A 127,111-nucleotide genomic window follows, 5' to 3' on the forward strand; every position below is an offset into this window, starting at 1 on the left:
ACATAAAGTCAGCAAAAAGAAACCAGCGCTGTCCTCTACTGATTATAGAAGTGATGAAGTGAGTCAAACTGTACATTCGAACCAAGTATGTAACATGTTTGCATGATTAAAGAAATGTAATACAATTTATATAATATGTCTTGTTGAAAGCTATTTCTCATTCATTGCTGTATCAAGCAAAGACAGCGCAGCTCTTTCTTCAAAGAGGCATATGCCATGAGCCAATAGCCTTTGAGTGTGAGCCCTGTCAGAGCGTTTCATTGGTTGAATGAACTGAATGAATACGCCCTACTTAACGAGTCAATTGAGTCAAATGGGATTGAATGAACTGGAACATGTCATTCATGGTCTAATATTCTGTGTTCCAACAATGCAAATATAGTTACTGAATCTTTCTGAAAAATAAAGGTAATGACCTGGTTTAATTTCATTTTAAGGTGAAGTAAATTATGTCAAAACAGTTGAATCTTTGTATGGAAGATTTAATTACTTTAAGTAAATGATTTAAACCATTTAGATTTTAGTAGACTAAATATAATGTATATTTATTCGACTAAAATGTTTTTCATATTTCGTCGACTAAAACTAGACTAAAACTAAAATGATGGGGTTGACTAAAATGTGACCAAAACTAAATTGCATTTTCATCAAAAGACTATGACTAAAACTAAATCAAAATTTGCTGTCAAAATTAACACTGCAACGAACCCACTAAAAGTGCTTCCTGAGTGAATTACCAACTCACTAGATTCCTTTAACTGCTTCCTATCCTTCGCTTTAAAGTGAGTCAATTAACCGCTAAATTGTGCCCGGTTAGCTCAGTCGGTAGAGCATGAGACTCTTAATCTCAGGGTCGTGGGTTCGAGCCCCACGTTGGGCGTGTAAGACCCTTCTGTTCTTGGTGCTTTTCACCAGGCCAGGTGACGGGATGTTTGTGCAGTTTCTTGGTAAAATACAGAAGAGGCAATGACTCTTAACCAATATGCGGCAAAAAGGGCTCTCTGAAAGCATCCGCTATATTCCCGTGCTGCGAAGTATGTTGTTATGACTCTGCAAAGCGCTGCTGTTTGTTTCCAAATCAAACCAAGTCCGAGAAAGGAATTCCACGTCTGGTTCTGCCGCCGTACCTCGCCCGCCTGCCACCTCTGTCGATCTCTGTGGCGCAATCGGTTAGCGCGTTCGGCTGTTACCCGAAAGGTTGGTGGTTCGAGCCCACCCAGGGACGCGTTAAGGTTTTCGTTGCCACATACAGCACAGCTGACGCGTATCTGTTCGTCCATCGGGACGGAGGTAGCGTCACGAGGCTTTACGACAGAGCATGACTAGGAGCACAGTGATTGTGTAGGGCAACGAGAGGCCTCGTGGCGCAACGGTAGCGTGTCTGACTCCAGATCAGAAGGTTGCGTGTTCATATCACGTCGGGGTAACAGGTTTTTTGTGCTTGGAAGCCTTGTTAGCGATGCTTTTTGGCTGCTGTCGCGCTTTGGCTTGACTGACTGCTGCTAGCGCCCCCCTGCCGCCTCTGTCGGTCTCTGTGGCGCAATCGGTTAGCGCGTTCGGCTGTTAACCGAAAGCTTGGTGGTTCGAGCCCACCCAGGGGCGCGTTAACCTTTTCGTTGCCACATACAGCACAGCTGATGCATGTTGGTTCGGCCATCGGGATGGAGGGACTGTCACGAGGCTTTACACCAGAGCATGACTAGGTGCACCGTGATTGTGGAGGCCAACGAGAGGCCTCGTGGCGCAACGGTAGAGTGTCTGACTCCAGATCAGAAGGTTGTGTGTTCAAATCACGTCGGGGTCACAGGTTCTTTGTGCTTGGAAGCCTTGTTAGCGATGCTTTTTGGCTGCTGTCGCGCTTTGGCTTGACTGACTGCTGCTAGCTAACCGGTCGCCGTGACTTTGTTGCCGAATCAGAAAAAGCTTTTTGCACCTACGGGATTGTCCACTTTAACACTGTTGGACGTTTAGGATGTTTTCTATGTAGAGGTGAGGTTCAAAATGTGAAGACAGTGATAAGACGTGTCGTAAAAAAGGTCCCCGCTGTACCTGCTGTACTTTTGCTTTTGGTGGTCATCTTTGGTGCGGGCTCCTCCGTAAACATTCCATCTGGGAGGGGCTAACGAGGTGAAGTTCTCGTCCATCAACAAACTGATGCAATCGACAACTCTGAAGAGATGTCCCTGAAGCTAACAGTCTGCCGACCACTGGTGCTAGGATCTGGATCTGCCTGGGAAATGAAGAACAAATCTCCAGTCTCTAACAATTCTAGCTGAAGCAGTACAAGGACATGGTAAGGCCTCCTTCTTCCTCTATTGAATTTCTTTTCAACAACAGGTTAAAGTGTGATTTTCTGAAGAGAATGCCATTGTGGACCAGAGGAGATTAGGAAAGTCTCCACAACATTCTAAATGAGTCTTCGTTAGTATAGCGGACAGTGTCTCCGCGGTGACGCGCACGACCGGTTTCGATTCGCCGACGGGGAGTTTGTGTCTGCTTTTGGGTCGTCTCTAGCATGCCTAAGGCCATCAAACTAAGTGTAACTTAGTTGACACGCGCCGGACGGCTAGTTATGGACACTGCACGCTGACGCCCCAAAAATTTTCCCAGGTCGCCCGGCGTTGCCGAAACGAGGGGGAGAGCCCCGCGATTGAACGGAAACGTCATGGGGCTGCGGCAACGCCCCGGGGGACCCATGAAAAATGCCCAAAGTGCCTAATTTTTGAGTCACGGAAGGAAGGGTTAGGCCTCTTTTGGCAGAACCACGAGGGGGCGACTCGATGTACGTTCCCAACCTAAGCCACGCCGTCAATCAGGTTGCGACGGGCCTCCCGAAGAGCGCCTAAACATCCCCCTTGCACCTACGGGCCGGCTCCGGACCCCGATGTACACGAGAAGCCTACGCGTTCCCATTGTAACCTATTTTGGGCGGAGCTTCCCGCTGGCCACGCCTCCATCCACAGAACGCCTACGCATCCCCCTTGCAGCCTAAACTTGAGGGAGGCCTGCCCGATGCACCGAAGCCTGCCCGAAGACCTGGACGCCACCCGGCGCCCGGGGGACCCCGTCTCGGAGCTGACTGCCTCATTTGAGCCCAGCGCTGTGTGACACACGCTTAAACAGCCTAAAGCCTTTTCTTTGACTTTCGAGTCAAACGTGCACATAAAAGGCGGTGTGCATTGACACAATGTTTTCTCACATCTGCGATTTACTCGAAGGGCCAAAATTAGGTAGACAGAGTAAGACCCCTGTCAGTGGTCTCGTTTGCTTTGGCAATGATTATCCAGCTTAAACCAACAGTATAGTGTATAAGAGGAACAGCCCTTCACAATGACGTGCATTAAGGCTCACAGTTTGGCTCCAGAAGCTTAAAAATGGTGTGTCCATTAGCTACCTATGGGAGCCGTGCCAAAAGTGTCCGTGACTCAGTTTGGCAATTACTGTTTATTACAGCTTTGTAAATGGTTATATGCTCAAAAATGGTATATACATGTGTAACTTATTTGATGTGGCTCATATAGGTGTATAACGGACAATATATGTGTAACTTATTTAATGGGACCCTCATAGGTAAATAATGGACAAAGCATATTTTTGCAAAGCATTTTGACCATCGGTGTCCAGTGCTTGGTGCCGTGGCACCCACGTTGGCGCAGTTAGGCAGCGCGTCAGTCTCATAATCTAAGGGTGGGATTCTTTTGAACTGGTTTCAGATCCCGCTGTGGCCCATTTGCCTTCCATGCCTTCATGTACCTTCCGACAGGCTGCCTTGATTAAGGTACACATCGAGCCAGGCACCCCCGGCTCCTGCGGAGGACCAGTAATAAGCATGTACTCCCTGGTGGACTAGTGGCTAGGATTCGGCGCTCTCACCGCGCGGCCGGGTTCGATTCCCGGTCAGGGAATGTGGTTTTGGACGCCCTATGGCGCATTTTCACCACTCCTTATAAACAATGGTCATTTAAAGGGGGTTAAAAAGATGCTTCCTTCGAGCCGGATTCGAACCAGCGACCTAAGGATGACCAGTGGGACACCTACAGTCCTCCGCTCTACCAACTGAGCTATCGAAGGCACAGAAACCGTTGCCGACTGAGCTATTTTTGGCGCAGGTCAGGTACGTCCATGGCACGAAAAGGAGCGCAGGTGCAACGAGCAAGCCAGGAGTCGAACCTGGAATCTTCGGCGTAGCTGGCGTAATCTCTAGTTGTGGATGGGCATATGACGTTCATCTGGGCCTGGCGGAATCTCTCCCTACCTCGGGATGGGCATCCCGAGGCGAGGGCAGAAAGAGAATAATTAGCGTAGCTGCTGTTCATTAGCTATGTATTAGTGAATGCTTGGCTGAAAAGATGTGTCTTTAATCTAGATTTAAATTGGGAGAGTGTGTCTGACCCTCGAATAGTATCGGGGAGGCTATTCCAGAGTTTAGGTGCTACGTATGAGAAAGCTCTACCCCCTTTGGTGGATTTAGTTATTCTAGGTGTTATCAAAAGTCTGGAGTTTTGAGATCTTAGAGAGCGTGATGGGTTGTAGTGTGGTAGAAGCTCTGTTATGTAGGTAGGGGCTAAACCGTTTAAGGCTTTATAAGTAATTAAAAGAACTTTAAAGTCAATACGATACTTAATGGGTAACCAGTGAAGGGTTGATAACATTGGGGTTATGTGATCGTATTTTCTGGACCTGGTTAGAACTCTGGCAGCTGCATTCTGAACTAACTGTAGTTTGTTTATTGATGTGCAGGACAACCACTAAGCAGTGCATTACAGTAGTCAAGTCTTGAGGTCACAAATGCATGAATAAGCTTCTCTGCATCAGCCACACATAAAATATTTCGCATTTGGCAACATTTCTAAGGTGGAAGAAGGCTGTTTTTGTGACATTTGAGATGTGATTTTTAAATGACAGGTTGCTGTCTAATATAACGCCAAGGTCTTTAACTGTATTTGTTGGAGTAACAGTGCAGCCTTCAATTTGCAGGTCATAATCCGAAATATTCTGCTCACGTGTCTTTGGTCCGATAAGTAATATTTCTGTTTTATTAGAATTTAAAAGAAGGAAATTACAAGTCATCCAATGCTTTATATCGTCGATGCACTCTGCCAATTTGGATAGTTGGAAGGAATCATCTGGTCTTGATGAGATATATAGCTGAGTATCATCTGCATAACAGTGGAAGCTAATTCCATGTTTTCTAATAATGTTTCCAAGGGGCAGCATGTATATGGAGAATAGCAAGGGTCCTAAAACCGATCCCTGAGGTAATCCATAATTTACTTGCGTTAGATTTGATGATTCCCCATTTAAATGGACAAATTGATGTCTGTCTGATAAGTAAGATCTGAACCATTGTAGTGCCTGTCCCTGAATACCGGTATAATTGTGTAAGCGATCTAGAAGTATTTTATGGTCTACAGTATCGAACGCAGCACTAAGGTCGAGCAGGACTAGGAGTGAGATGTTACCTTTATCTGATGCTATAAGCAGGTCGTTTGTAATTTTAACGAGCGCAGTTTCAGTACTATGATGCGGTCTAAAGCCTGACTGGAATTTTTCGTGTATGTCATTATTTTGTAAGAAAGAGCACAACTGAGTGGACACTACTTTTTCTAGTATTTTAGACAGGTAAGGGAGATTTGAAATCGGTCTATAGTTTCCTAGTTCATTGGGGTCTAAGTTTGGTTTCTTGATAAGAGGCTTAATGACGGCCAGTTTAAAGGTCCTGGGACATGGCCTAGATTAATTGACGAGTTGATAATGTTATAAATGGGCTCAATTGCAACGGGTAATAACTCTTTTAATAATTTAGTTGGTATGGGGTCTAATAAGCAAGTTGTAGGTTTAGATGTTGCAATAAGTTTAATTAAATCTTCCTGTTTTATAGGTGAAAAACACTGTAGCCTTTCTTTTGGGGCGATGGTTGGTACTAATTTATAGGACAGACTTGGAGGTTGAGTTTTTACTATTTTGTCTCGTATGTTTTCGATTTTCTCTGTAAAAAAATTCATGAAATCATTGCTACCAAGGTGCGGCGGAATACCCAGGTCAGGTGAAGTCTGTTTATTTGTTAGTTTAGCAACTGTACTAAATAAAAACCTTGGATTGTTTTTGTTAGTTTCTATGAGGTTACGGAGGTGCTCAGCCTTTGCTGCTTTTAGTGCCTTTTTATAACAGTTTGCACTCTCTTTCCACGCAATTTTAAAGACCTCTAATTGGGTTTGTTTCCATTTGCGCTCCAGTTTACGTGTTTCTCTTTTAAGGGCGCGAGTGGTGCTATTGTACCATGGTGCTGCGTTTTTCTCATTAATCTTTTTTGACTTCATAGGTGCGACAGCTTCTAATGTATTAGAGAAAATAGTGCCCAATTTGCTGGTCATGTCATCGAGCGATTCTGTATTTATTGGTATGGTTATTAAAGGAGTCAGATCTGGCAAGCTCTTTGCGAAACTATCTTTAGTAGTCGAGGTAATTGTTCTACCCTGTCGATAACGAGTTAAACGGCTGATTTCTGCAGTGCGCAGTGTACATGTTATAAGATAGTGATCAGTGACATCGTCGCTTTGAGGTATAATATCTATATTGGTTAGATCGGCTCCGTGAGATATAATCAAGTCTAGTGTATGATTAAATCGATGAGTGGGTCCATTGATGTGTTGTGTTACTCCAAAAGAGTGTAATAGCTCTGTAAACGCCACTGCTAATGCATCGTTAGCACTATCTACGTGGATATTAAAGTCTCCGACAATTAGTACGAACAGAAGTGTGCCTCTGCTTTGCTTGGTGCTGTGCTCTCGGGTTAGGCTTGTAAACTGCGTGTGCTCGTGGCTGATGTTGGCTTCAGTCGTAGCTGTATTAGCACCTTGTGGAGGCTCTCGGAGGTTCAGGAAGGGGCTGAGTGAAATCAAATAGCCTGAAGGCAGCACGACAGTTTTCTGCTTTTTCTGTCTGTTATTGTGCCACTGAATCAGGGTGTTTTGGTTTACCTCCACCAGCTGCATGGATGTTCCCTCCATTACCATGCTGTTTCCAAGCACAAGCTGCCTTATCCTTCGATATTCTTGGAGGATCAGAGACCATCTCGACAGGCTTCCCTTTTCTTTTTTTCTTGGGGCTAGGGTGAATTGTGCAAAGCCTGATGAAGATGGTCTCCACCAGACGGCAGCAGTCAGGCCACTGAGCGGGTACGCTGCCTGCACCCAGCACACATCTGGTGGTGCTCTCTACTCCAAGGGTGTGAGTGGGCCTCTTTGGTGTTCTGAAGCGCCCACTCAGCAGTCGCTCCTGGTGCCGAGCTGCATACACCACCCTCTGCTTGTCTCGGTCATCCAGCTTCTGACAAAGTCCAATGATGGTGTTGGCTTCCTGGTTGGTCAGGCTGAGGACTGTGTGACCCCGGAGCTCCACCAGATATTACGCCAGCCTGTCCACATGTTGAAAACCAGGCACATTTTGGTAGTCAACAGCCTATTGAAAAACACAAACAATAATTGTTACATAAAATATTAAGTTTGATGCATTTTGCTTACTAATGACTTACCAATTGAGTAATTTTTAAGTAAAATAAGTGTAAACTCTGGGTTCACAGCACAGAAGCAGATGTTGACCATTAATTCATTGTTTTTTAATAAATAGTTTTTTTATTTTTGTTTAATAAAAATACAGGAGTGGAACATACCGTCTCTTCATCGCCTTCCTGCCCTGCATCTTCCAACTCCAAGTGGACAGGTAAATCAGAAGGCTCAGAGGGGACAGGGGACGCAGACTGTGGGAGGCTATGTGCCAGAACACTGGTGTCAGGGACCAATGAAGGCGTTGAGGAGCCCAGGACAGAGGTGGCACTTCTTGTGACAGGGGTGAAAGAACCCAGTGTCAGTGTGGACAGTGGTGACAGAACAACATCCAGATCTCTTAAGGTGTGATCCTCGTTGATGTCACAGAAGCCCTCATCTTCCTCCCGCTCTTCCACATTGAGGTCATCAAGGAGCTCTGCTGTCTGCTCAGAGTCTGGGTTCATTTCCTGCAGTGCCTGACCAGTCTGAAGGAACAAATACTGGACTCCAATGAGCTCACCTGGAATAAACACAATAAATAAACAGGAATTACATTCAAGTGAGAATTAAATATGATATATAAAGGCTGATATTTTACATAAATGCAGGTTTACACCAATAACAAGTTCTCTTACCGGTGTAACGTGCAAGGGGACAAAACGTGGGGACCACTTTCCTGCCAAACAGCTTTTCGTAATTGCAGTTTGCACAGTGAAGGAGTTCTCCTGTGTAGCTGCGCAAAGCTGATGGTTCAGATGACAAGGAAGCAGCCTCCTGGTCCTGGTTCCACCTGTGAAGCCCCTCCAGCAGATAAATATGAAAGTTCAGACTGTTGGCACTGGTCCCTGTAAACAGACACAACAGTGTTAAGGGAGTCTGAAATAAACACGCTTAATGCTTTTTTCTACATATGCATTCTAAGTGTGGCAGATACGTACCTGGGATGAAACGGTTGTGATGCAAGTGAAAGGACTCGAGAGAAGTGGAGCCTCTGGCACATCTGTATGTCCCCAGAAGCACACCACCCTTGGTGTAAGGTGTGCCCCTTCTCTGTGATAGAGAGCACACCAGGGAATCCTGATGCATTTCACATGCCTCTCTGAACACTCCAGATGTGCTCCATCCTTCACTGTGTCCAGAGAGGAACACCCAGGGAGTCATTGCCTTGGCTGCTTAGGAGCTCTGTAAGCAGCCTTTCAAGGAGAAGGATGGTAGTCTCCTCCCCGCGGGTCCTCCTCCGACAATGGAGAGCCAACTCTTTCCTCTTAAGGTGTTTGTCGACATCTTCATCTGTCAGCGCAGGCCAACCCGGGACATCAGCAGCTCTCTCTTGGCTTTGCGGAGCAGAGAAATATCAGCACCATCCCATTCAAAGATGCACGCTGACAGTCGTGACATGAAGATGGGGTAAAGCTGATGGGCGTCGGTTGTACATCCCAAGGCGATCCTGCGCATAAAATGCCAGATGTCCAGCCTTATCAGGAGATCTGGCCATCCACTGAACCTAGCTTTCAGCTTGGTCTCTCCCACCTCAGTGCAGCACCCACAGTCGACGTTCAACACGGCAGGTGGATCCACACCGGCCTGCTGGTAGCGTTTCACAAGACCGTCTACCATCTTGTCCAGTCCTGCTCCTTCCTGGGCTGTTAAGACACTGATGAGCACCTGGCCAAACTCGTTGCCAACAGAGGTGAGCCACAGTCCCCTTCCTCTGGCTGTCCCTGCCAGCTTTTTGGTGGTCTGAAATAGACATAATTGGGAGCATGTTTAAAATGTAGTAAACATCAAACAGTGTAGAATGCTGAGCATACAATTTTTAAAATACCTTTTTAGTTGAATCCATCTTTAACACTGTGCTGTAAGTGGATGTTATCCTGGCATGGATTTCATCCAGCCTTGTCAGGATGTCTCGGCTGTAAACAGTGAGAAGCCACTTCCAGCTTGGCACCACTGCAGGCTTTGGGGGTTCCTGGAATTTTATTGGCAACACTCCAGGGCGGTTGACAAAGTCAACACATTGGGTGGTGTACCGGGCCAGACACTTGAGCCACTCCTCACTGTGGTTCTCATGCAGCTGTTTGATGACCCGTGTAGGACTGTTGCCTAGGCCACGCTCACGCAGGAATCTAATGACTCTCAGATCACAGGCATACCTAAGGAAAAGCAAAATAATATTTTACCATATCATTTTACCTCATGTTAGATGGAATTATACACCACTGTTCAGAGGCGTGTGACCAGAAAGATGCTTTAGATTATTACGTTCTCCAAAGTCTTAATTACTTGATCAAAAATAAATTAAAACAGTAATATTTTGATATTTAAAAATCACAGTTAAAATGGTTGACTACTTAATAAAGCGTGACAAAATGTTGGACCGTTTTTGATCAATTTAAGGTGTCACTGCTGAACAGCAGTGTATATCGAATGTATTTAATTAAAGCATTATGCAATACTGTAAAGTTCTGATCTTATTTCATTACAGTATGGTTTCCTGGAATAAAAATATGTGCTGTACAAAGTGGAGGCGAGCGTAATGTGTTAACTTTACTTAACAGCATGAAATGTGGATTATGCCAATACTTACAGAGACAGTGGTGCTTGGTTTCGGGGCACTGGACACTGCTGCGCTGGGTTGGTCATCCACACGAGATGGTCTTCTAGCCGCACTCAAATTTGGCTTCGCTGCAGCAATGTGAGACCCGCTAAACCTTGGTTTGGTAAACTGAAAGTACAAAACAATTACAATGACATTTTCTGTACTTTATAAATTGTCAACAGATGAATATAGATGGTGGTTTTTCTAGACATATTATTGACTTTTCTTATATTCTAAATATATTACTGAGTTTTCTTATATAAAATAGCTTTCTTACTTAAAGAATACATTTAAAGGAAGTTATAGAGTTCATATACTTCTCTGATCTTAACAAGGGCTATGGGCCTCATGTATGAGTTTGAACACTTGAACACCTGCGTACACACCAAATATCTTCTCACACTAAGACAGGAACTGCACGTACACCACACACACTTTTGTAGAGAGGTTTGGTTAAGAACGCTGGGTTGTTTATCATTATCACACTAAACCATGAGTTCATTTTTAATAAAACCAAGGTTAAATCATGTATCGTCCGAAAGCCCCCGGAAAGGTGTCAAGATAATAAGCACTTTATATACGTATGTGTTATTGCGACGTCCGAAAGCCCCCGGAAAGGTGTCAAGATAAAGAGCACATGATATACGTATGTGTTATTGAGAGCGCTCCCTACAATTAAATCTTAATATGGTAGGCCGGAGATCTTAATATGGTAGGCGTAGTGTTGTCACGATACTGGAATTTCTAACTTCGATTCAATACCTAAAAAAATATCGATATTCGATACCATTTTCGATACCACGGGGAATAAACTGCCATAGCAATAAGGCCCTAATAAGCAATAGCAATATAGGCCTTTTTAAATTTTATTTGAAGTTAAATTGAACAAGACTAGACAATGAGGTATATATTTTTACATTATTTATTAATTGTTAATCTAATGTTAATTTTACGAATACATTTACTATTTAAAATCAAAGTTGTATTTGTCAGTATTAATGGACCAGACCCTGTTGAAAAAACCAGCCTATGCTGGTTTGGTATGTTTTGATGCTGGTTTGCTGGTTTGTGCTGGTTTAAACTGTTCATGTGCTGGTTTAAGATGGTCATATGCTGATTTAAGATGGTTCTTAGCTGGTTTAAGATCAAACCAGCATCGATCAAAACATACCTTACCCAGCATATACTGGATTTTTCAACAGGGGAGCTTACATAAATAGTTGTATTTTTTAACTAACATTTAAAAGAGATTAATAAATACTTGAACAAATGTATTGCTCATTCATTGTTCGTTAATGTTAGTTAATAGCCTACATTTTTATTTGGCTAAATTGGCTTTTATTCACATAGGCCCATACTGTAATCATTGATCAGCGCACATATAGACAGAAACGCAAACTTAAACGCAAGAACTGTTGCAGAGACTCCGCATATTTCTAACATTAACAACTTTTAACTGGAGCGAATGAGACGAGTGCATGAAATCATTGAACAGCGCACACACATAGAGCGCTATGGTAAACACGGAAGTGCAAACGTGTATCACACGCGAGAACTGTTGCGGAGACTTTACCCGCACCAGCATTACTTCAAACATCAAATTAACCGGAGCGAACGAGACGAGTGGATGAAATCATTGATGAGCGCACATAAAGACAGAAACGCGTGCATTAAACATGAGAACTGTTGCGGACTGTGTACTAACATAAACAACATATAACCAGGGCGAATGAAACGAGTGGATAAAATTATTGATCAGCGCACATACATGGATCGCTATGGTAAACACGGGAAGCGTAACGAGCGTGCACCACGCCAGATGTGTTACTGAGACTGGCCGTCTTTTCTAACATTAACACTATTTAACTGCCGCAAACGAGTCAAGTCTGTGAGAGGAGGCGGGGCTCTGTTGTTATGCGTTCACGTGCAGTGTGTTAACTCACTGTCGGACAAGAGAAAGAGAGCGGGAACGCGCAGCTGATATCGATACGTGGGACATGGGTATTGGAACCGTTTCAGATTCTTCAGTATCGATACTTATCGAAATATCGATATTTTTGACAACACTAGTAGGCCGGAAATATAACTGTAGCAAGTGCAGGATGAAATATAACTGTAACGAGGCATAAGGGGATGGGCTAATAAAAATAAGTGATGTCATGTAAAAACTGGTTGGTAGAAGATGAGGTCAGGTAAAACCTGATTGGTTTGAACTGTGATAACAACTTGAGAACAATGTATAAAAGATGGAGTCAGACATGTATTCGTTGGGCATCTACAGATGAACTCTGTGTGTCTCACTTTGCTTGCTCGAGCAAATAAAGATTGAAACCTCTGGAAACCTGGCTCTCTGGTCTTCGTGAATTCTTTCAACATTGGCTGACCGACTTTTCGCCACGACAATAGTTTATTACACTAAAATATGGCTAATAGAAAAATTGTTATTACCATTGACAAACTCGGAGTTATCCTTGATGGTGAAGGCTGCGGCCGGGCCTGAGGCTGGGGTTCGCTCTGCTCCTGTGCCGCTGCAGCAGCAGGCTGTTGTTCTCTGACCCTCTGTGTTTGTTCAGAAGAGGCAGTGGGCTGCTTATAACAACAAAAACACATACACACATTTTTGAAAGAGGAACATTGGTTTGCTTAAAAAAATACTTGCAACGCATTCACATTAATGTTACCTTCTGAGTGTGAAAACCACATGTGCACTTCTGGACCGCTCCAAGCAAGGTCAACTGGCCACGGGATTGCATCGGACATTTTTCAATCTGTAACACAAATGCATTTGTAACTAAACAATAATGGTTACCTAAGCAACTCCATTAAAAGAGAAAGTTGAAGACATTTTACACTTTAATTCAAACCACCTATTCAATGNCTCCACTCCTACTATCTGTCCCGGCCTCTACCTCAGCCCCAACCATTCACGGCTGCACTTAACTTATCAATGGTACATGTCATTTTAATATTTAAGTAGATTACCTACTCCACAAACAATTACCTATGGAATGTCCCCAAAGCCTTTTATTGGTTGGCTGGAAGATTGTTTGTGTATTCTTCAATACGGAATTCATATCTTCAAATTTCCTTTGTTTGTATGATTTTACATGAATGACAATCTGTTCTGTCATCTCCCTCCTTTAGTTTACAAAGAAACGATTTGGAGGATCCATTAGTTCAGCAGCCAAACCCAACCTAAATATACCAAGGCGGATCCAGGTAATTTCAAAAAGACCTTAATATGTTTTATCATTATCACCGTCATTATTATGTTGATGTTAATAATGTGCAATATTTATATTCACAGCCTGGTAGTCATAGTCCGACTCCTTCAGCCAGTCAGTCACCTGCAGCCAGACCACCTCCTTCAGCCATTCCTTCTCCTTCAGCCAGACCACCTCCTTCAGCCAGACCACATCCTTCGGCCAGACCACCTCCTTCAGCCAGACCACCTCCTTCAGCCAGTCCGTCACCTGCATCCACAAATACTACTTCAGCCGGTCCTTCTCCTACAGCCAGACCTGCTCCTACATCCTCAGTGAGTACCCGTCTATTTGTTCCGGCATCTGTAATTACATGTACAGTACATATGGGTAAATCCATAATTGGGGGTACATTTCACATCAACCAAAAATTACAGAACAAATATGCTTTCTTAATAAAATTACTGTTGGTTCAGTTTATATATTTGATCAGTGTTACTTACCTGCTAGTTGACAAGCTTAATCATTAAACACCAATTTGATATTACAAGAGAAAGGATGTTTTCCTGGTGAATTCGTCAACTGCGTTTCAGACAAACTGTGTGCCACTTCACTCTGTGATTAAGCTCTACACTTCTAACACATGCTAATCATCTAAGCGTTCTTTTGTCTGTTCTGCCATATGTACAGAAATTGTTTTAAGATAATTTTAAGAACCAGTTATGCAGGCGTCCAGGAACCATTTTTAAATGATAAATCGGCCTTTAAGTTAATTTTGTTAAAAATATATAATTATCATGAATGGACACAAAATGTACCCTAAATTATAGAATTACTTATATGCAAACTTGAGAGAAACAATGTTGTAATGTTTATATTACATCTCTACTTTTTCATTGCTTTTGAATGAGGAGCGTGTTGCCTCTTCTATGCCTGGCCCTGCTTCTGCACCCACCACTGCTCCCGCAGCCGAGCCAGATCAATTTTGGCTGCCTCCTGAAATGAGGAAGACGATCCCATCACAGGATCAGAGGTGGATTGCGTCTGCGCTTTTTCACGCTGGCAGACTTCGGACAGACTTGAAGCTCTGGTATGAGCCACCAGTCCCTTCTCTCATCTACCACCAGGCTCCATCTCCAGACCGCTTTTTTAACCACAGGCTTCTGGTATGGATGCCCTACCACTTGTGGAGGTTACACTGCCCTGTCCTACATGTGGGAAGTAGTTGACTGGCAATGGCATCCACAAGAGAGCAGGGAAGGTCCTGGACATCGACAGGTACTACCTTATGGTAACAGAGACTCTCAGGTGTACTGTTTGTCGCCTGAATTACCTGTCTACCAGTCAGACTGTCCTGGACCAGCTCGACTTGCCCCATAGAAGACTGTTTCGTCTGATCTTGACACAGAAGTGAGCTACAATCTACACACATTGTAGAGAATCTTGTAATGAGTTTATAATATTGATGTTAATCAATTAATGGTTAACAATAAAGTATATATGCAGAAATGTGTCATGTAAATTAAATGCATAGCAAAATGAAAGTGTTTTTAATTTAGCTTGAAATAATGAATGAAGCAAATCTTCTCTTTTGCACAAAGGTATGCGTGTGACGTTCGTGTCATACGCATGCTGAGGGAGCGGACGCTGGGCAACAGCCCCACCAGACTGGTGAAACAGCTGAGGGAGAACCATGGGGAGGAGTGGCTTGACCGCTTGGCGCACTATATGGAGGAGTGTGCTGGTTTTGTCAACCGCCCCAGCCTCTTACCTGTCGTGTGCCAGAAGCCTCCGGAGCCCATCGACGTCCCTACTAGCAAGTGGCTGCTTTCAGTTTACGGGAGGGACATTGTCAGCTGTATGGATCATGTCAAGGCTTGCATTACTTCCACGTTTGGGACCATTTTAAAAATGGACTCTACAAAACAGGTAATCGGTTGACAATTTTACTGGTGTTTTAACTTTGTGAAATTTGTATTATCCTTAATTTTGTTGATTTTAGATCACAAGAAAGTTGGCAGGCACAGCCAGGGGAACAGCACAGTGGCTGACTTCTGTTGGTAATGAGACAGGCCAAATTCTTATCAGTGTCCTGACCGCTCAGGAAGGTGCGGCACTAGACACCATGGTCTCCGGCTTGATTAACAGGTACAGCCAGGCTGCCGTGGCTCCACCAGTGCTGCTGTACGTGGACTCTGGCTGCTGTGTAGAGAAGGGGCAGAGCAAGCTACAGGCCAGATTTGGAGGATGGCCTGACCTCAATATCAGGCTGGACATCTGGCACTTCATGCGTCGGCTGGCAGTGGGCTGCACCACTGATGCTCATCCTCTCTACCCAATCTTCATGTCACGTCTCTCAGCATGTATTTTGGAGTGGGACCCACATGATGTTGCTTTGTTGCGGCGGGCAAAGAGAGAGCACCTGCAGCAGGAAGGTTTGTCTGTCATCACCAATGACCTCGTGAACCGGCGGATTACCAAGAAAGAGCTGGCGCTCTATTGCCGTCGTAGGACACGTGGGGTGGAGTCCACAACCCGCCACATTGACAGGCTTCTGCAGGAACTCAAGGGGGAGAAGGGGAGAGATCTGATGGGGGTTCCTCTGCTGGACACAGTGAGGATGGAGCACATCTGGCGTGTTCAGATGAGGCATTTTAAGTGCATACAGGATTCGCCTGGTGTGTCTCTCTTCACAGAGACGGGCACCACCACCACCAAGGGAGGGATAGTTCTCACCAAGTACAGGTGTGCTAGGGGCTCGACCTCCCTTGAGTCTTTCCACTGCCATCTGAACAGGATCATTCCAGGTGTGTGGCTCATTGTTATTGCAGTATAGTACATATTCATTACAATAAGATAAATAATGTCACTTATCACACTTTCATGCTTTTCATTGTTCACTTCTATACAGGAACCAGTGCTAACACACTGAATTTTCAGTTGTATCTCCTGGAAGGCCTGAACAGATGGAACCAAGACCGGAGAGCAGCGTCAATCACAGAGAAACCCTCCCCTTTTCTCACCTACTCAGGGCAGGTGGTGCAAAGCATTAACACTAACAGCCTAAACGTTTTTGGAGAGAAGCTTGTGCCCACCTTCCAACCTCCTACAGAGTACACTGGTAAGACTCTCACAGTGCATTGTACAGCACAGGGTTTTATGTTAATGAAGAACCAAGCGCAGGCAGGCAGTGAAGGGGTTAACAGATACAAGATTTTATTTCTTAACAAAAAAACAGAAACCAAAACACCCACGATGGGGGACAAACACAATAATCAACGACGCTAACAAAGACAAAGAAAAACTTCCCACGAGGGGGCAAGACCAAAACCAAAGAACACTAAAAACAACAAACTTAACTAAACAGGACTCACGGACAGGACAAGGCAAGGCAAGGCAAGGCAGAGATACGGGGTCAAAACAAAACAGCAACATAGCAAATCCAAAGAACAGGAGAACACAATACACGCACAACAAACGTAATACACCAGCACAGGACAATGAAACATGAGGGTATATATAGGCAAGACAAACGAGGGATAACGACACAGGGCAGGTGTGGGTAATAAAACACTCAGGGAAGGATAACAAGGAAACGAGATGGCGGGAACAGAGACGAGACACTGGAGAGAATGTATATTATTGTCAAAAGGACAATAATACGTTTCTCTCCACACATAACCAAAGGCTTTGTCATGACTCTGCTACAGGACCAAGAAAAACATGACTAAATGAAGCAAGCCATGACAGAAGCCCCCCCTTTAATGAGCACCTCCAGGTGCTCACCAAGGGGTAGACGGACGAGACAAGACCGACTGAGACAGTGACATGAACAGACAAAACATGGAGAACAAAATCAGTGGCAGACAAGACAAAATAACAATGGGGTTGGGGTGCGACAATAAAAATAACAAACATGGGAGGGGGGGTTGGGCAAAACACGAGTTCATGGGGGGTAAATCAAACGGATTGGGAAAACAAGTCTTAGTCCCCGGCTGCGCTCGAGGGCGCGGAGTCCTGGGGGACTTAGGGGAAGTCCTGGGTGGGACAGTCTTTGACCCTGGGAGTTTCCCAGGGGCCGGCTTGGCTGCCGGACTGGGTACCGGCTGGAAGGCCGGCTGGAAGGCCGGCTGGACAGGGCTTGACGCTAGCTGGAAGGCCGGCTGGACAGGGCTTGACGCCGGCTGGAATGCCGGCTGGACAGGGCTTGACGCCAGCTGGAAGGCCAGCTGAAAAGGGCTTGACGCCGGCTGGAAGGCCGGCTGGACAGGGCTTGACGCAGTCTGGGACGCCGGCTGGATCACCGGCTTGGACGCTGGCTGGGACGCTGGCTGGAAAACCGGCTGGGACGCCGGCTGGATCATCGGATGGGACGCCGGCTGCACCGGACTGGACTAGTCCCCAAACAGACTATTGTTCCACAGCTTAATACCTGGCTGAGGTACGTCCGGCTAGCTTAGTCGGTAGAGCATGAGACTCTTAATCTCAGGGTCGTGGGTTCGATCCCCACATTGGGCGTGTAAGAGCCTTCTGTTCTTGGTGCTTTTCACCAGGCCAGGTGACGGAATGTTTGTGCAGCTTCTTGGTAAAATACAGAAGGCGCAATGACTCTTAACCAATATGCGGCAAAAAGGGCTCTCTGAAAGCATCCGCTATATTGGCGTGCTGCGACATACGTGGTTATGACTCTCTTTTTTAGTTTTAGTAACATTTATACTTTATGCAGATAAGAGACCAAAATCATCAGAAAAGCCTGTTCATCACATTACACAAACAGACACACCTGCATACACCTGGATAAATACACATCGCCTCCATAAAACTCTGCTGTTTCTTTCCAAACCAAGTCCGAGAAACGAGTTCCACGTCTCGTTTTGCCGCCGTCCCTCTCCCCTGCGGCCTCAGTCTGTCTCTGTGGCACAATCAGTTTAATCTAAAGGTTGGTGGTTCGAGCCCACCCAGGGACGCGCTAAGGTTTTCGTTGCCACATACAGCACAGCTGATGCATGTCTGTTCGGCCATCGGGATGGAGGTAGCGTCACGAGGCTTTACGCCAGAGCATGACTAGGAGCACCGTGATTGTGTAGGCCAACGAGAGGCCTCGTGGCGCAACGGTAGCGCGTCTGACTCCAGATCAGAAGGTTGCGTGTTCAAATCACGACGGGGTCACTGGTTCTTTGTGCTTGGAAGCCTTGTTAGCGATGCCTTTTGGCTGCTGTCATGCTTTGGCTTGACTGACTGCTGCTAGCTAACCGGTCGCCGTGACTGATGTCGCCGAATCAGAAGGAGCTTTTTGCACCTACGGGATTGTCCACTTTAACACTGTTGGAAGTTTAGGATGTTTTCTATGTAGAGGTGAGGTTCAAAATGTGAAGACAGTGATAAGACGTGTCGTAAAAAAGGTCCCCGCTGTACCTGCTGTACTTTTGAATGGTCGGCACTCGGGACACAACACTGTGTATCCTGCACGTTACCTGAGGCCTCAGGAAGCACGTTACAATAGAAGGTAAATACTGTGTGCTCACTTGAATTTGGATGGTGCAAAGGGGCTTAAAAGTAGGAGGAGCCCAGAAAGGCTCATAAACGAGATCAGTGGCAATTTGTTTGACCTCCTACACAGCTGCCTCACTGTGAAACAACGGGGTATTTCCAAGTGAAAGAGCAGCTAAGAAACCCACCGTTTTCCCATACCGGGAGTTGAACCCGAGCCGCCTGGGTGAAAACCAGGAATCCTAACGGCTAGGCCATATGGGAGACCGCAGCACCTGACTTGGAGGGGATATGCACGTCAACTGTTTTCCAGCACAGAGGAAGCGTAGTAAAACCACACATTTGAAGAGCATCGCACAAAACTCTCTATCTATCTGAGCACATGTTGACAATAAACTCGCAACAAGCAGAGGAAAACCAAGAGCCCCAAAACAGCCAGGAGACAGCGATGTGCAGAGGCAGTCCGACAGAGGCGGATTCTTAAACTCTCTGATTCCTAACACGTTCACCGAGGCCCGCTGTGAGCGGAGCCGTCCAAAAGCACATTGAACTCACAGTGGTTTCACCCCACGGAAATCTTTCGTAAAAGGCGGAAGTTTTAATGCGTAGATCAAGAGAAACTCGAGCTACACCCACCAGCTCTCGAACCAGCGTGCTTCCTGTGTCGCACCGCAATGTTTAAGGGGGTCATCTTTGGTGCGGGCTCCTCCATAAACATTCCATCTGGGAGGGGCTAACGAGGTGAAGTTCTCGTCCATCAACAAACTGATGCAATCGACAACTCTGAAGAGATATCCATGAAGCTAACAGTCTGCCAACCACTGGTGCTAGGATCTGGATCTGCCTGGGAAATGAAAAACAAATCTCCAGTCTCTGACAATTCTAGCTGAAGCAGTACAAGGACATGGTAAGGCCTCCTTCTTCCGCTATTGAATTTCTTTTCAACAACAGGTTAAAGTGTGATTATCTGATGAGAATGCCATTGTGGACCAGAGGAGGATTAGGAAAGCCTCCACAACATTCTAAATGAGTCTTCGTTAATATAGCGGACAGTGTCTCCGCAGGTGACGCGCACGACCGGTTTCGATTCGCCGACGGGGAGTTTGAGTCTGCTTTTGGGTCGTCTCTAGCATGCCTAAGGCCATCAAACTGAATGTGTAACTTAGTTGACATGCGCCGGACGGCTAGTTATGGACACTGCACGCTGACGCCCCAAAAATATTTCCCAGGTCACCTGGCATTGCCGAAACGAAGGGGAGAGCTCCCGCGATTGAATGGAAACGTCATGGGGCTGCGGCAACGCCCCGGGGGACCCATGAAAAATGCCCAAAGTGCCTAATTTTTGAGTCACGGAAGGAAGGGTTAGGCACTCTCTTGCGCAGAACCACGAGGGGGCGACTCGACGTACGTTCCCAACCTAAGCCACGCGCGTCGATCAGGTTGCGACCGGGCCTCCCGAAGAGCGCCTAAACATCCCCCTTGCAGCCTACGGGCCGGCTCCGGACCCCGATGTACACGAGAAGCCTACGCGTTCCCATTGTAACCTATTTTGGGCGGAGCTTCCCGCTGGCCACGCCTCCATCCACAGAACGCCTACGCATCCCCCTTGCAGCCTAAACTTGAGGGAGGCCTGCCCGATGCCCCCGAAGCCTGCCCGAAGACCTGGACGCCACCCGGCGCCCCGGGGGACCCCGTCTCGAAGCTGACTGCCTCATTTGAGCCCAGCGGCTGTGTGACAACACGCTTAAACAGCCTAAAGCCCTTTTCTTTGACTTTCGAGTCAAACGTGCACATAAAAGAGCAGTGTGCATTGACACAATGTTTTCTCACATCTGCGATTTACTCGAAGGGCCCAAAATTAGGTAGACAGAGTAAGACCCCTGTCAGTGGTCTCGTTTGCTTTGGCAATGATTTATCCAGCTTAAACCAACAGTAGAGTGTATAAGAGGAACAGCCCTTCACAATGACGTGCATTAAGGCTCACAGTTGTGCTCCAGAAGCTTAAAAATGGTGTGTCCATTAGCTACCTATGGGAGCCATACCAAAAGTGTCCGTGAATCAGTTTGGCAATTACCTGTTTATTACAGCTTTGTAACATGGTTATTATGCTCAAATATGGTATATACATGTGTAACTTATTTGATGTGGCTCACATAGGTGTATAACGGACAATATATGTGTAACTTATTTAATGGGACCCTCATTGGTAAATAATGGACAAAGCATATTTTTGCAAAGCACTTTTGACCATCGGTGTCCAGTGCTTGGTGCCGTGGCACGCCACGTTGGCGCAGTTAGGCAGCGCGTCAGTCTCATAATCTGAAGGTGGGATTCTTTTGAACTGGTTTCAGATCCCGCTGTGGCCCATTTGCCTTCCATGCCTTCATGTACCTTCTGACAGGCTGCCTTGATTAAGGCTACACATGGAGCCAGGCACCCCCTGGCTCCTGCGGAGGACCAGTCATACTCATACTCGCTGCGGCCCGGGTTCGATTCCCGGTAAGGGAATGTGGTTTTGAACGCCCTATGGCGCATTTTCACCACTCCTTATAAACAATGGTCTTTTAAAAGAGGTTAAAAAGATGCTTCCTTCGAGCCGGATTCGAACCAGCGACCTAAGGATGACCAGTGGGACACCTACAGTCCTCCGCTCTACCAACTGAGCTATCGAAGGCACAGGAACAGGTTGCCGACTGAGCTATTTTTGGCGCAGGTCAGTGGACGTCCCATGGCACGAAAAGGAGCGCAGGTGCAACGAGCAAGCCAGGAGTCGATCCTGGAATCTTCTGGCGTAGCTGGCGTAATCTCTAGTTGGGGATGGGCATATGACGTTCATCTGGGCCTGGCGGAATCTCTCCCTACCTCGGGATGGGCATCCCGAGGCGAGGGCAGAAAAAGAATAATTAGCGTAGCTGCTGTTCATTACCTATGTATTAGTGAATGCTTGGCTGAAAAGATGTGTCTTTAATCTAGATTTAAATTGGGAGAGTGTGTCTGACCCTCGAATAGTATCGGGGAGGCTATTCCAGAGTTTAGGTGCTACGTATGAGAAAGCTCTACCCCCTTTGGTGGATTTAGTTATTCTAGGTGTTATCAAAAGTCTGGAGTTTTGAGATCTTAGAGAGCGTGATGGGTTGTAGTGTGGTAGAAGCTCTGTTATGTAGGTAGGGGCTAAACCGTTTAAGGCTTTATAAGTAATTAAAAGAACTTTAAAGTCAATACGATACTTAATGGGTAACCAGTGAAGGGTTGATAACATTGGGGTTATGTGATCGTATTTTCTGGACCTGGTTAGAACTCTGGCAGCTGCATTCTGAACTAACTGTAGTTTGTTTATTGATGCTGCAGGACAACCACTAAGCAGTGCATTACAGTAGTCAAGTCTTGAGGTCACAAATGCATGAATAAGCTTCTCTGCATCAGCCACACATAAAATATTTCGCAATTTGGCAACATTTCTAAGGTGGAAGAAGGCTGTTTTTGTGACATTTGAGATGTGATTTTTAAATGACAGGTTGCTGTCTAATATAACGCCAAGGTCTTTAACTGTATTTGTTGGAGTAACAGTGCAGCCTTCAATTTGCAGGTCATAATCCGAAATATTCTGCTCACGTGTCTTTGGTCCGATAAGTAATATTTCTGTTTTATTAGAATTTAAAAGAAGGAAATTACAAGTCATCCAATGCTTTATATCGTCGATGCACTCTGCCAATTTGGATAGTTGGAAGGAATCATCTGGTCTTGATGAGATATATAGCTGAGTATCATCTGCATAACAGTGGAAGCTAATTCCATGTTTTCTAATAATGTTTCCAAGGGGCAGCATGTATATGGAGAATAGCAAGGGTCCTAAAACCGATCCCTGAGGTAATCCATAATTTACTTGCGTTAGATTTGATGATTCCCCATTTAAATGGACAAATTGATGTCTGTCTGATAAGTAAGATCTGAACCATTGTAGTGCCTGTCCCTGAATACCGGTATAATTGTGTAAGCGATCTAGAAGTATTTTATGGTCTACAGTATCGAACGCAGCACTAAGGTCGAGCAGGACTAGGAGTGAGATGTTACCTTTATCTGATGCTATAAGCAGGTCGTTTGTAATTTTAACGAGCGCAGTTTCAGTACTATGATGCGGTCTAAAGCCTGACTGGAATTTTTCGTGTATGTCATTATTTTGTAAGAAAGAGCACAACTGAGTGGACACTACTTTTTCTAGTATTTTAGACAGGTAAGGGAGATTTGAAATCGGTCTATAGTTTCCTAGTTCATTGGGGTCTAAGTTTGGTTTCTTGATAAGAGGCTTAATGACGGCCAGTTTAAAGGCTCCTGGGACATGGCCTAGATTAATTGACGAGTTGATAATGTTATAAATGGGCTCAATTGCAACGGGTAATAACTCTTTTAATAATTTAGTTGGTATGGGGTCTAATAAGCAAGTTGTAGGTTTAGATGTTGCAATAAGTTTAATTAAATCTTCCTGTTTTATAGGTGAAAAACACTGTAGCCTTTCTTTTGGGGCGATGGTTGGTACTAATTTATAGGACAGACTTGGAGGTTGAGATTTTACTATTTTGTCTCGTATGTTTTCGATTTTCTCTGTAAAAAAGTTCATGAAATCATTGCTACCAAGGTGCGGCGGAATACCCAGGTCAGGTGAAGTCTGTTTATTTGTTAGTTTAGCAACTGTACTAAATAAAAACCTTGGATTGTTTTTGTTAGTTTCTATGAGGTTACGGAGGTGCTCAGCCTTTGCTGCTTTTAGTGCCTTTTTATAACAGTTTGCACTCTCTTTCCACGCAATTTTAAAGACCTCTAATTGGGTTTGTTTCCATTTGCGCTCCAGTTTACGTGTTTCTCTTTTAAGGGCGCGAGTGGTGCTATTGTACCATGGTGCTGCGTTTTTCTCATTAATCTTTTTTGACTTCATAGGTGCGACAGCTTCTAATGTATTAGAGAAAATAGTACCCAATTTGCTGGTCATGTCATCGAGCGATTCTGTATTTATTGGTATGGTTATTAAAGGAGTCAGATCTGGCAAGCTCTTTGCGAAACTATCTTTAGTAGTCGAGGTAATTGTTCTACCCTGTCGATAACGAGTTAAACGGCTGATTTCTGCAGTGCGCAGTGTACATGTTATAAGATAGTGATCAGTGACATCGTCGCTTTGAGGTATAATATCTATATTGGTTAGATCGGCTCCGTGAGATATAATCAAGTCTAGTGTATGATTAAATCGATGAGTGGGTCCATTGATGTGTTGTGTTACTCCAAAAGAGTGTAATAGCTCTGTAAACGCCACTGCTAATGCATCGTTAGCACTATCTACGTGGATATTAAAGTCTCCGACAATTAGTACTTTATCAACGTTAACCAATAGGTCCGATAGGAAGTCCGCAAACTCTTTCAGAAAATCAATGTAGGGACCAGGGGGTCTATACACTTTAGCCAACGTACAAGAAAGTGATGTGGTAAAAGTCGATCTTGAAGTTCAAAAAATCTCTCAGACAAAGAAAGTTCAGGTGTCAAGGAGTTAACTTTATTTGATCAGGCCAAACAAAGTGAGATGTCCCAAGTCATCTGAAAACCAAGTGTTTTCCAGCCTACAGTTATAGTGAAACTTAGGAAAGGAGGTGCTTTCCTAAACCAATCAGGAAATTCCCTTTATCTTTTATTTTTTATTATCCAATCATTCTCGTCTGCCACTATTATTTTCTAGGCAACAATGTTTGTATTGCTGAAATCTGTTCTATACTTGGTTAACATGATTAAAAATATACTTATAGTTCAAACAACACTCAATCGTTGCTTAAGTATTCTGATTATATCATTAAATCATCAAGTCATCTTCATATATTCACTTGTAACATTCAATCATTGGTCTGATTATTAACACATCTATGGTAATATCATTCCTATGAATACTTCTTATAAGTGGGATGTACCAAAAGAGCCCAAAGTGCAATGTGCAAATACCACAATCAACAAAATGATCAGAATTATGCACAATATATTCCCCCCTTTGGGGCTCCATAAGAGTCCCACACATGATTAAGTCTACTAATTTAAGAGGAATATCTACTACAAAGAACATATATCTGCATGAGCAAAATGAATCAATATCAATGATTATACTTAATGTAGGTATGTATGCAAGCTATAAAAGATAAAAATCCAAATGACCCATCTTGGTCATCTCGTAACACAGATAACACCTGCTTTTAACCAATTACTTTAGTAAATTTTCTTACTCTACTGCAAAGAGTTGATCAATTGCAAAGAGTTGATCATCACTGACTGAATAGACCAACATCTGATGATGAGGACTAGATGGAATGACTCCCTTACATGCCTGCATTATGCAAGGCCAAAAACACAGCAATATCAGAATTGGCGATAGAATACATGCAGCAAACATCAATATGTTATGCAGATTAGGGAATATGCTGTTAAACCAGTCCCAAATGGAAGAGTCTGTGTTCACTTCATTCTTTGTGATCATTGTAGACAACAATGTAATATTCTCTATTCCTTGTTCGATAAGATGTCCATCTGCGTCATTGTCTGGTATGTAGGTACAACAAGTCTCTCCTACCATAACACAAACGCCTCCCTGCGCTGCAATGAGTTGATCCAAAACCATCCGATTCTGGAGAGCAGTAAGTCGTAGTCCTCGCAGTTCCTCTCTGATTCCCTCCATCATGATTTTCGTTGTGTTGATAAATGAGGCTAGCTCATATCTGGTGATTTCCACTTCTTCCATCAGTGATTCCATTCCCAGTGCTGGAAGAAAAGCAGCCACAAGCTTCTCAGCAATAGTCCATATGTGATGATTCTTTGGCACTGGGCTTTCTCTCATGAAGTTGATTAGGTCTCTTCTTGTTCATCATTGATTCTCCATTGATTGATGTGGTAAGGTAATGGCCCCACCATGCAGTTGGACTAAAGCACAAAGTCCTGTCCATTTTTTTGGCAAGGGAAGTTAGGTAAATCGTGGACAATTGTCCATTCATATAGATTGCCATTGGTCGACTAGGCAGACGAAGGGCTCGTATACCTGAATTGTACGCCAAATTCTCGCTCACTCTTATTATGAGTTGGACTTTTTTCCCTTATCGGAGTTTAGGGGCCGTTTTTCCGGAGAGGCATCGTACGGACGCCACAAGGGGTGGCAAAGTGCTGCGGGCATGGACCCTCGCGCCACAAAGTGCCTACTCATCCCCTCACCACCTAATCTTCATCACCGCGTGCACGAGGAGCCTTTCGCTTCCCCCTGACCACCTAACTCTGCCATAGTCTTCCTCACGTCCGCAGTGCGCCTAGACTTGCTAGTTTGCTGCCCCTTGCTGCCTATTCGTGGCGCCACACCCAAAAGATGCCAAAACGTCTCGCTCGCCACCCTTGCCTCCGCAGAGCGCCTAGAGTTGGTAGATTGCTGCCCCTTGCTGCCTATGCGTGGCGCGACAAGGCGGTCCCGGGCCGGTGTTCCCGTGTTTGTTTTAAAACGTTGCCCGTTTCAATTGATCTTTGGATATGTCATCGAGCCCACCGTGCTAAGAGGTGTGTCGTGATCGTTAAAAATAAAATGCACATTTTGACCTGAAAATAAGCATCCGCAATAACCACTACACGTGGCTTGCGAATCAATTGGTAGCGGGGACTTTTCAGTGTATCATATCCATTATTCGGCGGAGGCCTCGTAAGTGTTTCGGAGGCATTGTTTAAAATGACAAAGTGTGACTCACTGTGACCCTCAGTGACCTTTGTTTCATCTCATCTTCCAGTATGTGATTAAGCACACTGTGTTTCATGACATAGCATGATCTTTAAACGTAAAATGCATGTTTTATTACAAAAATAAGCCTCCTTGATAACACATTCACGTGGCCTGTCAGTTACAATGGAAGGAGGGAACTTCCTGGTTGCTGTGTAGTCTATTCAGTGGAGGCCAAATAGCTGTTTCAATTGCAATGCAAAAAATGACTAAAAATGAATCCAAATGTTGTTTATTTGCATTGATCTTCCAGTATGTGATTATGTACACTGTGTTGCACGACATACTGCGTGCATTAGTCACAGTATGCATATTTAGGCCTAAGGTTGACATCCAAAATAACCACTACACATGGCATGCAAATAAATATGTAGCGGGGACATTTCAGTGCATCATATCCATTATTTGGCGGAGGCCTCATAAGTGTTTTGGCGGCATTGTTTAAAATGACAAATTATGACTAACTGTGACCCTCAGTGACCTTTGTTTTATCTCGTCTACCAGTATGTGATTAATCACACTGTGTTGAACAACATAGCATGATCTTAAAACGTAAAATGCATGTTTTGATACAAAAATAAGCCTCCTTGATAACACATACACGTGGCCTGTCAGTTACAATGGTAAGAGGGAACTTCCTGGTTGCTATGTAGTCTGTTCAGTGGTTGCAGAGTCACTCATTTACACTACACGAGGACCTCAAGCCGCGAGACCCTTGGGGGCCCTAGTGACCCCAAATTGCACAAGNTGGATCATACATTGGACACGCCCCCAGGCCCCGCCCACTACCACCAAACAACTTTTCGTCTACTAAACCACTATTTTTTTCAGAAACTCGATCCCGGGCCAAGGCGACCCCGCGGATCGCATAGGCACGCCCCCCGGATCCCCCGCCGGCGGTCCCGGGCCGGTGGTCCCGTGTTTTTTTTTAAACGACGCCCGTTTCAATTGATCTTCGGATATGTCATCGAGCCCACCGTGCTGAGAGGTGTGTCGTGTTTGTTAAAAACAAAATGCACATTTTGACCGCAATAACCACTACACGTGGCTTGCGAATCAATGGGTAGTGGGGACTTTTCAGTGCATCATATCCATTATTCGGCGGAGGCCTCTTAAGTGTTTCGACAGCATTGTTTAAAATGACAAATTGTGACTAACTGTGACCCTCAGTGACCTTTGTTTCATCTCATCTTCCAGTATGTGATTAAGCACATTGTGTTGAACAACATAGCATGATCTTTAAACGTAAAATGCATGTTTTGATACAAAAATAAGCCTCCGAGATAACACATACACGTTGCCTGTCAGTTACAATTTAAGGAGGGAACTTCCTGGTTACTGTGTAGTCTGTTCAGCGGAGGCCAAATAGCTGTTTCAACGGCAATTCATAAAATGACTAAAAATGAATCCAAATGTTGTTTATTTGCATTGATCTTCCAGTATGTGATTAGGTACACTGTGTTGCACGACATACTATGTGCATTAGTCACAGTATGCATATTTGGGCCTAAGGTTGACATCCGAAATATCCCCTACACGTGGCATGCAAATAAATCTGTAGCGGGGACATTTCAGTGCTTCATATCCATTATTCGGCAGATGCCTCATAAGTGTTTCGGCGGCATTGTTTAAAATTACAAATTGTGACTAACTGTTACCTTCAGTGACCTTTGTTTCATCTCGTCTTCCAGTATGTGATTAGGTACACTGTGTTGCATGACATACTGTGTGCATTTGTCACAGTATGCATATTTGGGCCTAAGGTTGACATCCAAAATAACCATTACACATGGCTTGCCAATCAATGAGGCTTATTTACAAAAATAAGCCTTCTTGATAACACAAACACGTGGCCTGTCAGTTACAATGGTAAGAGGGAACTTCCTGGTTGCTGTGTAGTCTGTTCAGTGGTTGCATAGTCACTCATTTACACTACACGAGGACCTCAAGCCGCGAGACAACTGGGGGCCCGAGTGACCCCAAATTGCACAAGTGTTTGCGTCACGCCCCCAAGGGCGACATACCTCCTCAATCACTCATCACTGTTCCTGCCCATTCGTTTCAATGGGAGACACTGAGACAAAAGGCCGGATTTTTGCGGAATACTCATCCAAATCAAATACCCTTAGAAAGAAGCTAGGACCCCCAAACTTCACGTCCCGACTCGGTGGCCCGTGACGGTCGTGTGACCGAAGCCTCGAGATCCCCTGACCTCTCAAACCTCGTTTTCTGGACATCCGCTGTACAGTTTAATGAATGGGGCAGAACAAATGTTTCCAGGTATGGTGCACCGTATCGGGGGCCCCGAGGGAGGTGCAAACTCAGGGCGTCGAATGCTGACACATGGGATCCCCTGCTGTGACATATTAAAGGGCCGAAACCGTAGGCGTACAGGAAGTGGTTGATAAAAAATAAACAAAAATATTCCTTGAAAAATACAGTCACGCTTTTGTTGCTTTTTTGACCTTTGACTCACCGAACGAGGTCGTGGGGCTTAGCTCTTCAGAGACATGTTCGAGGGTGCACTAGCGAGTCGGAATCTAAAATCTCGAGACCATGCGACCCTTCGGGGGCGAACAGAAGGCCGACGAGATTTCCATTAAACGCACACGGTTGCAAACCCACTCATTTAATCTACACGAGGACCTAAAGCCGCGAGACCCCTGGGGGCCCGAGGGACCCCACATTGCACGGGAGTTTGCGACACGCCCCCACGGGCGACATACCGAAAGGGCTAAGGCCTGGAGCCCAAAAAAGTTTTTTATATTCCCAATCATATGTCACTCTCTTTGCCTATTTGTTTCAATGGGAGACACTTAGAAAAAAGCAAGACTTTTGCGGTACACTCATCCGAGTTAAAGACCCTTAGAAAGAAGCCAGGCCCCCCAAACTTCAGATCCCGACTCGGTGGCCCGTGATGGTGGATTGACCGAAGTTTCGAAATCTTCCGATGGTTTCGTGGTAGTGCGCGGGACCTGGGGTTCCACCCCCTTTGATCTGAGGCCCAGTGAGTGAAGTAGATGATCAGTGGACAGATAGTGGTTTCGTGGTAGTGGGCGTGTCTGGAGGCATGGTCCTGGCACACCCCACGCGTTCAATGGCCAGCGGGGACGAATAGCGGAAAGCAAGGACTCGACTCCCCAGCAGTAAGCTACCCCACCCTGAATGACCAGCCATTTAGCTGTGAAAGCGGCTATTTAGAAGGTTGGATTACCTCTGCGGAGGCTTACCTGAATGGGAAAAGGCTGGCGTGGACCACAAACGGTTTCGTGGACCGTGGTGGGGGGGGTGGGATTTCTCACCAGGGTCTCCATGGCTCTTGGGCGCCCCAAGAGGTGTCCACTCACCCACTATATGGGGTTAGCTATAAGTGTGGTGGTATTACCCCTGGGTAAGTGTAAATGGGTGTTGCGTGATCTATTCAGCGACTACCGGGGATCATTTTTCGGTGAGACGATCCATCGCCCCCACTATGCGCCATATGGCAGTTTATTGGGGAAATGGGGAATGGGGAAATTTCCACGAACCAATGTTAATTTCGTTGACGAAAACTATGACGAAAAGTATTCATTAACAACATGTTTTCACTGACGAAAACGAGACGATAACTAAATAAAAATGAATGCATGATAACGAAAACTGTAATAAAACTATACTGACATTTTCGTCAACTAATAAAAACGAGACAAAAATATTCTTGTCCCACCTGGCGGACATCCGTTTGCGCGCATGTGCTTATCTCATATAAACGGTAGAGAGAAGTCTCTGGGAGAAGGGGAAGCACACACGTGTATTCTGTGTCTCCACGCGGTTTACAAAGCGTCTTATTTTCCTTCACGATCGCTGGTAAAACGCCGCAAACTTGAAGCGCGACTGCAGGTGAGTCACCCCGAAACACATTACGAGGGCAGCACAAAGGTTTTTATATGCCTATGTTAACTTAACACGAGCTGCTGCATAACGTGAAATGCAACATAAAGTCAGCAAAAAGAAACCAGCGCTGTCCTCTACTGATTATAGAAGTGATGAAGTGAGTCAAACTGTACATTCGAACCAAGTATGTAACATGTTTGCATGATTAAAGAAATGTAATACAATTTATATAATATGTCTTTTTGAAAGCTATTTCTCATTCATTGCTGTATCAAGCAAAGACAGTGCAGCTCTTTCTTCAAAGAGGCATGCCATGAGCCAATAGCCTTTGAGTGTGAGCCCTGTCAGAGCGTTTCATTGGTTGAATGAACTGAATGAATACGCCCTACTTAAAGAGTCAATTGAGTCAAATGGGATTGAATGAACTGGAACATGTCGTTCATGGTCTAATATTCTGTTTTCCAACAATGCAAATCTAGTTTCTGAACTTTTCTGAAAAATAAAGGTAATGACCAGGTTTAATTTCATTTTAAGGTGAAGTAAATTATGTCAAAACAGTTGAATCTTTGTATGGAATATTTATTTACTTTAAGTAAATGATTTAAACCATTTAGATTTTAGTAGACTAAATATAATGTATATTTATTCGACTAAAGTGTTATTCATATTTCGTCGACTAAAACTAGACTAAAACTAAAATGATGGGGTTGACTAAAATGTGACTAAAACTAAATTGCATTTTCGTCAAAAGACTATGACTAAAACTAAATCAAAATTTGCTGTCAAAATGAACCCACTGAAAGTGCTTCCTGAGTGAATTACCAACTCACTAGATTCCTTTAACTGCTTCCTATCTGTCGCTTTAAAGTGAGTCAATTAACTGCCAAATTTAGCCAGTGTTCCGTAGTGTCATCCTAAATCCCTGTCTGAGGTACGCCCGGCTAGCTCAGTCGGTAGAGCATGAGACTCTTAATCTCAGGGTCGTGGGTTCGAGCCCCACGTTGGGCGTGTAAGAGCCTTCAGTTCTTGGTGCTTTTCACCAGGTCAGGTGACAGGATGTTTGTGCAGCTTCTTGGTAAAATACAGAACGCGCAATGACTCTTAACCAATATGCGGCAAAAAGGGCTCTCTGAAAGCATCCGCTATATTGGCGTGTTGCGACGTATGTGGTTATGACTCTGCAAAGCTCTGCTGTTTGTTTCCAAATCAAACCAAGTCTGAGAAACAAATTCCACACCGTCCCTTGCCCGCATGTCACCTCTGTCTGTCTCTGTGGCGCAATCGGGTAGCGCGTTCGGCTGTTACCTGAAAGGTTGGTGGTTCGAGCACACCCAGGGACGCGTTAAGGTTTTTGTTGCCACATACAGCACAGCTGACGCATGTTGGATCGGCCATCGAGACGGAGGTCGCGTCACGAGGCTTTACACCAGAGCATGACTAGGAGCACCGTGATTGTGTAGGCCAACGAGAGGCTTCGTGGCGCAACGGAAGCGTCTGACTCCAGATCAGAAGATTTCTTGTTTAAATCACATCGTGGTCACTGGTTCTTTGTGCCTGGAAGCCTTGTTAGCGATGCTTTGTGGCTGCTGTCGCACTTTGACTTGACTGACTGCTGCTAGTTAACCGGTCGCCGTGACTTTGTTGCCGAATCAGAAGGAGCTTTTTGCACCTACGGGATTGTCCACTTTAACACTGTTGGACGATTAGGATGTTTTCTATGTAGAGGTGAGGTTCAAAATGTGAAGACAGTGATAAGACGTGTCGTAAAAAAAAGCTCCTCGCTGTACTTTTGAATTGTCGGCACCCGGGACACAACACTGTGTATCCAGCACATGTTACCTGAGGCCTCAGGAAGCTCTTTACAATAGAAGGTAAATACTGTGTGCTCACTTGAATTTGGATGGTGCAAAGGGGCTTAAAAGTAGGAGGAGCCCAGAAAGGCTCATAAACGAGATCAGTGGCAATTTGTTTGACCTCCTACACAGCTGCCTCACTGTGAAACAACGGGGTATTTACAAGTGAAAGAGCAGCTAAGAAACCCACCGTTTTCCAATACCGGGAGTTGAACCAGAGCCGCCTGGGTGAAAACCATGAATCCTAACGGCTAGGCCATATGGGAGACTGCAGCACCCGACTTGGAGGGGATATGCACGTCAACTGTTTTCCAGCACAGAGGAAGCATAGTAAAACCACACGTTTGAAGAGCATCGCACAAAACTCTCTATCTATCTGAGCACATGTTGACAATAAACTCGCAACAAGCAGAGGAAAACCAAGAGCCCCAAAACAGCCAGGAGACAGCGATGTGCAAAGGCAATCCGACAGAGGCGGATTCTTAAACTCTCTGATTCCTAACACGTTCACCGAGGCCCTCTGTGAGCGGAGCCGTCCAAAAGCACATTGAACTTACAGTGGTGTCACCCCACGGAAATCTTTTGTAAAAGGCGGAAGTTTTAATGCGTAGATCAAGAGAAACTCGAGCTACAACCACCAGCTCTCGAACCAGCGCGCTTCCTATGTCGCACCGCAATGTTTAAGGGGGTCATCTTTGGTGCGGGCTCCTCCGTAAACATTCCATCTGGGAGTGGCTAACGAGGTGAAGTTCTCATCCATCAACAAACTGATGCAATCAACAACTCTGAAGAGATGTTGCCACATGTTGCCACAAACAGCACAGCTGACGCATGTCTGTTCGCCCATCGGGACGGCGGTCGCGTTACGAGGCTTTACGCCAGAGCGTGACTAGGAGCACCGTGATTGTGTTGGCCAGTGGTCACCAACCCTGCTCCTGGAGATCGACCGTCCTGCAGATTGCAGCTCCAACCCTGCTTCAGCACACCTGTCTGTAATTATCAAGCTGCAAGGGAAGCTAGGTAAATCGTGGACAATTGTCCATTCATACAGATTGCCATCGGTCGACTAGGCAGACGAAGGGCTCGTTTACCTGAATTGGTAAATTTACCTGATGCCTAACTCTGCCATAGTCTTCCTCACGTCTGCAGCGCGCCTAGAGTAGGTAGTTTGCTGCACCTTGCTGCCTATTCGTGGCGCGACATCCAAAAGATGCCAAAACGTCTCGCTCGCCGCCCTTGCGTCCGCAGCGTGCCTGTAGTTGGTAGTTTGCTGCCGCTTGCTGCCGGGTGGTACGGGAGCCTCTGACATCTGCAACCTATCCTATTATTTTCATTGGTGCCTATCGTACAGAGACCCCCGAACGGCCCCGGGGAATCCGAATTACCCCGATTCAAATTATGTAGCTCCTCGCCACCCCCTCATGACATAGATTTGTCATACAAAAGCTGTTTACAGTCTTAAAAAAATACATTTTACAGTCACATGGCCCATAGAGATCAATGTGAGGGACAGAGATGTATGAAAAATAATAAAAAATACTTAATTTCATAGTCCGACCTAGCCCTATCGGTATGTCGTCGGGAGCCACGTGACGCAACTTTCTGTTAGGTTTCGGGCTCCTGTGGCCTCTGCGGGCCGTACGGGAGCCTCTGACACATGCTCCTATCCCATTATTTTCATAGGTGGCTATCGTACGATGAGCCCAGAACGGCCCCGGGGACTTCGAATGACCCCGATTCAAAATCTGAAGCTCCTAGCGGCCCCGTCATTCGGTTCCCAGAGTTTGAAGTCGGTACAACCTCGTTATGTACTTTATCGACCCTGTTTGGAGAGGTTGTGGGCCGTTTATTTTATCTGAATATGTTTTGTGATTTTTTTCGAGCACTTGCCGTACAGCGAGGGGTACGGGCTTCGGATATGTGGTGCATGAGGGTGAGTCGAACTAGCATTCGAAGCCCCGAGGTTTTTGTACAAGAATAAAGCAGTTTTTTGCTGAAAATGCTGGTGAGAGACTAATTTCTGTGAAAAGTGCGTTTGTATGCTAAATAAGCATTTTAATAGCCTGAGGTGTGCAATATACCAATGCGAGGTGCTTCTAGGACACACATCTGTAGGTTTGTCAGAAGAAAGTTGTTTGCAGTCTAAAAATTTGACCGTTTACAGTATTGTCCACTGTAAGCCTACGAGGCTACTGTCAAATAAGTTATGACTGGTACTTCCTGTGGTTTTGCCGAGTCACAGGAAGTGCCAGTCGTAACTTATTTGACGGGTCCTCATAGGTAGCTAATGTACACACCATTTTTATGCTCCTGGAGCACATCTGTGAGCTTTAATTCAGGTCATGGTGAAGGGCTGTGCCTCTCATACACCATACTGTTGGTTTAAGCCATATAACTCATTGCCAAGGATATATAATGACCCTTAATAGGCTTTGTCCATTATTTACCTATGAGGGCGACATTAAAAACGCTACGAATGTACATGCCACACATAACTTATTTGACAGGGCTCACATAGGTAGACAATGTACATCCCACTCATAACACTTTTGGCATGGCTCCCATAGGTAGCTAATGGATACACCATTTTTAAGCTTCTGTAGCACAACTCTGAGCCTTAATGCACATCATTGTGAAGGGCTGTGACTCTCAAACACTCTACTGTTGGATTAAGCTATATAACTCCTTACTTAGGCTCATAATGACCCTTAATAGGCTTTCTCCATTATTTACCTATGAGGGTTCCATTAAATAAGTTACGAATGTACATGCCACACGTAACACTTTTGGCATGGCTCCCATAGGTAGCTAATGGACACACCATGTTTAAGCCTCTGGAGCACATCTATGAGCCTTAATGCACGTCATTGTGAAGGGCTGTGACTCTCATACACTCTACTGTTGGATTAAGCTATATAACTCCTTACTTAGGTTTATAATGACCCTTAATAGGCTTTGTCCATTATTTACCTATGAGGGTCCCATTAAATAAGTTACGAATGTACATGCCACACATAAAACTTTTGGCACGGCTCCCATAGGTAGCTAATGGACACACCATTTTTAAGCTTCTGGAGCACAACTACGAGCTTTATTGTACATCATTGTGAAGGAATGTATCTTCTGTGTACAATATTATTGGTTTTACCTGAATAACTCATTGCCAAAGCAAATAATGGTAATTTAGAGGCTTTGTACATTCGCCACGTATGAGGGCCCCTTCAAATAAGATACAGATGTAAGAAATAGCCATGTGTGACAAAGCGCTAAGGATTCTCAAACTGTAGCACAAAATCACAATTCACAAAAATGCATCCCACTAATTACCTGTCACATAGGAGGCGAATTTACACAGATTTAAGCCTGTAGAGCACAATATTGAGCTTTAATGTACATTATCATGAAGGAATGTGTCTCCATAGGCTTTGTTCATTATTTACCTATGAGGCTCCCATTAAATAGTTTACGAATGTACATGCCACACATATTTTGTTGCGGTTAAAATGCGGTTTGAAAAAGTCTCTCATGCAGGCTTCTTCATTTCGTAGCCAGAAAGACCCTCTTGAATGAGCAAACTGAACAAAATTGGGCCTCAATTCTTTTTTCAAGAATAAGATACTTCGAGGTGACCGAGAACCACGGTACTCGATATCCCGGCTTGGGAGACCCCCACGGTATACCGTGCCGAGTATTAAGACCTTGTGACCTTTGACCCCTGTATTCCAGAGCATACATTCGCAACCTATATGTAGGCTGCTGGTGTCTTTTTGGGCAAAGTGAGAGGTCAACGAGGGGCGCGGAACTCCAGAACACAACCCAGGGCCCCGTGACGAGGCATATACGTGAATTGCAGGTCGATCAGACTTTTCTGTCCCATTTGTCCACCGTGAGCTCATGAAAATGAATGGGATAGGTTAAGAGTGTCGGCAGCAGCCGTTGGGCCGCAGTGGGATCAAGGGGCCCCAAACTTTATATTCTGGTAGTCTGTTGGCCCATGTTTCACATACCGAGAGAGTGGCTTACTAGAACCTAGGGAACATTTTCTAGTGCTTTTTCTTGTTTGAAAAGTGTTTTGTACATTAGTAGCCTACTGACCGACTGTCAAATAAGTTACGACTGGGACTTCCTGTGACTCAGCAAAACCACCGGAAGTCCCAGTCGTAACTTATTTGACAGTAGCCGTTTAGTCTAACGGTGGACAATGCTGTAAACGGTCAATTTTTCATACTGTAAACCCATTTTCTTGTGACAAACCTACAGATATGTATCCTAGAAGCACCCCGTATAGGTATATTGCACACTTCAGGCTGTCAAAATGCTCACGTGTTGCACAAATGCACTTTTCACAGAAATAAATCTCTGACCAGCATTTTCAGCAATATTCTGCTTTATTTTTGAACAAAAACCTTGGGGCTTCGAACCTTGCCCTCGCTGTATGGCAAGTGCTCGAAAAAAAATCACAAAAAATATTCCAGAAAAATAAACGGCCCGCAACGTCCCCAAAACGTGCAATATATTACATAACGAGGCCATACCGACTTCAAACTCTGGGAACCGAATGAGGGGGCCGCAAGGAGCTATAGAATTTGAATCTGGGTCACTTGAAGACTCCCTGGCCGTTCCGGGGTCATCGTACGATAGCCACCTATGAGAGAAATAGGATATGTTGCAGGTGTCAGAGGCTCCCGTATGGGCCGCGGAGGCCCCAGGAGCCCGAAACATTACAGAAAGTTGCGTCACGTGACTCTCGACGTCATACCCATAGGGCTTGGTCGCGAAGTGAAATTAAATATTTTTTCTAATTTTACATACATCTCCCTGCCTCTAGTGGTTCTCTATGGGCCCGCAAACCCCCTCGCACGTTGGCTCGGGTATCCGACGTCTATCCGACAGAAACCTCCCCTAAGCACGAATGAGCAAGGTCACTAAGGACGCCCGGCTCCTCTAGGGGGCGCCACGGCCGGGAGGGAGAGAAAAAAGAAAGATGGGTGGCGAGCGAGACATTTAGGCTTCTTTTGGATGTCGCGCCACGCATAGGCAGCAAGGGGCAGCAAACTACCAACTCTAGGCGCTCTGCGGACGCAAGGGTGGCAAGCGAGATGTTTTGGCATCTTTTGGATGTCGCGCCACGCATAGGCAGCAAGGGGCAGCAAACTACCAACTCTAAACAACAAATTGCCCATGTCTGAGACGTTCATGTGATTGCAAACAAACACACTAAAAAAAAAAACATTTGGGCAGAGAGATTTTTCATGCCCAGGGCTAAGGACTTATTTTGAAAATTGCTCAACACTAAGGGTGGATAATGCTTTTCAAGAAACTAGAGGAAAGCACAAAGAGACGCACCACAGCACACGTGCACACTGGCTTATTGAAAATGCAAGTAACACTGCAAGTAAACGTGTGGAATCTTAAGTGACAACTCGATTGTCTTTGGACGTGAAGCTCCTGCATCACGTTGCTCTGTGTAAGAGCAACGCATGTACCATGTGGGAGACTCTTGTCATTTGTGTCGAGGTGCCACAGCGAGGAGTGACACGGGACCCTGATAGCATTTTGTGAATGAACATATGAGCAGGAATCAACACGAAGACCTTTTTCTGCAGCGGTGAGCCTCGACAGGTAGCATAGGGAGGGCTAAGGCGCACAAAGGCGTGAAGGAGGCTCCAAAAGCCACTGACGTGGAGAATGCGGGCGTCGGTCCCACTACTTCTCGCATGCTAAGCGAGCGCTCTACCATTTGAGCTAATTACCCGGCGTTGTCTCCGAAAGACGCTCGTTGCCTCGGCTCAATGAAACGGGGCTCACAGGCGGTGGAAATACCTTTCCCACGGGGCTGGACATCACAATTACTCCACACCGCTTGGCTCGTTGGTCTAGGGGTATGATTCCCGCTTTGGGTGCGAGAGATCCCGGGTTCAAATCCCGGACGAGCCCTGCTTTAGGCCTTCCACCTCACGGTACGACGCTCAAAGAGCGCTATGGCAATCCAGAAGGTGAAAACATGAGCCTCGTGGCCAGTTAGCTCAGTTGGTTAGAGCGTGGTCTTAAAAACGCCAAGGTTCTTTCCCCATACGGGCCATTGACTTTTCTCTTGCATCCTGTCCATCGCTCATGGCTACTGCGCCTGAGGTCGTTCGCGGACAGGCCTGCGCAAGTCGACATGGCCGAAATAGCTCAGTTGGGAGAGCGTTAGACTGAAGATCTAAAGGTCCCTGGTTCGATCCCGGGTTTCGGCAAGCGTTACTCTGTCCGTCGCGTTAGAGCAGAGCTCTTTGCCGTCACCAGACCGAGCGGCCTTTACTCTGCGATCTGGCGGGTCGGCAACCGTTAGACACTGGGTTCCATGGTGTAATGGTTAGCACTCTGGACTCTGAATCCAGCGATCCGAGTTCAAATCTCGGTGGGACCTCTCACCGGAACTTCTCCCTTTTTTGGGGGTCCATGCGGAACACCGTCAGAGGGATTGTTAACGCCCCACCGTTTGAGCCTTTCTCCTAGAACGTTTGCGCTGTTAACGAAGCACGAGTGAAGTTCATCCATGTTTATGTGCAGGAGTAGGGTTGTACTTGTGGAACGATGAACCACATAGAAGATGGAGGGTACAGCAGAACAAATTGCCCATGTCTGAGACGTTAATGTGATTGCAAACAAACACACACACACACAAAAAAAAACATTTGGGCAGAGAGATTTTCCATGCCCAGGGCTAAGGACTTATTTTGACAATTGCTCAACACTAAGGGTGGATAACGCTTTTCAATAAACTACAGGAAAGCGCAAAGAGATGCTCCACAGCACACGTGCGCACTGGCTTATTGAAAATGCAAGTAACACTGCAAGAAAACGTGTGGAATCTTAAGTGACAACTCGATTGTCTTTGGACGTGAAGCTCCTGCATCACGTTGCTCTGGGTAAAAGCAATGCACGTACCATATGGGAGACTCTTGTCATGTGTGTCGAGGTGCCACAGCGAGGAGCGACACCGGACCCTGATGGCGTTTTGTGACTGAACATATGAGCAGGAATCAACACGAAGACCTTTTTCTGCAGCGGTGAGCCTCGACAGGTAGCATAGGGAGGGCTAAGACGCACGAAGGCGTGAAGGAGGCTCCAAAAGCCACTAACGTGGAGAATGCGGGCGTCGGTCCCGCTACCTCTCGCTTGCGCTTACTGTTTCCCACTGGCTGAGCCAAGTAAGCCCAAAGTAAGCCCACATGAGCAATCACGTTTCTCTCTGGGGCTTACTTTTGACCAATTGTGTTTCTCTACGGGGCTTACTTTTGACCAATCGCGTTTCTCTATGGGGCTTACTTCTGACCAATCGCGTTTCTCTTCTCTGGCTTACTGTGGACCAATCGCTTTTCTCTCCTGTTGCTTACTTTTGACTGATCACCGACCGCTGCGCTGTTATTGTCATCTTTGCAAAAAGTAAGGCTATGGTTTACTTAATTATTGAATAACTTTTCCCATTATTAATATAGAACAAAACATTCGCTACTGATCAGATAAATTAAAATCAGTACAGTACAGTATAAAAACATTACACCTATGGACTGTCCCCAAGAGAGATAGTAAACCAGACATTATGTGTGTGTGTGTGTGTGTGTGTGTGTTTATTATATATTGTGTGTGTTTTATATTATATTATATATATATATATAATGCGTGTGTGTGTGCGTGCGTGCGTGCGTGTGTGTGTGGGGGGGCAATGAAATGGTGTGGTTTAAGTGTTCGGAGCTCACTGTGGCGAACAATAATTGTCTGTCCTTCGTTTTGGGTCGGGATCACAGAAACCACAACCTCTGAGTCTTTTTTTTTCCATAACGAGGTGAGCTGAATGTCATAAATTTCAACCAAACATTACACATAGTTGCACAAAAATGTACTGTAATGTATTTCCATTTATTGTCTCTGTTACAATAACAAATATAACATTACTTTTTACTGTTCAAACAAATAATAACTATTGGAAAGTTACTTTAATAAGTAAAATTATTTGATTATAAGCCTTCTCACGTGATGTTGTAGGGTTGTTGGAGTGCATTTCCGTCCAAATATTCTTCATGGTCACCCTTTTGGAATGACTCATGCTATGGTGAAGACCTTTGTTTTTCAATGGAACCCTCAGGCAGTGAGGACTCAACCTATCAACAGTGTGTTTTTAAAAGCAAAACGCATTAAGCAGAACACATTTCAAACAATTGATTGTTTGTAGATGTTTCAGTTGAAATTTATAACAATTATTCTTCCTGTAAGGAGCACCACAATTAAAGTAAAATACGTCTATGGCATAAATAAATTACTGTAAATAATGATAAATTGGTTAGCAGTTAAACAGTATATCTATTAGTAGTTAAATATTTTGATGGCTACAATTCCATTGACTGCAGATGAAGTCATAGTGCCATGTTAAGATATAAGAATACTGCTGGTCATTTCTTACAAGCATGACAGCATTACATTTACATTACTTTACATTACATTTCCTTCTTTAGGTCCTTGAAATGGAATGGCGTGCCGGATTGGGGACATATCTCCCGCTTTTTCTGCTGACATTCCTTCCATTTCTCTGGTCAACTCTGTATGTCTGCATAAAGTATAAGGTATTGATGGAAGCATTTACTGAGAATTAAATACAGACAGCAGTTTAGATATCGATACAACAATAAGGAATAAAATAAAAATGTATTTTTTTTATATATACTTAAAACTGTTACCCATCACACTTCAATGACATATTATTAAAAATAGTTACACCTTTCTTTTGAAACTTCTTTGGAGTCTTCATACTCCTTCAAGAAGCTGTTGGCAGTCTGATACGAGCAACAAGTCACAAGCCCTAGTGAGCCTGCCAGAAGTAAAACGAATGTGTTTAATCCCATTGGCCTCTTTCCATTATGCCTTGGTTTGTTGTTTCAGTTATTTCTGCGAAGAAAAAAGTTTCTAAAAAAGGATAATATGTATATGTGTGGTGTGTTCATCTGTGTTGCGTGTGTTGTACTGTATGTTCAATAGCTTTCATTATAATATGTTTAAGCTTTTTCAGGACTCATATTTTTTGAACATGCTGATATTGTTGGTCTGTTCATGTGTTGGACTTTAAAGGCAGTCCTGCATGTTCAGAAATTTGAAGAGACAATTTGCTCAAAAGTAATATGAGGTTTTATTATCAGATGTGAAAAGCTGTAACAAAGCTTTGGGTTGTCAGACGACCTCCAAAAAACCAACAACCAAAATATTCAAATACACCCATATTTATAAAGTATGTGACGTCGTTCTATCTTCTGACCCCGCCTTTGCCTTTTAAGGAGTGTTGTTCTCTTTCCACCAATCACCATACGCCACGTTTATCTGCTTAGTTCCTGAAAAATAAAACCTTCTCAAAACATACATCCTGTGGTCAGTCGCTAGTATTGAGGAATGTTCTCCAGGGACACCCTCCCCCAAGGAGTGGTCTCCTAAAAACAGTCTATTGTGGCCGGACAACACACCAACATTCTTAACATTCTTTTAGTAAAAAGAAAACACTTAATCATCTAATGTTTTTAATTATATAGCGTTGTTTCTTAATCCTATGATTCATTAAAACACATCACAACTCATGATTATACTTAGAACATATACAGTGGATTGATTCATAACATTTATTTTTCTTTGTGACTCTTTATATGTGTGTGTGTTTATCTAGATAATTTACGACTCCAACCCCCAACTTTCTCTGTTTTCTTTGTTTGCCCCAGTACTTTCCACTGAGTGAAATAGAAAGCACATGACCAAAACACACAGCTTAATGAAACAAATGAAAGAAAACACTTATTGATTATATTGATATTTAAATCATACTTTTATCTAAAAAATATTCCCACAATTCCCTCTCTTGACCTCGAAAGAGGTCACACAAAATCCTAAATCAAATGTATATGATGTGCTACTCCCTTTTGTGTATTCTATCTCTATTCCTCCATATTTCAGTAAGCACTTGTCTGTTGATGTTATTGACCTTCTATGTATAGTTCGCGGTGTGGTGCTATTACCTTCCTTACTTTTTTGTATTCCAAAAATTATCCCTACGATGGTCCCTGCAATTATCCCTAACACACAACAACTTCCAATTTTCCCACAGTTTCATTTTGTTGCTGTTATATTCACCCTCTCTAGTAATATCTTGTTATCTTTACAACATCAACACTTCTTAAAAACTTAATACCTTAAAACCTGTAAGAAAACACTTCTTAAAAATACACTGTTAAACCTGAAAATTGAAAAACATTGAAAAACACTCAAAATCACACAATAATGAAAACTTGATTATAAGGAATAAATGGTTATTTGTATGTCCACGTCCGTGAACACTTCACTCAGAATCTTTTGTACTTTCTTGAAGTCTAGTTTATCTAGACTACACCCCAGCCGGGGTACTGAGACTGTTTTTACTCTGTTATCCACACACCAATCTCTCATGTGTTTTAGGCTTTCTGTGAAACAGTCATATGTTGGTAAATCAGTGTATTGTTCTTTGGTTATTAGGTGAAAAATAATTCTGCCGTCTTCTTCTGTAGTCACTGCACATTCACCTGGTTGTTTATTTTGATCAATTACTTTCTGTGTACCGTATCGTTGTTTGAACTGTTTAGCTATACCTGCTCCGTATGCACAGTCAGCACTTACACAGTGAGCCAATGGTTCTGTGTGTGGACTTGTGAAAATGTCACCTGTTTTGTGTATAATTTGGAGCTGTTGGTGTTGTTCAATAGCAATTTCAGTGTCTGTGTTACCGTTCGCACTCTGTGTATCCTCCCTCTCTTGGACCTGAGTCCTCAGGTCCAAACCAGTGTCAGCAAGAGACCTAGAAGGGGGGTCACAAGCTACACAGGATGTTAAATGGAACCAAGTGTCTCCTTTGCCTTGGAGTTGCACACAATGTGAGGTGCGAGCTGTCACACGTATAGGTTGAGACCACCGTGGTTCATTCCACTTTCTGCGGAATTTTCTGATCCTGACCCAGTCTGTTGTGACTGGTGATGGCAGTTCCTCGGGTTGCGCTGGTACAGGAGTTACCTGATGGGAAAAGGTTCGAATCAGAGCTGTTAGTTTATCAAAATACACAGTATGTGACAATGGCTGCACTGTGTCCTCTCTCAACGCCGTGGTTGGTCCTGGAAATTGACGACCTGTAAGCAATTCAAAAGGTGTAAAGCCTGAGATCCTGTTGACAGAAGAACGAATAGACATGAGAGCAATGGGTAAAGCTGACAGCCAGTTCAATTTAGTCTGTGCACAGATTTTAGCCAATTTTAGTTTAATTGTCAGGTTTAAACGTTCAACCTTACCTTGGCTGGCCGCATGGTAAACTGCACCATACGCATGTGTTAGGCCTAGAGCCTGTTCAACAATTTTCAAATGTTCATTTTTAAAATGGGTGGCATTGTCAGATCTGATACGTCGTGGGAACCCATAGTGTGGAATGTAATGGTTGATTAGACACTTTATTACGGCCGTACTGTCCTCTCGGCCGACAGGATATGCTTCTGGCCAACCAGTGAAATAATCAACAATCANTAAAAAAAATAGTTACCCTTTCTCTTTTATTGGCATATTTTCCTCAGTAAGTGGCAAGCTACGACAGATATTAGGTGTTCATCAAACAGCACTACGGTTGCGTACTAGTGGGCGTTGCTGACCTGCAGATGACTTCTTAGCTTTTGCAGGTGCCTAGTAACTTGATGAAACATTTTTGCGCGAATGGACACTCCATTGCTTTGTAACCTGCATACATTTTTCATTATACTGATTTCCCAAATAAACTTCATGGTCGAGACCTAATTTTCCAAAACGCAATAACTCAATAACTTCTAACTGTAAAAAGACATGCTGCTTTTTTTTTTTTGACGGGCTGGTGTGCGCGCAGCAGCCATCCAGACAACCAATCAGCATTCAGCAAAGAACGCTCAAAGGAGCGTTTCCACCAACCCACCCCACCCCACCCCCACACTTAAAGAGTCAGGTCGAACTGTTGCATTTTTATTTAATAGGTCTTAAAGTTGTCTGCGTGTCTTTTAATGTACGCGAAAGTTTCCAGTGTGTTTTATGGCAAATACGCATTTTTTCGCAATAAATTTGGTTTATTAAATTCAATAAATATTTAATAAAAATATATATAAATAATATATATGGACAAACTTCACTTCAACACTCGACCAATCTGGTCTCACGGCAGAGTGCCCAGACTCAAGCATCTTCTGAGGAAAAAACACAGGAACATCCACTTGGAATTTGCCCCCAAAAAAACACACATAACACAACACATTAAAAGGTAACAGAACCAACCAGGTAACTTTTTTAGCAATTAAGGTGAGTGTTTTTAAACCAAATAGTATATTAATCGTGACATAAGAAATGTCCTCCATTCTGTCTTACATTTTTTTGCACATTATTTTTTTTCTATATCATTCCAAAAAAAGAGTAATCTTAATGAATGTGCTGTGCACTTTTACAAATGTTAAGCTTCTAGTCCAAAAAATAGGTTCTAAGCTTATAGTCCTTCTGGAAGACAACAGCTAAGAACTGTCGAACTTTGCATGTATGTGTACAGCGTTTGGACAGCGTTAGGGATTTGTACACAGTACAGATTTCAGGAGTTCATAGTTATGAGGCACCAAGGCTACAAAAAAGTTTTTATTACATGCAATGGTTTTGTACTAAAATAAAGCGAAAAACATAAGTGCCAAAAAAACATCTTATGCACATGAAGAAATGTGCACATGTAAGATACAGTAAAGATCAGTATTACACCAGCCATTCACAGACACATAGTCAATAAGAACATAAGACAATAATAGAACATTATTTTATGTCAAATTGAACAAATGGAAATCAAGTTACATTCCAGTGTCTCAATTATATTGAACAAGCTACCTTCTAAATTTGAGAACATGAAGACGATGTAGTACAACCTCTGCCAGCTTCACTGCTCTGGGCATGTTATGACTGAAATAGAGAAACATTTTAAATATGACAGAAAACAAAGCACACATCCTTAATTACTTTTATTTTGTAAATCTATATCAGACTATATCGACGTTGAGTATGTGACAGTTCTAATATATGGGTGAGAGAAGGTTTATGATCAATCTATTGGTATGTTCTCTGGTAACAGTGACTTTCTTAAAGACCGAGTCTGAACAACTAAAATAATACAATATATAAGTAACTTTGGACCTGTTCTTTAAAAAATCCACATTGAACAGTCCTGATATTGTTTGTGTGACACACTGAGGTGGTGTACTCTCATTTTAAAGTGGAATGAGTCTGTGCAATCGGACAGTTTTCTTTAAATTATGATCTGAAGTTATAGAAATAATAGTACATATAGGCAATTTTGAAGTACTGTACATTAAAAAATCCACATTGAACATTCCTGATATTGTTTGTGTGACACACTGAGGTGGTGTACTCTCATTTTAAAGTGGAATGAGTCTGTGCAATCGGACAGTTTTCTTTAAATTATGATCTGAAGTTATAGATATAATAGTACATATAGGCAATTTTGAAGTACTGTACATTAAAAAATCCACATTGAACATTCCTGATATTGTTTGTGTGACACACTGAGGTGGTGTACTCTCATTTTAAAGTGGAATGAGTCTGTGCAATCGGACAGTTTTCTTTAAATTATGATCTGAAGTTATAGATATAATAGTACATATAGGCAATTTTGAAGTACTGTACATTAAAAAATCCACATTGAACATTCCTGATATTGTTTGTGTGACACACTGAGGTGGTGTACTCTCATTTTAAAGTGGAATGAGTCTGTGCAATCGGACAGTTTTCTTTAAATTATGATCTGAAGTTATAGATATAATAGTACATATAGGCAATTTTGAAGTACTGTACATTAAAAAATCCACATTGAACATTCCTGATATTGTTTGTGTGACACACTGAGGTGGTGTACTCTCATTTTAAAGTGGAATGAGTCTGTGCAATCGGACAGTTTTCTTTAAATTATGATCTGAAGTTATAGATATAATAGTACATATAGGCAATTTTGAAGTACTGTACATTAAAAAATCCACATTGAACATTCCTGATATTGTTTGTGTGACACACTGAGGTGGTGTACTCTCATTTTAAAGTGGAATGAGTCTGTGCAATCGGACAGTTTTCTTTAAATTATGATCTGAAGTTATAGATATAATAGTACATATAGGCAATTTTGAAGTACTGTACATTAAAAAATCCACATTGAACAGTCCTGATATTGTTTAGGTGACACACTGAGGTGGTATAAGAGTGTTGTAAAAAATATAAAAACTGCCTAGCAGTTTAAAAACAACTTAAAAAAGCCTAGCAACCACCTAGCAACATAACTGTCAATCTTTCCCATTTGGCCTGGGTTAAAGACTTCAATTGTAGTGCAATTGAGGTTCTTTCTTCAATACCATACATCGTTTTATGGGTAAAATTATATATACATATATTTAATTTTCTAAATGCATTTGTATTTTAATTAATTCACAATCGACAGACTGAAACCACGTTCGAAATAGATCGCTTTATTTTGAAATCCAAAAAGCCGCTTTTACCGTAATGCGCAGTATTTGCGCACATAACAAAACCGAGTGAGGGCTAGTTTGACTGTCGTTTCCGAAGTGGCGGCTGGCTTGACCGCAGTCCAGAACTACTCGTGCAACTCAAAACTGCACATCAAACAGATTCATTTTTAAGGATCCTTGATATTTACTCAATATTTGCTCAATCACTTCGCCTTTACAATGAGACGTGTGCATTAGCACGAGCTGTACATTGTGCAATGTGCATGAGGTTCAAAACAATGTATGAAGCAGTGGGCGGGGGGAATAAGGGGTGAGATCGGGGGTAAATAAATGGGACGAGAGGGGCGGCCCCCCACCTCCCGGTGTAATGTCATGAAGGAGCGGCAGGTGGAGCACTTGAGGAGGTATCATCAGATATGTATACAGTTTGCATACATCAGTAGCAGGTTTTACAAAATATTGTGGCATATTTTAGAGGACGAGTTTTGAAGAGAAGAATGTTATAGAAACAAAAATATTTAAATATTGTCTGTCTCCCTGTACGAGTATTGATTAATAAAAATAACACAATATTCTGAGTGAGACATTAGATCTGTAAAAATGCCAGCAATGCCAAGATCATGATTATGATTCCTAGGAAACACATACAAACACTGATAAAGTAAAATGTAAAAAAATAAACAAATAAATAAATAAATACATGTAAAACGATGACAATATAACACAGTATTGCGAGAAAACTAACCACAAGATAATGCACCAGTATATTTTTGAGTAGCAGGCAAAGTGTTTGACTCCACAAGTTTGAAAAAAATGGTACTGTTCTAACTTACCTCTGAAATCAAAATTTTCATTCTGCATTTATTATAATGGTAGTTCACGTTTGTGTATGTCTAGGCTCCTGAGTGTGTATTTCTTCTATATTCATTCAGTAATGAACATGTCAACCCTGAGGTTGCATTTTTCATAATTTGAATGCCCCCTACATGACTAGCCCCTGCTGTGTCCAGCCATATTCAGCACATATCACCGACCTGAATACAGCTGTCTGCTGTAGTGTAGTGAATATGCTCACTGGCACAGTGCTTTGTCCCACAGATTATCAGCAGGGGGCAAGGGTTTAGGTCTGTGTGTCTCAGTATGTGCTGATAAACAATAGCTACTACCTCACAGACCTGTAGCCTATATGTGATTGGTTGGTTTCTTGTTGCTTTGGGACCTACATCACATTTGTAAACCTGTGTTTCCCTTTTTGATGTGATGTATCTTTTTTTGTCTGTTATGAATAGGAAGTAACTTGATCAATGGAAATATGCAATTTTCCTCCTATAACAAGATTATGTTGGTATATCATGCTACCCATGTTACCATTATTTTAATTTTTTTATTTATGGACACAATCGTGTACTATTTTTAAAGAAATAACAGCATATAAACACGTACCATGACAGTACTAATACCTGAAATACCTTCAATACCATCTACATGAATACGGCAAACATTTAGTACTATTATATTTATCAAAGTACCAAAACCATATAACGATACTGTATCATTGATACATCCACAGCACTTTGTGCAAAGGAAATACGTGGCAACTGTTAATGATCAAGTATTGACATTATTTCCCAGTAACTCGTTCTGATAACCGTGATACCCGGAGTCGCCGCGACGTGGCGCAAAACGCGAGATCCAGATGCCAATGGAATGGGCACCGCGCTGTCATATAGTACTTTCGCCGATGCTCGAGACAGGAGTGAGGTTTGAGGAGGCTCTGAGACCCAGCGGAGGCAGCTGTGACGTGGTCCCGATATCACCACCGAACCTCGACTTGGAATAACCCAGCTGCGTGTTTGCACCTTTCCCCGTGCGCGACGCGTAACGCACGGGAACAATGGGATTGGTCAGAGGTTGCAATGAGGACGCCAAATGCCATGCCGCACACATGTCCTCCCTAACATACGAATCTAGGCTCAACGCAGGTTATTGATTATGCTTGCGGTGTTTCGGCGTCTGACCGGGTGCCAGACATTTCAGCAGCAGCAGAGTCCAGCGAGGTGGATGCTGCGCGGAGACGCGCCCCCTGAATCCCTAAACTGAGTGAGTATGAGCATTGAGCAGCATCCCCATACGTGTCTCATTGGCATGCACTTTTGCCTACGTGCTGCTGACCACAAAGCGGAATCCCCCAAAATGCTGTAATAAACGCATATCAGAATGCGTAACATAATCGTTTGTTGTGGATGTAGCAAGAATACGCGTCCGGTTTATAAGAGATTAATGACGCGCTTCACACAAGTCAGACGACACGTGTGCAACAGCTTCAATGTAGCCGCATTACCCTTTGTGATTCTACGCTTAATTAAACGATTTATAAGCAGACAGTGGCACTCTCTCACTCGGCAGAAATGCATCAGTGCCGTGTATCAGATATACCGAATTAAGTGAATTATGGAATTGATTAACAAAGAAGCGACATAGCCGGTTATTTATACGTTTCCTTTACAATTAAAACGGATTTCGATGGAAACCTCTCGCCGTCTGCTGTGGGAGCAGGACTCGCATTTCCACTTTGATCTTGCGAAATTATTTCCTGAGTGCATCGGTGATTGGCGGGACAATACCCACGGGAGCGACGAATTACTCGTGCTGAATAAGAGGTCGACCGCTGCGGGCCTTAACATATCATGCATTCGCACTACGTGTTATATGCGTTGCGAGAAAACAATGGTGGTGAATGCTGGCATACGTGATACGTTTTTGCCAGCGGTGCGCAGTCACTATGTCTGTGCCATCGTGTTTTAATGTATATGGCGTACGTAAAGACTGAATCATTTAACCTGTAGTATGTCTGAATAACCTTCGCAATATGATGTGACTGAGGTTCTGACAGGACGCAGAAGAAGATGATGTGTCTTTATTGGGGCACGAGACGAGTCAAAAGCGCACGGGACAGGTTGAGGACGTCACGCGCATTGGCTAATATCGCCCGTGCCAGTCTGTATTGAGCAGCATATATGAAGTCCATTAACAACAGAGAGCATTAATAACTATGAACGAAGTGTTGGTTGTATCTGTAACAAGTGTGGAGAGAATGTTTGTCAGACTCCCAGTATGTGATGATTCCCCACCCATTACCTGTCAGGAGACACATACACACAAGTGTGTGGGGGTGTTTGTGTCTGTGTGTACTTGTGAAAGTGTCTGCAGTGATTCAGACCATTGGGTCCAAGCTGCTCAATCAAGTAAGCTTCCTGTTGATAGGTGGAGACTGGAAAGGATAAGTGCAATGTGCCCAACCATGAGCAACAGAGAATGCAGAAGAATAGCCTCTGCTGGCTGCATTGGCTCATGTTGTTATGTGTAATGGCTAAAGTCACTGAAATAACGGTTTATTTCTGATGCTTTTAAAAACAGCGTTCTGTTCACTTTGCTGGGAAACATAAGACTACACTATTTGGTAAAACATAACGTTCATACAGTATAATATTACCTGTATAGCAAATTACATGTTTACACTCTTAAAAAATAAGGTGCTTAAAGGGGGGGTTGGGGTGTGGGAGTGCCACAGTGTTTCATGCATTCTGACTACTTACAATGATAAATGTGCTTGCTTCTCATGCTTGACATGGTCAACTTGTCAAAAAACGAGTTGGACGTATGACGTAGTATTTCTGTGCTCGATAGACTCCCCCGGCATTCGTACACAAAAGAAGATATTTTGAAGAATGTTGTTAACAGCCCCCCATTCACTTGCATTGGTTACAGTAGAAGTGAAAGGGGGGCTGTGCTGTTCTGTTAGCAACGTTTTTCGAAATCTTCTTTTGCGTTCTGCAGAAGAAAGGGCGTGTAAATGATGACAGAATTTTCATTTTGAAGGTAACCTACTACTTTCAAGGTTCTTTATGGAACCATTTAGACAAAAAATTGAATTGAATTCAATTTAAAGTATAATTTAGCCTCACAACATTCATATTGAAGTGTTGTCCGAATATTTTTTAACCCTCAACAATTTACGAAATCTGTGTGCATTGATAGTTTCTGTGTTGTTTTGTGTCAGGTCTTAATTGTTGTGTGTGTTCTTTCTTGAACCTTGTCACGACTTTGTTTGTTCTGTTTCTTTTTGGTTATAGTCACATTTTTCTTTAATTTGCTTTAGCCCATTTTCCATTGCATTACCCTTCCACCATTTTCCATTGCATTGCTTTTAAAAGAAACCAGAGCAGTGTGCTCAACAGGATGCAACATTAAAGCGTCTTCATTAGGAAATGGAGTACAGTCAAACAAAGCATTAAGAATATCCACACAAGAGTGAAAAACAATTGGAAACACACTCAAAAACACATAATACAAGTTGGAAACCTTACTTGCATGTGTTTCCACTGTTTTAAAGTTTTTTAACCTCTTGTTTGTCCAGCAGAGTGAACAGAACCTGCTGATTTTGAGGGAACGGTCAGGTTTGTGGTAGGTCCATGACGGTGTGATAAGGCACCTCAGTCATCCATTAAACTTGAGACTCTGGTGATGATGCTGTGAATAGCAGAGGAGTTTCTTCTTTCAGTCTTATTGTGGAGTAAATGAGCGGTCATATCTCCCGACATTGGTAAAACACAGAAGGCAATCTAACATCTGTCCTTGAACACAATAAGTTTGTGCATTTCAGGACTGCAATACTTGCCAAAAGAGCAACCTAGAATAGATGAAGTAAGGCTGACTGTGGGTGCTCGACCTGATTTTGCCAAGTGGTTGATGTCCTCAGGTCAACATATATTGTTGACCTAAGGACAACATTTTTATAAATAAAACCTAAACCCACACCAAACCCCAACCCTAACCATAACTTACCCCTAAAATCAGAGGGAAATGATAAGTGAAAAACAATGGTCTAGAAGGACCTAATCCTGGTTGGAAGATTAAACTTAAAATCAACTGAAAACTTATTTCTGAAATCTGATTGGTTGATTTAAAAGTTGTCCCAGGGTCAACATGATGTTGCCCTAAGGATATCAACCACTTCGCAAAAACAGGAGAGCCGACTGTGGGTGTTGTCATTTAGAAGGATTTTCTCTAATCAAGCCAGTATGATGATGATTCTGTAGAAAGTACATGACCCGGATGCTGCCATCTTTGCTTCATGGGCACTTGGTTTGATAGTTCAGCTATAAATGTCATGTGGCTGATATTACACTTGCAAAAACGCATCCCAGCAGGCTCTTACAGAGAGGTCAGAAGATTCTTGTCTACTGTAAACACAGGAGGTCATGAGTACAGGACCCTCTGATGACCCTGCAGTCTGTTATTTTCGGTCAGTGTGGGTCTGCTGTGCTCTCAAGTTAAATCATTCTCAGCCAAACAACCCTGATACCAAAGTTAATGATCAAAGACATTTTTTTATGTGCAGGAATATATCAATAACTAAGAACTGGCATTAATCTCAAACACAATTTAATTCTCTTAAAAGATGATAACCTTGAAATTTCATTATTGCAACCTTGTTTAAACTTCATACATTTATTGTGATATTTATTTGACCTTTTTATGAAGAAAAAAAACAGTTGTTTGTGTGTGTAAGAACAAGACTTTTGATAGGGTTGCCAAAACAGAAACTTTGAAATCTGAAATAAATGTAAAATTAAATAGTTTGTCAAATATTCATAAAATATCCAACATTGTCTGTAATTAAGTTTTTGCACAGATCATTTGCTGATTTTTCAAAAGAATTTCAGATCCTGTTTTGTGCCCTGTTCCTGGAAAGTGCCTCGAATAAGTCAGGAAGGTCATTTCCTGTAACCCATTTAGCCAAACTCAAAAAATCTGGTTTTAGTGAGTGTAGAGTTACAGTATGTGGTTGTAAGCAACAGTAAATGGATGTTCCTTTTTGCATCGGTGTGACGAGACGTTTCTCTGCTGTGTCTCAGTTTTTGTCTTTGGATAATCATAAACACAACAGGCTGATTTTTTAACTATTCAAAATGTTTTTAATATTAAACATCACTGACACAGTAGCAATAAATATACTCTGAAAAATGTTGAGTTGTTTTTAACCATTATTGGGTAGAATATGGACAAGATTTTTCAGTTTTGATTCCACGTCGTCTTTAACAATTTAAGATAACCATAGTTGATTTCGAAGTGTTTAAAAGTGAATTTTACTAGCATTTGCTGTAACCAACAGTTCCAGCTGTCAATTATTCTGTGTACTGGAAGAGTGAATTATCTTTAAACAAAGCAGTTATGTAAAGGTGGTACTGAGGGGTTTAGCTTGAGAGATCTGTTTGTTTCCTATCTCAGACAGAATGACAGAAGACACGCTGACTTACCACTTGCTCACAAATAAATCATTAATCATCTTTATGCAAATTGCACAGCCCTGCTCTTCAAATATGTTTGTTTTTAACGTCTTATTTCTTTGTTTCTTTTGCTGATGTTAAATGGGCAAAAAAAGATAAAAAAGAAGGGAAAAAGAGAAGGGGGAGGAGGCGAGAGAGTCATGTCTCGGGGGTTTGGGGGGACGTGCCAGATTTTCTGTGACTGAAATCTAGGGTTTTACAGTAATTAAAACATGCCATTTCACCAGTCTCTCTCTTTCTTTTTCTTTTTTTGCTCTATTCCTCACCTCCTTTGACACAGAAAGGCTTTATGTCTTTCTCTTTCTGCAATTTACTGGAAAATAGGTGCTGATTTCAGACACAGATGGAAATCTGCTATTGTTATGTGATCTGATTTTCAGTTAGTCAAAGATACACTTGAATCGAATAAAAAAAGATTGACATGAGTGTTATTTATGTGTCTCTGACTGGAGTTTAGACATGCCAATGATCCTGGCTGAACTCTGGACCTGTAACCATTTGTTATTTGATGCAGTATCAGGTCGTGACCATAAGGCTGCATAGTTCAAACCTTTGACTGAATACATGGTGCTGAAATTAATGGTTGGATGGTTCAAAGAATTTATAATAGCCGGAAAAATGAAATATCATAAATGAAACATTACAGACAAACAAACAAAATATATGATGCATGCAAGAAATGTTATGTCGCCACAGCATCCAGCTAATTTTAAATGGTTGTCAATGAATAAAGATGACTTTTAGAACCAGATGATGAGCAGGAGCTAACAGAACTAACCAGCTTAATAACCCCTACTACAACACTACACAAAAAAACATGTTTGACATTGATGTCTATTCAGAATAGATAGAAAGATGCATACTGTATGTAGATGTGTGTTTTTGCAAGCAACATATACAGTAATTTGCAAATATGTTGTTTCACACGTTAGATTTCACACGTAACCAGTTATTGTAGAAGTCTCTTAACAACATAAAAGAGCCTTTGGTATATGAGATGTGTCTACTTAATAAATGTAGCAGAATTCTCCAATTAGGACCGAACAGGATGTTTAGTTTTGCTCGGTCATATTAATAAAATAAGATGTGGCAGTCATTTTTAAGGGATTGTCGTGGTATCCTGAATAGTTTCTCAGCATTGGCTGATTTTAACAATTAAATAGGATTCTGTCTTGCTCTAATGAGTTGGTTTTTCAGAAAGGAGAAATGAATCAGTCCGAGAGTGACGACAGGGACCGTGTATAAGAGACAGGGCTCTATTTCTTTCCCAAACCGTATCTGTGTAATTACAGGGGAAATAAGCTCTTTACTGTTTAATTAACACAGTGTAGACAAGATGTAGATTTAGCCCCAAATTCCTCACACCGATTTTGTCTCAGTCTAGAAAGTGTGATGGGAGTGGAACTGTTAATTTCAGTAGATCACTGCTTCTTTTGGACACTTTGAGAGAATTTTTATGTCACTTTTGGGTTATTTTCAAGTAGAGTAGAGTGTACTTCGGCAGAAAAAGATATTCTTGAAAAAATGTAGTGACCCAGCACAGTTTGTTTGGCTTTTATTTGGTGTTTGTGATTGCCGAAACAGATAAAACCAAAACCATGGAGTAAATATTTATGATTCATATTTATGAATATTCATATTCAATATCATAATAATCATGAACCTCAACCTTCATCTTACAGCAATGTAAGGACTTGCCCGTCTTTGGCTTTCCTGCTTTAAAGGAGCAATGTGGAGATTTTAGTGGCATCTAGTGGCGAGGTTGTGAATTGCAACCAACAGCTCACTCCACCCGTTCCTGTCGAAGCATTATGGCAGCTGACACAGAACTAAGATGTCATCACGTTTCGCTTCTTTGCCGAAGGAGATATAGTTAGGAAACACGTTCCGTGGGTCAGTTTGTCCATTTGGGGCTACTGTAGAAACAACACGGCGAATTCCATGCAAGAGTACCCGCGGTGTATGTAGATTGAAATAGCTCATTCTCAGGTAATAAAAACATAACACTTCATTATGTAAGGTCTTTATCAGGGCCATGCACAGGGGGGTGGCCTGGTGGCTAGAGCGACTGCCCCGCTGCCCTCATCGTCTGAGGTGCCCCTTTCAACCCCGCCCCCGGGCAGTCATCCATTCAAGATCCCTGATAAAAGATGATAACACTCCGCTAAAGAGCCACTCATTCCGCTAATCCGCTCCATGTTTTCACGCTCGCTCCCCCAGTATCACTCACAGATAGTCTGTCCGCGTGCTAGAGTGAAGAAGTTCATCCCACGAAAATTATATTCCACATTACAGACAGAATTACAGAATTAATAATTTGATAGTTTGTTTTTTGTATTTTTTGTCGGTAATGTTTTGCTCCTGGTCTTTTATTGGTGACAACTGCTAACAACGTGTACAAAATATCCATGATCTCAATATCACTTTTGGCCCGCAAATAATGTTGAAAAAAATGTTGAAATTTCAACAAATCACCATTATTGTGAAAATACAATAATGCCTTTGGCTACAATAAATGATTTCGAAGAGTTGCACTCTAGCATAGTACAAAACAAAATATAGATTAACATATTTACTGAGTGCTACAGTGTGATAATAAGAAAGGCATTTCTAAGAGTGTATGCTGTCTTCTCCTGCCCCAAACCTAAGTGCCCTTTTTTGTTTGTTTCGGCCACTGCCCCTAAAAATGTGCACGGTCCTGGTCTTTATACACATTTGAAGACATAGTTATGTATATTATATTGCATTTCTGTCAATAGATACTCCAAGAAAATTACACACAGCACCTTTACAACTCAGTTCTGGAGCCGCTGCACACAGTATTGGGTGTGATACGTTTGATTGAACAAAGCACAGTATAAGTCAGGGATGGGCAACTTTCACACTTTTTATTGAGGGAACTCAATATACAATGAATGCAATGAGTTTAAATATAAAACTTGTGCAATTATGCTCATTCAAATAGCCAACATTTTTAAAATGAAAAACAAATGTATGCATTTCAACAAAGGTACAAAGACCCTGTTTTTGATTAGTAGCCAAGAGAACATTGTTAAACACGATTGAAACCGCATAAGATGCCTTTAGTGATGATTCTTGAACCGGACGCGTCACCGATTTAATTTGAAATCCTTCATAACCGATTTCGTTTCCAAGCACACCAAACACATGGGTGCCCCCTTAAGGTCTTTGCACATACAGTCCGAAATTTTTGTATGCGTTTTTTCGTATTTGCCTCTCGTTTGTACGGTGTCTCTGAATTGTTATAAAAGGCCACTCAAAATGCTTGCTACGGATGCGAAAACGCATTTTTATGAAGGATGAAAATATCGGAGGCAGTGTGTAAATGTGATTGACACAACGGGAGGTCGTATTTATTTTTTAACATGCGGAAATTTCGGACGCAAATTTCGGACTCAATGTGCAATGGGCTTTAAACTTGGTAAAAAGATAATCTGTTTCCCATCTTGCCTGGAAAACAGGGTTTTCACTGTCAATTTTTAATTTTTTCTCATTTTTGTGAATGTTTTCAATAGTGCGCATCTCCTACTATGGTTAATTACTACAGAAACTAGCGCCCTCTCCTGGTTGGAGAATTAACATCCTAATATGAAAGCAGTCTTTTCATTTTTCAGCGATCATACTGATATGGTCCTGCGGGCCGTATTTAAAGATAATGCGGGCCGTATCCGGCCGACAGTTGCCCGCCCCTGGTATAAGTCATACAAGGACTATTTTATTCACCCAGCTCACGCTTTCCTATGTCTCTGCATGAGACACATCATTACAGGGAATGACTACACAAATCAATAGGACCAACATGTGATTTGGCCATTCATTGGAGTGAAACACTCACATCGAGCTCCATCTGGCCTTAGACTAATGATGTGCTCATGATGGAACAATCCCTGATAGAACGCTCTGTTTCATCACACTGCTTTCCATGAACACAGGGGACAATACACACTCATTCCACAGAGAATGTCATTCTCATTGTTGGGATCCCTGGTACTGGCTTGCAACAAGGAGTACTGTTCTACGAAGGATTGTTCGCTTACCTATCTTTATTTGTAAAGGGAGGAATTAAAGAAGTAACTGCAACAGTCAGTGTTGCGCTATAGGGTTTATTAGCATATAGCTGAAGGCCATTATATCATATTGAAGGCCATTATGGAGATCTCAGTTACTGGATCTTGCCAATTCTTTCATTCATCAGTTATGTCACATACAGTACAGTCAAACCAAGCATTATTTAGACACGAGATATTATTTTTTATATTTTTTTACTAGTGGGTGCAGGATGCTGTAGTTTAAATATTTAGTTAAGCACATTTAATTATTTACATAAATATATATACATTTATATTTAAATGTAATTGACACTATGTTTAAATATATATTGCTCATATTTCTGAAATATGTACAAGTATGTTGGTGTATTTATATACACAAACCTTAACTGAACACATCTCTTAATCTAGTTAAAGACAACACTTTTGGTTTGACTTTTATCTCAACTCTGTGTTCTCCCTTTTATTTAACATAAAATAAACACAAAATGGCTCATAATGTATTTAAATACACGTTATAATTCAATAGAAGTAACATCCTAGATATCCACTGTAAGAAAACAGACTGCACACACACTTAATAATGAGTGCAAACTCAGTGCAAACTCAATAAGCTTTATTACTCTACTCGTACTGCCCACCCATTGAGCAGTTCCTCTCATTAAAAACACAACGGTATGGAGAGCTTTAAAAAGTGAAGGTGAGAGAGAGAGAGAGAGAGAGAGAGAGAGAGAGAGAGAGAGAGAGAGAGAAAGAGCTATTTGTGAAACTAGTACAACAGCAGCTCATCAAGTGACATTGAAACTTGAGAATGTGATTTGGGTTTTATTTCATATATTACAAATGTGTCTTTTTGGATATGTGCATTTACTAAAAAGCAGAAACTTGATATCTGTCTAAATGGGTCATGCTCAGGTACTCTCAGCCATTATTTGCTAGCAATGTGATTTGTTGTTGCTTTACAGTATATATCGGTTTATACTAGCTCTGGGCTTTTGCTCCAGAGTGACTGAAGGCTTTAACTGGATACATTTGTCCAAACCTTATTAAACTCAAATCACAATTGGGCTGCACGTAAATGATTTGTTTGGTGGTACTGGATGAACAGAAGTCCTCTGGTCTGGTGATGCTATTTGAGGCTATGTTTGGAATTAATTACTTCTAATGTAATACTTAGTATTTAGCTGTTTATTTTCTACAGCTATCGAATGCTTACATTTATTTTTGCACATTTTCTGAAAAACAGGTAGTCATCCAGGTTTTCTATGCTTACAAAAAACCTGTGCTATTCCCAAACGTAGCGCAATATTCATCAATATCTTGAATCTGAGAGCTTGGATGAATGCCGTAGTTTAGCACAGCGGTTTTCCCTACTTCTGGCAGCCAGCCTTTGACAAACACAATCTCTTTTCTCTGTCTGGAGTCAAGACTCTTGTGTGGAGTTTAAAAAAGGACATCAGGTTCAGTTCAGGGCGAGTGTGCGTGCTTACATTTTACTACACTTGACTACTAAATTATTGCAGCAATTATGCACTTCTGTCCATCTGAAAAAGCAGTATTTTCCTTCTTTTGATGTCTCAACGCTGTTGTTTGCTTGTGCATATTTTTAGCTCATTTCATGACTCACGTTCCTTTGATAGTACTAAACTAGTCGAGAGCCAAAATAATTAAAACTGGAATAACTTTAGATCTCTAATCCACTCTCCCAGTTCTGGCACGATGCCTGCAAGGTTACAAGTCAAAAATAACCACAGAATTCCTTGTAGCGCCATCGGCAGCGCAAGGCTTCATAACGAAAATAAATGGCAGGATTGTGCTTGTAGACAAAAGGTGGTTGAAACATTCAGAGCCGATTCAGAAGTGCTGCTGGTCCATTCAGAAGATGTAATGGAGAACATTGGACAATTGGAGAAATGGTGTACTGTGCACTACGCTGGGGTTCAGTTCAACGCACATCAGTCTTCTGCGATGTCTCTCATTGAAATGAATGGAGTGCATATATGGATGAAGCGATGAGAAAGATGAGGTGGGGGAGCTGGTGATATGTATAATATATAAATATTTGATCATGTTTTCACACTTCCTGTCACAGAAAATGTAATATTAAATCCAGCAGAAATTCAACTTAGCATTAAAAAATAAAGGATCAAATTAAATCACAAAAGTGCTTTACAGTTCTTGGCCACCATTGGGTAGGAATCATTTCTTTGTTCTGTTGAACACAAAAGAAGATATTTTGAAGAATGTAGGAAAGCAAACAGTTCTGGGGGACTTCTGACTACTATTGTCATTTTTCCAACTAAGGTAGTCAATGGTGGCCAAGAACTGTTTGGTTACAAGCATTCTTCCAAATATCTTTCTTTGTGTGCATCAGAACAAAGAAATTTATACAGATTTGGGACAACTCGAGGGCGAGTAAATGATGACAGAATTTTCATTTTTGGGTGAACTGTCACTTTAAGGTCCTGTCAAGAGAGTGCAGACCATGGCATTTATTACATCAGCAGAAGTCAAACATAGACCTTGTCATTCTGTATCTGCTCATTTGTAAGTCACTTTGGATAAAAATGTCTGCTAAATGAATAAATGTCAATGTAAAATCTTTACAGTGAGGTGTAAACACCTCTGCTGTTGTTTATTTGTAGCGAAAGACAGGTAAAGTACCTGATGCTCTCGAATCTGCATGTCAAAAGATGAAAAATGCCCCCGGTTGGAAGCAAACGATTTCACAGAAACACTGAGTGACAGTCAGTGGGCAGAAAATGATACAATGAGGGAGAAGAAAGAAGAGACCCACAGGCAGAAAGAGAAAGACTTGTTCAGGAGAAAGAAACAGAGAAACCAGAAAGTGTGGGGAAGACACACTCTGTCATTCATTCACACGAGAACGTCTGTAGGGGGAGAGAAAAACGAAGAGTATGATTCACGTTTTGTTATTATGATTCACGTTCTTGTTACGAAGCAAAGGAACTGAAATCTTGCACCTCTGCCGTTCTTTTTCAGATCTCGCAGACGGTGTGATCGTTCGAGCGCGTGTGCATATGTGTGTGCGCGAGTGGGGGCGAGAGTGAAAGTGTGTGTGCTAGCACTTCCACATGGCCTCCATGCAGGACGGGGTGAACTTCTCAACTCATCCCTACAGCAAAGTACTGCTGCTGGGGGCCATCGCAGCAGCCTCGGCCTTCGTCGTCACCATCCTCATCGTCGTGTTGTGCGTCGGTTGCCAGAGGTGAGTGGCACGTTTTAAATGTCCACCTTACAGAAAACACAAAAGTCAATAACACACATTCATATACAAACATGCAAAAATCATACAAATGCCGTAGTGTGTGGTTTTGGGTGATGCAATTTTGAGACAAAATGTTTTGGGGACATGCTCAACTAAAAATCACAATAAATTTCATAAATATAAAAAAGCCCATTTTGCTATTCAAATGATCTTTGAATTGTATGTTGATTGTTTATTTGGTTTTTGCAGCTTGCAAGGCCTGTTATTCATCCACCCACCCATCCAGCCAAGCCTTCTGTTGTTTTAAATGTCAATCTGTTTATTTGTGACAAAGAAATCTGCCCCCATTTTCCTGAGGAGAATAAATCTAGAATAATCTGTGCTTACTACTTGACTGAAAAGAATTGTCTTGAATCCCTCGAATTGCCTAATTTAATTGAAATATATATTTTCTCCCTGTACAAGATAAACAGTTGGAGCTTCACAAGTCAATTGAATCAGAAAGCTGAAATGAGTCAGAGCATCACTTCCTCATAACTCAGTTGTTAAATGAAACGATGGTGAAATGCACTTGCTGCTGATCAGCTGGGAAACTGAATCTCTTCATGTGTTCTGCAGGAAAGGAAAGACGCACAATGGCACTGGAGAGGAGAGGAAACACAGACTCATGGACATGGTGAACAGCTTTCTTTCCTCAATCTTTCACTTCTCTTTGTACAGGGGCTCAGTTCTGAGCTCGGTTCAAGCAGATCGGTCAACCAGTTCGTGTTTTTGTTTCAGGATTAAAATTCTTCCCTCACACATTTCGAGTAACGACACATACTGAATTAGGAAAATCTTTGGCTCAATGGATATAGATTTAGTATAAAGGGATCTCTTTCTTTTAGGTTTCATTCTAAAACAAAGGGACTAATGTTGAAACATTAATTGTCAAAGATCTTTAATATAACTTTTCAAGATTGGTATTCTGTCATCGGAAAAGACCAATTTAGATTACAGGATTACAGTAAAATCCAGGCAGGTTTATGCTGTTTTAGCTGACTGGTAGACCACCGAACCAACAGAATATTACTAGTGGTGACTTTGGTCTTTCTAAAGATAATGGTCATAATAGAGAAGCTAAGTTAAGCAAACTTAAGTTGATCTTAGAACCATTGTCACCAATGGAGCTACGATCAACGTAGGCTTACGATGCTTTTGGGAAACACAGCCCTAGTCTTTTTCATAGTATTGTTTTTTTAAATCAGACTTATTATAGTTTTGTTTTCAGTTGTATTCCATTTTTGTTATATTTTGAATAAAACAACATTATATTTTAATATATTTCATGTTACTTTTAGCTTAATTTTTTGCAATTTTGTTATGTGCTTTATTCATTTTGATTTTAATGTTTTTTTTCATTTAATAATTTTGGTGCCTTAATTAAACATGTCAATTTTTTATCTGTTTCAGTTTTCAAATAGTTTAAAGCGTATGAAACACACGCAGTTTCTGCCAATCTCATATTAATCTTGAGTACCTATAGAGTAGTATTGCATACTTTGTATCTTCGAAGAGTATCTAGTTTGATCACATTTATAAAAGACAGATACAGCTGTACGATTATTTCCGAAAACAGACGGCAACCTGAAGGCGTGTGGGGGGAACTAAAGCACGAGCACACAATAAACACATCATCGCATTATTCCTGCATAACTGTTGATTCACTGTAAGTTTGTGCTGTTTACCTCATGCATGTACGCGCCGATTGCCAACATAACACAGACATTTGACTCAGTTTCACTTACCGTGTGCGGCATCTTTCAGCGCTGGGACCGCTCCATCTATTAGTTTCAAATGATCTCCAAATCCAACGTTATATCCACCGTTTATATAACATTCCTCACCGAAATGCAGTGAACATACAAACATAGCTGAACTTCACGAACGCAGTGCTCTCTCTCTCTTGCTCCAGCTGGTTGATGTGTGCGCATGCTTTTTCTCCCACTCTCACTGGTTGACGCTAGGGGTGCGGGAAAAATTTGATTCTTAGATGCATCGCGAATCCAAAAATCGATTTTTAAATGCATTAATAACGTGATGTTAGCGGAACAAAAAAGGCAGAAGTCATTCGCGGGTGCGGACAGTTTAGAGAGCGCACACCTCACGCACAGCAGTAAAGATACACGAGCAGTAAAGATAGAGAAAACGATCCAGCCCCCTTGGACTAAACTGCAAGATAAACAAAATACATTTTAGAATGGTCTTTCTCTGTCTATTCTCTGTAGTGAGCGGAAGGTAAATTAAGGTAAAATAATTCACTGTGCCGCAGCATACTTCACACTAAATGAGTGCAAATAGCATTTTCCCAAAACCTGTCACTAACTGTTAAGACATAAGAACATGAACATACTTCTGTAAATATGCACAATTTGTTACCAGAGGTGCTGGGTGCGCTGAATTAGATGAATCCACTGCTCCATAGGTGTATGATGATTTTGTAAAACGATCAGGCAATTCCTGAACTTACTGCCAGTGTCATGAAAAATTCTGACACCGGTTAACATGTAGTATTATTAGTCACGTTAATTACTATATTATACTTATTTTAACGTCTGACAAGGGAAACAGAGGATATGTAAATGAGAACGGCTTCACTGGGCAGTTTTGCATTTTAATACAGAATGTGACAGTTCAGAGACTAGAAGCCAAAGTGCCAACACTAGTCTGACTCTGAGCGTAAATGCGACGTAATGAAGTCACACATATGCAAAATAATACGTCGAGAATTGATTCTAAAATCGAATCTTGACCCTCAGAATCGATTCTGAATCGAATCGTGAGGGACCAAAGGATTCCCACCCCTAGTTGACGCGTGGGCATGCTCTTTCATCTCGCTGGTTGACGCGTGGGTGTGCTTTTCCAGAATTGTCCAATAAGGGACTAAGAAAAGTTGTTACGTAAGAGAGTTTCATGTTCGGAAAAAACTTTCCGAAACCTATACGAGCCGTGGGGTATTGTAATTGAGCACAGAAATACTACGTCATATATCCAACTCGTTTTTTGACAAGTTGACCATGTCAAGCATGAGAAGCCAGCATGTTTAACATTGTAAAGAAGTCAGAATGCATGAAACACCGTTGCACCAGCCCTTTAAGTTTTATCAAATAATATTTAGGCCGATATTTTATTTTATTTTGATTTACGTAAAGGTTTTAGTAAACTATAGATAGACGGTTTTATGTGACACGCACCTGGCCCAAGATTAACTTCCTGTGTTTGGTTATCGGTCTGGCTAGTGGCTAGTAATATAACAATTCATTTTATATTGTAATAATATCATATTGGATGGCTGAAACGAACATGTTTGTGTGTATTTGGTGTAATACAATGTGTTTACGCGGTTACGGTTAAAAAAACACATTAGTTTTCACATACCGTGCATTACTGTTGCTCCTCTGTGTCCCGACTTTCCGAAACACCTCGATTTTAACAAAGCTCAAGGCACTGTGTGCTCTGATTGGCTAGCTACCCAGTGCGTTGTGATTGGCCGAATACCTCAAGCATGTGGCGGAAATGTAATGCCCCTTACCATATTCGGAACGCAGCCTTCAAAGCATATTGCAAGCTGATAATGTCACCAGTATCGTGTGAGTTCAAGCACAAAATTAATATGATCCATAAAATGCATTTGACCAAGCGGATTAATCAACTTTGCCAGCTTTGCCAGCAGAGCGTAACAGATCGGTAAGGTTTTATTTTTTAAAAACTATTAGGTTTAACAATTAGCTAACTATCGCTAACTTATTTACGCAACGCGACAAAGTCAATAAAACACGAGGCATGTTGCATCCAGCGGGGACATAGTTACTGAATATAATGACTATATTGACTTTTTTCGTGTAGCATCACGCTGCAGTGGAGAACAGTCAGAGGATATGAAGCTGAATCCAGCTCCCGATGGGTTCAGCCTCGTAAATATAAAACAATTTCTGCATTTGTGATCGTAGGACCGACAAAAAGCTTACGTTTGAAGTCAGTTGCAAATTCTTTAATAATGAAAACATACTTACAGACTGTGAGTGAGAAGAGGCACACTGTCCTTACAAAGTTGGATTTGCCCCACTTTTTAGAAACAGCCTTTGTGCACAACCAGGCGTTAATGTGCTGCCCACTCGGATTTTGGAGTTGTGCTGTTTTGGAACAGTGTTGTAAATAAAACTTATCCACCGATTTCTAATTGTGTCCTCATTTGGAAGACCCAAGTAAGTAGTTTTTCATTTGTAATGAAACACACAGCGTCTCACGACATGGCGGCAACAACAACACTACAGTGGGAATAGACATGTCTTCTTTCTTTGCGTATACATTTTGGGCATTGTTCTTCAACGCTTCTCACGAACTGACGTAGAAATGTGGGGGCGTGTTTAAACAAGGCGTTTTAGTCAGGTTTGGATGAGCCTCCGCTTTTAAATAAAACATCTCTTTTGGTTTGAGACTTTAATTTTTGTAATTTTACGTGTCTAATATATGCATGAACAACTTATAACATACCAAAGAAACAGGAAAACACGAAATTGCATCATATGACTCCTTTAATTTATATTAATTTGCTTTCCTGTTGCTCAGTGGTTAGAGCATGGTGCTAGAAATGTCAAGGTCATGGGTTCGAACCCAGGGATTGCACATACTCAGAAACAAATGTATAGTAGTGCAATTTAAGGTGCTTTGGATAAAAGCGTCTGCCAAATGCGTAAATGTATATTATTTTATTGTATATTAATTTAAATATTAAATTAAAACTACTCAACAGTAGTAATATTGTATAGTGTGTACAAGACATTCTACAGTAATTATCTTTGCATCTGTTTTCAGAGTATACTGAAGCAGTCCAAGCTGCGATCCATCAGTAAGTCAGACACCAAGCTTCATGAGATGAACAGACTCAACTGTAATGGCAAGAGTATGTACTGTACAATCACATCTCTTGATACCTTGATAGCTGATACAACTTCACACATGCAGTACCTGAAGTTCAGGGGGTGGGAGGAGTTTGTATAAGAGCTATTTTAGTATCTGTAACGACTTTTATTCTATAGTGATTGTTATGTCTCTGCTGCCCTTTGCCTCTGCAGTTTTGAGCAAATCTTTGTATCGTCTTGTTAAAAATACCAAAATACTTCTAGTTCTCGTTTGACATCACTTAACTGATCCGCTACTCTCTGTAGAATCTTCGAAGAAGAATCGCCCCGCCAGCATGGATCTGCTTCTACTCCCCAGCCGTCGCTCAAACTCAGACCTGCGTGCTCAGGGCCGCCAGCTGCCTCAAATCCCCGCCGGTGAAGATGGGGAACACACATACGCTGAGGTGGGCCGTCGTTCCTCTCCAACACGCGGTTCTGAGGACGCCCGCTACGGCGTCGGCGGTCGAGCTGGAGAGACGGACACACCCGCCCCACCTGCTGTCCCTGCCAACACCCCGGCTCCTCCTGATCCTGATGGAGACTGCTTAGAGGGTGGGATTCCAGAGGCAGAGACCCTCCCCCAGGTGGTAAACACGCCCCCTCAACCCCAGGACACGGTGGAGTACGCCTGCATCAGGAAGGTCCGGAGAGTGGACAAAGCAGCGCAGAAGAGGGACAACGGGACGGACACAGAGGAGGGACTTGGACAACAACGACACAGCAGTGGGGACATTCGACACGCCCCTCCCACTCACCAAGCCCCGCCTCCTATGCACCCACACAGTCAGAAAATGCCTAGGAAAAATTTGGAGACCTTCAACCTTCCCACATTCCCTAAGGTACAGAAGAATTAAAGAAACTACCTTTAACTATGTATGACATATTATCTTCATGTGGCCAAAAGTGATGTCCGGAGGGCATTTTTCTGTACAATATTTGCTTTTAAAGTCTCTCAGGTTAGATTGAACCATCAAATTATGAAGCGAAACGATACAAAATGGAGAAATGACAACTTAATTAAAAATATGAACTATTAAATTAAACTCCAAATTAACTCCTGATACATATGTACATATACAGCTCTCAATTTAACCTTTTTTTATTTGTTCTTATATAAAGCATGTTTACTGACAAAAACCTAAATAACCGTAATTTCATATTTAAGTTTTATATCAAGTCTCATAACATAATTATGAGATAAGAGCATCAAAGTTAGATTTCAATCATTCATTTTACTATGATTTCAATCTTTGACATGACCTTACTCAATGAATATTAAAGAAATTAATGTTATATTTTCACAGAATGTTCTTTGCATTACGTAGGATGATTTTATGTTTTATGATTAACAGTAAATCACCAGGGGTTTTCACTGGCAGGATCACATTATATTTTGCTGTGGTATCAATATCATGATGAAATTCTGATTATTACTGATATTATAGTATTGCAACAACTGTACCAATTCACTTCATGTATTAATGCAACCACAGAGGTGTAGCTAAAGCTACAGACAGCATTACAGACAGACAGCGCCGATGCTGATTGAAAGCATTTCTCATTACACAACCACTAATGGCCTTCGACTAAATTTTCTTATTGCGCTTTAAAGTCTTATAATGGAACGTCCTAAAAATAGAAGCATGCAGCCAATTGCTTCCTCTGTTTGTGCAAAAGTGCAAAATAAGTGAGTTTACAATTAAGTACACTGCAAGTGTACTTCATTATTTCCTCTAGAAGAAAGCTGTCCAAATCAATGATACTTGCTGCGATTAGATGTCCGTCCGCATCATTTGGGGTGCTGCTTACCCAAAGGCCCTTTACTATGAGGATGACGCAACTGACGGAAACTCGCAGGAAAACTTCTCAATCCGTCAAACCCAGGCAAACAGCCAGAGCCAGAAAATGGGCCAGTCCAAATGAGAGACAAAGCGAATTGCTATGGTGAATGCAGGAAGCTGCAACATGCTAATCCCTTCCTTAAAAATGGCACTGTGACACGCCCCATTGCCCACCTTCCGCTTCCCCTGCATAACAATGAGAAGAAAGTGCACAGCAAGCATCGGTTCACTCCCTTAAAGCGCGAGTATAGGAAACACATTAAGACCAATATGATTAGATCCACTGAGTGGTTAGACATGAGGGAAGCATTAAACCAGGGGATTGGAGACTGATTATGCTACATGGGCTTATTGTTTAGGGATAAAAATTGGAAAGTGACTCCTCAGATGACGTTTTTTAAGTCTTTAGATTTTTATATCCAGTTGGTATGACTATGGCACATAGTGTAGGGTTTTATCATCTTGCATTGTGCTTTTGGTTGACACTAGGTAGAATAAACCTACAGTACATTCATGATGAATGAAGATCAGACGTCGCTAGCATTGTCGTGGGTTTGATTACATTACATGATGATGTACTCAACAGTACTTTCCAGTGTTTATTATTTGAGATGGTTTCTTGTTAAAATGTAACATAATTTTTACAATTCAAGACGATTATTTTAATACGTTTAGGAGGCAGTGTTTATGGGAAACGGAGAGCAGTACATATGGAAACCTCCGGAAGACGATGACTTCATCTTCCAGCACAAGCAGATGGGTATGCTGAGCTTGCACGCTGGAGAGAGTATGGCAGCATCTGCAGCAGGGGTCAGTATGCTTTTAGTTTTCTGTGCAATTGAGAAACATCCTTCTAAGAAGACTTCTGAAGAATCTAGAAACATCTCGGAGCTCTTTCTTTCAAGGTCTTAGAGCACTTTCTTCTTCTCTTTAGAAACAAAAAAAAAGAGTTTAATAAGTTTAGTGTTGATAAGTAATAATACGTTTAACGTTGAATCAATGTTAAATTACATATTCTCAACGTTAGTTCAACATCTAATCAGTTATTCTTGCTTTTTGGGTTTGTCATCATTTACTCACACTCAAGTCACTCTATTTAGTTTTTCATGTGTTTTTCCTCTAAGGAATACAAAATAAGAAATTAAAAAAGCATTGAAAATGAACTAGAGCTTCAAGATTTAAATTGGACACAAAAGCACCATAAAGCTTTTATTTCTAGTCTTCTGAAGCCATGTGACAGCAATGTGTTATTTACTGAAAATGTTTGAAACAACATGGTGGTGAGTAAATGACATGAATTTATCCAGAAACAAAAAAAAAGCAGGGACAGTAAAGACAAACATTCAAAATGATGTACAGACATTTTCACAAGTTACTTATAAAAAAATATTTATGCATGCAGGCTGATAAGCACTGACAAAATGAAATTTGCCACTTGTTGAGTTTAATCCAACACATGAGTCATGTAACGTAGAGTGAGAGTTCACCCAAAAATGATGCAAAAAAATTCTGTCATCATTTACTCTTATCATTTCAAACCTGTACGACATTCTTCTGCAGAACACAAAAGAAGATATTTTGAAGAAAGTTGGTAATTGAACAGCACTGGCCCCATTCACTTCTATTGTATGGACACAAAACCAATGCAAGTGAATGGGGGACAATTAACATTCAAAATATTTTCTTTTGTGTTCTTCGGAAGAAAGTGATACAGGTTTGAAATGAAAAGAGAGTAAGTAAATGATGACAGAATTTTCATTTTTGGGTAAACTATTACTTTAATCCATCGAAATTGGGACTACATGAATATTTGTGTTGTGTTAAAATAGAATGGAGAGGATCAGAGATGACATATTTTTGTAGGCTAACCCGGAAGTGCGTGCCATGCTGGTTGCCTTGACCGAAAACCTATGCATTTTTCCCATAGACTTTTGGAAGATCGCAAAAATCAAGATCCGTGATTAACTAAGGTTTATGGTGTTTACACGTTTTGTCTATCAAGGTAATCTTTACAAATGAACACAACATTTGTTACTTCTGAGTTTTGAAGCCGAAATACAATCAACAGAAGTAAAAAGCTAACACGATGCTATAAACAGACTACACTTAAGGTCGCTCAATATCAACGTCACTACCACCAAGCCTCCGACAACTCTTTCAAATTTTATTAAAAATGTGTTCCCTGGTAAGTAACTACTCTGTGAATGAATCCGCATCTACGTTTTAAGAGATTTGTGCCCATGTTGCATGATTTGTGAGCTTTATATGCGCGATGACGTCTAATGTCCCCGCCAAAGGAAGTAGCGGGTTATAATTAAGAATAAAACACATATTTAGAGGTTTTGTTTACCACAGACCTTATTTCGGGCAATTTACCAAAAACCCATTAAAAAAACCTATAGACTTTAAAGCGATGGAACCGGATGTCCTAAAATGCTAACTCACGTCCGGGTTTTGCATACAAGAATACGTCATCTCTGAGCCTCCCTATTGTTAAAACTGGGCCGAGGATTTCCAGTTCCCAGCAACTTTTGTGTAAGACTGCATTTGGATAGTAATTTTCATTATTAAGTGTGGTTTGTGTTTTTCTGTAAAGAGAAACACTTGTTTGTATTCAATGTTCATTTATTTCAATTGAAACAAAAATGTTAAACTTTTACATATAGAAATCATGTTCGTTTAACAAACATGAATTGGGTAACTTAAACATAGATAAATTGTGCTGAGTAAACATAACTTTAAAGGGGTCATATGACACGGCTAAAACGAATATTATTGTTTGTTTTAGATGTAACGCAATGTGTATACGCCATTTAAAGTTTAAAAACGTTGTATTTTCCACATACCGTGCATGTTTGTATCTCCTCTTTGCCCCGCCTCTCTGAAACGTGCAGATTTTTTACAAAGCTCATCGCTCTGAAAACCGAGGTGTGCTGTGATTGGCCAGTTCACCAGTGCGTAGTGATTGGTCAAATACTGCAAGTATTTCACGGAAATGTAACGCCTCTTACCATATTCGGAACATCAGGTTCCAAAGCAATTGTACTGACAGGAGATACAATGAGATTTACAATTACGCCACCTTAACTACGTGTAGATTTGGGCGATCTTAGTCAAATCATGTTACGAAGTTACGTAGATTCGCCGGGGTGTGGTTACACGAGGCGTTTCAGGCAAGTCTGGTTGAGCATTCGCTTTTAGATAGAATGCATCTTTTGTTCCCACACTTTCATTTGTGCAATTTTACGTGTCTAGTACATGCATGGGCAACTTATAACACACCAAAAACACAGAAAAACACGTACTTCCACCATATGACCCCTTTAATGTATAACCAATGTACATTTTTTTAATGCTAATCCAATTTCAGTGTACTGCAGATTTAGATGTGTTGTCTCTATGTTGCCATATAGATCACAGAAATGTATTCCAAGGTCTGCAAAACAGGCAAGAAGAAGCGAGCCATGCCCGGCTCACCCACAGCCGCAAGGGACATCAGCGGCTTTAGGACCTTGGCACGAGGTGACCGCGGCGACCGTGACGGGGGTTTTAGTGTTGTAGTCAAACCCCAAACGTGGGCCCCGCAGGAGGGCAAAGGCTCGCGAGTTCCCCCTGGCTGCATGGAGGACCATTGCTATGAAGCCATCAGCACAGAGGAAACAGACCTGGCTTACGATACCATGGAGGGTGGAGGCGGCTGGAGGGGAGGCCACAGGCCTCCACCCAACGCCAGCGCTACCTTGCGGCCCAAAAGGAAGAGGCCCCAGCAGCCCCTGCAGCAACCGCCTCCTCCCCCTCCACCTCCCCTGCAGAACCCCAAAATTCAGCATCTCTCAGCCAAAGGCCTGGTGCTTCCTGGGGAGAGTCTGTATGAGAGCATCCCCGACCTGAAGCAGAGCTCAGCCACCTCCAGCACAACCACCATCTTTACTTTTAATGATGGCATGGAGATGTACGTCACTGGCCTGTAGGGGGAGCTATGGAAACTTTTTCTTAGAGAACAACTTGAATCTTGAAAGGAGACGGCAATGTGCCGTAACCCAATGGGATACACACGTTGCCCCGCTGCTGTGTATTTTACATGGGTTCCAAGTGTTCACTGAGCATTTATTGAGATTTGTAAGCCTAGTTCAAGATCAGTATTCTTGCGGCACAAAATGCTTTGACGTTGAAAAATATTACCGAGTTCATCGCACACCTCCATTGCAAAGAAGAAAATAGTCACCAGTGCCCTTCACCAGCCACGACATATCACCGCGAACATAACATATCACAACAGACAGTAGCATCACTTGGATTCCTTCTCTATATGGAATCCTTGTTTTTTTTTCTTATTTACACGCTGTGGTTTTTGACCATCGGAATTGCGGGTCAAAGCTATATTAGATGCCTAGAAAATCCCAAAGGAGAAAGTGAGCACAAGTCTATTACAAAAAAAAGCACAGAGTTTAATAGCATCCTTGCAGCCCCTGGCAAGAAAAAAATATATTTTGATTAGATACAGTCAAATGCAAAAGCATCGTCCCCTATTTAACAGTTTAACTTACTGAACTAAACCTTATTATACAGCCAAACGAACAATTATTGCAAAGCTAATGGTGACGTATTGACAAGAAATCTATATTTAATCTGTTCATAGAAGAGTTGATCCTATTTTATAATGGCTAAAAGCTATCTATTATCTAAAAGATTTAGAAAATACATGGTCCTATTTTTGTAACGTAAACGTCTTTATTTCTGTAAAATTTATAATTTAAACAAATATTCTAATTCGTTGGGTCATACAGTTGGAATTATTTTTCTTATTAAGCACAAATATCCCTCAGCATGTCGTCTGTCAAAGTCAGTCCCCTTATAAAAATTGGACAGATTTGAAAAATACTTTAAAAATCTATTAAACGGATAGCTCCCCAAAATAAATAATTGTCATAATTTATTCACCCACATGTCATTCAAAAGCTCTATGTAACTCTTTTCTTCTGTGGAACACAAAAGAAGATATTTTGAGTGGTCCATATAATGGAAGTCAATGGGGCCAATGTATTTTGGAGACCAACGTTCTTCAGAATATCGTCTTTTGTGTTCTCCAGAACAAGAAAGTCATGTTTGAAATGACATAAGGGTGAATGACAGAATTGTCATTTTCGTGCGAAAATAAAGAGATGGTTAACTGTGATTGCCAATAAAGCAAGATTTAGAATTAGCAACAGCTCAGGGACAGTGACAAAAACATGAAATAATTGCACACAAAAAGACATTACATATCTGACAGGAGACCCCGATGTCTTTTCATGTTATTTAATTTATTTGTCGTTTTGACATAACATCACTGTCACAAGTCACCACAGCACTTCGACCACAGTAAAGTGAGTGTTTTTCTTTATCAGAAATGTTTATGCACTTTGCCTGATTAAAAAGATGCATGCTTTCAAGAAAAAAACACCCTTGTAAAGGGAAAAAAGAAAAGAAACGTGACAAACTAGCACTGTCGTGTGGTATCGGAGAATGGTACGGTTTATTTCTTGCTGTTGTCGGTGGTTTGTTTGCTTTATACGCCTTTTTCATCTGAGAAAAAGCACAGAGAGATTTGCTTCAGTACTGGGGAGACCAATGAGGACTCGAGGAGGACTCTCTAAATAATAGACTGATGGTAAGAAATATAACACGTAGTGTGTCATGGATGATTCCTTTCCCCTCTGTCATTTCAGAAGCAGTCAGGAGGTCCGTGTGTGTAACACTCATTCTTTAAAAAAAAGAGGGTGCGTGTGGATTCCAATAAGATTAAGTGGAATCACAATCCATTTGATTCTTGAGATAAACTCCTGTGTTATATAGATATAATGGGAGATTTGTAAAATGGTATGAAGACTCAGCAATTTGAATTAGTGTAACTGGAGTGTATTGGGGTTTCAACAGTGGACTATGTCAAATTCTGTGATCTCTGACACTTCTGTATGGACTATAGCTGCTTTATCAGTGTCTTGAATCTGATACTAATGTGATCTGGAATAAATTATCTAAATGCCTGGAGCGCACAGAAAGGGGCTCAGGTCGACCAAATACAGTATAGTCAAACATTTATAGTTGTAAATATGTTACAAACATGTGAACAAAAGAAAATGCAGAAAGGGGTGGGGGGATTTGCTCTTGGTGTTCCTGAAAGTATTTGTTTTTTCAAGTTGTCCTTTTTGGAATGATTTTTCTCCGGTGACAAATTATCTCAGCAGTATCTCTGTGAGTTTTGATTATGTGCTTTGGGATTTTTTTAAACTTTCACATCATTTTAGCTATACTGTGTATCTCAAAGACCAGTTGAGTTTAGTGTGGCAGCTAATGTTGTGCGTTTGCTTATCAAACAACAGGGTGGTGTGTATTAAAGCTGTGTAATTAAGTACTAATGTGCAAAAGATTGTAATGTTTTTATATCAAAATGACAATTCATAAAATGTTGGGTCAAGTTTATACTTTTTTAATAAAGTAGCACTTCAAAAACCCCAAACTATATAGCATTTACATACTGTTTTCTCAGTAAATTATCTGTTGTTTAAAAAAAGAAATCAGTCTTTGGTTAAAAGCTGTTAATCTATTTTATTTTAAGTCATTTACAAGTAGTCAAATACTATATAGACGGTTTCAGCGGCAACAGCATAAACAAACGTTATGTGGCCCAAACTTAACTTCCAGTAGACCTCCACAAAGGATCAATAACTGTTAAGTAGTTTTAATTTGATTTAATACAATTAATATATAATAAAATAATATTAATTAATATTAAAGTTAATAAAATAAATTGTTATTTTATTACCAAACAAAGACCGGAAGTAAACTTCGGGCCAGCCACATGGTCCAATGAAACCGTCTATAGTCAAACCAATGCAGTAGGCTGATCTATTTAATGTAAACAAATATACTGTCTCTGGGCAAAGTGAATTAAAGGGATAGTTCACCCAAAAATAAACATTTTGTAATTATTTATACACCCTCATAAATTTCACGACTTGTATATGACTCTTGTGTGGAACACAAAAGAAGGAATTTTGAGAAATGTCTCAGTGGTATTGCCTCCATACAATAGAAGTCAATAAGGCCCAATGTTGTTTTGTCAAGTTCTTCCAAATATCTTATTTTGTGTTCTGCAGACAAAAAAGAAAATCATACAGGTTTAGAATGACAAGAAGGTGAGTAAATGTTAAGAATTTTCATTTTGTGCGAACTATCCCTTTAAGAAATAAATTAACAAGTACTTTATAAAAATAGGGGTTTTAACCCAACAATACACTCAAAGGTCAAAACTCAAATATACCTTTAAAAAATGATCCCATCATCCCACCAACGCACAAAAGTGTCAGTTCTCCGACTTACAAAAGAACCAGATGCGCATCTGTGTTAGATTTACATCGTCTCAATGCAAAAGGGGACATTTCTCCTTCTAAATCTGGATGCGATTAAGCTCTGACTAAACCAGCTTTGATTGGTTGTACGCTCAGGTAGATGAAGGATTGCATTAGAGTTCTTTGTTTACTCTAATTAGACATTGAAGTTGCAGTCACATAAGCCTTTTCACTGTGGTACATGCTGTTCCTATGACAACTGCCTCACTGTCATGGTATGGTATTGACGAACTCCCCTCCATTGAGACAACATCTCATCACATTTCACAGACTACCATACAAACATACGAAGTAGGTAAGATGGGTTTCATTTCATTCAAATCCTCCACTTGAACTTGTTTACAAAAGTGTAGCCTGTTTTTTAACCTCTCGCTGTGTGTCACAAGCTTGTATCTGACTTGCTCTGAAAAAAATAGGTCATCCTTAAAACAAAAAGGGTGCAGTCAACATAGCAACCGTCTGCTTTTTTTTTATTGGCTGACGTGTTTCCATGGCAACAGGTTAACCTTGAGGCTGCAGTCGCAGACCAGTTTGTTGTCTAGGCGAATCCAGCTTGTACGAGGAGCTCTGCTAAGTCGAGATGTCACCCACGCTTTAGAGCCACACTGACACTGGAGGAGGGTTTGACTCCTAAAATATTTTGGAAGTGATAACCCAGTGAAGGTTATGAAAGCCTTTAGAAAGTACTCACCCTATATAAATTGGTTTGTATGTTGTTACATATTGTTGGAAAAATTATGTTAAAACCACAATAAAATAAGTCTTTTGATAAAGCAAAACATCAGCTGAATTCAGTTTAGGGTGCAAATATTAACCTTAAAGTGGTAGTTCACCTAAAAATGAAAATTCTGTCATCATTTACTCACCCTCTTGTCATTTCAAACCTGTATGACTTTATATTTTGAAGAATGTTGGTAACCGAATAGTGCCACCACCCATTGTCTTCTATTGTATGGACACAAAACATATTAACAACCTTCTTCAAAATAGCTTTTGTGTTTTGCGGAATCAAGAAAGTCATACAGGTTTGAAATGAGAAGAGGGTGAGTAAATGATGACATAATGTTCATTTTTGGGTGAACTATTCCTTTGAATGAGTTTTTGCCAGATATCCAAAATGCAGAACTTCAGATTTGTGCATTTTAATTTGTGCCAAATAAGTAAATATGTAAAGTACTTAAGAAATTGCTTATGTCTGGACATATTTTTTATTTCAATTCAATGCTGGGACTTACACCCCTTTTATTCCAGTTGCTCAATTTGGCCTGATCTTAAAAATAACCTTTTTACACCCTAGTTTAACACAAGTTTCCCCCCATTGTGTATACTGGCTGCCACATCCGTCTTTTATAAACTTCCACTGCTCTTTCCTCCAAACAACTGTTATAACTAAATTTCCTCATCTCTCAGCACCTCTGCTGTTCATTATTTCATCTAAATAGAGCTCTTAACCAAATGCAACTTGTTCCATCATCTACATCCTCTCAATGAGGACTTCACCTTCACTCAGAGCTATGAACAAGTCCTTGAGCCGTGTACCTGTGAAGGCTAATTAACTCTCATCTATTCTAGTTCCACAATGAAACATTTTGAGATGAATCGTGTTTCCATACGCCAGGTCATGGCTAGGTCGAATTCGTCTTTGCTTAGATTGTAGAAACAGCTTGATTTTCCCTTTCCTGTAAAGAACCGTATATGTGATTATGTTCAAATACATTTCCATTCTTAAGTTGAGTTCGATATGCCCTTATCCAACCTGCAAAAGGTGCAATTGAACAGTAGGGGTGATATACTGCCCCCTGGTGCTTGGGATGCACCAACACACCTTTTATGCACAAAACAGCTTGTTTAAAGTGTTTAAATATTAAGCCATTTTAAGGGGTTTAAAACGTTTATTTCTCACCTTATTTCAATCCGATTGAAAAAGAGCAAAAATGCATTAATAAACACATTTTATAGTTGACTATTTATCACATCATAGATCTTTGTCTGAATTACTGTCATAAAACTGAAGTGCTACAGAACAGTGTGCCTCATGGGTATGCTAGCACAACAATTGTTGTGCCTGACTGGGTCTATGTAAGGAAGTGTTGATACCTCGCCTACCACTATGTAGTACACACTTTGGTGTATGACCTTGAATAATGTGTCAAACCTCAGCTCTTGCTGCAGTTCTTTGTCTTTGTCATCACTCCATGATGAAGGCCCATCCGTTCCAAAGTAACGATCACCAAAGTCTCCTTCAAGGACATTAAACACACCCACATAAACGCATAATAGCTTTTGCTACCTTGTCTGAGAAGTCACAGATATTGCATGTATGCAGAGTTTGAGTTTACTTATAATATGTATACAACCCCATGTGTTACAGAATGTCTCAAAATCTTTTTTATTATAGTTTGTTTAAGTACGTTTTAGATTTTGCAAAAAAAAAGATGTTTCTATGTTGCCAAGTAAGAAAATGGTAACATTTCTGACTGATAACGTTGATCCTATCTCAACGAGAGGTTCAGATTTTCTTGCCTTCATTGAACCATTCAAGATGTTCTTTGTAACAAATCCACATTACCTTTAACTCCTCAGTACCTCAAGCACAATATCTCTATGTCAGGATAACTCACCTATCCCTGGAATGACATGAAGGAGATCATCTAAGCTCTTGTCTACAGCAGTTGTGACGATTTTGACACGAGGGAAGACGTAAGCCACACAGTGAACTCCCAATTCTGCCATCAAGAGAGACACCAACACAATATTGTCCTCCCGGACATCATGATCCTGTTTATACAGAAACAAAACATACATGCATGCAACAAATTCAGACAATATGTCATAATAACTTTATTTCCTGAGAAGAGTATTCAATACACTTTGCGTAAAAGTGAAGGACAGACTTCACTGACTGTACAGAGGTTAGAAGCCACATACCAGCAACACCATCATGGCTGCCGCTCCCGTGGAAACGGTGCTGTCCATCAAAATCACATGATCTCACTGATGTCTCTGGGCAGTTGCAGGTAATGCAGCTAAACGGAACAGGGAAGCAAAAGCCTCAGTTACCACGGAAACACAGTGAGGAACCACAGCCAAAAGAATTACATTGAGGAGATTGCTGTTACCACGGAGACAGAGACCAACAGGCAAAATGGACAAACAGAGGTGTGAGGCCGAGAGAGAAAACTGACATCGGTATTATTCAACAACACATTTAACCGTAGTTTATTACTATGAGTAAATCCATGAACACATGTTCTCTAATACATTTTAGGTGGGTCATTTATCACCCAAAAACTTGTTTCATGGTTATTGATGCTGACAAATTAGTGACGCTCCTGTGGGCAACCCTAGTTCAAATCTCGTTTGTGACATATCCTGTTTCCACTCACTGTCTTCCATTACTGTCCTCATTTTTTTGTGTGCACTGAATTACCACTGGTTCCCCTGAATCCATATTCGTCTGGATCAGAATCTTGCCAATGCGAACGTCCTTGCACACGGCTCTTAAAGCAGGTTCCATAGTCTCACCTGCCCGGAGAATGGACACACCTGTGATCTAAAAGAAAATATATGCAGTGTTAAATAAAATAATAAGACATTGCATGAATGTTTAAAGGAACAGTTCAGCCACAATTACAATTCTGTCATCACTTACGCACCTTCGAGTTGTTCCAAATCTGTATACATTTCTTTGTTCTGATGAACAGAGGGAAAGATATTTAGAAGAATGCTTGTAACCAAACGGCCACCATTATTTTATACATGTCTTTTTTCTATTGAACACAAAAGAAGATATTTTGTAGAATGTAGGAAAGCAAACAGTTCTGGGGAACTTTTGACTACCATTGTCATGTTTCCCACTATGGTAGTCAATGGTGGTCAAGAACTGTTTGGTTACAAGCTTCTTCCAAATATCTTTCGCTGTGTTCATCAGAACAAAGAAATTAACAGATCTAGAACAACTAGAAGGTGAAACTCCTTTCGAATCTACCCCTTTCCCACGAAATCTGCGCCCTTCATACGCTTGGCCCTGTGGTGTCTGTACAGTGCTGGTCTGTAAAATAGACAGACCGCAAAATCAGCTTTGATCTCACAAATAATATAACTTTGGCAATCACTCATCACGGCTGGTGTCTTTGTTTCTAAAAACGAGCACACAAGAGAAAACGAAAAGGGTGCATTACACACAAAGATCGCTTGTAGGTTCTAACCAAACACAACACAGACGATATCAATGTTTTAAAGTATCTTATGTGGTTGATAAACGGTTCACATGAGAGTTGACCAATGTTTTCCCTGATAATGGTGAGGAGACCTCTGACCTGTGGTGTACTCTCCAACACACTGAGAGTCTGAGGGAGAGGCTGCGACTGATGGGCGCTGGCCAGGAGCGCTCTGTTTGTGTATGCATATGGATGAAAAATTATTAATATACAAATACAGATCCCACATACACCCTAAGATGGTATTTCTAACTGAGAAAGGTACTAAAGGTGCTATGTGGACAGCTTGTCTTCATTTAAAATAGTGTCTCTACAGTTTTTTGTAAAAGGGGAAGTGTGCAGTTTTCTGCTCTACGGTTCTCTGAAGGTTTTAATGGAATACAGAGAATTAGATAGAGAGATGAAAACATTGCCTGACTATCACCATATCATCAACTGGAATGAACAGTCAATGAAAAAGATATAAAGAAAAAGATAGAGCAAGAGAGATAGACAGCATGCAAATAAAAAAGCATATCTACCTGACACTAAGTTCACGGTGCCAAGAGAATGCATGGCCAAAGACAGAGATGAAAGATAAATAAAAACTGTGTTAAAGAAAGTGTAAGCATGGAGAAAGAGTGAGAGAATAAGAGATGTTTATCTGTTGTTGACTAAATTCTGATCAACTACAGGCCTATATGTAAAAAGCTGCACAGCACTTTTTCACAGGCAGAGGGCGCTGTGTTTATGTGTAATGTCTGGAAACGTGGAGGTAGCTGGAAGAATGGATAAGGTTAAAACACAGTTCATCAAGAAAAAAGCAAATTCTGTCATCATTTATGACACCAAACATGACTGTCTCTTTTTCATCAAGCACAAACAAAAAGGTTGAGTAGAATGTTAAAGAAAAGACAGCTTCAGTCACATTTACATTTATTCATTTGGCTTTTATCCCAAGCGACTTACAAGTAGGACAGCATATATATAAACATTTTGTCATTGATAGCGAATGACAGTCACCATTCACTTAATCCATATAATGATAGCGAATGGTGACTGAGGCTGTCTGGATACATTGTGTCAATCTCAAATTCTCTCCTTCTGTGTTTCACAGAAGAAAGCATGTTATTCAGGTTCATTGTGTGAACTCTACCTTCAATTCACTGAATACATTTTCCCACAATGCCCCTTTTGCTCACCTCTTCTAGTTGGCTGTGAACATGCTGTACAATCAGGTCAATGGCTGCCATGTTACCGCCACCTGTGTGTGTATGTAAAATAGAGAAAAAGAACAACAGCAGTAATCATATAACAAACGCATATCATCCATTACGTTCTCAAGTACCACCTTGGATCAAATTAGACATCCCAAGTACCACTTACTTGATACCATATAAAACCACATGCATACCATTCTTATTTTGTTGCTGTTATTGTTATGTTTATTATTTTTATTACTGATGTATTGATAACTTGGAATGCATTTGTGCTGTTTGTTAGTTAAACAGCCACCACCAGGTGGTGCTACGTGTACCACCGTTTGAGAACATAAATAACATCCATGTAAAACTCACCTCGTGGCACTACAATGTCCGCCAGTCTCATGGTGCGTTCAATGTACTGCTCAAAGGCTGGCTTTACAAACTTATTGTACTGTTTAATGACACCCTCAATGTCCCAGCCCCTCTCTGTGATGTCCCTCCTCAGCCTCCGTACCAGTCGAATATCCGAATCAGTATCTACAAAAATCTTCATGTCCATGAGCTGCAGGTAAAACAAAATACTGCTTATCAACAGAAAGTTAAGTTAAAAACTAAATTCAAGGAAATGTTTCTCGCTTCTGTGAGCATATAATAAACATTCAGAACTTCAGAAGAGGAAACAGTTCACCATCATACCTGCAACAGCTCTATGTCTGCAAACGACAGGATGCCCTCAAAGATAATGACACTGGCACCATAGACGTTTTTCTGGAGGAGTTTGGAAGTGTGCAGTGAATAGTGTTTTTCATCTTTATTGCAAAACATGAGTGGTGTATCTGCTTTCTACACATTTGTGGTAAATTTCTGACAAGTGTGTGATACATCCTTCACTCTCACCCAGTCTCTCTGTCGTCCATGTGAGGTGAAGTCATACACAGGGATTTTCACACTTTTCCCGTTTAAGTTTCTGCAGCGTGGTCACAAGCAGCTCAAAGTCAAAAGCTCCTGGACGATCAAAGTTATAGTCATTACTGGCTGCCCAAGCTTGTTCCTCCGGAGACAGAACCTGCAGATGGGTACAATAAAAGTTGCATGTTTGATCGCTGATGTGGGCGACCAAAGCCCTGGAAAAATCGTCATCCTGCCCTATTATTACCATATGTGCTTTCACGGTGATGAAAAGGACCGTATATGTGCTCAGCGGATGCTCACGCAAGATGCATTTTTGTGTTTGACTGTGTTATTGTTACATTGTTTTGCACATTAACATCAGTTATTTGTCTTTACAGGGTAAAAAATGCATAATGATTTTACTTTTTTTTAAGTGAACCATTTCTTTAAATAATACAAACAAATAAGACTGAGCAGTGGATACACCCTTAATAAACACTGAACAAACTAATCTTCAGCAGCCATTTTGTAGTTATATGTGCAGACGGAATGTGATTAGCTGAACCGTTTAGTGCGTTGATGTGTGTGTGTGTGTGTGTGTGTGTGTGTGTGTGTGTGTGTGTGTGTGTGTGTGGTCATGTTTTCAAACAGGCTGATTCATACAGAGACACAGTATGTGTGGTCATGTTTTCATACAGACTGATCCATCCACACTGACAAAAGAAGGTAAAAGAGGGATTATGAAGACATTCAGATTAATTTACCAGATTAACTCCATATGGTGGACCCATCACTCATTCAGACATTCACAAACACACATCGCACTTTATAGAACAAGTCCATAGACAGAAGAACCACCCAGGGAACATCCAAAGCTTCAATGATTTTATTAGCTACAGTAGTTTTTCCAGAAGCACTGCCACCACACAGTCCTGTAACAACATCATTGTATTAGTCATTCACTTACAACTATGCCTTGGTTATTAAATTCAATACAATTTTCAATTTTAATATAGATACCAAATGTTTGAGCCACTTGATGTTCTGTATGACTGTTTTCTATTACTCGTACCGATAACAAAGGCCTCTTTAAAAAGGGCTCCATGTTCATTGTACCAGGGTGGTCTGCCAGCTGTGTAGATGGTCCGTGTGCCGGTGCGGAGCAACGGAGGTTCTGTTTTACCCAGAGTGCTGCTCTTCCTGCGTGAGGTGCTGACAGGAGGGAGGAGCTTGTCCAAAGAGTCCTCACCACTCCCACTAGGCCAAAAAGAGCAGAATTTAATCATCGAGGTATAGTAACAAAATATGTGTGGTATATGATGTGGTAACGTTAGAAAAAACAATTTTAAAGGTGCTGTGTGTATTTTTTTGGAGGATCTATTGACAGAAATGCAATATAATATACACCTTACATAATGAAGCATTATGTTTTAATTACCTCAGAATGAGCTATTTCTATCTACATATACCATGGGTCCCCTTACATGGAATTCTCCATGTTGTTTCTACAGTAGCCCTAAATGGACAAACTGCTCTACAGAGCGTGTTTCATAAATACATTATCTCCTTCGGGAAAGAAGCAAAAACGTGACGACATCTATGTTCTGTGACAGGCACCGCAGTGCTTCGAAAAGAAGGGGTGTGCCATTATTCGCAATCTCAGCGCTAGATGTCGCTAAATTTCATACACTGGACCTTTAAGGGATAGTTAGATAAAAAAACACTAACCCTCTCTCTTTTGTTGAAAATAGTAACTTGGTATTAGCACCTATTGTATTATCGCTCCTGTATGACATATCGCTTTATTGCTCCCTGAACTCTCTGTAAGTCGCTTTGGATAAAAGCGTCTGCTAAATGACTAAATGTAAATGTAAATGTAGTTCACTCAAAAATAAAAATTATGTCGTTTATTCACTTTCATGTTGTAAATGTCTCTTGTGAAAAATATGAGATTCAATGTTTGGTTACCAACGTTCTTCAAAATATATTTTTGTTCTGTGGATGACAGGAAGTCATACAGGTTGAAATGATATAAGGGTGAATAACTGATGAAAGAATTCATTTTTGGGTGAACTATCTCTTTAATATGACTAAATTAGACTGATGTAGAAGTTAAATCATCTCCCCTAAGGAAACAACTGCACATTTTACCACATTAAAGTGCATGACATAACTTGACAAGCTTTTCTTCTCTTTTTCTGATATATTCTTCTAAAATCATATAGCCCGACATACAGTATGGAAGACTTTTTCATTTCTGATGCTAAAAGACTGAAGAGTTTTGTCACAGCAATGAACCATGATTGATTCCTGCTAGTCATGCGATATTAAGGGGAGGGACTTAACATTTAACAGGACACAAACAGATTGGACACAAACAAATACTTTGGTTTTATATCTGTCACCTCAACAACAAAGCAGGTATCACAGGACTAAATAAAGGTTCCTGATTCAGTTATATTTCAACAATAGCTTTCTATTTAAGAACAAAGATTAATTCAGTAATACAACAGTTTTTTGTTTTGTTCTGTTCAAAGCAATACAATGTATTTCCTGTGTGACCTGTTTTATCCAGGATGTACTGTAAGTGCCGAAGGCAAATTATTTCTGAAGCTTCACAAAACTGACTGGTTAGTCTGTGTGTGTGTCAATGTCTCAGCTGTCTTGTGCATTATGTCACAAGATTGATGATCGACTGACGCAGCCTCAAACTGAGACAAACAAGCGTTCAGCCCTTAAACAAATCCCTAACTGAGCTCATTTATAAACTAAAAACGGCAACAACAACATCTTTCCACCATCACATCAATGTCATTCACATGTCTCTTGTCACCGTTTTAACCTCAGGCAACTCACAGTACTGCGAAAGAAAGCGAGCAACATTCAAAACAACAAAACCACACTCAAGACACAACACCTTACAAATAAAAGGCACATTAGGTTTTAAATAATTTACTCTTTAGTAGTTCTGTTCAGATTACACTTAGTACTAGTGAAGAAATGGCATTTATTTCATCTTCTAGGTACTAAACAACGCATTAATAACTTACCCTCCATCTGTGCGAAGAGCCCAGCAGCCTGATACTCGGGCCCCGGTATATCCAGGCAGTGTGCTCATATCAGCTCGAGAGATAGCCTGACGACTGTCATCCATATTCACCAATAAAGGTCACATCCTCATTCACGAGCTCACACAGCCCAACACAGATAAACCAGCTAATAATCACAAGGAAAGGCGAAAAGCCTGGGTCATGGAAAGGGCGGACATTATACCGCTGGAAAAACACACACCTGCTTTAACCACACCAGCCCAACTGGACATATCTGCAGATTCAACATGAGCATGTGTGCATCTGTGTCATCAAGCGGGAATGTTAGATGACCACTAATATCTTCAAGAAATGTTCAATGAAACATGACTCCCACATTGTGTGTCCGGTAAGTCATCTGTCCAATGTGTGGGCTTGTTCAAGTAAGCTACAATAAGAGGATCAGATCAAGAGGTGACATTGATAAGGTGTATTAATAGAATCAAGAAACAGAGTTTTATTAAGAACTACTACACCGACAGAGAGAATGTGTTATATCTGTTTTCAGTTGTGGGCGGCAGGGGTCGTGAAAAGGGGTGCCGTAAAAACACCACACAATTTAAGGGTATTCATTACAAATGCCATTATAACCATTAACACCATTACAACATTTCTTTATGTATTGTGGATTTAATGGTATTCTAGCTGGTTCCCATCCACCAGATAACATCCCAACAATACATTACCAGGTGGACCCACATTAAATCCAATACAATTTCCATTATGACCATTAAATCCAATAGAATTACTGACAGGTTGTAGGCTACTGTTTTACAGCAGAGATGTAACCTCAGGAAGGAGACTAAGGTTAGCCTCGTTTATTACAAAAACAACTCACTAGAGCACAGCACTAGGCCAGCTTGTGTAACTGGGACACCATGGTAGGGAAAATAACCAGCGCATATTTTGTTGGGTTTTGTAATGATTCATTTACTTTTCATCATCGGGAATACTGTTATTAACAGCATGTTGAACGACCTACACCATGTATTAATCGCATCAATAATAAATAAGCTCTAGTGGGTCAACCAAAACGCGTCTCCTCTCCATTGGCAACGTCAAACGCGACGCGCGCCTGCGCATTTCCCTACAGCTTGTATTTATTATTTGATATAATTCTTATATATTCTTGGAAAATAAATGAGGTCAGTGCTGTGACACCTGTTTGGTCGGCTTGAGTCTTTCCTCCGGCTCAAACTCGCGAGCGCCATGAAAGTGGACAGTCGGCTGTAGGGTTGTCACGGTACCATAAACATGTCTTACGATACTATACCAGCTGAAGTATCTCGATACCAAGTAGTATCACGATGCTGTGCCATGTTCATAATTCAAATCTATACAAAAAAACTGATTTAGATTAAACATTTTGTATTTAATATAGTAAACTGTATTATACTTTGCACTATAATATTTTGTTGTATTAATTGTACTAATTGGTTAAATTGTAGCAAATACTGTAAAAAAAAAATGTTTACTTATGTTTACTATGGTAAGACTCAAAAACACTAGTATCTATGAGTTATAGTAGTTTACTGTAGTAAATACTAAAGTACACTAGATAATTTTTCACGTGGGAACTAATTCAAATGTGTAACAAATTTCATTGATACAGCAGTCTTTATAAAGGGAAATATTAGGCCTACTTTAAATGCAGAACTAAGACGGCCAGTAGGTGGCGTCAATTTTCCACTGAGTTAGTGAATCATTTAACCAACTCGTTCAAAACGCTAATTAGAATCATTCGTCCGAGTCATTCAAAACACACATTCATTTAGGAGATAAACACCGCAAAAAGGCAGATGTAAGTGTTCAAATGAATATAATGCGCATATGCAACATTAACTACGGTACTACGATACTACCGTTTCAAAAATAGAGAGGCATCGCGGGTATTTTGAAGCTTTAGCATCGCGATGCTACCGTAGCACCGGTACACCGTGCAACCCTAGGTTGGTGATAGGTGTTCGACCTCATGCCATGCGAGGCTAGCTGCGCAAATCGTTAATCTTATGACATCGAAGTACCGCGAGAGTGGGTCGAAAGCATACAAATCAATCTGCTCTCGCGGTATGAAGTCGAAGTCGCCGAGAACGGGATTGTGGGAAATGTTGTCCGCTGTTGCTACTCAAACGGCTGCGATTCGTGAAAAACACACTCTTGTTTACACATAAACCAAGAGATGAAAAGCATAGAAGAAAGCATATTTAGTATTTGTTTTTATTCTTATGTTTTCAATGTAAAAAGCAAAGTAATTTAGATAAAATACAACATAAAAATCAATGAAACGTATCATTTGCAATCTATCAGAACAGCTTGTTGCTACAGGCTCGGAAACCATACAAATATACGTATTTGAAGTGACTTTTAGATATGCCAATGTGAAAACGTGACAAAAAGCAGTCAGGGAATGTTTTATTCAAATTTAACATGACCAATCCAACTCTCAGGTGAAACCACACTGTGTAATTCGAGCAGTGGGTGAAAAGAATTTGCATGTGCATTTTGTTTTGACAAGAATACAAGATTTAAACTAGTTTAGCTTTTTCATTAGAACCTTTCTCCTGTATCTTTGAAAAGATTTGTATGATGTCACCCGAAAGCTATTAACTGCCCGCCCCTTGAATTAGAAGAATGTACCTTTAACATGACAGAAAACTCTTCTTCAGGTCTAATTATATCACAAGCTGAGTCACAGAATTACAGTAATCCGTGTATAGCGTGAGAAATCAGACTCATATCATTACTTGAATCATCATGACATAATACACTCTCACAAAGTAAACATATAAAAACAGTTTTACAGAGTTCTTGCATGTCTCAAACAGCTTTCAGAGTTCTCACGATGTATCATCTTAATGTTTGATGTGGGCTATTTGAAAGGTCCCTCGGGCAAGCCCACACCTGATTCTTTTTTAAACTGCAGTGACGCAGCATGTCATCTGTCTGTCTTGACTTTACATCTGTCATCTGCGATTCTCTGAGGCTTACAGTGCTTTGTAATTTACACGCTTTTTCTGTGGCTGAAGATACTACTCATTTCAATGTCAATGCTTTCATCACATGATTTTGCAGGGTAAGGCATGTTCCTGCATAAAAATCTTTTGTTGGTCCTAAAAACAACACTCATGGCAAAATGTTCAAACGCAAGGTCTAACCTCATTTCTACCCTAGAGAAATATGATTTTGATTGATTGATGGTGGATCAGAATGTTGTATTGTAAAAGAGCTTAACTCAATACTAATTTTGACTTGAACATAATAGTTTCTAAAATATGATTTATGTTGACCCAGGAACATGCGAAACTCTTCAAAATCAGTTTCACCTTCTGTGAGCTATTGGAAACCAGTTTTGACTCATTTCACCGCTTTCACATTAATTTTTCTGTTTCTATCCAGAAACGGAATTAAATAAATTATATTAGATTGAAGTAACTAATTGTTTAAAAAAATATCTCCAACTTAGTACAACATAGACTGTAGTCACATACAGCCTGCACAAGTAACGTTTTGAAATCTTTTAGGTGCAAATCTCTTACACAGCACAATTTCTGGAACACCTGCAGGAATTCAACCAAACACATTTTGCTTATGCCACAGTCTTCCGTTTGAGGCCACGTCTGGCAAGGTCACATTCCAGCATAAAAGTTAGCAAACCTGTTTTCTGTGGACAAGCGTTCAGCGTCGCTGACAGTAAACTTCTGTGTGATCCATAAAGATTATCAGTCACCGAGGTCATCAGAATATTCAAATTAAATTCTATTGTATGAGTCAGGTCGTTGCATTAGAATGCAGGAAGCTTTGGTACGTCACACTGGGTCCACTATTAGATATCCGAATTCAGGATTCCACATTTTGAAGCAGATGAGGGTTGATAAATCAACAGGCATATGTGAAATCTTTCTTAAGTCTCATCTGGTCTGAGTTTCTTGAAGCATAGTAAGAATGTGGGAGCTAAGCAGCATAACTGAAGGCTGTCCCCATGTCTTTTTGTCCCAGCCCATGACAGCTTCAGTCAAATGTCTTTGGCCTCAAACCCCAGACACTCTGATGCCCCTTCAAAGTGCAACCAGCCTGGTAGAACTGCCCCACGCATGGCTGAAGCTATGACAGGTTTGCAGATAGCCCTGGAGAAAGGGAATGTGAAAAGATTGAGAGATGGATTGCATGAATGAATGAATGTAAATTCTCCAAATAGTTCTCCAGTGGTTGCATACATACATGCACGCACATACATAAAACACAAATTTCAAGTTGACAGCGCCTTAAATGTTTTTTTATCTTTATTCTTCATTTCTGCTTTACAATCTGCACACACACACAATTTAGACCATCATGAATTTCCCATCTGGTTTATGTTGGTTGTTTTCAGTTTGGTGCAAGTCTAGCTTGATGACTAGCAGACCATGTTGTTCAGCATGGTCTATCTAAAGAAGCTTGCTGGTTAAGCTAGTTCAACTGGTTTAACTAGTTAAGAAGCCTGATAAAACACTGCATTTGCTACATAGGTTTTCCTGCATTCTTAGAAACACACACAAACACCTCGGCTAAGCAGCTGTAAGTTGCGTCCTTCCTCTTGTACTTGTAGTTGTAGAACCTGCTGGAGAAGCTCTTGTCTCAGGGTCTCTTGAACCAAACCCATCCTCTCTAACTTCTCGCCATTCAGTCTCAACAGAGCACGACCTGAGAGAGATGGAAAATGACAAAGACAGATATTTCAATAAACAGGTGCTCTTTGCCAACACGCAAGCTCTGTACCCTCTACATTATGTATGCCGCAGCAATAAACAAGTTACAACATTGCAAGTTTCCCTAAGGTTATTTTTTAAGTGATCTCTGCATGGAGGACAGAATGTGTGTCTATTGTAACACGCTTGGTGGAACTGCTGCCTGGAGGCAAAAGCCACCAGGAGTTTATTTCCCCACCCTGTGCCCAACTGCCTTTCACAGCAAGGCCCTAAATACTTCAGTCAAATACTTCAGTCTACAGTCGGAAAAAAACACTCTCATCTATTTACTGTGTTTATTCGCTGCCTCACTGTTTGAGCCTCTCTCTGGCTCATACTCGATGTGTATGTGATGTAGATTTTTTGTGTTTCGAGAAAAGAGAGCATTTGCGTCCTTACATACCTGTAATGGCGTGGTGAGAAAACGCCTCCACGTAGGTCAAGTAGTTGTGCGGACAGTGTTTCTTTAGCCATCTGCAAACATCCTGCTGAGACCACAGAACCACCGGCCTGGAGAGACACGGCAAGGTGGGGCTGGTGTGGTAAACGGAGTAAGAATCACCTGAACGTAACTGAGAAATAGAGAAACAGCATGAAAAATGATGGAGAAAAACAGAAGCATTGAGAAATCTTACAAAAATATAAATTCGTATTTACAAACAAGTTGAATAAAATTGTGAATGACTGCAAAATTAACGGAGTCCTCCCATGCATAAACAGTCATTCAGAAACAAATCTCTAGCATCACAAAAAGGCGGTACACATATAAACAGCACGCCTTTCTCTTTACTCAGCATTGAGGTTAAGAGTCTCCCTCCCACTATAGGACCTGCGGGAAATAACATTTTTTTTAAATAACGGCGTTCTACATCATGCACTGGCTGTGATTAAGATGGATAGTTTCATCTCACACAGCCATCTGATTGGCTGACAAACTGACACGCCCCTGATTCCACAAACTGAGCTATATAAATGAAGGCCATTCTGGAGTGATTAGTATTCGTTACATTCGCTGCGCTGGTGAAACTCACCCCAATACACCCACCCGACTGACCTTCATCAGAGCACAAATTAATAACGCTTACGTAAATCACACTAAGAGCCATTTAGTGTAGAGTTTTGATAAGAGATAATGAAACCAACAATCTAATGATGTTTACTGCGACACCAAAAAGCATAAATATTTACATGGTTTTAAAAGGATATCATAAAAACGGGTACACAAAAAGCTTTTCAAGAAGATTTCTGTTTTCCTACGTGAAATCTTTAAAACAGAAAGTATGACTTTAATATTCATAGTAGTCAATCATTAAATCCATTTTTGTGGCAGAAACATAAAAAAAAGTTTTCTTCAAATAAAGAAAACAAAATATGCAAAAGTCTGAAAATTAAGCATAGTAAAATCTATAGACACATACATAAATATCTAAAGACACCACATGGATGCAGACATTTCACTCATCTCACACGTTCTATTCACACCATACACACCACACACTGTACAATTGCCCTTGTGACAAAGAAACATTCTGGTGTCTCATTAAATGGAGAAGATACTTAATAAGTCTGTTTTCACCCACAGTATTGATTTTGGTGTCGATGAAGAGTCAGTTGAGTCTGTGGTGATACTCATAAGACAAAAAGAAAGACTCACAAAACACCAGCTCAGCTTTGATGTCTGTGCTCTGCATATTTTCTTTACTGTTCTGATTCATCACCACAGTCATCCATCCTCGCAGAATCCCAGCCCTTCATTTTCTCTCTTCCCCCTCTATTTGTTTAGCTTTTCCAAACCATTGCCACCATCTGTCCCCCATCCCTCAAGTTCATCTTCAATTTTCTTTCTCCTTCACAGTTTCGTCCCCAACTGCCTTTCTCCCTCCCTCAGGCAACTTTTCTACTTTATTTCTCTGCTGCATTTGCCCTTGAGGGCACAGGGGAATTCTTCTTCTGCAACTGCAAAGAATCTCACAATACATTCTTGCACATGCACATACATGTATGCATGCGTGCACACATACTGAATCGATGAACGCTCCACTCAGCCGGTACTATGTTGGAAGCACATCGTCTCTTTGTTTCTGAAGCTCTCTGGAGGGCATAAGTGCATTGAGGTCTCCTCATGACCAGCTCTTGTTGATGAGAACATTAGGCTATCAGGCATGGCACTGACAGCATCTCTATCTGAACTGTTAGTGCCAACCAGGGAAGATTTTTATCTACCTGCTCCTTTTTAAAAACCTGAACTCACTATTGTTTGTGGCTTATAAAAGGTTTCGTACAATGAGCTTTCAAGTTTTAAAAACGTTAACAACCAGCCAGCCTTTTATTTAAGATTTCTCATAATTTGAGCGCTGTACAACAGAGGATGGAATCACATACATGGAGTGTCCCTATAGGCAGTGGTACAGACAGAGCCTAGGGGGAGGAAAAAATCACACCCATTGAACTAACAATATTAATTATTTATAGTGAAGTTACATTCACAAAAACCCTAAGAGAATTGGTGGGAGTCCAAAAAAGAAAACATAAAACCCAATCCATCAAAAGTGTTCTTCAACACACAAATGACTAAATTCTTGAATAAACAAACTCTTCATATTTTATTTTAATGGTAATTTTACTTTTCTTTTTGTCTTTTATCATTCACAGCGGTCTGCAGTGGTGCGTGCCTAGCAAAGTGTACACGCAATAAAACTAATGATGAAAGCGAGAAAAGATTTGTGATAAAAGTGATCCGTTTTCTTTTTTATCTCCTTTATTCTGTAAAGAGCACATTGTCTGGCAGGATCTCAGTGACTCTTTTTATGTATAGTAGAGACAAATGACTTTGTTCAAACTTACATTGTTAGGGAAAATACTAACAACTGTGGATGGTATAAACAAAGCATTTGAGGATGAAACCATTTGGGGAAGATAAAACAGAGCTTAGCTGTTTCTCTTTCCTGTCACTGTGGGCTAACAAGGTTCCCCATTCATTACCGACGATTTTAATGAAGGCCAAACAGTGGAGCAGAGGTTAGCCAGAATCTCATCAACTCCCGCTTGGGGTTCTTATAAGAACAAAATATAAAATAGATGTCGGATCACGGCAAGCTTTTGATCGTGAATTTACTTTTAGTTCAAATCAAAGGCAAACAGTCTGTACCTTTACATGCTAATGTAGTTTAGAAAAATACAAATTATTTAAACACGCTAAAAAGGTTTTGTGTTCTTTCTCCAATTACTTAAAAAAGCAAACATTTATTTAAGATTTTTACTTTTTAGATAACAAAACAAATGTCTTTTTGTTTCTTTCCTAAATAATAATTAATGTTTGGTGTTTTGCATATTAAAGGGATAAATCACCCCAAAATGTTATCATTTACTCACCCTCTTGTCATTTCAAACCTTCTGCAGAACACAAAATAAGATATTTTGAAGAATGTTGGAAACAAATGATGGCAACCAAAGCGTGTGTTTTTGTCTTTCCATACAATAGAATTAAATGGGTTCCACCGTTGTTTGGTTACCAGTATTCTTCAAAATATCTTCTTTTGTGTTTTCTGCCGAAGAAAGTCATAGGTTTCAAACAACAAGAGGGTGAACATACTAAATACTGATAGTTTTTGTAGGAAAACAAAAACAAAGCATTATGTTAAAGAAAATCTCCTTATCCTCCTACACTAGTAACATTTTAGCATAGTAAAATGAAAAATTATATTTTCCAAATGAAAAGCACCTCTACTAATTCAAAGCCAGAAAACGAAAAACGGAAAATGGAAAGGCCAGATATACCACAACCAATTACTTTTAAGTAACATTAATTAAAGACTGAACACGAACTCATTAAAGCAACAACGAGCCGTTTTTCGACCTTAAAATAATCTCTCTAAAATTATTTAGTGGTAGGACAGCTCTTAACTCTTAAGATGAATTTTACTGCCGCTTCTACCTAAGCAGCCCTCTATCGGCTGAAATCACACTTGCAACTTTGGTTTGTGGGTAGGATCCCAACCCCGCCCATCACCTGCTTTGCGGCATACATTTTACTCATAGCCTGGATGAAGTTAGCCAACATCTAACAATAAGACGGGACCATCTAGTTCAACGCAAGTCTCCAAACCATCACCATGGCAGAGCCTGAGTGTAGTTATTACACAAAACAACGCCTGGTCGCAAATTGTTGTCATTATAGTAGTAAATTATGGAGTAACAATACATAAAACTTTGTAATGATATCTGAAGAACATATGGTAACACGGGCTACTTTACCTGATCGGTGGACATAGTTTCAAAACGACGTATCTGGGTACGCCGGTTACATCAGCTTTGTAAACAAATTCACGTGTATTGAGCTGACAACGGGGAAACTTTGCGACAGTATTTACGACACACGTATCAGACAATTGCGCTTATCAACCACATGGGGTAACCATACACCAAAACGGCTCATTGTTGCTTTAAGATAATATTATCTATCTCAGTTTAACTAAATCAGGTTTGGGACTAATTAGCATGTGCCATCCTGTTGTAAATTGTACGAGGAGGTTGACTGTCGGGGCAAGTCTGACTTTGACCCACAAAGCTCCACAGACCAGCCTGGCGCTCACTTCATTAATATGCTAATGTAGATCAAATGAAGTTCAATCCACACCTTACAGCCCATATCTCTGCTTTCAGAGCTCGAATCAACAAGCAGTCAGTGCTCATGTGACCGTAAGGCCGACCAAAGCTTTTTAAAGCCACTCTGTAGATCGTGGCCTCTCTTTGCTCTACCCTCTGGCCTAACAGCATTCTGCCTATTCTCTAAAAACTGTGCACCCTTTTAAATGGATTGATGGAAAGATGGATGGATGGCTGGAGAGAGAAAGCGAGCGCTTTGTTTCCTCACCCGCACCCTTTTTAATGGATTGTGGATTGCTGAAAGGTGAGATACATCCCAATATTAATAATACAGCAACAATGGGGAGCTATAGATGACATCTACACAAACACAAATTCTCTATTGACACTTTATTATGAATAGGCTATGGAACTGAAAGCCGCCTTTGCATTCGGAGACTATAGTTTCCGCAGCCTAAAACCGATTTTTCACAGCTGAATTTCAAGATCAAGGTCTTTCTCTATTCTGCCATTTGATACATTTTAAAGTCAGGTGCAAAATACTCTAAAAAGCACTTAGAAAGTTCTGTACTCAGTTTTGGTACTTATCTATTTATTTAAAGGAAGAGTGCGGCATGTCTTCCTCACACTGCAGATGTGAATTTTACTCCCATTCAACCATTTGATAAAAAGAGGATTTCAATTAGAAAGACTGTATGGTTGGCATGTTGTAAAGACTCTGGAGTTTTCAATGGGCACTGTTCTTACCTGTGGTCCCTCAGTTCCGGGTTGCTGTAGCAGTTTGACCGTTCGGCCGCCTGCTGTTTTGCGGCTGTGCCCCTCATGCCAGGTGAGGTTCCCACCTGCGCAGCGGCTCAGTTGGTATTTAAAGTCATCTGGAAGGGCCCTGTACTCCACCGCAGGGCGACAGAACGTAAAACTGGAGGCCGCTAATATGAAAAAGAGAAAGACCAAGAGATTGTGCATTTATGCGTGTTGACATATTCTTTTACTACGTTTTCATTCATACCCCCCTTCAGAAACACACAGACCTCTGAGATGTACAGCAGTCCTGTCTTATCAGTCAGCAACCTGGCCTCTGGGGGGACTAATGCATTGTGGGAGATTCAGCACCTACTCAGTGTGCACCGTGCAAGCATTTTAATGCCCATCAAATATTTTCGAAATGTATACTTTGAATGCTTTGCATACAAGCTTTGCATAAGAGCATGAGCCAAGTGCATAAATGTAAATAGTTTATTTGGTGGTTAAAATTAGGGTCGTTTTTGAAAATATGTACAACTAGTTCACTCATAAAATGTCTTCACAAGCCAAAACAACATTATTTCTTTTTTTCTTTGGAAACGAGTTATGTATAACAGAATGCTTTTCTTTTCCACACAATGGTACAACACAAAGGTGAGCAGTCGAAAAAAAGGTCATTTTCGTGTGAACTACATCTATGCGAGGAGAGTCAAAAGCTAAGCCCTGTCAGAAAGAAATATCTGAATGACCCACATCTCCAGCGGGTGATTGGGTGGCTTGGATTCCTCCCAGAATAATACCTAAAGATGCTAGTCAGCAAAGTTAACAGGGAGAATTATGCATTAGCGTGTCAGAGGGTGATAAAACAGCAGAGCATTGGTAGCCCGTGGGGTAATCTAATGAAAAGCATATGAGGCTCCAGTTTTCCAGGAAGGAAACATTAAGTGCTGCTAAATAGCGAACCACTTGAAAAACATCTTACAGCAACATTCTTGCTGAGCTGGAAAAAGACAGACTTTTCAGATACGTAACGGAAAATGTAATTAACCAAGAGACCTGCGAGACCTTCATTACCTGTCTGGAAGTTTAAAAAACAGAATCTGCTTTAACACACAGTAAACTGTGACTATATGCACATATAATTGTGTAAGATACACGTGCATATTTCCAAAAGTAACGATGCAGACCAGCAGAGTGGTTTTACACGGCTGGTAGTTGTAAATGATTTGGTGGGTAGGGTGAGCTGATCCCACGAGGTGAGAGAAGAAAGTGCATTAACAAATACAGTATTCTACATGCATTAAAACCTCAGGCTTCCAATCACCACCAAAGGTTCGGCACAAAAGAGCATATTTGTGTTATCTACAGTATGTATACGCCTTGGTTTTCAAATGTATGTGTGCATGTATTTTTTATGTCTACATACGAGATGTGCCTGTTGGAAGGTGGCGGCCCGGATGAGATAAAAGGATGTCTTTTGCTCGTTCCCTGTAGCCCCACAGGCGGCTACAAAGGCTGTCCTCATCAAGAGCGCATGGGGGGTGCCTGCCTGTATGAATGTATTTGGGATGGAGTTACAGATGAACAAAGTCTTTCATCACAGCGCCTATGTAGCAGACATTAGAGAGATGTCGCGCTGCTCTGGCTGGAGGGCGAAATCACGTCAACGCCTGTTAGTCCTGGACAGACGCTGGCATTCTCTTCTGTGTTCGGGCACAAAAAGACTAAATCTAGAAACAGATGTGTTTGAAATTCTGAGACAGAAATCACAGATAAATGTGCATGGTGCAATCGTGATGCACCTTCCGCTTATCATTTGCTGTAAGCTGATAACCCCTCATGCCTTTATCTTTTGCTTGTGATAATATAAAAAGGAGTTCTTTATTATCAAAATATCAAACCTGCTCTTTTTCATACAACAAAAATGCTTATCGATGACTGTCAAGTTCAGTTGTAATTTTACTTGGTTTACTGAAAAATATACATTTGTTCAGGATTTAAAAATGTGCATTGTAAATGAAAATTGCATCATCAAACTGATATGTTTTACAGTATGACCAAAAAATGTTTTCACAAATGAACAGTTGCTTAAGGCAACATGTGAAGCACTGGGTAGTCTATTCACACTCAAGAGAGAATCGATCCTCTACACAACTCTAAAATAGCATTTTATGTAAAGATTTGTCATCCACAAACCCCAAATGAGATGAAATCGTATTTCTTACAGATAATTAAATCTAGGCCATGGTCTCTTTCTCACCTGCTGCACCCAATGGACTTATGATGTGTTCTCTTGGGAGAGCCAGTCTGCTAGAGATCTCCGAGCAGCATGAGGGGTTTGAACTTAAGCGAGAGAGAGAAACACAACATCTGTGCGGAGTAATGAGCTACAGACAGAGAGAGGAAGAGGGAGAGAAATCTGGAGCTAGAGCCTTCAGATCTGCCCGGCCTCATTATCGATGCAGATGAATGCAAAAATGAATATGCAAACCTTCATTAAAGCAGTGTAGTGACATGAAGCACACAGCAGGCAACTGGTTCACTAAAGTGGAAATCAAAAGTTGTTTCATTATGTTCTGTGATGTCACGCTCACACCACAGTAGGTTTGAAAGTCGCGAGAAGAGTAAACAGCTAAGATTGGGGTTTTCTTTTTGTGGTTTTTGAAGGACAAGTTGAGACATGGAGTTTCGTAGGGGATATTTTGTGTCAATGAGAGGCCACAAGTCAGCACTTTACAATTTATAGAGCTCAACCATAAGCACTAAATGTACACAGAGACAAATAGTTTCACTTGGTCTGTTATATTGGCCAGCCAGAAACATAAACACACCAACCCACACTGTTCTACAATTCCTCATTTCCTCCCTTACAGAACTGCTGTCGAGTCACTTTTATGTGAGAAGATGCATTAACAATAAATTCAAAACTCATTTCCATTTAAATACATGGCGTTGTACACACTGTACAAACTGTAACGTTAGTCCTGAAAAATCAATGAGCCGTCATACACACATTACTCAACATCACACTGCACACCCAGTTCTCGAAAATAACCATATTGCTGAATACAAGGCTATTTTATGCCTAAACATGTGTAATATACATGTATTAAACTTGATGTTGCTTGATGTTTTTCAGTCAGATAGAGAAATGCGAGCACCTGAATGTCAAGCGCAATTTTAACATTAGTCTAAAAACAAATTACATATTATGTACATACATTTAAAACAAGTGAGTCATCACTATAGTTCGCAATGTCTCATCTAGTTACTAATGCGAGTACGATCATCTTTGTAAATAAGTAAAACAATTACCGTCCACTGCCATGTCAACAATCCAGATTCAACAAGCTACAGGCAACAAAGCTCCTGTCAAATGAAAAGTTGTGCGTTGAAGTGCTCCATTTCCCACCATGAGCCCCAGCAAAGATGTCGCTTTTGCAGGTACATCCAGTGTACTGATGTATTCACACGTTTCCCAGTGTAAAATGACAGTACATACACAGCGCTCATTCTGATACCTCCCCACGCGCACTCTTCACCACAACCAGATCTCATTCTCTACAGAGCTGTAACGAAGATGTTTTGTATAATTTGTTGCGAAATTAAAACATTATTCCCACTCTGCATAAAAAGCGCACGAATGCTTTTATCCACCTATTTTATTACATAATTCATATAACACTAACACATATCTAAAACTGTCTATACATGAAACATGGCATGTGTTTATAGGCTATCTCTAGCAATCTATATTTCAAAGCACGGTTTTAAAGCACGTGCTTTTTATTTATTTATTTTTCTAAAACGTCGACTTCAGTCAACCATAGCTTCGTGTATTTTAAGTGGTCTTTTTGTTATCCCCTTTGGGTGTTTCGTGTGAAACTCACGCTCGATTCACTCTCACGTCCCCTTGTATTTCAGTGCCAACACACATAACCTTTAATTAGTCTTTAAGTGATGGGAAGAGCAACATATGCGGTTGCGCACAGGCACGGACGCATTTTGGGACCTTTCAGACTTTTTGTTCAGAGTATTATACGGTTTTAAATGATATAATGATATATTTAAATTTTGTTTTATTTACCTTATATGTCATACAAAACGTCCGTATTACTGTTTATGGGTAGCACTGTGGAACTTGTCCTCTTACAGGAAAAAGGGAACAAATTTCTCCGGTCATTTATGAAACACTAGAGGGCAGCATTTGACCTCAATTCCTTCTCTCAGCAGTACAAGGTATTACAACTATATTGTTTAATTTATTTCTGTACCTATTCTGTGCACAAAACAGCCTCTAATATGTCAAAAAAGAAGAAAAAATTTGATGCATGTGGGGAATGAAGGTAGCCCATCTGATACTATCACACAGATGAGCTGATATAGCTCAAATAGCTGAAGCCTTCCGCATGAAGGAAATAGATGCTGCAAGGTATTAAAACACAATGCATGGGGCTGCAAATAGCCTATGAGAACCTGTTCACCAACAATGAGAACCTGTCAACAATGTAAGGCATTTAAGCATCAAGGTTGCCCACGAGACAATAAAAGAAGGTTGCCTTATCTGATAAATCACACGTTGATCACCCTACTTAAAGAAGCAATGTGGTGGTTTTAGTGGCAACTAGTGGTGAGGTTGCAAATTGCAACTAACAGCTCACTCCACCCCTCCCTTATACGAAGAACTACAGCAACTGACACAGGACAACGTCATCACATTTTCATTTCTCTGCCGAAGGAGATAACGTATTTATGAAACAACCTCTGTAGAGCGGTTTGTCCATTTAGGGCTACTCTAGAAACAACATGTTGAATTCCATGTAAGGGGACCCACTGTGTATGTAGATAGAAATAGCTCGTTCTAAGGTAATAAAAACATAATGTTTCATTGTGCAATGTCTTTATAAACACCTGAAGACACAGTTATGTATATTATATTGCATTTCTGTCAACAGATCCTCCAAAAAATGACACACTAAACCTTTAAACAAAAACAGCTGGTTTTAGCTGGCCTCTCAGCCTGGTTTTAGCTGGTTAGGCTGGAAGACCAGCTGATTCACCAGCTAAACACCAGCCTGGAAACTTGGTCAGCATGGTAGGCTTGTCTTAGCTGGTTAAAGATGTAATTAGCTGGTATACGCTGGTCAAGCTGATCTTCCAGCCTGGTCAAGCTAAAACCATGCAGCTTCACTAGCAAAAAATGTGGCCAAACCCCCCTTAAACAAGCCTGCTTCACCAGCTTAGGCTGGTTTTATTTCAGTAGGGCATGTGAATGGCTGGGTACATAATATACACTGTACATTGTTTACCTGGAGAAGAGATGGCAGCTGAATGCACTATGGTACGAAGGCAGGCCTGTGGAGGCAGTTCTATGCTCTGGGCAATTTATGCATAGTGATGGGTATCTTCAAGTTGTATATGCCCAAATGATGTGTAATTAGGCTGTGTTTAATTTACTATGCTGATTCAAGAGTTGAGTATTTGCATTAAATTGGCGCATGCAGCCTTATTTTACACCCTGTCTATACCGGACGCGATTCTACGGTGCAGCATTCAACAACATCTGCCAAGTGGCAAGTCTGGCAATGCTCAAAGTTCACAGAAAACTACTTTCTTTAACAGAAATCACCTTTTAAAGACTATAATGAACGGCTCGTTGAGACTACAACAAGATACTTCCTGCAGTCATGACAGCCAAATTATACCTAAACCCTGCTCCCTGGAACAGATAGGGAAACCTTGAAACACGTTCTAAGCGATAGACCAATCACAAAAGACTGGCTCAGCTTGACCAATCAGAGCATTCTGGATGGAGGGACTTCATAGAACCAGGAACTCAACAGCCTGTTTTCTGAGAATCGAGACGACGGTGTAAAACACAGGTAAAATGTCATATATAAAGCATTTTTTGAAGAGCGACACATGAACACCAATTGTTTAGCACATCACAAACATAATGAAGAAGTTTCTTAATTAAAGTGGTTTCTTTATGATTTTCTTTCTATCTATGATTAGCCTAAGCCAATGAACCACGTTATATTATATTATTATAAAAATAATAAAATGACAAAAGCATTTAACGAAATAGCTAAAGATCGAACTAAAATAACATGAAAAATAAATATATAAAAAAACTAGTATCAAAATATGAATAGGTTCATATTCTGGTTCATAGGGTTTAGGTAAATGTTTTTAGGTAGATATTTGGACTGTATCCCAATTTAACAGGCAGAGACAACAATGGCTAACGTTACGTTAGCGATATCTATAAATGCAACTATTTTCAGATTCGCTTAATAGGACACAACTGACAGTATTAGAAATGTATTTCACGTTACCGAGTCCAATCGAATGAGTTCCTCCGTCAAAATGTATTTAACCGGCGGCAGACTTGAATGCTTACTTGGAAAGTAGGCCTACTACTATATAGAGCATATTACAAGACTGACTGGAGCAGCTCGCGCGTAAAAAAGCGACTCGATGTTCGACACACAGCTCACCGACATACTGTAAGTTACTAAAATTAACAGCACACACAAAGATGTTCGCATTGTATGAGTGCCCTTACCTTCACAAGTACAAGCTTACCAATATGCTAATGTAAAAGCAGTTTTTTGTACAGGATTTTCACAACCGTGTCCTGCTTCTGTTAGGGGTCGATCAGACAGAACGCGTTTTTTTGCTGTTAAGGGCTTGTCCACACCGGACGATAATCGCGCGCGTTTATCGTCGACGTTCAACGCCTCGTGATTAAACAAAGGGCGCCAATATATGTGAGTGTGCACACCGACGCGCAAAACGCCAGGCGTAAAAGCGTCATTTTTTTAAAACTCGTTTTTAAAAGGCTCGTTATTTTTTTGACGTGCAGCGTTAAAAACTGGCCGACCACGACCAATAGACCATTTTATGTTTGCAAACAGTGTGACGCGATTCTGTGGGCGGAGCCTACCTGGTGGCAGAAAGTCTCAACTTCCCTGCTAAAATCTTATTGACAGTTTAGGAAGATGGATTGTCTGGATGCCTTCTCCAGTTATTTTAACAGTTTGCCAGCAGAGGACCGGCTATCTTATATTATTGGAGCTTTCATGCACTGACTGTTTAGAATAAGTGAACAAAGAGGGAACAAAGTCTGGACTTTCTGGATCCATAGATGCCTCCCCTGTAAGACATCATCAGTCATTACGTTGCAACACATGACATTATGTGGACGCAAAGTTTATGTCCCGTTCATTAAATAAAATTATACTGAATGATGTTATCGCTAAACTATGAGCATTTCACTTTGTTTATGTTAACATAGTACTTCTGATAACGCTAATGTAAAGACAGTTTTGTGATTGCTGCTGTTACTTTAATTTAGTGTTCATTTATCATTCTAAACTACATCATTGATTGAGTGGAGACACCTTATAACTTACCTGAAATGAAATGAGCACTGCAGAGACGAGAATTCTGAATGACTTCATCAGTCCAGTCTATCCGTTTAATGGCTTGCAACCATAAACATCTACGTTTAGCTTGGAATGGCGTCTTTGATGACGGTATTCTATAAAAACGAAGCCCATCTTTTTTGGCATTCCTATTTTGACACCCAAAAGCACAACACAACACTTTTTTTGAGAAGATGTCTTGCCCGTTTCATGTGTTCATGGTTTGTTTCTGCTGTTTTTCTGCCACTGTGATGCGCGCACAGCTGGCAGTGACGTAACCGTGAAGTTGACTCTAAATTGGTCTATGAGATTGTTCACATGCCTGGAGCTGCTGAAGTTACAGTAAAACACGACTTGGTGGCGCTCAAGCACAAAACGGTCTTGCCGAGCACAGATTGACCAAGAATAAGCAAGATGAATTCTTCTGTGTGACAAGCACGTGTCAGAAGCGTGTCAGAAGTTGCGCAGCACCACCTTGTGTACCGGGGCATTTCTGTTTTTCATTAAGCGCCATCTATTTCAGGGAGTGAATTTGCATGTTCAGTCGGCTCATCGCCAGTGAAAATCGTTTGGGTATGAATGCCGAAAAACGTCTCAAAAAACGCTGGCGAGAAGCGCATGCGCTGGGCACCTTGCGTTTCTGGTGGAGCGCTCTGAGCATATTTTTTTGGCTTATACAAAAGTTTGTGGATATTTTTAACAAAGTTTGATAAGTCGACACAAAATATTTTACAATAAACACAATACCAAAACAAATGAATAGTTGTTTCTTCAAACTGATGACAAAAGGAGCAATTGGGGGAAATGTAAGCTTCAGCGCAAGTTCTACCAGGAATACTCATTACGCAGCTAGCCTATTATCCCTCAGCACTTGGTATAAAAGGATGGAACTTGCCTTCTCTCTCGTTCGCAGATACTGAAGCACACATGCAATTCGCTATCCTGTGTTAAGCCTGCAACGCCAAACAAGTCGCAAGACCACTCGTAGGTTGTGAACACACTGATTCGGAAGATGATCCACCTACTCTCTCTCCTGTAGCCGTGCAGCGCAGCACGCGCATCCAGAGCCGGGATTCCATGTGGGCTCAATGGCCTTCCGAGAGGATCATGAGTACGCTAGAGGAGCAAGGCATTCCCGTCATCAACAGACATTGGCATCGCCAGCAGAAGGCAACAAAACTAATGCCTCAACCAGTACGACTCAAGCAGCAGCTAATCCTGTAAGCAAAAGCGGTAACCAGGTGCGCGTTGTAATGGCTTTTATTGGTTCTCAGTTTGTAAGTCGCTTTGGATAAAACTAAGCGTCTGCTAAATTACTACATGTAAATGTAAATGCAAGAGAGCGTTACCAACTGCGAGGGCGAGAGATCTTTCTCTCAACTTAAAAGAGTAAAGAATGAACTCAGGACAACCATGAGACAGAAGCGGCTGTCTGCACTCTCCTTGCTTGCTATCGAATCCGAACTAGTCAAGGTAATGGACTTTGTTCATGCAAAATCGTTAATTAAATCCTAAAAGTCTAGAAAAAAGATGTTCTGCTAAAGGTAAGGTAAAGGTTACCATTATTTCTGGGCAAATATGTGATGCTGGTTTACAAGAAAAATATGTTAAAGTTAAATCTCGGTACCGATGAATTTGTTGAAAGTTAATCTAAAATTAAGGTCCTGTACAGCAAATATACATTAATTCTCTAGCTCGGATTTTGTTCTACATAGGATTCTGGACATCACCGTTTGTCTACATTGGTTATTGTTTGTTAGTTAGTTAGCTAGAGATGCTTGTAAAGTTCATCGTGTGCATTTTTCTGCTGTGCTCTCTGTGGTGCTGAATTCAGCTGTTGGTATGTTTGCAATGTTTTTTAGACATGTAGTTTTGCATGTAGTCCTCATACAGTACATGCCATTTATGATGGAAATAAACTTATTCAGTACGACATGTTCATGTTACACTAACATGTGAGTTGGGGGGGCACTTCAAATGTGGTCACCCTAGGGCAATACACTGTGTTAATCCGGGCCTGACCGTATCCCAAGTTCGACCCCTCTAGAGACTTCCGATATCAACTTCTCAACGCATCTTTCACTCTCTTTCTTACAAAATTTTGGGGGTGTGGCGTATCACGACCATTAACGTTTCGGCTTACGCAGCTATTCACTCTCCTTTCAGCCTATGCAGGCTCTGTATCTCAAGGGCTATGCAGTCCACCTATATCAGGGCTTTGCAGCCTCCCTTCAGCCTATGCAGGCACTGTATCTCAAGGGCCTTTGCAGGCCATCTACATCACAGCTTTGCAGCCTCCATTTAGCCTTTGCAGGCTTATTTATCTCAGGGCCTTTGCAGGCCATCTATATCACGGCTGTGCAGCCTCCATTTAGCCTTTGCAGGCTTATTTATCTCAGGGCCTTTGCAGGCCATCTATATCACGGCTGTGCAGCCTCCATTTAGCCTTTGCAGGCTTATTTATCTCAGGGCCTATGCAGGCCATCTATCTAACGGCTTTGCAGCCTCCATTTAGCCTTTGCAGGCTTATTTATCTCAGGGCCTTTGCGGGCCATCTATATCACGGCTGTGCAGCCTCCATTTAGCCTTTGCAGGCTTATTTATCTCAGGGCCTATGCAGGCCATCTATCTAACGGCTTTGCAGCCTCCATTTAGCCTTTGCAGGCTTATTTATCTCAGGGCCTTTGCGGGCTATCAGTATATCGGCTTTGTAGCCTCCATTTAGCCTTTGCAGGCTTATTTATCTCAGGGCCTTTGCAGGCCATCTATATCACGGCTGTGCAGCCTCCTTCAGCCTATGCAGGCTCTTTATCTCAAGGGCTATGTAGTCCATCTATATCACGGCTTTGCAGCCTCCCTTCAGCCTATGCAGGCTCTGTATCTCAATGGGTTATGTAGGCCATCTATCACGGCATTGCAGCCTCCTTTCAGCCTATGCAGGCTTCTGTATCTGTATGGCTTATGCAGGCCATCTACTGCATATCACGGCTATCGCAGCCTCCTTTCAGCCTGTGCACTCCAACACGTTTAATTGATAGTTTACGTAGTTCATCCATAGCACGGCTATCGCAGCCTCCCTTTCAGGCTATGCAGGTTCTGTATTCTGACTCACACCATTTTGCTCACACAGCCTAATAATATTATGACTTAACACATTTAATCATTGGCTATGCAGCATATCTAATCACGGCTATTGCAGCCTTCACGGCCTCTGTGGCTCTGGTATCACGACTTCTCACTACATGGGGCCAGTTCAAGGGTAGAAAGGTTGTTTGACTCCGCTGCCCAGACCGATGGGCACATAAAGACATAATATAATAACGTCAGTACAGTGCTAACGATTCATACTGTATGCACTAGTACAGAAATTTGGTCACATTTAAATGCATGAAAGCGCCTCAATCAAATTTCGTGCCGCCTTAGACTCTCGTCAAAAATATGTCGAGTGTCTTAACAAAAAACACTGCGTGCATTATTAAACAGATTGTCATTTGTAACTGCAGTTACGAAACAATGGAGGCGCTGTTTCGTTACCAGCAGTGAGACGCTGAAGAGTTCAGTAAAAGAGCTATATTAGGAGCTGTATTAGCTGCGCTTCATGGCTGTTGTTTTACGTTCAATTTACATTTTCTTGAATTTCTTGAAAAGGTTTCCTAAATTAACTTGCTGTGCATCATTATAATGTTTTTAGCTGTGAGGTTGGCTCGTTGAATCAGCGTTATTCTGTATTCCAGTATGAACGCACATTGCGATCAGAACGACTCGCAAACAAATGACTCCTTTGAGCCAATTCGTTTACACAGAATGTAAGAGATCAGTGAATCGTTCAAAGCTCAGCAAACTACGAGAGAACGTACGGTGTGAATGAGCTTTGCTCAGTTAGTTAGACTGGTTACTTATGGGCTAAAAGTCTTATAAAAAAGGCTTATATTAAAATTTTCAACTTTTCTGTTTGATTGAATAAATTTAATGCTTTATATAACATATTAGTTTTCATTTCATCAAATTTTTTTAGAACTTTAATATAAGTGTTTTGTTAAGACGCTTATCCCATGTTTTTCATTTGGGAATTCATTATTATATATTTTTTATTTAGTCAGTATCTGTGTTTATTAAGCTTAGTTTTCCCCTGTCACTTTGACTGGGGGTGAAAAGTTGTGAGCTTTGAGGAGGAAGAAAAATAAGGGTTGCAGTAAAGTAAAATGGTGCATAGTTTGGGCCCCCATACATGGATTTGCCTAGGGCCCCCAAATCACAAAATCTGCCCCTGAGAAATACTATTATTACATTTAATCATTTATAATTTACTGGGTAACAATTATAATTAATTTTAAGAGAGACCTCCACAACTTTATTACACTTTTTGTAACGACAAAATTCCTACGTTCAGTATGTTACCAGTTAGAGATGTTACAGATGATGACAAATAAGTGAAGGCACAGTGAAACAGAGGTAAATTTGTGGTTAGTATGGTTTTACTACAAATATATAGTTAAACTGTGGTTATAAAACCATGGTTAATTTTGAGAGAATTCAAAGAATTCAACCAATTTACTATTTAAATAACTTTATGCTTGTTTGTTTTTATAATAGTTGTTTACTGTTTGAGATAAAACAAGATAATTGAATATGTCAGCATACCCATACTTCCACTGCAAACTAATGTTGCCATTGCTTGTTGGCATTATGGACAGATTACAACCTCCATTTTATAACTGTACACATAATCTGGCTATTACAGTAAAACCTACATACAGTTCCTAACAAAAAGTATTGTTTAGTGTAAAACATGTTGAAAATTTGCAGACGATTCATTATATGATGAGCTATTCCCTCACGAAAGCTGTTCGAGAAGTCTCTTCTCTAATGACATCTATAAAATATGATTTTGCTAAGTTTGGAAGTTTGCCTTAAAGTGGCTTTGCCTTCTCTACACACAGATAAAGACATAAATTAATAGGTAATTTTGCATTAGCCTGAAAGCTGGAGGTGTAATTTTTGGATCAATCAGCAAACACTATTCTTAAATATCAGGGTGGCAACCCCACTGCACAGATTCCTTTAGTGCTTATTTTTGAATATTTGCTTATTATTATAAGATATTATTTAGCCAGGCAAAATCCACATCACACTGTGTACTGTGCTGTGTTTATCTTGCTGTAATAGCTGCAGGATAAGAAAATGTTAACAGAGAACACAAGATAAACAATCTTGTTTCTGTAGAGTGAAAAGATGCCAGGCATCAGCCACACTTCACACCAAACAGCTCTAAGCAGACAAATATCTGACTTTAACCATTTCACCATCCGATGTTGAATGTGGATGATTGGTGCTATTTTTTAAAATAGATAGCAGAAAAATATATAAGACCGAGAGGCGCAAAAAAGAAAGTATTTTTCTGTCAAATGCAGTACTGAAATGTTGGCCTATATTTTGGCCAGCTTCTGCCCTTATATAGTGAACATTTGACCATGAGCACAAACATGCACACAACCCCTAGCCCATTTTTCAGATTTTCACCCTTTAAATCATTCACTAGCTTCAGCTTCTACAAAGTGCAAACTGTGTTTGAAATGAAACAAGGACCCCACCCTATTTTGATAGGCAATTACACCTGATGAACACAGGTTCTGCCCACGACTAAATACAGAACAGCATTATATGGGCACCAGAGCTCGAGGTCTAAACAGCTGCTCCATTGTGATGTCATTTCCTGTGTACTTCCTGGGTGGATGTGGTTGTGAAGAATGGTGTATGTGTACCCAGTATAGTAATGGAAAGCCAGTGCCAACAACATACTGTGCGTCTTGTCAAACAGCTGGTGAATAATATGAGGGTGTTGAGTCAACACTGTTGACAGTCAGACACATAGATTTAAATTTTAGAGTAATGCCTTTAGAAAGCCATTTGCCATAGCCAGAGCTATAAAATGTTTTGTAAAAGTGAAATCTTTTCAAACAGTTCAATGCAATATACATTTACACGTGTAAACCATATTATTTCCAAACCTTCCTTGTGGAAAACATCATGTATAGTTCCTGTTCCCAAAGTGAAACATCCAACAGAACTCAAGGATTGTAGACCTATTGCTCTTACCTCTTATATTATGAAGACGCTCGAGAAATTGGTTCTTTCTTATCTCAGGCTTAAAGTGTGCCCTTTTATTGACCCCCTCCGGTTTTCATACCAGCCCTATATAGGTGTGGATGATGCTCTTATTTACATGCTTCAGAGGGTTTATGTACATCTTGATAACCCTTGTGCAACTGTCAGAATAGGATGCAGGTGGAGTCAGAGCTTGTTTCCTGGATGACTGATTATTTAACTGCTAGACCACAGTATGTGCGGTTTCAAAAAATTGTTTCAGAGAGTTAGATAATAGACTCAGAGAGTTAGATCATAAATTGGACTGGTCCAGCCACACGGAAGCTGTCTACAAAAAAGACCAACGTAGGCTGTACTTTTTGAGAAGGTTACGATCCTTTAATATTTGTCAACCTCTACTGCTTTTACAAGTTGTGGCCAGTGCTCTCTTTTTTTGGTGTGTTGGGGGCTGGGAGCACGTACATCTGATAGGAAGAAACTGAAGAAACGAATTAAAAAGTCAAGCTATTGGCATCCCACAGGACTGGGTCGAGCAGGTTGCGGAAGAAAGAATGTTAAGAAAAATAAATGCTATTATGGACAATAACTTGCATCCGTTAGATGCTCTAGAGATGTTTAGGCAGATTACATTCAGTGGTAGAGTGATCCTACCAATATGTAGGACTGAACGGCATTGTAAATCTGAATGCCTGCTGCTATTAGGCTATTTTATGTGCAATAATTGTATTATCTAGTTACTGCACGTTTAGTCTTTTTGTATGTATTTTTATATCTTATGTATTCTGTGCTGGATAGATGTTGTTTGTGTGGCCGCTGATGATGTAACAATTTCAATTTCCTGAGAAGGATCAATAAAGTATATATAATAATTAATGATGATTCTGAGAAAAAAATCACAGTGCAATATAGTTACTGGATTTAACAAATTTAAGGTTTTTATTAGGTAAGAAGATGCAGAGTATATGCAGAGTATCTGTCTGTTATATTTATTTATACATGTAACAGATAGATAGGTATATATAGATAGATATTTTAACCCATTCTGATAAACATATTAAGTGTTAAATGCTTGATCATGATGTTGCATTTACCCTTTAGTGTCTTTAAACATGATCTGATCAGAGAAAGTTAATGTTTCAATGGGTGTTAAATGATACTTTGTCTACATTAAAAAACTGGCTAATAATGTATAGACAAAAAAGAGACGGAATAGAATATAGAAACAAGCTCCTGGATAAAATAAACCTGCCACTGGCTATGTAAACGGCAGCCTGTTTATACAGATTCCTGACCTTCCACATTACAGCACCACAGCTCTCAGAAACAGGGTAAACATTGACGCCCAATTAGCCACTGCCACTAAACAAAGGCATGGTGTGTTTGGCTGCTGTGGTTTTTTTGAGGTGGGGTGTGTGTTTGCTTGTGGTGTGTGAGAGGTGCATTTTTGGACCATGCACAGTTGAGGTCTATGAGGTCTATAAAGTGTGTTTGGAATTGTCACTTTCTCATCAGACTTGTAGTTTAGGCATCGTAGCTCATCCGAGCCTATACCGCTGCCATGGCGACAGTCATGGATAGTGTGGACGGATGTTGCAGCAGTAAAGAGAACGGAACGGTAACTTCAATAACGGTTTGTTTGTGCAGGACCACAATTAACTGTATATGGGACGAACATGGTCAAACAAAGCTTTCAAGACAGCACTTCCTATAGACAGTTCTCACATTGTATATTTTTCATTAGAGCTGTTCCGCTTTTGTCAGGTAATCGTTAGTATTTACAATCTGACTCTCAGTGTTTATCTGAGTAAGTATGTATTTGTTCCATATGGCTGTGTGTGCGTGTGCATGCATGTGATCGCTGCGTGCAGCTAGTTTAGTCCATGAGCTTTCTTATGTACAGAGTCATATGTTCATGTATAATTCAGTGTTCAGAAAACAACATTCTTATAATTTGTTGATCAACACAATATGATTTTTTCACCCTTAATTGACTTTATCCTCCAATGCCTGTATTATGTGGACCAGGTCTCCAAAATGGCACCTTTGTGTGAATTGTGCTGGGTGGCATGGTGGGTGGGACATGTAAATGAGGTGGTCAAGTGTTTATGAGGTGGCCAGGACTCAACAGTCTCAACAGTCTGCAGGAATCATCTCAGATCACCATCAACTGGAGCTCACAGTGTCCATTTTAGACACCAGAAGTTTTTTCTGTGCTTTTTCTGGAAACTGAATTATTTTATTGACTTTTTTGTAAGGTGGTAGATATGACATTTGTCATTATCATACTTTTAATTGCCTAATGCAAAGCATTAGCCACTTTTTTTAGATCTATACTCCAAATGATATCATTACATATTTCATTTGGAACAGATTTTTTTTCTTTTTTTGTGGGGGTAATAGAGAATCTCCCTCATCTTTTTCCTTTGATAACACATCATGACTTTTTTGGAGATGAGATCGCAGGGTTTTCTCTGCCTTTGGCTTTTCCTGAGTGCTGTTTTGACTGTGACAGCAAACCGATACAGCCTTTACTCTGGATCCCAACCACAGTACAGCTCACAGAAACCTGCTGCCAGGCATAAGTGAGTATCATGAGTTTTCCTTCTTTTTTATGACAAAAATTACTGCTGCCTGTTACTACATGAATCCGGAAATTTGTAAAGCATCTGCCCCAATGAGTGAATTATGCGTTTTCCTTGATGTAGTACATTTCAGTTATTGGAACTCTATTAAACTATTTCTTCAGGAACCACTGTGCTTATGTTGTGGAGAAGACTGTGTCCTACACTTTTCAGGATGGAGCCACCCCCTACATGAAAGCAGATTACAACAAGTGTGCCTGGGGTCAGAAATGCCCACCTAAGTAAGACATCAGTTATTATTTGTCTAACTCGCATGCAAATTCTTTCATTTAGTTTAGGTTTTACATTCATTCATCAACAAAACATTTAGTTAATTTTGATTCATGTTTGTTTTTCACAGGTACCGCATGTTTTACAAACCCATGTATAAAGTTGGACATAAGACTGTAACTGAGCTGGAGTGGAAATGCTGTCCTGGATATGCCGGTGTTGCCTGTACTGCAGTCTATGGAATGAAAGCAAGACCATCTTTCAAAGGACCAATGCCTGGACAAAAGGGTGCTATGCCTTATAGAAGGGTCATGCCTGCACAGAAGGGTCCTATGCCTCCCTTTAAAGGGCCTATGCCTGCCCAGAAGGGTCCTATGCCATCTTTTAAAGGGCCTATGCCTACACAGAAAGGTCCCATGCCTCCCTTTAAAGGGCCTATGCCTGCCCAGAAGGATCCTATGCCATTGTTTAAAGGGCCCATGCCGGCACAAAAGGGCCCCATGCCTTCTTATAAAGGACCTAGACCTGCGCAGAAGGGCCCTATGCCTTCTTTTAAAGGTCCTTATCCCTCTCAAAAGGGCCCGATGACATCCTTTGAAGGCCAAATGAATCGACCTAGCTTTAATGGAAACCCTTGGTATCAACCTCAAGCACCATCTAATAGTATGAATGGGTACCCTGGTGGTAACTCTGAGTCCACTTTCCAAGCCAACTCATTTGAACCTCATCCAGACCACCAGGAGCCTGAAGTAGACCAAGCTGAACCCATGCCAGTCCCTCAAGATCCTGACCATGAGCTAACCCCAAAAGAGCATGAGCCAATCACAGACTTCCAGGATCCTTCATCTGTTTACCATAGTACTGCAGTTGAACGCAGTGAGCCAATTCCTAATGCACAGGTGCCATCTGCTGGCAGTGAAACAAATCGAGGTGAATAATCTCTCTATTTATATTCTTTCTCTGTGTATACACTGCAAATAAACATATGCACACGTGTGTTATTTTACTGTAGTTATGTAAATTAATTAATATACTTGTGGCAAGTGTGTAGTTGTTTTAAAATTAGTTTTTTACAAACTGTAGTTTTTAGTGTGTCTAGAGTTACTAAATAAATATAATTTATTCACAGATCATGTTGAATACAGTGTTGAGAATGAACGGTTGGACAGGATAGAGCAGGATGTGCAGAGACTCTCTCTTGGTATCGAGACTCTCCGTGGTACAGTGACAGGCCTGGAGGATAGCTTACGTGCATCCCTCCGTGAAGACGCCAACCGGATGTTGAACGCCCTCATTTCTGCATCACCCAGCCCTATTGCTTCACCATCTCGGTCCAGGGACTCATCCATTGGTTTCGGAGATCTGCCTGGAGGCCTTCCGGATATCGAAGGTTCAGACATGATGGGGCAGTATCCAAACCTGGCCGATTTGGCTGAAAAATTGTTCGAGCTACAAGCAGAGCTAGTGTTAAAGACATCCGAGCTGGCAGAGCTGAGAGGAGTAGTCTTGAATCACAACAGCACCCTTAACAGACTGTCAGATAGGTCAGTTAACCTCACTCAGACCGATTTCCAAAAAGCCTTGGAGACGCTGGTGGAATCCAAAATGAGTGAGGCTCAGGTGACCATTCTAGATGGATTTGAAAAGCACGTGGAAAGTGCCGAAGAGCGATGCAAGGGTCAGGTGGCAGAGTTGTGGCTCCAGTGCAAAGAAGAACTTGTGGATGGACAGGATCAGATTGAGCAAGTCATAGATGTAAGAGCTGCAGAACTGAGAGCAGAACTTCAGAAACTCCAGGCCAAACTCCATGACCTGGAGTCTGAAGAGGGTTGCTGCATTGCAGTGTCAGGTCTAACTGAAAGAATACATTACTTGGAGCATTCAGTGGATGGCTTGAACGAATCCCAAATACACATGCGTGCTGAACTCGGTGGACACAAAGACCATATCGATGGCATGGTGGAAGGTCGACTAGGTTATGTGGAAGCAAAACTAAACATTGAAACATTTAATCAAGAGGAAGCGAATGTAAGCAAACGAGAGATTGCCAGCCTGGAAATAGAAATGGAAGAAAAGCTAAAGGCTCTTGAAAGTCGTCTCATGGCTTCAGTGGTGGAGCTGGGTAACCTCACCGCACCAGCTTTGCTAGAAGGTCAGGCTGTGCCCACGCTTGAAACAGAGGTAGAATTGCTTCGAAAAAGAGTGGAGGAGGATTTGAGCCGTGTTCAGAATGATCTCAAATCCATAGAGGTCGTCTGTACTAGATCTTGTGTTCCACAGCCTGTCCTTACAGGATATGTAGCTCCTTTGGAAACTACGGAGAAGAGATGTGAAGAGAATCATGAGGATCTGAATGAGAAATTTGACTTTCAAGCAGAAAGACTAAACCGTCTCAACACCACTCTGTACAATCTCGTTGTCCATTTGGCAGAGAAACAGGAGGAAGCAGGTTTGCAGGCTGAGGTCACCCTACTGAAAGTCAGTGTGAACTCTGTTAACAAATCTCTCTGTGGATTGCAAGAGTCAGTTGGTTCTGTGATCAAAGATGTGGGCCACACCAACCTCACCTGGCAAGAGAGAGAGGAGAGGCTTGCACAGCAGGTGAAGGGTATGGTTCAGCTGGTTGGGCGACAAGCATCCATGTTGGGTACCGGGGAGCGAAAGTTGACCCGTCTGAAAGGGGAACTCCAGGATCTACGCCGCAGAGTGACTGGAGAGCTCCAGGGTTGTCGTTCAACTGCCCTGGATGTGCAGAAAGAGGTGACCGAAGTCGGGGGCCGTGTTGCCCGTGTGGAAGGTCAGTGCGGAGGTCTTGCACACTTGGCTGATGACCTGGAGAGAATTCGAGGAGAGTTGGAGAGGCACTCTGATGGTTATCTGTCGCAATTTAATAGCACCCTTGTTAGCCATTCCCAACAGCTGTCCGAACTTAGAGGGAGCCTCCAAAACTGCACTGGACCATGTGGGCTTAACAGGATAGCAGAGGACAGTGTGTTAGAACCAACCTATCCACGAGGAGACCAATTTGCAGTTCCCACACAGCACAGAGGTGACTAGTGAATCAAATTTTATAATGTGAAGAGTGCTCTCTTATATAGACCGACCTATAATACAGTTTATTTTCATTTAAGACCTGTACTATTATATAGTATCAGTGTTTCTCATGAGACTTGTCTATTCTACCAACATATATTGTATTATCAATGTTGTTTAATTTTTATCTTTACTGCTCTGTGCTGTTTTGTATTTTTTAAGGTGTCTTTTTTTATCTTTCCTTTGTAAAAACGTTGTACTTTGTACGTCTTTGTATGTTTTAAGATTGATTAAAGTTGTTTTTGGTTTCTAACTGTGTACTTGTGAATATGATAACTGAGCTTGCCTCTTTCACCTGAACACATCACTTCAACATAATTAAAATTGATGTTGTTTACACATAAATTAAGCAATGTCTACTTTGAGACTTAGTGTGTTTGTTATGTGATGCTGGTGCCTTCAAGAATATTCACTATATGTAGTCAACTGTAACACTAACAAAAATGTAACATTAAAGAATACAACATTAAAGAAAAAAAGAAAATGCTGTATTTTCCTTTCAAACGAAGTTTGAGGACATTATGTGGACTAGACCACTTTGCACAATGTTAACACATGTTAACACGTCCAGAAGCGCTTCCGGTTTACTTTTAAATGATTTTATTTTTAAATCTTACATATACAGTGCGTATATTTGTTTAACGTTTTGATTTGGTTATAAATGTTCTGTTGATTGTATTTTGTTGAAACGTTTGTTAGTGTTAAAAAACTAAAACGGGAAGTTCTTCTGGACCAGCGTAGCATTTTTTTTATGTAGTCCATAGGGCTGGACCAAAATTTATAACAATGTATGGTATTGTCATCACCATTTTTATCAATATCTCCGTGAACCAAATATCAAACAAATTAAAGTGGGGCTTTGTAAATATCACAGCATTATTATATTTATTTGAGATTCTTTACATTTTAAACCAAACTGCAGTGGAATTATCTAAGACACATCTTTAATATTAATATGCACAACATTGTTAATCTACTTTACTAGTATGTATACAGTTTTCTTCAGAATTTTGTTCTTCATCACTTTTCAACACTTTTGTCCTTTTAAAATCGTGTCACCACAATACCTGGAAATAAAAAAAAACTGAAGATGTAAAGCAGTTATATGACATCCCTCCTTTTGAGCCTTAATTGTGCTAGGGTTGTGCTATTTTTTATTTAATTGAATTAAACTAGACTACTTTTAACTAATGAGCTAAATGTTTGCCTGCTAAGACATTGTATCATGCAAGTGCACTGGTGTATACTGTATTGTCAGTTAAACTATTAAAATAAGACAACACAAACATTTCATCCAAAATGAACACAGAGAACTTTAAGGTCATGATAACAGAATTTAGTTCAAATTCAGATCTCAGAATCTATGTTATAAGTGAACAGTACGTACATGCTGATGCATACTACTTACCCAGATCAACACCCTGCTGTTTCAGATTTTTTATGTCTTTAATAGTGACAATGGTGTCGTATCCAAACACCACTGCTGCTAGCAAACTAAAAACCTAAAAACAATCAAACATGACATCCTTCAAATATCAGAAACAGAGCAGTGTTTCTAATCTAATTTCTTAAAACAAGTGTAGTATTTAACAAGTATTCATTTAGGAGGGAAATGTCTTCATAGCTACTTTAACATTAAAAGTATACACAGTTTTATTAATTTACTCACATTGCCAGCAACCAGTCCAGGTTCTGTCCAGCTCCCTGTCATACAGAGTAATGAAGTAATGAAAAGGAAAAGTGAGCCTGTGATCGCTCTGAAAAAGTCCTGCAGGCCGAAGAACAAATGTCATTCTTATGATTTGTCAGTTCATAATTTACATAAAGAGGTTGAGATTGAAACCAATCCGAATCAAATTCAGAACAAATTTTACCGTCCATGGGAAAAATATTAAGGCTAAGTCCAAATCCAGGGCATATACAATAAATGTGATCACAGCCCAAACCAACTCTACAACGGCGCTCCACAAGTAGCATTTGATAGATGATGCTTTGCAAACAATCACAAGGAGACACAGGGCCTAAAACAATACAAAATGACATACATTGGTCAATAAGAAGGATCTGAAGTCGAGAGTTAAAACCACATCAATATTAGGCTAAACCATAATGGCTCTTCTACCGTTACAAACTTTACTTTAAACCTACCGATCTAACTATGACCTTTGTGTCCTAATTATTAATAATTTCATTTTAATTAATACAATTTTTAATAATTGATTCATAATTAAAACAGCAAATTGTGATGTGGTATGCAGAGTTAATAAAAAGACTATTTCATTCTATGAAGGCGATAAAGAACACCTGCTCATTTTAAAGAAATCAAATCAAATCAATCAAATCCCTATTGTCACTCAAGTGCAACAGTAGGTGAAAAACGTGGGTGCAGTTCCGACCAACATGGCAGTATGACATATATGAGACAGAATTGTAGATTACAAGTAACAAAGAATAACAATACTTTACAATAGACATTTTCCTGTACACATTTACACAGTAAACATTTCTGTACTTTAAGTGTTTAACCATAGTATAACGAACGACACATCATTTACATAGGATAAAATCTAACTTTTTTATGCCATCACACACACCACATGAACAATGCAACAAATTCAGTATCTACATAATCTTGTAATTCTAGTTAGATTTACCATTTCAGCAGTTAAAATAGTCCCCTTTGATGTCCGGAGGAATGTTGTTATCTTCTCCGTTGAAAAAAGTGGCTGCTTAACTTCGTTTGCGTTTGCCATTTTTATTTTGTGGTATCTTGCTCAAAAAGTGTTTTAAAATGAGGGTTTAATATCCACCATGTGCATCAAAAGTGTGAGAGGAAGGATGTTACCTTTGTGAGAGGAAGGAAGTTGCTGTGGTGTTGTTTTTCCACAGAAATGTTTGTTATTTGATGCTGTCTAATCATGACTCACAGTTTCTGATAATACACACACACACACACACACACACACACACACACACACACACACGCACACACACACACACACACACACACACATGTTGCTTTTCAGAAACTCAAAAAGAAAAGAAAACAAACAAAGAAAAGCTTTTTTTCCATGTATTATTTATTGAATTTTTCCTTCATGGATTCCATAGAACAATACAACAGAATTTCTGGATAATTTTGGTGATTGAGTTTTCAGCATGGTCATAACCATTTTCATCAATATCTTCATAAATGCTAAGAATATATCGTACACATTAAATACAGCACAACCCAAAGGCATCGAGAGTTTCACAAGACAAATCAAACACCACTAACAACGGAGAAGTTGAGTAGCATATTCATTTGGAAGAGAAGAGTGGGCCAGAGCAGAGAATGTGAGAGGGAGAGAGGACGAGAGAGAGAGAGAGAGAGAGAGAGAAAGAGAAAGTCGCTAACACAAGGCTGATAGCCTTCTACCCAAAAGCGAACCTGATTTTCCTCAAATTTTACTACCAAATTATAGAGGCTGAAATAATATTAGACAGTCAGTTATATGTTGGGTTAGCTTGCACTATGAGCATCCGATCATGCAATAATATAAATAATCTCATCATAACAACATCTGATGCATCGGCTCTAAATCAACCGAATAAACTATGATCAACTGAGGGGAGAAACAAATCTGCTGGTTTACTATATTAATAATATGATTACTCAGCATCCTCACATGTAAAGTGTCAGTCTTTGATATAGTTTATTGTTTGAATACTCTACAAAACAATAACTTTAGGACTTTATTGCACCAGATACAGTAACCTGTCACAAAAGCTGCTGTGAATTTGATTGCTTATTTAAATGATCCGTTTCCATGTATTCCAGCTGGGAGGTTTAGCTGACGTATACCAGATATACATTTGGCATCTGCAATTTGAGTGATCAGTCAAGCAGACAAAAAGAATCTATGCTGGCATTCACATGATGTTTGATGCAAATCACTACAGCATTTCATGATCATCGGTTAAAGAATGTGCAGGTACTTATATATATTTTATATGTACAATTGAAAATATACTCAGCTCAATATCACAGGCTTAAATCCTGCCATAGTGTTTTTGAGAGAGGGAAAGGAAATATTGATAAAACCGAAACTGGCACATATATCTACACTACTGACATCTCAACACACAGGATAGATTCTCTCTGGCTGGTGCTCACACAACACAAACAAAACCCCAGTTCATATATATATATTTATATCTATTTTAAACATCCTCTAACTGAAACGTCACTACATCAATACAGCACTCAGAGGAGGCGTTGTGTCATGAACAACCATGCTAATTCTTAAATTAGAAAGCATGTGCTTTTCATAATGCAGAGATTTGAGAAAAAAATCATTCTTTTTCCGTTCAGCGTTCTTGCTGGTTGAAGTAATGTGGTCCCTTCATGAGTTTGGGAATGATTCTGCCAACAGATGCCACATCAGTGCTCCATCCCACCCGTGATGAAATAAAAAAACAATATACAAAACGAGAGAAAGGTAAATGTAGAATTTGATGAGATGTCTGTAAATTGTGGCTTTGTAAATATTTTCACAAGATCATCTCATTTTAGGGAACGGAACTAGACTACAGTGGAATAATCCCTTACACATCTTTAGGAAATATCTATATATATATTAGTATATATATATAATCATATCTATACAGCACAGACAAATACATTCTCTCATGTTTAGCATTACTATTGTCAATATCATCAGTTCAAAATTCATTTCGCAAAACAATGTCTATACTTTTCCCAGATCTTTTTCATATTTTGGTACAGTATTCAAGTGTTTCTTCGAATTCGGTCCTAAGGTTTTATAGTTTTATACATCACAATAGTACACAGCACATTAAAATCCCTCTGCTCTATCCCACCCCCTCAATCTGTAACGTTAGATTAAACCCCTCCCATCCACCCCTCTTATCGTTCACAGACGTAAGCACAGACGCACAAACAGGGAGAATTCTGGGTTTGTGGGTAGGGTTCAGGCACCACACAGCTAGAGTCACACGGTCAACTTCTTTCTGTGGAAAAACAGAAATTACCGTTGGAAATTTCTGAATTTTTGTCCGAAACACATTTTTACCCAAAACTCATTAAAAATGCAAGATAAAAGTGGCATGTAGCAATGCAAACTGTTTTACTTTCTATTTTTTCATTGTTGGCAGTGTCCTGTATATACTGTACAGTTAAGAGTAAGCTATTATTCCATTTATACACGCATCTCCGAAAATTACCTTCAACTCCTCTGCTTCCTCAATTATTCCTTCGCTCACATCTGGTTGGAAAAAGAGGTGGGTGCCGCCTGCTGGTCATAGCCACCCTGACCGTATTCTCCACCCTGATTGTAGCCCTGTTGGCTGTAGTCGGGCTGGTAACCTCCCTGAGGAGCAGCATATGGGTCCTGCTGCCCATAACCTCCTTGTCCGAATTGTGGCTGCTTCTCCTGGGCAGGCGGCTGGCGCATGAATGGTGCAATAATTCCGGTCTCCTTGAATACAAACCACAAGTTACCTGCCCACAAGATCAGGTTCAGGAACCCAAAGACCTGGAGGAAAAAAAGAGCAGTGCTTAAGCAAAAAGCATCTATCAATTTGGCGGGTGTTCTGTGTAATCGTACTAATACTGTTTAATTTAAGTATTAATAATTTAAAGGTCCAGTGTGTCATTTTTTGGAGGATCTATTGACAGAAATGCAATATAATATACATAACTGTGTCTTCAGAGGTGTATAAAGAGCTTACACAATGAAGCGTTGTGTTTTTATTACCTTAGAATGAGCTATTTCTATCTACATACTGTACACCGCAGGTCCCCTTGCGTATAATTCGCCATGTTCTGTCAGCCGTCTTAGTGTTTCTAGCGGGAGGGGTGGAGTGAGAGGTTGGTTGCAATTCGCAACCTTGCCGCTAGATTTTACTGACTGGACCTTTAAATGTATCATTTAATTATTAATTTAATTACTACATTGCCAGTGCATAGTTTTTAAAGGCTCCTCCAATTGTGATATAAATCAATGTTTTACATCACGGGACAGTCCCTATAGTAAAGTGTGATTTCCTGTGTGACTGACTCACCACAGAAGTGTTAAGACCAGACATGACCGGATCGTGAACTTCACGGCAGCGATTGGCCTCTTGCTCGCATGCGGGGATCAGATCCAGAACCTTCTCGGGATCTGTGGCGGTCTTCACATCTGACAAACCTTTCGCCCATGCCGCCGAGCTCACCAGCCACATGAAGGTGAACACGCATGTCACACCGAAATCCTGCAATGATTTAATTTATTATATTTTAATAAGACCTAAAGAACCAAGAGAAAATGCTCCATTAATACTTATGTATTGTGGATGGTGACTCACAATCAGTGGCCCCTTGTTGTTCTCGCGGTACTTCTCAAAAGCAAATACGTAGACGCTAAGAGCTGCCATGGAATACAGGAATGCAAAAACGGCTATGGTAACGAAGAACTCTGCTGAGGACGAGTAATCCCCAACCAGGAAGAAACGATCAGTTAGGCTATTCTTGCAGGTAGGGGCACTGAAATATACTTGATGGAGCCTGAAAGACATACAGTAGAAAAGAACAAGGGGTTAGGGTGGAATAAAAGTGAACTGGTGAATGTTTATTCAAAAGAGTGACATGGTTGTGAATCTGAATATATTTTATATCACATTTATCCAAAGTGAGTCACATAAATTCCATCACAAGCAATTTGTCATGATCTTATAATAAATAATCTGTGTTGTACAAAGCCAAAGACAACTAAGAATAGTACAAGCTAGAGCAGAAATGTAAGCATTGTCTAGTGTGACTAACAATTGTTCCTGAGAATGTAAATGCACACAAACAAATCAGCAGCACTAAACAGTGACATGGCCCCATAAACCTCAAGATGTCGTACCTGAAGGGATACTCAAAACCCACATCTATTTTCAGGTCACTCTCTGATCTGTTCTTACATTCAACGCTCATCCTGAAGGAGCCTGAGTAACTCCCACAGGTGGAGAACGCAAAAATGGCAAACACCTGTAAAATAGAGAGAGCATAGATGGTCACCTGCATACGCTTTGGAGTTTTGGAGCAGAAAATAGAGCATTTTAGTTCTCTAAAATGCTCTCTCACTACAAGTCTCTCCTGTTAGCTTCTGTGGGGGCTGTGCAGTGAAAGAGTAGCTATATAACCCGACTGAATGACTAGTAGAATGTTGAAGCAATAGCATGAAGGCCATTGTCGACATTGGATGACGTACACAGTGCAGCTGTTCTACATACAGTGTAAAAATGTTCAAAAAATGAGTAAAAACACATGGATTAGGCATTAGCCTGGGTAGAGGGATGCAAACGTAAGGTGAAAAAGCTTTACAAAATGTGTACAATATGTTATACTGTAAAATGTTTGTATCACTGCATTGTGATTGAAATACAGACATGATCAACCAAAGGAAAGCATCATTCACCATCAAGTGGATATAAATACATTTTATTTCCTTTATGGATTTAAATCTGAGAGATTGAGTCATTCATAGAGATTACATGTGGACTGTGGTTGAGGGAGGGCTATGTGGAGAATGAAGCTATTAAATTTCACTGAGATACTCTGCCATCTGTCATTTCGCTGAGTGGGGATGCATTGTAAAGCCAAGCATCACCACAGGACACAAAAACAATAGACACATCAAGCCAAAGTAAACCAAACAACACAATGGCATGACATATAATATAATACATATAATACAAATAATTTAGGTAATTGAATCATAGTAAGTCTTACTGTACTAATGCAGTCTTTGTAAAAAAAAGACAGGTTTAAATAGGTCATCACAAGACCAGGCTAATTACAAAAACTATAGGCATTAGGTCCCACTACTGTACGGCAGCCAAACTAGACCAGAGAGAAATAAAGTGAAACATAAGATCAAATCTAACATAATCAAATCAAGACGAATTTAACAAACCCAGAAGACACTGAACAGTGAATTGGGTTGTATAACTGTGAACTATTATTCAATTTTTTTATAATTGTGTGAATTTATTTATTCAGAATGACTGAAATACATTGTGAAATTGTGTGAAATACACAATTATATTTTTATTACTTTCAATTGTATTTTTATTTATAAATGCAAACTACTTCAAATTTCATTATAATGAACATACTGAGGTACACAATGAAGCGCCACAGCAAGATGATTCTTGTTTATTATTTTCTAGTCTAATTTGGTGTTATTTTCCGCCAAGAGAGTAAAGTGCACTGGCATTTTATGACCACTAGATGGCGCCGGACTAATCTGTTCTTCCCACGAGCGCCTTTCCAACGTAGTGCATCTGTGCGTGACGTGTACAATCGGACACAGTCACTAAGCAATCAATCGGCAGCTCTTCAGTTTGCGCTTTGTGCTCACCAAAAACAGTCAATGGTATTTACATTCTGTATATAAAATACACGGGTCATTTTTATTTATGGAACAGTAGTAACAGTTAACCACAAATTAAACGAAAACTTACCCATTCTAAGATTTTGATGAAGCCCAATGGAACTTTCAGCACCCTGAATTGCCCCTGGGCAACCAACTGTCAAACGAAAAACATGAAACGCATTAGATTAGGACAGACAGACAGACAGACAGACAGATACTGTCCGAAACCTTCATCTGCGTCTTCTAACCATTGCCAGGGAAACCTTAATCAAATCAATTACATGAAATTATGTTTTTAATGTCAAAGGCTTTATATTGTCGCCAATGCAATCCTTTGTGAATATGACTAAAGCCACAGGCAAAGAAAGAGAACGGTGAGTGGGGAGGACCTTGACCATGGCCAGCCTGTGCGCGCGCGTCTTTGGCATCTCCGTGCCAAAGAGCTGTTAAACACAGTGGGCGACACAGAATCGAGATCTATTCAAAACGAACCGAATGTACAGTAAAAGAGTGACGGCGCTCCTCCCGAGCAATCTTGAAAAATTGAGGGGTTGTATCAAGGCCCTTCAGTTAGGGCAAAATGCCCTGATCTAAACGTTCATGCGGTGCACAGATGTGACCGATTTTCGTCGTACGCACGGCGGCATAATTCTGGCATTTAAAAATTATTTTCTCATCGGACTTGCGGGAACACGATACCGATTTATCCAGACAGAGTGACGTAGGAAGGTGCGGTTTCACACGACACCATTGTGTGAGGATGGTACGTCCTGCTTTAAACACCATATGCAAAAAAATCAATGCATCTATTAAAGATGAACTTCTCCATATGCAATTTAATTATTCAGAAGCACGTAACACATTTGCCTACAAACGAATACCGTTGCACTGCAAATAAGTGTATCCAATTATGTCAATGTGAGCATAAATGATCTGTTTGACTAATTCTTGATGGTGTCATATTGAGCATGCACATCTTTCTAAATCCCTGCGTATAAAGCCCAATATTCGGTAATGGAGATAACGGATGGAACTGAGCTCGGAGCTGAAAGTCACACACTCACAATGTTGGGATGGCAGTGAGCTGCCATTTTAAAGAGCATCTCCACAAGCGCCTCTGCTTGAGGTAAAGGGCCTTTTGCATTCGCTTTGAAGAAATGTTTTTCTATACATCAAAATGTACGGTTACTTAAAACCCCACATGGCCATTTCATTTAATGATGTACCTATTGATATGCATTAAATATTTGTTTACACGCCAGATAACGTTAAATTCCATTCCTATGTGAATGCGTAAATCATCCTATCAGATTTAAATACAACAGAAAAATCATAAAGTCAGCGATTTCTTCAAAACGAAACCATTCACGGAAGAAAACCTTTGGAATATTGTTTCAGTGAACAGACGGACAGCATCAGCAGGCATCTCTCCCTATCAGAATTTTCCACCACAATTTCTAAGCGCATCCTCATCGCCTGTAACGAACCTCTGGTCGAAAGACAAACCAAACAGTGCACATAATAAATACTGCATTAACATCCAAAACATCATCCATTAATTTTTCAGTGTCCAAAATGCCATACCTGATTTGCAACATCCATGTTAGTCGCCCGCACGTAGATGGGAGAAATAGCTATAATCGGGGGGAGGCGAGTATTGGAAGAGGAACGGCCCGCGGAGGGGTGACGGGAACGTCAACGGAACAGCGCTGGTTGCGTCACGCGCCTGAAGAGGGCGTTCTAGTATGGAAGGCCGTTTTGGCAAATAGTTTTTTAGACGTAACGTGTACACGCGTAAAGACGTAATTTCGTGTACAGATAGACCTTAGACACGTGGACGCGTAATTGCGTGTTGACGCGTAAACCCAAGACTTCCGTTGTCAAAATAAAAGTCACATCAAGCAACGTAGCCCTTACCATTTTTATTTTAGCAAGGCTTTCCTTTTCTACTCTTCATGATTATTTATATTAATGATTTGTTCTTAATGATTTGTTCTTTTAATTATACTACGTTGCTTTATAACATGATGATAATTTTTAATACATTTTGATATTCAGGAAAATCTGTTAAAAATATAGCATATATGACTATTATAATGAATTTGAAAATAAGGAAGACACAATAGGCGCATACAGTAAAGAAATAAAAAATTAAAGAAAACACTGTAAATTGGTTAAAAATATTTTTATTCTCTTCGTGAATTAGGACTTTGTGAATGCTGGTATATTTTAATGCACTGAAATTAGCTTTATGTATCAGATTCCATTAAGAAAGACTCAAGAGGTAGAGACGAGCAAAGAACCAAAACAAATGTACATCGTGTGACCACTTGGAACAAAGAGACATTCTCATTCCCGACGAGAAAGGAGGATGGGAAGAACTGGACGCTGGACATTTCAACACGACGGACATTGACGAGTTTCAACGTTCAACCGCACAGAGATCGTGTGGTAACATTCTTTTGTTTGCTCTCCTGAGGAAGAGGCCATTTTCCTTTTTCTAGGCCACTACGCACCCGAGCAACGCTTCAGGCCTGCAACGGGGTGGGGTGTGTATGGTGTGTGTGTGTTAGTGATGGGTCGTTCATGAATGATTCGTTCTTTTTGATAAGTTCGTCTCTCGAGTCATTGGGTCCGAGTCCTTTCATTCTTTTATACCGGAAAGAGGAAAATGAATGATGTTTTTACTGAAGTAACTATAGTTGAAGTATTCCTGTTGAAATAAAAACAATAGAACCCTGCCCAAAATACAACAGAAAATGTAATGGATTTAATGGTTATAGTGGGAATTGTACTATGGATACTTGTTGTCTACTTGTATGTGATGGATTCTATTGATGGGATGGTAAATCCTATTGGAATAAAACCCAAAACACACTACAAAGAGGAATTTAATTAAAAAATTAATTGTTTTTTTTCAGCAGGGATGGTATTTGCAGTAAAACCACAGTGTCCACAAATTTACCATTTTCTATATATAGGAACCATACTCCAATTAATAATCTTTAGTAAAACCACAGCAACTAAAAATACCATAGTTTCATTATACTATAGCTATAGTTTATGTTGTTAAATTATGGTAATACAAATGGTAATAAATCCAACAAGCACATGGCTTCTACACTTTACTATTTACAAGAACCTTACTACTTACTGGTAAATTGCTGCTAAAACTGGTAAAGGGAATATACAAAATAAAAGAACACTGCTCATAAATACATATAGGCCTGGAGGCTAATGAGGATAATTAGGCTAAATGATCATACAGGATTATATCTAAACTAAATATATATGTGCTAAACATATAAAGCTCTTAAAGGAGTTGCTCACTGCAAAATTTGCCCCCATTGACTTTCCATAGTAGGAATAAAAATTACTATGGAAAGTCAATGGGGGCAAATTTTGAAGTGAACTACTCCTTTAATACAACTGATACTGTGAGCTACTCAGTAGATTGCTTCAGAGGCATAAGGTATACGACAATAAAAACCGAAATTACGTCTTTAGGCGCAATAACGCATACACGCGTTATATCGTCTGTACACGTTACGTCTAAAGACATTTTTGACTCAATGGCCTGCGATATGGATGCGTGAAGAACAGAGGGGGTGAATCGACAGATGCTGATCGCGATGGAGGTGTAGTGAACTTGTCATAGTTTACATCACGTGGGGCAGTGATGCTAAGTCTTGAGGAATGCACTCGAATATTAGTGTTTCCAATTTATGAGTTGTTTTAGTCGCGCGGTCCTCCTACTGCAGAGGCCGTAAATTATGAATGTGATTGATTCCTACTCACAAAATAACCTGCACGGTCAACTATAGCCGACATAGATATTTTTATCTTGTGGATCGTTTTTTATTTGGGAAATCATAACTCACCTCAAGAATATTTAACAGTATAACTAAGCAATTACGAATAACTATTTATGTCCGGATATTAAGTTTTATTGGAAACGATCTATAGGCTACGCACTATAAAAGAGACTATATTGTGTGCTTTAACAAATACTGTTAAATTTGTATAATAAAATAAAGCATTTTCAGTGGCTGCTTCATTTCATACTGGAGAGATGGATAAAAATGTTTGGATTGGGGATGCAACTTTTCAGAGATGGACCGACAATGATGACTCATAGAACGTTACTATTTTTAGTGAAGAAAAATTAAACGCTTATGATAAAGTGAAATGCTAAAAAGATAAAAATGTTTCTGAAATGCTCGAAGACGCATTATGTTTTTGCAAACAAACACTTCATTTCTTTGTATTTGCAGCCTTAAGTATGAGAGAATTCTTAATTTGGGGGATTTCATCATTCATATTGACAAGAATTAAGACTTTCCCATGACACAGGGCTTTTTGTCTTTATTGGAATGTTGTTTTGATCTGAAGCAGCTTGTTGACTGGGCTCCACACAATAAGGGTCTTACATTAGATTTGATCATCTCAAATTGTGCAGTTTGCCTCTTCAGACTTAGTGTCTGACCACTTGGCCATCTTTTTTCATTTGGAATTTATACAAAATATTGAATCTGCCACTTAAAGTGAATTATCGTAAATGGAAGGCCATTGATCAAGTTTTCGGCTTTTATTGAGTCAGCATTACATGTTACATTATTTTCTCCATCTGACCCTTTGTGTGGAGGCCAACATTTCTTTGCTAAATGCAGTGCTTATATCTGGTTTGGACTCATTTGCACCCTTGACATTTATTCTGTGACCTTTGTTCGCCCTGCTCCCTGGTATATGATGAGCCGCACTTAATATCGGTCTCAATATTTCTCTCAGATAATTGTCAGTAATCAAAGCAATCCTAGAAAATTGTTCGATACCATTAATAAGTTGCTTAATGAAAGCATTTCCCTCAATGTAACTACACTCTTAAAAATAAAGGTGCTTAAAAGGTTCCTCACAGCGATGCCATTTTGGTTCCAAAAAGAACCATTCAGTCAAAGGTTCTTTAAAGAATCATCTCTTTCTTACCTTTTTATAATCTGAAGAACCTTTTATCGCCAATAGTTCTATTTGGAAATGTTATCAGT

At 40.8% G+C, this 127,111-nt stretch overlaps 7 protein-coding genes and 13 non-coding genes across 21 annotated transcripts; 14 read left to right on the plus strand and 6 right to left on the minus strand.

Annotated features, from left to right (window-relative positions):
- Nucleotides 1-807: 807 nt before the first annotated feature.
- trnak-cuu (transfer RNA lysine (anticodon CUU)) lies at nucleotides 808-880 on the plus strand. The gene has a single exon. It is a non-coding gene; the product is annotated as a tRNA-Lys (tRNA).
- Nucleotides 881-1,151: 271 nt separating this feature from the next.
- Nucleotides 1,152-1,225, plus strand: trnan-guu (transfer RNA asparagine (anticodon GUU)). The gene has a single exon. It is a non-coding gene; the product is annotated as a tRNA-Asn (tRNA).
- A 303-nt stretch (nucleotides 1,226-1,528) lies between these two features.
- trnan-guu (transfer RNA asparagine (anticodon GUU)) lies at nucleotides 1,529-1,602 on the plus strand. Its single transcript has one exon. It is a non-coding gene; the product is annotated as a tRNA-Asn (tRNA).
- A 130-nt stretch (nucleotides 1,603-1,732) lies between these two features.
- Nucleotides 1,733-1,804, plus strand: trnaw-cca (transfer RNA tryptophan (anticodon CCA)). The gene has a single exon. It is a non-coding gene; the product is annotated as a tRNA-Trp (tRNA).
- A 2,180-nt stretch (nucleotides 1,805-3,984) lies between these two features.
- trnay-gua (transfer RNA tyrosine (anticodon GUA)) lies at nucleotides 3,985-4,071 on the minus strand. The gene is given in 2 exon segments: nucleotides 3,985-4,020; nucleotides 4,035-4,071. It is a non-coding gene; the product is annotated as a tRNA-Tyr (tRNA).
- A 9,080-nt stretch (nucleotides 4,072-13,151) lies between these two features.
- LOC130568336 (uncharacterized) lies at nucleotides 13,152-25,658 on the plus strand. Its single transcript, XM_057357121.1, has 8 exons — nucleotides 13,152-13,365; nucleotides 13,454-13,684; nucleotides 14,261-14,759; nucleotides 14,951-15,278; nucleotides 15,352-16,156; nucleotides 16,261-16,470; nucleotides 25,415-25,498; nucleotides 25,606-25,658. Exons 3-8 carry the CDS (start codon nucleotides 14,638-14,640, stop codon nucleotides 25,656-25,658), a joined length of 1,602 nt encoding a protein of 533 aa, XP_057213104.1. The 5' UTR covers nucleotides 13,152-13,365; nucleotides 13,454-13,684; nucleotides 14,261-14,637.
- On the plus strand, nucleotides 17,795-17,867 carry trnak-cuu (transfer RNA lysine (anticodon CUU)). The gene has a single exon. It is a non-coding gene; the product is annotated as a tRNA-Lys (tRNA).
- Nucleotides 18,447-18,518, plus strand: trnaw-cca (transfer RNA tryptophan (anticodon CCA)). The gene has a single exon. It is a non-coding gene; the product is annotated as a tRNA-Trp (tRNA).
- On the minus strand, nucleotides 21,427-21,513 carry trnay-gua (transfer RNA tyrosine (anticodon GUA)). Its single transcript is given in 2 exon segments — nucleotides 21,427-21,462; nucleotides 21,477-21,513. It is a non-coding gene; the product is annotated as a tRNA-Tyr (tRNA).
- Nucleotides 25,659-31,421: 5,763 nt separating the features above from the next.
- Nucleotides 31,422-31,494, plus strand: trnak-cuu (transfer RNA lysine (anticodon CUU)). The gene has a single exon. It is a non-coding gene; the product is annotated as a tRNA-Lys (tRNA).
- A 258-nt stretch (nucleotides 31,495-31,752) lies between these two features.
- On the plus strand, nucleotides 31,753-31,826 carry trnan-guu (transfer RNA asparagine (anticodon GUU)). The gene has a single exon. It is a non-coding gene; the product is annotated as a tRNA-Asn (tRNA).
- Nucleotides 31,827-38,204: 6,378 nt separating this feature from the next.
- On the plus strand, nucleotides 38,205-38,276 carry trnap-ugg (transfer RNA proline (anticodon UGG)). The gene has a single exon. It is a non-coding gene; the product is annotated as a tRNA-Pro (tRNA).
- Nucleotides 38,277-38,505: 229 nt separating this feature from the next.
- trnaf-gaa (transfer RNA phenylalanine (anticodon GAA)) lies at nucleotides 38,506-38,578 on the plus strand. The gene has a single exon. It is a non-coding gene; the product is annotated as a tRNA-Phe (tRNA).
- Nucleotides 38,579-38,679: 101 nt separating this feature from the next.
- On the plus strand, nucleotides 38,680-38,751 carry trnaq-cug (transfer RNA glutamine (anticodon CUG)). The gene has a single exon. It is a non-coding gene; the product is annotated as a tRNA-Gln (tRNA).
- A 9,840-nt stretch (nucleotides 38,752-48,591) lies between these two features.
- si:dkey-70p6.1 (uncharacterized protein LOC570575 homolog) lies at nucleotides 48,592-73,853 on the plus strand. Of its 2 annotated transcripts, none has more exons than XM_057357425.1 (7): nucleotides 48,592-49,000; nucleotides 60,324-60,549; nucleotides 61,168-61,225; nucleotides 65,404-65,491; nucleotides 65,757-66,331; nucleotides 68,009-68,143; nucleotides 70,747-73,853. In XM_057357425.1, the coding sequence occupies exons 2-7, from the start codon at nucleotides 60,416-60,418 to the stop codon at nucleotides 71,302-71,304; spliced, it is 1,548 nt and encodes a 515-aa protein (XP_057213408.1). In that variant the 5' UTR covers nucleotides 48,592-49,000; nucleotides 60,324-60,415; the 3' UTR covers nucleotides 71,305-73,853. The 2 variants fall into 2 exon arrangements, with proteins under 2 accessions (XP_057213408.1, XP_057213409.1); XM_057357426.1 differs by having other exon boundaries at nucleotides 65,404-65,437.
- A 2,887-nt stretch (nucleotides 73,854-76,740) lies between these two features.
- Nucleotides 76,741-84,421, minus strand: uckl1a (uridine-cytidine kinase 1-like 1a). The gene is given in 16 exon segments (XM_057357123.1): nucleotides 76,741-76,964; nucleotides 77,346-77,502; nucleotides 77,653-77,717; nucleotides 77,720-77,750; nucleotides 78,155-78,277; nucleotides 78,713-78,775; nucleotides 78,933-79,116; nucleotides 79,466-79,482; nucleotides 80,126-80,187; nucleotides 80,501-80,690; nucleotides 80,825-80,896; nucleotides 81,026-81,086; nucleotides 81,088-81,194; nucleotides 81,845-81,951; nucleotides 82,092-82,276; nucleotides 84,070-84,421. Coding segments are annotated over 16 exon segments (1,752 nt in total). The 5' UTR covers nucleotides 84,174-84,421.
- Nucleotides 84,422-86,316: 1,895 nt separating this feature from the next.
- On the minus strand, nucleotides 86,317-97,722 carry samd10a (sterile alpha motif domain containing 10a). Its single transcript, XM_057357462.1, has 5 exons — nucleotides 97,497-97,722; nucleotides 94,185-94,366; nucleotides 89,236-89,404; nucleotides 88,648-88,788; nucleotides 86,317-88,232 (listed from the first exon to the last, which is right to left on the minus strand). Exons 1-5 carry the CDS (start codon nucleotides 97,507-97,509, stop codon nucleotides 88,210-88,212), a joined length of 528 nt encoding a protein of 175 aa, XP_057213445.1. The 5' UTR covers nucleotides 97,510-97,722; the 3' UTR covers nucleotides 86,317-88,209.
- An 11,907-nt stretch (nucleotides 97,723-109,629) lies between these two features.
- On the plus strand, nucleotides 109,630-114,119 carry emilin3a (elastin microfibril interfacer 3a). Its single transcript, XM_057357076.1, has 4 exons — nucleotides 109,630-110,298; nucleotides 110,463-110,579; nucleotides 110,699-111,498; nucleotides 111,698-114,119. Exons 1-4 carry the CDS (start codon nucleotides 110,153-110,155, stop codon nucleotides 113,623-113,625), a joined length of 2,991 nt encoding a protein of 996 aa, XP_057213059.1. The 5' UTR covers nucleotides 109,630-110,152; the 3' UTR covers nucleotides 113,626-114,119.
- A 417-nt stretch (nucleotides 114,120-114,536) lies between these two features.
- On the minus strand, nucleotides 114,537-116,484 carry plp2a (proteolipid protein 2a). Its single transcript, XM_057357556.1, has 5 exons — nucleotides 116,316-116,484; nucleotides 115,536-115,682; nucleotides 115,331-115,429; nucleotides 115,070-115,163; nucleotides 114,537-114,728 (listed from the first exon to the last, which is right to left on the minus strand). The coding sequence occupies exons 1-5, from the start codon at nucleotides 116,412-116,414 to the stop codon at nucleotides 114,706-114,708; spliced, it is 462 nt and encodes a 153-aa protein (XP_057213539.1). The 5' UTR covers nucleotides 116,415-116,484; the 3' UTR covers nucleotides 114,537-114,705.
- A 2,403-nt stretch (nucleotides 116,485-118,887) lies between these two features.
- On the minus strand, nucleotides 118,888-123,777 carry sypa (synaptophysin a). The gene is made up of 6 exons (XM_057357334.1): nucleotides 123,654-123,777; nucleotides 122,158-122,223; nucleotides 120,555-120,679; nucleotides 120,013-120,211; nucleotides 119,728-119,919; nucleotides 118,888-119,198 (listed from the first exon to the last, which is right to left on the minus strand). Exons 1-6 carry the CDS (start codon nucleotides 123,669-123,671, stop codon nucleotides 118,923-118,925), a joined length of 876 nt encoding a protein of 291 aa, XP_057213317.1. The 5' UTR covers nucleotides 123,672-123,777; the 3' UTR covers nucleotides 118,888-118,922.
- Between the last annotated feature and the right edge of the window lie 3,334 nt (nucleotides 123,778-127,111).

Source organism: Triplophysa rosa, linkage group LG17, assembly GCF_024868665.1.
Source record: "Triplophysa rosa linkage group LG17, Trosa_1v2, whole genome shotgun sequence".
NCBI classification, from domain to species: domain Eukaryota; kingdom Metazoa; phylum Chordata; class Actinopteri; order Cypriniformes; family Nemacheilidae; genus Triplophysa; species Triplophysa rosa.

Bases quoted from the DNA above. Each gene is read 5' to 3' on its own strand.
- LOC130568336 (XM_057357121.1), top strand. From the start codon at position 14,638: ATGGTAACAGAGACTCTCAGGTGTACTGTTTGTCGCCTGAATTACCTG. The intron at 16,157-16,260 runs GTGTGTGGCTCA...ACTTCTATACAG, and splicing joins TCTGAACAGGATCATTCCAG to GAACCAGTGCTAACACACTG. The intron at 25,499-25,605 runs GTAAGTCGTAGT...TTCTTCCATCAG, and splicing joins CCATCCGATTCTGGAGAGCA to TGATTCCATTCCCAGTGCTG.
- si:dkey-70p6.1 (XM_057357425.1), top strand. From the start codon at position 60,416: ATGGCCTCCATGCAGGACGGGGTGAACTTCTCAACTCATCCCTACAGC. The intron at 65,492-65,756 runs GTATGTACTGTA...TACTCTCTGTAG, and splicing joins ACTCAACTGTAATGGCAAGA to AATCTTCGAAGAAGAATCGC. The intron at 68,144-70,746 runs GTCAGTATGCTT...GTTGCCATATAG, and splicing joins TGGCAGCATCTGCAGCAGGG to ATCACAGAAATGTATTCCAA.
- samd10a (XM_057357462.1), bottom strand. The intron at 89,405-94,184 runs GTAAGAACAGTG...TCTATTTCTCAG, and splicing joins CCGGAACTGAGGGACCACAG to TTACGTTCAGGTGATTCTTA. The intron at 88,789-89,235 runs GTATGTAAGGAC...CATCTCTCTCAG, and splicing joins TTCTCACCACGCCATTACAG to GTCGTGCTCTGTTGAGACTG.
- emilin3a (XM_057357076.1), top strand. From the start codon at position 110,153: ATGACTTTTTTGGAGATGAGATCGCAGGGTTTTCTCTGCCTTTGGCTT. The intron at 110,580-110,698 runs GTAAGACATCAG...TGTTTTTCACAG, and splicing joins GGTCAGAAATGCCCACCTAA to GTACCGCATGTTTTACAAAC. The intron at 111,499-111,697 runs GTGAATAATCTC...ATTTATTCACAG, and splicing joins TGGCAGTGAAACAAATCGAG to ATCATGTTGAATACAGTGTT.
- plp2a (XM_057357556.1), bottom strand. From the start codon at position 116,414: ATGGCAAACGCAAACGAAGTTAAGCAGCCACTTTTTTCAACGGAGAAG. The intron at 115,683-116,315 runs GTAAATCTAACT...GTATTGTTTTAG, and splicing joins CTATTTTAACTGCTGAAATG to GCCCTGTGTCTCCTTGTGAT. The intron at 114,729-115,069 runs GTAAGTAGTATG...TTTTATTTCCAG, and splicing joins ACAGCAGGGTGTTGATCTGG to GTATTGTGGTGACACGATTT.
- sypa (XM_057357334.1), bottom strand. The intron at 120,212-120,554 runs GTACGACATCTT...TATGTCTTTCAG, and splicing joins GGTTTTGAGTATCCCTTCAG to GCTCCATCAAGTATATTTCA. The intron at 119,920-120,012 runs GTGAGTCACCAT...AAATCATTGCAG, and splicing joins ACAACAAGGGGCCACTGATT to GATTTCGGTGTGACATGCGT.